General features: G+C 40.8%; 4 protein-coding genes across 5 annotated transcripts in view; 3 read left to right on the forward strand and 1 right to left on the reverse strand.

The window, feature by feature from the left end:
- The window catches only part of syngap1b (synaptic Ras GTPase activating protein 1b), a 161,972-nt gene extending 150,056 nt beyond the window's left edge, over positions 1 to 11,916 (forward strand). The window contains exon 22 of the mRNA XM_084052810.1: positions 8,159 to 11,916. Coding sequence (XP_083908936.1) covers positions 8,159 to 8,494 — 336 coding nt within the window. The 3' untranslated portion in view covers positions 8,495 to 11,916. The remainder of the gene's footprint in view (positions 1 to 8,158) is intronic.
- A 5,225-nt stretch (positions 11,917 to 17,141) lies between these two features.
- smg5 (SMG5 nonsense mediated mRNA decay factor) lies at positions 17,142 to 45,989 on the forward strand. 2 transcript variants are annotated; one of them, XR_014600544.1, is made up of 23 exons: positions 17,142 to 17,607; positions 18,163 to 18,261; positions 21,821 to 21,944; positions 24,414 to 24,570; positions 26,237 to 26,326; positions 26,749 to 26,838; positions 27,344 to 27,422; positions 27,768 to 27,893; positions 28,547 to 28,615; positions 33,069 to 33,292; positions 34,135 to 34,272; positions 36,054 to 37,004; positions 37,449 to 37,618; positions 37,710 to 37,785; positions 38,268 to 38,443; positions 38,864 to 39,022; positions 39,167 to 39,226; positions 39,700 to 39,859; positions 40,818 to 40,908; positions 41,573 to 41,647; positions 41,926 to 42,151; positions 42,185 to 43,157; positions 43,517 to 43,932. XR_014600544.1 is itself a non-coding variant. In XM_084053812.1 (22 exons), exons 1-22 carry the CDS (start codon positions 17,543 to 17,545, stop codon positions 44,580 to 44,582), a joined length of 3,402 nt encoding a protein of 1,133 aa, XP_083909938.1. In that variant the 5' UTR covers positions 17,142 to 17,542; the 3' UTR covers positions 44,583 to 45,989. The 2 variants fall into 2 exon arrangements, 1 of the variants encoding a protein (XP_083909938.1); XM_084053812.1 differs by lacking the exons at positions 42,185 to 43,157; positions 43,517 to 43,932 and adding an exon at positions 44,499 to 45,989 and having other exon boundaries at positions 41,926 to 42,064.
- Positions 45,990 to 54,296: 8,307 nt separating this feature from the next.
- On the forward strand, positions 54,297 to 75,744 carry paqr6 (progestin and adipoQ receptor family member VI). The gene is made up of 8 exons (XM_084050524.1): positions 54,297 to 54,553; positions 62,774 to 63,063; positions 64,287 to 64,414; positions 64,818 to 65,023; positions 70,096 to 70,222; positions 71,934 to 72,030; positions 73,061 to 73,205; positions 74,033 to 75,744. The coding sequence occupies exons 1-8, from the start codon at positions 54,538 to 54,540 to the stop codon at positions 74,296 to 74,298; spliced, it is 1,275 nt and encodes a 424-aa protein (XP_083906650.1). The 5' UTR covers positions 54,297 to 54,537; the 3' UTR covers positions 74,299 to 75,744.
- An 8,230-nt stretch (positions 75,745 to 83,974) lies between these two features.
- ntrk1 (neurotrophic tyrosine kinase, receptor, type 1) lies at positions 83,975 to 121,034 on the reverse strand (the record flags this gene model as incomplete). Its single annotated transcript, XM_084052479.1, has 17 exons — positions 83,975 to 84,160; positions 85,744 to 85,902; positions 86,840 to 87,080; positions 90,085 to 90,257; positions 90,683 to 90,813; positions 91,309 to 91,464; positions 92,858 to 92,960; positions 93,075 to 93,133; positions 93,276 to 93,293; positions 96,008 to 96,340; positions 106,531 to 106,669; positions 107,825 to 107,967; positions 109,434 to 109,588; positions 112,710 to 112,778; positions 115,617 to 115,688; positions 116,310 to 116,384; positions 120,823 to 121,034. The coding sequence occupies 17 exons, from the start codon at positions 121,032 to 121,034 to the stop codon at positions 83,975 to 83,977; spliced, it is 2,424 nt and encodes an 807-aa protein (XP_083908605.1).
- Between the last annotated feature and the right edge of the window lie 23,145 nt (positions 121,035 to 144,179).

The raw sequence follows: 144,179 nt of genomic DNA on the forward strand, positions 1-144,179 counted from the left end.
TCCAGGGACTTCTCAAGGGCTGGTTTCAGGGTCCAGCATTCACTGCCATAGAGAAGAACGGACTCTACTGTCGCGTAGAAGAAGCTGAGTTTGATTTGTCGAGGGAGATTGGAGTTCCATACACTGGTCATGCCATTCAGGGCCCTCCATGCAAGTGCCTTCCTCACTTTAAGATCTTGCTCAGTTGAGTTGACCCATGCACCCAGGTATTTGAAGTCCTTGACTTCTTTCAGCACAGTGCCTCCTGCTGTAGTCAGAGGTTGATGTTCTGGTGGAACGTTGTAGGTGAGGACCTCAGTTTTTTTGGCGTTTAGCCTGAGGCCGACCTTGGCGCACTCTAGCTCTACCCTGTTCAGTAGTTCTTGTGCTTGTTCCACGTTGTCAGAGAGCAAACTGATGTCATCCGCATAGTCAAGGTCTGTGAGGACCACTGCGGGGTGTCGCCTCGACTTCCTTGGCGTTAGTGTGAAGCCAAGTTCCTGCTCTCGCCCACTGATTGCTTTCCTGAGCGCATAATCGAGGACTATAATGAAGAGAAAGGGGGCTAGTGTATCCCCTTGCATAACCCCAGCCAGGATGTCAAACTCCTCGCTGTTGCCGTCTGGGGTCACCACCTTGGCCCTTGTTCCTGCGTACATGGACTCTATTGCTCGGAGTAGGTTGGGAGGAATCCGGTATGCCTTCAGGATTTTCACCATCATGCCTCGGTGGATCGAGTCGAATGCCTTTTTGAAGTCTATAAAGCATAGGACTGCAGTCAGGTTGTCCCTCTTTACCTCTTCAATCATTCTCCTAAGTGCCAAGATCTGAGCTGTTGTAGTTCGCCCCTCTCGGAAGCCGTTCTGATTCTCCCTCAGGTGAGGGTCAATTGCTTGCCGGACCCTGTTTAGGATCATGCGGTTGTAAACTTTAGCAATGATGCATGTCAGACTGATGCCTCGGTAGTTGTCCGGCTTTGAGAGGTCCCCGGATTTGGGCACTGGGATGATGTTTGACAGAGACCACATGTCAGGCAGCCGATGCAACAGAGCAAGGTTACAGAACTCTAGAATGATGTCGTCACAGTTCTTCAGGACCTCTGGGGGAATGCCATCTGGACCGGGACTTTTTCCCACTTTCACTGTGGTTTTCGCCCTGGCGAGCTCCCTAGGCGTGAAGGGACCATCATCGATTTCCAGGTCCGGGAGGACTGGCGGCACATCTTCCGCAACTGCTTCTGCCGACTCTCCCAGCAGCCTCTGGAAGTGGCTGAACCAGGTCTTTACCCTCTCCTCAGGGCTGTGTCCCTCGACCTGTCCCTCCTTGGTCCTCTTCCTCCCAGTCATCTCGTTGATGACCCTCCAGGCCTCTCCATATTTCTGGTCACCCTGCGCTTCCTGCACTCTCTGCACTTTCTCCATCAGCTCCTCCCCTTTGATGGTGTCGTATGTGTTGAACAGAAGATGCTTGGCTTCATTCAGCTCCATACGTCTCTCCACAGTTGGCTCCTTCTCAAATATGAGACGGGCTTCCTCCATCTTCCGCCGTGCCGCTACCACCCCTGGGTGCTTGGATCGCAGGGAAGTACGGACTCTCTCCATCATGGGTACACACAGTTTGGTCGCCTCCTCGTTGGCAGCAACGAAACGCATGTATTCGCTGCTGGGATCCGCACCCATATCCAGCTGCTGGAATCGCTTCCTCACCTCCTCTGTGTACCTGGTTTGGAGGCCAGGGTCGCTGGAGAGCGCTTTCCAGTTATACCGGATCCTGGGGCTTGGTTTGGGGACCCTGAGGCTCAGACGCACCTTCATTGAGACCACTCGGTGGTCTGAGCCCACAGTACTGAATGTGGAGTATGGTTCTGCATTCATAATGGAGTTCCTCCACTTCTTCCTCACAAGGATGTAATCCAACTGTCTCAGCGTACCAGTGGCTCTGTCTCGGAAGGTCCACCTCTTTCCTATCCTCTTCCGGAAGATGGTATTTGCCGCCAGTAGCTCGTGTTCTGTGAGGAAGGCAGTGAGGTAGGCGCCATTGCGGTTAGTAGAGTCGTGGCAAGGGAAGGGTGTGTCCTCTGGTCCAAGCCTTGCGTTGAAGTCCCCAAGGATTGCCAGGAAGTTGTGGGCTGGGACGTCTCGGACCGCTGTTACCAGGTCCTCAAAGAACTCCTCCACGTCCTTAGGTGCTGCCACGTTGGTGGGCGAGTACACGACTATCACTGTTGTTACTGGATTGCCCGAAAACTCTGCGATCAGGATCCTGTTGGTGTGCTAGTGAACCCAACGGAGAGCCTTACGCGCCCGAGAACCCAGCATTAACCCTACACCGCCTGTTGCGGCCTGGGCCTTGTTTCGCCACGCTGATGCCGAGATGAACATTATAAAGATGAATAGACATTGTAATTCTATAGTATATTAATATTACTTTGAAGAGAAGACACTTTTAATGGGATATTACCACTGAATCTGAAAAAGGATATTTCTAGAGAAGGTTTTTGTCATATAGTTTACAATACTGTGACTGTAGACATTTCTCAGTAACTATAGTACCGATTTTAAAACGGTTTTCTATTTGACAAGATATTAAATCCAAAGATAACAAATGGAACTATCCCTTTAAGTAGCATCAATTTGAAGCATTTTTGCCTTTGGAATTATCACCTCACGTCTTCAGCTTCATCTTACTTATTGTGTGTGTGTGCGGCGCGTGTGTGTGTGTGTGTGTGTGTGTGTGTGTGTGTGTGTGTGTGTGTGTGTGTGTGTGTGTGTGTGTGTGTGTGTGTGTGTGTGTGTGGGGGGGGGGGGGGGGGGGGGGTATTTGTTGGTTTATTGTGTATACACATAAATATAACTCTGGGTTTTCTCTGAGTACTAGGTGACTGCATGTGTGATAAACGCATGTCCCTTGTCTAACCTTTTTGAATTGGGAAACATTCGACATACTGTACTACAGCTCTTTGATGGCTATGGTTTAGTGAACTGCTTTCAGATGCTGTGATTTGGAGTGTATGCTGCAATGCCTTTTGTTTCTCGCCCTCAGCATGATTGCTATTGTTGCTACTCTGCATGGCAGGCTGCTCTAATGCTTTCAGGCTGTTGAGTTCTCAGACAGTGTTTGTTTGTGTCTGTGTACGTGAGTTCATTATGTACATATCTATGTACAGTAGTATGCGTCATTAGGGTTTTATATATGTGTGTGTCCTTGTGTTTCTGTTCACTATGTGCTGTACTGTAAGTTGTGTATGTATTGTTTGTATGGCTGTTGAATGTCATTATTATTATCCCTTACTGCCCTTGTGACTTTCTTCAATGCGGACATGCCTCCCTTCTTTTCCTCTCCTCTCCTCTCCTCTCCTCTCCTCTTGTGTTTATGTTGATGAGATACGGTGATTTCTCTTAGGGGAGGCGTCAGTCCATCCTAGTGCAGCCCCGTCTCGCGCCTGCCCCACCGAGAGTGTCCAGGTAATAAAGCCGAACCAGCATACTGTACACCTCAGTGGAACTCCCACTCTCCATCCATTACCTGCTGCCTTCCTCCACTTCTACTGTTCTCTATGTGCGTCCCCCACCCCGTCCGTATGCAGCACCTTGTTAAACCATTACAGAACCAACACGCCAATGCAACAACAGCTCAGTTTAATTTCTCTCCCTTTTTTATTTACCCATTTATTTCAATTTTATTTTGTGACCAAATTCAATATTATTCTGAATGATGAGGCCATGTCAGCTTAGAGTGAGCAAATCAGCACAGTAGGCTATACATACAATCCACCTTGATAAAAGATATTTCAGTTACTATAATATCTTAGGGGATTTTTCTTATGTCCAATCAAATTGAAAAAAGCGTTTTGTGTGCAGCTGTTGCAATGCTCAACACATAAAGATGCTATTGCTTTTCCACATGTCCAATTCAGTCATTAACAGCAATCCACAGACAAATAGATTATGCCAACATTATTTGCAAATTGTCTTATACGGAGACCTCCCTGTAGCTCTTTGCATTGGGTAAACTGTTTACCTCAGGATTCAAACCATAAACATCTAGCATCATTTATGGTATGATTTAAAACAGAAATGCAGAGAAATACAAATAATCAATGGTTAGCATTGATTCTTAAAGCTGCACTGTGTAACTTTCCTCTTCTACCACTGGATTTGAACCCGGTTTCCTGTGCAAGTCCCGACATTTTTACCATTGAGCTAATAGAGCCTGCCTGCTTATTGCTCACGGGATGAATTCAGTCTTGACCATCAGAACTCATTTGTGTCAGATCCTGTGTCTAGGTGAGACATGACCTTTGACACGATCTAAATGTCTCATTAGAAGAGCAGGGAGACAAAAGTTATATTTTTTACAGTTATATTGTGTTAACATACTCTACCATATACAGATTGGACAAAATTAAGTTTTATTCATAAAAGAAAAGTTACATAGTGCTGCTATAAGCTCCGCTATGTTTGAAATGTTGGCATTTGAAAAATCTCATATCACACTTGGTCACCTCATCCTTTCACTTTCTTTTGTTTAACCACTTAAACCCTATACACTTATTTGACTGGGGTCTCCCAGGAATCTGTACTAAGTCTGCTTCTTTTTTCCCTCACCACCAAATCTCTTTGCCAGAAATAGCCGATCTACAGGCTCACAACACAACACAACACAACGCGTTGTGAGCTTGTAGATCTATGTTTGTCAAATGTTTGTCCCAGAATAGGGACGCTAGGGTTCATGTGGTTAAATTCTCCTTTGATTACATGTATTATTGTAATACATAATAGTCAACTCTATGCCCTTTGTTACCAGAATTATTTTATTATTAATTGTACATCAGAATCAGAATAATTTTTATTGTCACGTCACAGGTTTACAGGTGTAAATCAGTGGGTGAAATTCATTTTTGTGCAAGTTTCATCATTTTGTTGTTTTCAGGAAAGAAAGAAAGGGGGGGGGGCAGAGAGAGGGAGAGCAAGGATAAAAACAGGAAAAAAAACAAAAGATATCTACAACTTCATATATACAAACATTAATGATTTCATGATTTCTCTAAAATGTAATGTAATGTAACTGAACGTTTAGGAAATAGTCAAATCACCCCAGTTTTGGTGAACTGGAAAATATAACAACCGAGTCAACCTAAAAAAGCCCAGGACATTTTAATCTATTTGTGCACTTTCTTTTATTGCTAAACTGACAATTAATGGATGACTTGATGGGCTGTGGACACACATTCTGCATGGTTCAAAATGGCAATGACTCTCACAAATTCCACAGTCAATCTCTCATTCACAGAGTAGGTTATGTTCACACAATTATTACTCATATTGTACTAGATTGTTTTATTTATTTATTGTTATTCCAATTTAACTGCTGAATGTGTCATATGCACATTATATCACGTATCATTAACTCACATATATTGTACATTATCCGTAAAATTTGATCAGTTCCCTCCAACTTGCACTAGGATAAACAATGGGAATTATGGGAAATCTCCGTATCTGACCCAATCCTTCCCTGAGAAAAATAAAAAAAGATTAAATGTGCTCATGTTTTTGTATGTTTCTGTGTCTATGTTTCTGATACTTGTGTTAATGTATATGTATTATGTTTGGCACCCTGGGCACATTAGTTGATTGAATGGTGGTGTAAGTCAATTGTCATGTACGTATGCAATGTGTTTATGTTTTTTTATTTTGCTTCAAGTTAAGTTTTCTTTCACTGGGTAAGATAGAGGTCATACGCATTAAGCGGGTCACTTTAGTGTCGAAGTTGCTGTACTGTATGTCTATACTTAAAGCGCCACATTTTTTTTAATGTGGAGAAAGACCAACACTATGCAATAGACATCAACGACTCAACAAATGAGATTGGAGGAGGTGGGTAAGGACATATATATGTAAGATAAATGTGTCACTTGCTGTTCACCCAACAGTTGAACAGTCCACTATATGTTCTGTGTTTCTGTCTCCAGTACCTGAACATTCATTAGTCTCACTTTGACACCATGTAATGAGCTCTACATGTATGGATTTTGAGCAGTGATTGATTCATGTTTGGTAAGGTATAAGGATGCCAGTTTTAAAGTGTCTACAGCTATCCGCTTGTTTTTATTTTTATTTTTATTTCCTTGTTATCAAGCTTAATAGACATGTGTAATGGGCTACACATGGATATTAAGCACAATGGTTGGTGGTGATGTGTGGATATGTTACTGAAGTTGTGTCTACTGGCATTCTGTCACTGTTTGTGTCATAGGAGATGGGAAGAACACTGTTTATAGCACCAGTTAGAACTAAGGTCATGGGAGAAAAAAAAGATTTTGGTTCTGATTGAGAAGAGAAAAGGTCTGCCAATTCCCATCAGATTCTAATTTTTTTATGTTTGTTTTTCTTTCATTAGAAACAAAATAAGGCAACAACTGGACACATCAACCACTACATACACTAAACTAAATGATTAATTAACTTTTTAATCCATTTTGAACCATTTCTCTACTGGATGCAGACCAAACTACCCCTCTACAAAGCAGCTCTTTCCTATCTTTGCCCTCTCCAACACTTCATTCCATCCATACGACAGTACTCCTTCATACTTCCTTCCAAATGTGTGTACAGTGAAACCAAATGAACCATGGGTTAAAATCCTTCATTGCATATTTTCACCTTACGTGAGATTGCTCGCACATGTATGTTAAGTGAAACTGACCCCCTGTAGTCATGCCTTGACACTACACCAACAGATGTGTGAAGCAATCAAGTGCATCATAATTGTTTCAAGAGGCATTTCTACCCAGCCCACATAGATTCTAACATTCAAACTGCTTGTACACAGTAAAATCCAGAATGTTCATTTAACTCTGAGAGTGGTCCAAACACTCTAGATTTTCTGTGTAAACTGACGCCATCTTATGTCAGCTGTTGGGCACATTAAATACCATTATCTCAGATATCCTCATAGTTGTATATTGGCCCAATAACCCAACTGTTTTCTCTTCCCACTGCTCCTACACAGACTACAGTGAACCAGACTGGATATGAAGGCTTGTGCACAGACGTTGATAAATCAAATAACTGAAATGAATCTGATATTTGCGTTGATGTTATTCTGCGCCAATGTAGGTAAGGATAGATGGCAAACCCAAACTTTGACTTAATCACTAATCAAAAGTTCTAACTCAGTATATACACAGATGCAGCTTTTTCTTCTTCTTCATCTTTAATAGAACTCATTGCCTTGTCATCAATGGGACTGGGTTAGATATTTTGGCTTGTGATTTTGACACAGTTTTGGATTTCATCCCATAGGGAAATAAAATGCAACTTTATCTTGCTTTTCAATTTGGCGCTGAGCTCCATGTGGCTTTTGAGTTTTGTGCATGTTTTTCTTGGTGTCCTGGTAGGCCTAATGCTATGCGCTGCTATCATCCATTGGAAACCATTATTTAATGTAAGGTATATGCAACTCAAGCGAGCCTATTTGCATAGAAGCATAGTGGTTATTGATCAGGATTTGTAATCATTGGCGAAGAATGACTGACTTGAATTCCAGACGTTTTCTGACACCCGTCAAACAATAAACACTCCTTGCAACTCAACAAGAGGATCAAGACTCTCTGACCTCAAGAGTTTTAATTCCTTCCATCCCTTCTTTGTCTGTGTCCTCCTTCCTATACTGCCATTTTTATTGGTGTGTGTCATACATCGATTCTGTGACTCATTTGCCTCTCTCTCTCTCTCTCTCTCTGTCTCTCTCTTTCTCTGTTTGTCCTCCCATCTCTTATGTCTTTCATTTTCTAATCCTGCCTCACGTGTTTCTGCCATGGCTTACATACATGCTCATTCCTTAAATACATCTTTCTCTACTTCCTGGTTGTTGTTGTTGTTTTCAACTTGATCCGTAATTCCTCCTGCCTTCCCCACTTGGCACTCCCAAACTATTTCCTTCATGTCACATGCTTCTGTTATTCTCTTATTGTCTTTCTTTCGCTATACTATTCTCTCATAACTCCTTACTATACATCCATTGTTTGCCTTGTGTATTTCTCGTTACATACCACCCGAATGGATCATCTTTACATCTTTCACCCTCTCTCATCCCTCCCATTGTCCACTGAATGGTCTTTTCTCCTTCGAACCATCACTCCTCCTCCCCCTTCCCTCTCTCTCTGTCTCGCTAGGAAGCCCAGCTTTCCTCCCTGGGTTCAGCAAACCCCGGTGTGAACACAGAAGGTGGAGGGGGAGGTGTTGGTCAAAGAGGAGAAGTGAGCAGCCATCACGGCCACAGAGTATCTCCCTCAGCCGTCTCCTCCGACAGCTCCCCCCACAATGGAGATCTCCCCCAAACCTTCGACCCTCCCTCTCTGCCCGCTACACATCAGTCACCTAGACAGAATGGAGAGCTCCGTGGCAACCAAACATCCTCCCCCATGACAACCTCAAAGGCAACAGGAACCCCAGCAACGGCAACGGCAGGCATAGCAGAAGCAGGGGGAGTAGGTCAAACACAACACTAAAGCCAAATCAGAGAGAGATGACACAATTAGAAGGAAAATGCTGCTCCCGCAAACCCTCCCCATCCCATTTAACGAGACAATATTGCTGACATACTATTTGGCCAAACAAGAGAGAGAAGAAAAGTGTGTGGGAAAGAGATAGTTATTGTACGTGCATTGCACATTAACACACCACAAAGGGCTCTTTATCAGACACTTGTCTTTTTGATGCTTAAACCGAGCTTGGTCAGTATCACTCTTGCAGGACAAGATATGGTACCCCTTCACATACTGTATACTGTTTGAATAAGCAGTTGACATACAGGTACATAGTTGCCAAACCAAGCCGATATGTGAACATCTGCTTTATGTCGCTCATCGCCTGTTTGTGGTCCATGAATAAGAATAAATGTGAGGAACAAGCACTATAGAATGTCTTGCACCCCAAAGACTTCTCAGTAGCCATTAGCCATAAAAGTGCTACGAGCCAGCTCACTGGATCCCTTGATTCCCAAGGATGCGGGCGAATCCTTATTTATCTTTGTCCTGAATATGCCAGCTTGCAAATAGAGGCCTGACATCAGTGGCTATGAGGAACACCCTGTCACGGTGGGGCAGTGACAGTCAACGAAGAATGCAACATTGTCACCTTTTACTTCCCGATCTTTTATTCTGACTTTATTTCTATATTATCTTTTTGGCAACCTGCCATGGCAGGAATGTTAGACCTTATCATTGTTTTGCAAGGGGGACTGGGTGATAAGATTGCTGTAGTTCCATTTGTTGTCACTCCTCCAACTCGATGGCATGATGTCCCTTTAGCCTGATTTATGCGTCGGCGACGAAGTGCCACACGACTCATCACTCCACAGAAATAACGAGGCGCTGCGTCAATGCTTTTTTTCAGTTGAAACTGTGTTTTTTTTGTCAAGCAACACGTCACACAATACTTGTCACAGAAGCATAGATCAAGCTTCATAACCACTGATAACAACTCTCCAAAACATTGTGTGTGACGGGTCTCTGTAGAGATGTGATTAATGTCGTCTGGCTTCCTTAGTGCCTTTGAGTGTATTTCAACAGGGTCTTAAAAAACAGAAACGTATAGAGGTATCAAAGGGAATCCAACTTAGCATTTCTTGTAAGCTGGACAAAAAGGCTGAAAGTGTGATAGAATTTTGAAGGACAAAATGTATGGAAAAACGCATAGACATTTTGAGGTTTCTTTTTTAATCTAAGGGACTTGTTATTGGACTGAGCTTGTGCAGTTTTTCTCTTCTCAATCTCAGAACCGATATGTGATCTACTGGTGCTAAACAGAAACAAATGGTGCCATTTCCAATGTCAAATGTCTGTGTCAAACATAGCACTGCCTCTTTCATTCTTCACTCACTTTCTTTCTCCAGCTGTCTGTCTTTGCCAAGGCATTGTTTTCAATATGTTTGTATGTGTCTACATGTTTGTTATTTGTGCTCCCCTCTCTGTTGTTGTGTGTCTAATGGGGTAGTGGGGTCTACACATTTAGGTTTGTTAAAAAAAAAAAAGACAGAGAGAATGAAAGAAAAAAGAACACTCCTACAATCTCGGACTTGATATACAATAATCTCTAAAAAAAGCCTGTAGTGTGGCCTGGAAATTGAAGGATATGTCATTGCAAATAACTGTCACTGAGTTATTTCAATTATGCAGTAAACAATTTTATTTTCCCTTAATATGTATTACTTTTATTTTCTTTGGCTTTATTTAGTGTCAGTTACACTTGCCATGGCATAGCTCTCAGTTATAAAAACAGGGCTGATTTTTGGAGATAGAACCAAGCTTCTTTGAATGAAATGGAGAAAGTTATGTGTTTTCAGGTACTGTATTGAGATAATTTCCCATTTAAAAGGTGTTGGTGTCAATTGTGTTGAGGGTACCGGAGATATGTAATCACAGGATTAGCACTTTATTCGGGATAAGCCTCCAGGATGACATTTTCTGACAATACTACAATCTGTAGTTTGAGTAACTTGGTTGTAAACTACATTATGTAATGCTTGCTAAATTGTGGTACTGTACCATCATCTTTTATTTTGGGTAGTTACCACATATTTCAAATCCTTTTAGAGCAGTTGTATCCCAAGGACACTTTTTTTTATTGTTTCTCATACAACATGTTATTTTGAACAAACATCTGTAATGGTATCTCTAAGGAGAGGACTGTTTATTTTTTGCTGTCGCCAGTAATTCTAGCCATCGAGTGCCTGGAATTCGGACTTGTAATAGCCTTTGGCCGATTAGACTAGCCAGTCATCCTACAGATCTCCAGGAGACACCAATTATCTTCACAGAATATAGCTCACAATGCGTCCAGAATAGGGACGCATAAGAATATAAGGCCCTTGAATATACAGTACAAAAAGCGCATCGCTTTTTGCATTTGGGAATAGCTGAACTGTGATTCCAATAGAGCATTTGAATAAAAACGACACCTACGGTAACACAAGTATTAATAATACAAAATAGAAACAAATTGGCATTTTTTGAAGGATAGAAGGATAGTTATTTGATGACAAAGGATAACACTCATACCATAAAGAATGAATTCTCTATATATTGAACAGGAAACTTCAGGTAATCACTTTCATTCCAACATGGATATAACATTTTGAAAATGAATTCTTAAACTAGTCATATGTCAGCTGCTGAAACATCAGTCTTTGAATTATTTGTAATGTGTTGTCATATCCCTTCATTTTGTGTATGAACTGTCCACTGTAAACTTTGTTTGGATGTGAATCTGTTTTCGTCTTTGTAGCCTCACACTGGTGGCATCCTGCAACAAGTTATTTGTTTAGATTTGTAACTGGAATCAAGAACCGTAGAAGATCTTCATCATATCTTCGGCCATTTCTCTTTTGAGAAAATTAATCACTGACTGTGGAGGGTCAAAATGGCCAGCACTAGTGTTTCGTACATACAGGTCATGGTAGGTCAGTGAGAGGTTTGATTAAGCACTTATGAAGCAGAAATGGTGAAATTCCCAGAGTGAATATATATACCGCTGAACCACCAAATCTTAATGTTAGCAGTTCTACACAGGGAAAGTTTTTTTTTTTTGTCTTCTATTTTGTCATGACAGCTTTTATAGGGCTAAAGTTTTTCTTGTGAAAGCACTTGTGTCATTAATAAACACTGAATAAATCATCAGGCTAGATTTGAACATCACTGTATTGTGGTAGGGATATGAGATGACAGGAGTCATGATTGAGAAATTAATATTGCTATGAAAATACCTCAGTGACATCAAATTGAAAGACTCAGGTAAATAAGCAGTTGCCTCAGAGCTGAACACAAAACTGACAAAGATAACTCCAGCTTTGGAAAGACTATACCATCATTATAGTTGGACTGACTGGAATGAAATCTCTTAGCTATGCTTCAGTAATACCTGATCAAGCACCTGCCCCGATCCTTCTCTCTCTGTCTCCCTGTTTTTCTCCCCTTAGCCACTCACAAAGCTTCGTGGAGGACAATCTGGAACCTAATTGGCTGAACCGCCACGGGAAATCCAAATCCACCGGGTGGCACGGTCAAATATCAAGAGCCCTCTCTCGTGACGCGATTGGCTGACAAAGGGAGAACTTGGGGCATTCGTCCCGTTCTGTTTGCTTAAAGGATGGTGCAGAGCCCCAGTGAACCATGTAAGGATATGCTGGGCTTTTTTTTTACCCTTCTTAACTTGGGCCCTCTCTCTCTGATTGGAAAACTGGATTTTTAAGAGTTTACGCCTTCTGATTAGATGTACAATTTTCTTTTTGAAGATAGGCCCAACAATGTAATAGTATTTGTTGGCCTGTCAAGCATGCGAAGAAGCTATGCAGAACGTTCAATCAATAGAATGGAAGAACACAGAAGCAAAGGAAGGCACATTGCTCCAGAAAGAGAGGGAGTTATGTTGTACTGTAGGTAAGGTGTATTTCAAAGGTGCTTGACTTCTTTTCCTTATTTTTTCAATAGAAGCCCATTTATTTTTTAACCACTTAAACCCTGGCATTCCAATTTTGGGCATGTCATTATAGGTGAAAATAAAAATTGAAAATGTAAAGATTTTCTAACACTTTTCAAAAATAGACAATCTACAACCTTGTGCGCTTGTAGATCAGCTATTTCCGAAATAATTTAGAAAACTTTTATGGTTAAGGGGTTCAGCGATTAAGTGGTTAAAGCATTTAATTTCCTCTCATAGTCTCTCCACACTACAATATGATTGCTGTTCATCCATTTAGTCCTTATCTTTCTATGAATTTTAAAGCATTATTTGATCACCTCCCTTTCAGATTTTCAATAATTTCTCAATTTATAGTTTTAGCTGTTTTATTTTAATCTCTTTTGGACTTTTATTTAAAGAATACTAAATATGCACAGCCTATACAAGTGAAACTGCTTAAAAAAATCTTAATTCATCGAAAACTTTGAAAACTGGACAGAATGTTGATATTTATATTTATATGATACTGTTTATTGTTACCATAGTAGAAGAAATACTCTACATCAGAAATCTTCCGGAGCATATATTTATTTCTTGATAAAGATAGAACCGTCTATCTAAAGGAAGTTCATAAACCCATTTTATATGAACCAAGTTTTTCTTATTAAGACAATCTTATGGAACTTTGAGGAGAATCATTGTTCTAGGACTGTGACAAAAGGGATTAACTTGTGTTTTACCTGCTCCCCTTACAACGTTTTGCACGTTGCTGTGACTTGTGCTCTTGACTACTTGCATATAACTATTCAAAGATTGGATAAGAAAAGAAAACGTGGATGGACGATGTTTTTCGCCCAACAATCGCCATGGAGCTCTCCATTTATGGACGATCTGAAACCCTTTGGATGAGGACATTCTTACCATCTGATTTGTATCTCAAATCTACTATCAGTCTACAGCTTAATGAGCAGTGATTAACTGATGGATTATTGGTTTCAGTGTGACCATTTGACAGAATTCTGGAGTTAACTTGTTATGAAACTCCTTGTTGATTTCTCTGAATGGACTCCACTGATCCCAACCTGAGTTGATAATCCCTGCCATTTCCATCGCTACATAGTAAAATCCTCAGTGTTCATTTATCCATTTGTAACTTGGAGAGTGTACAAATCAGGGTCCACTTTGTTCCATTTGCACACTGTCAGAGTTAACTAACTAACACAGAGGATTTTACAGCGTAATCACTTGGATATGACAGAGAGAGAGATATATTAGAGGATCTGTTTAAATGAGTGAATGTGTTGTGTATATAAGTGTGTGTGTATCAGATACATCTTTGTGTATATACTGGGTAAATGTGTATATACTGTATGGTATGTCTATGTGTATATACTGTTTGATTGTATATGCAGAGTGTACAGTTATTTTTTTCCTCTAATGTTTCTCTCTCTGGGAATAGGTTTCCTCAAGTTACCAACATTGAGGCATGGATAGGTTTTAAGCGTATGGACAGCTATCAGGCACTTTCTGCACAGACTCACAAAATATCAGCAAGGTCTGTCAGTTATCGTATCTGTATTCTTGAAGCGCTCATACAAGAACCAACTCACATAATACTTAAGCTTGCACTCATTTTCTGTCCAACTAAAAGCTTTTTTTAAAGTAGATTTGAGTGGCCGAGCAATGTTTGTACATATATAGAATAAGACAATATTTCCAGAAACCTCCATCTGCATTTCTTTGAAATTCTTGAACTGTTTAAGTTCTTGCAGTATCTGATTTCAGTTTAGGTTCCTACAATATATGTTTGCAGCGGTTGTCTTTCAGAGTTATATATTTATTCTGACAGCCCTTATATATTCCTTGAAATTTAGTTCCCCAAATTCTGCCTATCATGGAGTCCTCTAACCTCTTGTCAGCTGAAGATTTGGTTAAGATGGCTATCCTTCCATGATGATACAGTCATTGTTTGCCATTGCTTGTTTTCGTATACAGCCTAATTTATACTTTGTCGTACGACTGCATCGCACACTGAAAATATCTGGTTTTCCAGTGACAATCAGTTAACGTGAAGATCAGCTATTTTCCTGCGAGTGATGCGATCATATGACAAAGTATAAATTGGGCTTTAGTCCTAATTAAGTAAATGTGCCTCCCCTTATACCCTTCACTAACCTTAGACCTGTCAACTCTGCTGGTCAATCATTTACATACCTGTTGACAAGCCATAGCCCGCCTAACCCAAACTCCTCTGTTGTTGTTTTGAAAAGGACAGACATTTGGGGATTTTGTGTATATTAATGGAAGAGTGATGTTGAAGAGTGTATTACAGTTGTATATGGATTTGTTATGAATGTGGATATTCTGATCAACAAATTATTATTGTAATAATGATAATGATTATTGCCACTTTGATTTTGTTGATTAATTCCTTTGATGCAGTTGATGAAAATTCCATCATTTCTTTTTTTTGAATAAACCGGAATTTATATTTTTCGGGTGGGTGAATCTTGGACATAGAAATACGTAAATAAATTAATAAATAAACAATTAAATTCTTAATTTGTTGTGAAACATTGTAATGTAATGTATATAATGTAAGGTAGTGTCTTCCAAGCCAAAGCATTTCTCTAAGTGGACTCTAAGTATTGCCATGGAATTGTCAGTGCACCTTCATGTTGATGAACATACTGATTATTCCACTTGCCCACAAGATATCTCAAAATCAAATAGTCAAATAGTCACGAAACTTGCTGAGCGAATTCATGCTCACAGCCCAACTCTAACCATTTTAGTGGCCCCATGACGTGTCATCTAGTGCCACCCTAAGGCCAAAGTGACAACTTTGCACATAATATCTCATGCAGGCAGATTGCAGGTTGAAAACTAATTTTGGTAACCCTGTATCTTTTTAAGCATGTTTATTTTATTTTGATTTAAAGCTTTTGCTGTCATTAACAATATATCTTAATCATTCAGTGAATATCCAATATACCACCTCTCATTCTGGCACTAATAATATATTTAAATGTTACACCTTACTTTTCAGTTTCAGCCCTTAAAAGAGCACAGTGCAGGGCTCTAAAGAATGGCAATGTTGGTCGGTTAAACTACTTTGATCTGCTGCTAGTGTCGGGCTATTAGATTCCCCTATCTAAAGGCAGACAGACAAACTGTCAGTACAGTTTCTAGTGATCCCTGGAGTAGCATGACATCACTCTTACAGACGCCACAAGTCAAGCAGGTAACAAACAAAGCAACTTCCACGTGTATCAGCTACTGCATCTTTTAAAGGAGTAGTTCACCCAAAAAATGACTTATTTTCTATCAATTGCACACCCCATGAAGCCTTGAATCCATGGATTTATTTTTGTTTTTGTGGCATTCCTAAGCCAATAATTTGATTCCCGTCTCCTACCGGCTAATGTATCCGGTAGGAGACACAAAGTAGATTATTTGTGTCTCCTACCGGATACACACCCGGTCATCAAATTATTGGCTTAGGAATGCCACAAAAACAAAAATAAATCCATGAATTCCTTTAATTATTAAATACCACTTAAACATAATATAATGTTATACATTTAGAGCTTGCCCACCTTCTCCCAAGGTTATTAAATGATAATTTTCTGAAGGAAATCTGGCTTCCTGGAAAGTAAAAATCACACCGTGCAGAGAGTGGTGCCTTTGATGAGCCCTGTATTGACCCCTGTATTGATGTCATCAATGTTTGTTTATTGGACATACATACATACGGACACACGGACAAAGTCAGATATAGGAGTGGTTGGCACCACTCAAAAAAAAAAGATTATATAGCATTGTTACTGAATGCACAAGAGAACTTCACACGCAGAGCACACACATCAACACAACTGATATCCTGTGTGGAAAGCAAACGCCTTGAGATGTGGATGAGATGTTGATTGTAGATGTGTGAAGGAACCAATTCCCAAGTGTTCATGAATTTTCCCCTGGATCATAGTGAAATGTATTAATTTGGCTATAAAGTGGTTTTTAGAGTATAGTTGACCTTTATGGAAGTAGCTCTAGTGCGAGATTTCTAAGACACTTACTAGTCCCTGTGGACACGTGGACAAGTGGTGAGTCACATGGAGTGTAGTCTCGCGTGGCCAGACTGTTGCCTCCCACAATTTTCAAATGTTTCCGGTTGTGGAATAGTTGTCTGGCTACGCGAGACTACATGGAGTGTGGACAAGTTGGAGTTGGACAAGTTGTCCAAGTTGGACAAGTTGTCCAGTTGGCTCCTTTTCTGAGTGTTGTGCCACTCCAACTCCAAGTTGGACAAGTTGTCCACTCCATGTCCACTAGGAGTGGTGAGTCACACCACTAGTCCCACATAAAATGATAAAATGTATTGTTCAAGGTGGGTTTGGTGCTCTGTCTAGAGACTATTAAGAATTGAATTGTTTTGAGTCTATTAATATGGCTCCAGTAGTCCCTGCTGTGTGTGTCACACACGCACGCACGCACGCACGCACGCACGCGCACACACACACACACACACACACACACACACACACACACACACACACACACACACACACACACACACACACACACACACACACACACACGTACTGCCAGAGTACTGCAGATCACAAAGCCATGGTGACTCGGTTTATCTCGTCAGTATGACCTGTAATCTCGCGGTAGTTCAGGCTGGTCACTGCCTCCTGGAAATAATGGCCGCCTTCGTAGCAATGGCTGGAACGGGGAACAACATAAGAAACATATCGGAGCGTTTTAGCTGACCAGGAACAGCGTTAAGTACGTGGTGCACCCCCGTCCTCCCCGGTGTCAGAGCGGATGGGTAGAGGGGGTCTTGCCAAAGGACACAAGAGACGAAAAAGACTTAAAAGTTAGGCGGGCATAGAGGAGGAAAGCTAACGTTAGCCGGTTAGCTAACGCTAGCTGGGCTATCAACACGGTTGTCACTGCCGGGGAGAAGCGACCCGAGCAGAGCCGTGACAACTGTGGGTCGAGGAGGTGTGTGGGGGTACCGTACCGTATCATAGCGTACCGTACCGCCGACCTAACGCTGGAGCGTCTGATCAAATAACCTGCTACTTGCTAATATGAGTGGACCCGGGCAAGACAGTGAACCAGAGGCAAAAGTCCTGCTCATCAAGAGGCTTTACAGGTGAGTTTAAGGCCATGTTGCCCCCAAAACCCCGCTATGTTGGCTAACGTTGGCATTGCTTCTTGTGGATACAGGATAGGTGGGCACTAGAGGGACACATCTGGGCACCTCGATGTAAAATTGGCTGTTTTTACCAAAATGTTAAATAATACAATATTTGACAAATGGTCTTAAGTATTATAAAGTATACATGATGTGAACATGCACGGAACATCCTCATTAGACTTAATTTGATCCTTCGACTTCTTTTTTTATGCCCCAAACTGACTGGACATACAGGTTTTGTAACAATTGTAGAAATATTACACCTTAAAATGATCGAATGTTTAGCATAGCTGCTGACACCTAATTGTAAACCGGTACATCAGGTCTAGACATTATTATTATCTTCTTAATATGTTGGAAAGTTATTGAATCCAAACTTGATAGTGTTATGGCGTATCATTAATTAATTGACGCCTGCTATAGGCTTGGAATGGCGACTAGGAAGATATTTTTTTAACATGAATAACATTATCGATTTAATAAATATGAATATTATTTTCCCTCACCAAGGGCTGTGGTGGAGTCTGTGCATAAGCTGGATGTCATCATTGGCAGCAAAGCATCCTACAGAGAGGTCTTCAAGCCGGAAAACATCAGCCTCCGAAACAAGTAAACTATTCCATCTATATATACAATTGGCAAGTGTGGCTGTGTGTCTGTGACTGTGTCTGTCTGGGTCTCAAAAAACTTAGGTTTCGGTTTCGGTTTGCGTGTAGCCAAATCATTCATGAGCTTTCCTCATGACCAGACTCTCCTGATGTGTGTTCAACAACAAAAATGAAAACGTACCTGAAGGACAGTTCTGTGTGTGCTGGCGTTCTTCTGCTTTTATTGAACTCTCTTGAGCTGTGCACCAGGTATATAGCTTAATAGTTGCGACTGAGTTGTGCTCACATTATTTCTAGTATTCACAGCTTCCGCCATACAGTATGTATATATCTTGCATACATTTAGGCCACTTTCCTGTTAATGACTTTGTTTACATTTTGCATTTCTTTAAATTATTATTACATCATTATTAGTCATTAAAATAAAACCTACCAGCATAACTGAGTAAAGTTTGGCTGAACAACATTTGCAGTTAACTAGAAAAATGTGCTCCTCGGAGCACAGGTCTCTGCCAGGGCAGGTAGCTTATTGTGGGCCAGCAATGTTTAATCACGGCAATCAGATTGCTGAGTTGATGATGTGAAGCATTTTGTTCAAAACGGGCAACTTTGAAAATAGAAAATCAGACATATCCGTCTTGATCACATGACTACAGAAATAATGCGTACCGATTGCCGTGATCTTTGGACAAAAGTAATATAATCATCCTATAATTCTGTGCGTCTGTGCCCAAAATCTCTTCTGCCCGCTTCTCCTCACTGGCTGGAGCAAATAATCAGCATTTGCACACAGCCAATTACCATGTGCACGGAACACCAAAGCCTGTTTTTCCGCTTTCCTCAAATGTCAGCTGTTTATTAGCGTGTTTGTGTTCGCTGGCTTCCGGGTTGCCAAATCATGTGCGTGAAACAAGCGCTGGCGTTGCCACATCCGTGAAACAAGCAGACCATGCTCATATCCCTCGACGGGTATGGTCTAGTAATAATAAGTAACTAGTCCAAAATATTTGCAGACTTTTAGTTATGTGTGGGCAAGGCATGTGCTCCTATGAGTCGATGTCTGCCTGGTGACAGTTACAACACGCACACAAACACAGGGGGTTGCTTCACACGTTGTGATTCACCAAGATACCTTTTTGTCTGCAGCTATGAGGCAAGCCGGACCCCCAGCGAATGCTTCGCAGGAACGTGTGAATCTGCGTGCTAGTGCTATGAAGATGATATCCAAAGCGCCCTCCAGCTCATAAAACGCAGTGTGTGTGTGGACACAGGGCATAAATGAAAGTCCTTTATAAGTTTGCAGCTTGTGGCAGTGGCCATGGTCGGCACTCGGCTGTTTTTGAATTCCGATGACAGAATTCTTTGATGACAGTTTCCCTTTGATGAGAGGTTTGCTTAATTATAGTAGGATATAAAGAAATGTGTATTGCAAAAATAGGCCTCCTGGTGGAGCTATAATAGGCTGATGTGAAAATTGGGGCAGAGGTTCTGCTCTGGCTTCTAGGGAGTGTGCGGGAGTTTCAAGCCGAACGGTTCAACGGTGCCGGAGATTAGCTGCTCACGGAAAGACGGACACACAAACACACACGGTCGAGACAATAAATCGTGTACCTTTGAATTTAGTTGGTAAATCGCCTAGGAATATTTCAGTTTTGCTCCTAATCTTCACATCGATCTGTGCTTTAAAACGCACAAAATTGCAAGGATGACACAAAAAATAACTGCTCAATGATATTTATAGTTTGTTTGATTTTCTATCTCAAGCATGTTTTGAGTTTATGCAATTTGATTTTCATAATGAAATGAATGGAATCCAGTGGATTCCCTGACAATCAAAACAAACTACACTATGCTTTGGAAAGTTGTCTGCAGTAATGTCAAGTTCACTGTGAGTCGTCAGTCAGTGGTAGTCAGTGGGCAAAACATGCCAGACCAGCGGTATGTTGCTTTAACCTTATGACCAACAGTTCACTATCCCCTCATGAATAATAAAACAAAAAATAAACCTGCATGACTTGTAGACTAATGCAAACCCAAGACACCATGTCATTTACTGTATTGCTGCCTTAAAATTAATGATTGATGTGATGATAAGGAGAGAGGAGGATATGATCCCATCATGGCTCACACATATCCTTTATTTCTGAGGTATGATACCATGTGCTGTTAAGAGTGGTCTGCTGTTTATAGAGCTAGATGGGAGTGCACTCTTGTGCCATATGTGTCATACACCAAGCCAGGCTTTGGTGACGCTGCCTCTCTAGATACACATTGGAGGTTGATGCCATTGTCAGCAACTTTTCACTAACCTCAAACCTAGGCTTTTTTGCAAGAAAGAGAAAGCATAGCATAGCGAAACTCTCAACAGAAGCGATAAAGAGAAATGCATTAAGCACACAGATACATTTATATATTCTCAAAAGTGCTGATGCAAATGTAGCAGCAACAGGGGATCAATGAAATGGGATGATCATCTTACAAACTTCTGCATTGTTTGTATGTTTAAATTGGGTACTAGTAGGGTGCAGCTCAAGGGTTATTTAAACTTAGTTGCACACCGGTGTCGCACAAGGAAATATAGCTGATCTGCAAGCTCACAATCCGTTGTAGTATGACTTGCTGTGAGCTTGTAGATCTGCAATTTTGGGTGAGTGACACACAACTAAGTATAATGGGGTTTAACTCTGGCAATGCTACCACTCTCCCCATTATAGGGCTGCAACTATCAATTATCTTCTATTGATTATTTGTTTCGATTAATCGAATAAATAAGACGCGATATGTTTTTATATATAGTACAATACTACATGTTATGAATTAGAATTAACGTATTTATATTGTCACATCAGGTTTACAGGTGGAAAGAAGTGGGTGGGGAAAAAAATCGTGTGTAATTTAGTACTTTTACTGGGTAGAAACGGTAAAAAAAAATCTAAAAGATATATAAATGTATACAGATAAGCATCTATAGTAGCAGGTTCTGGACACGATCATTATCATATGCAGGTGTGCCTGATGGGAGATAAAATAGAGTATATGTATGTATGTACTGTATATGCATTTAGTTTTTAATGTATTGATATATACAGTAGCAACATCAAAAAAGTCTTTAATTCTTTTTTTTATAATCAACTAAATCGATTAGTAAAGCTCGTTTTTTTACTTCGTTGTACAAAGGTGTTGCGCAAAATTGGTAAATCTACAAGCTCACAACATATCACATTGTGATTTGTGACACAGCTTCTAGATTTGATCTTTTGGAAAATCAATAATTTCATTACAACAGATTATCTTTTGTAATTGATCAGATCTATTATTTCAATTAAATGTTAAAACCCCATGTCCTTCCACATTGCAAATTTATGAACCCTTTACAATTTTATAATCTGTCTACGAAGTCTACTGTGAGAAGGGAACTAAGTTGTTCCACAAAGTTGAACTCCGCTAGTTATGTAGATCTGTCTCACTTCCTAGGGGAAGTGATTTCTCCACCAGCCGCCATACTGATAATCAAACTTTCCTGACCTGTTTGTGTGTCCATATATATGTCTTGTGTTTAGGTTGAGGGAGCTCTGTGTGAAGCTGATGTTCCTCCACCCAGTAGACTATGGCCGTAAGGCCGAAGAGCTGCTCTGGAGGAAGGTCTACTATGAGGTCATCCAGGTCATTAAGACCAACAAGAAGGTAAAGTAATGTGGTAGCTGGCCTAAAGAAGAAAAACACAAAGGTGCATTGTTGAAGCATGTATTTAATTGTAGATACATTATAGAGAAAACAACAATACAATATTGAGATAAATTGAATGTCAGTGCTTGCTTGGTCTTTAAATGTTGTGTTTCCAGCTCTATGGTAGTTATATGCTGTCATCACAAGGGTCTTCTCAAGAGAAGCAGGCAAGACATGAATGTTTCTGGAGAGATGGAGAGAACGCACACAGATGCTGGTCTGTCTGACTCAATCACTACTCCTGCTTTCTCGTTGGTTGATTATATTAACCATAGTGTAAAACTGTGCGATAAGCTCCTGCATTGTAAGTAGCAAATCTGCAGGAATCAAAAACAAATTTGCATTTCCTGCAATAGCACGCAGAAATTCAGTTCAAGCACAAATGAATATGCCTTAATTTCTCCACTTGCCAAAGTGGAGATTTAACACTTTGTGTAGTACTATATTGCACCAATGGGCATGGTGACATTTTGTATTGTATACATCATAAAACATAGAACTTGCTTTGTGGGACGGACAATACATCTATCATAACAAAAAACATTTTTTGAACCCTTGCCTTCAAAATGGCCTTAGGCTCAATGTATATATTTTTTTGTTAAGCAAAGGGATAGGTGACATTTGAAGTATAAATACAATTTAGGGTTTTTATTTTATAGTATGAACATGCACATTTTCATCATAGGTAAAATATATCCCCAAACACTGGTGTCATGCTTTACCTGAGCTTACCGGAGCTATGCTGATCATCTCTTATCAAATCATATCGCCACGTGTGAAAAAGGATTAGAGATGGTTGCCATAGATAGAGGGATCAGTGTAATTATGCTGACAAACAATTCACTGTCACATGTTGTAGATGAAATCATTTTTCACAGGACAATTTTCCACACCATAAATACTGTTGCATTTTCAGATGCCTTTCTGACTAAAAATATGTCTCCATATAATCAGAACCTCTCACTGAACAGAATGGGACTTAAGGAATAGTCAAACAGACGGTAGAATGTTCTAATGGTCATGGAGACAGGCCTGCAAATAGATGGTCACAGATTCGATTGGTAACAGCTCTGTATTCAGGTGCCCTCGAGCAAGATTAGCTACCTGTAACTGTAATTCAGCAGTTCAGTGGTTAATATTGTAATTTGTAAACTTAACATCTCTCATCACAAGGGTAGTTTTGCTCCTATAAGTTCACTCACTCTCAAATAAAGAATTAATGGGTGATATCTGATCAATGTTGTCAGCTGAGACCCTTGGCTTCTTTGGGTTGGTGGTATCCTCTAAAGGCATTAAACCAGATGTACTGGTTTAATGCTTTTTTGGGGTTTCCCAGCTACTACTCAGTTCTGAAGGATATTCCTTCAGGTTTTCCTGCTTTTGCTCTTTTTCCTCTTTTGCTCTTTTTTTGTTTTGTTCCCTTTCCTGTGCTACGTTTTAAAACATATATACATTTTCCTTTTTTTTCTCCCAAATTAGTCTTTATGCCAGTTAATCCTCCCCACACTGATGAAGGCTGGATAAGCGAAACGTTTGACATCATTTCAATACGAGGCATATGGAACAATAAAAAATATGGACTTTTATTTCTGAGTGCAACCCTCCATGGTTTGATTTGTTGAACGCACCAGAGTGGTCAGAGTGCCGTGGCACGGCAGAGTTAAGTTGGCCAATTTATCCTCCCCACACATTTTTGTATTCAATACAGAAATGTGTGGCCAGTGGCACTGCTGTTACCCTAGCCTGTAGGAGTTGCAGCAACAAAGACCTGGCGTCCCTCCTCTGAACACAGCCAATTGTGTTCGTATAGCGCTCAGCCAAGCCAGATGCACCGTGGTGGATTCGAACCTCTTTGTTGGTACTTCATCCTTGCACCCAGTGTTGATTTCGTCGACGAAAACTATGACGAAAAATGCTCGTCGACTACCTTTTCTCACTGACGAAAACTAAATAAAAACTAAATAAAACTAAGCTTTGATGATTAAAACTAAGACTAAATATATTGACAATTTCGTCAACAAATATAAACTAGACTAAAATGTTAGTGAGGGATGTAATTTTATATTTGGTTGCACTCGGGTGTTGCATGCTGAAAATAGCCGATCTACAAGCTCGCTGCAACGCGTTGTGAGCTTGTAGATCTGCTATTTTCAGCATGCAACCAAGTGTAAAATCAGCCCATTACGACGCCATCAAGGCACCGACAAAATACATTTTGGTCGACTAAATCAACTGTAGATTTAGTCGACTATAATTTTATGATATTTAGTCGACTAAAACTAGACAAAAACTAAAACATTTCAGATGACTAAAATATGACTAAAACTAAATCAAAATTTACTGACAAAATCAACACTGCTTGCACCACCCTTTTCCTTTCTTCTAATTATTTCATCTCTCTCCCTCTCTCACTCTCGCACTCTGTAGCACATCCATAGTCGCAGTGCCCTGGAGTGCGCCTACAGGACCCATCTGATTGCTGGTGTGGGCTTCTACCAGCACCTACTGCTGTACATCCAGTCCCACTACCAGCTGGAACTGCAGGACTGCATTGACTGGACCCATGTCACAGACCCGCTCATTGGTTAGTGCCAGAGACGGATCATACACACATGGCATAAGTGTCTGTTCTCTCGCTCGCTCTCTCTCGCGCGCGCATACCCATGCTCTCACAACACAAAATGTGTCCAACACACCAGACATTTATAACATTTGAACTAATCCTATAAATCAATGTCATACTGTACATCCATGATTCAGTCCTAAAGTACAGCTCAATAATAAAGAGACATCGAATCAGTAGACGTGTAATGATCCATCAATCTATTGATTCCACAATCCAATGTAATTGAGGCAAAGACAAAATATCAATTTCGATCATAAATGTATTTCAAAATGGAATTTGATTCTGCGGAAATGCATGAAAATTCCACAGTAGTCGTGGCTTGTGGGTGCTAAACGTCCTTCAATTTCCGTAAGTGCACAAGGATCCTTATTTTCTCTGAGTAATATCTTTATGGCAGCCATCATACAGTGTGCAGCTTTTAAAGTGGTAGATCCCTCACAGCCTCTCCTGGGAATGTTAACCCTTCTGGATCACACTTTCATTAAGCAAAGTTAATCATGGTTCATGGATTTCACGGGAGAAAGACATTGATGTACTAATTGTTGGATTAGCTGGCAAACTGTAAAACGACATCTAGTAATTAAACGATTCACGGCTCCATGCAAATAAAGTGGCCTAAACGCAAAGCTCCACATTGCAGATCATATATTATCAGAGGAAACTGTCAATTCTGAAGCAAAATAATTGTACCTGTCAACACGAAGGTAGAGAGAACTAATTCCACGTCTGTAAATAAATTAATTCATATACTCATTGTTGATAGAATATTGATAGACCATGCATATATCCATGCATATACTAATTGTTGATGGACCACATATTCATTCATATAATCACTGTCGATGGCTGTATATTCATTCATGTTTTCATTTATATTTATTGATGACTACATGTGTTCCCTCATATGTCCATTCCTAAATCTATTGAGGGTTGACCACTGTCTCTTTGAGGGACCAGGGACCTGTTGGGTGGGGTCTGTCACCAGATGTTTGTTTGGGACATACGATTGGGTGGTGAAGTCGGCTGGTGGGGTTTTCCTTTAAAATTGGTTGTCTAGATGGAAGTTGAGCAGTGGGTGGGTTGAAGACGTCTGCATTGATTGGTAGATGGGTGTGTCTTTGGTGTTTGAAGCATCCTTTTTAGTTTCTCGCCACCCCACCACTCGATATGTGGTGGGGTTTATTTTCTAGATAGTCATAGCTCCAAATAAGATGCAATGATAAACAATAAAAATTATTACATTTCAGTATGCTGGTGAGCTGATTTAAATGTAACATAAAAGTATTAGCCCCCCCAGTAATATGCCCCTGAATCAAATTGTTATCGTATATTGGCCAAATCATGTGCAAATCAGGGAATCAAAAATTAATCAAGAATCAAGGAACCAGAGCTCTATTTCACTGACGTTTTCACTCTGTACTCCGTTATAATGTTGAACGACCAGGAATGTTCTCCATGTTCTGTTGTCAATCATAAGTTTGTCCCGATAAGTGTCAGTTACATGTTTCCCAAAATAAACGACACTCATACAAAGCATCTGCATTCGACAGTGTTTTTAATGAGCTAAAAAGAATGATGCATGTTGCTGCAGTTTATTAATAAAGAAACAAACATTTCCCTGCAGGCCGAAAGAAACCGGTGACTGCCACCCCCAAGGAGATGGAGTGGGCACAGATGGCCTGTCATCGCTGTTTGGTTAACCTAGGAGATCTATGTATGTAATATGAAATTAATCTAATCTGTCTGTAACCCAGTTTGTGGTGAATTGAGAGAATCGTGAGTGTGTGTGTGTGTGTGCGTGCGTGTGTCTCAATTAGCCTAGAACAGTTTGGTAACGTAATAGAAACTGTGCTGGTGAAATGGCTATTGCATGGTTTCGTGCACTGCAGAGAGACTATAGAGTGGTATAGAATGTTTTTGCTTATATTTCATGGCCAATCCTAATGGATCAAATGCCCAGTTAGTTTGTCTTCTTGTTTTGGCTTTGATTTGGGCCTTAAGCTCAAAAGTCATACACATCTATAGTGTGAATGAAGCACAATATCTACGCCCTTCATCCCAATCCGTTATCCTCTAGTCACATTGGTTTCGTGAGATTCTAACAAGCTTTTCTCTTGAATGTTTGTCATGTCATAGCCCGTTATCAGAATGAATTGGCCGGGGTGGAGGCTGAACAGCTTGCCGAGAGGTTCTACCACCAGGCCTTGTCGGTTACGCCACATGTAGGTGAGTAACTGTGACCTAAAACCTCGTCCCGCGACGCACTGCATCGGTTATGTTTTACCAGGCCAGGAGAAGTTGAAGGAAAGTGTATGCTTGTTTACGTACTGTATGTACAAATACAAACTACTTCTGTTTACGGGAAGAGGGCAGTGTTTGCCCTGATGACTTGGCGATGAACTCACTGGCTAGTTAGAATATAAATTAGTTATTGCATATTCACACCACTATTATACATCAGTAGTGCAACATTTAAATGTATAAAATATTACAGAGTTTCATTTGAAAATAAGATATCACATGATTTGGAGAAACTGATCTCTGCTCTTACATAACATTTTTATTATTGCTATGTTATCGAAAAAACACTGGTGTGTGTAATGTCCTACAGTACATTTTGGAAAGTTAGGCTATGAATACAACTTCACTTAATTTTAGATAGCAGTTTGGATTTAAACCCAGTTGTTTTTAACTCGTTCTTAAAAGTATTCTTAAAATGTTTTATCTGCAGGAATGCCTTTTAATCAGCTGGGCACGCTGGCAGGGAGTAAGTTCTACAATGTTGAAGCAACATACTACTACCTACGCTGGTGAGAAATGATTTAGTTATAATTAAAGCAAGCACTATATACTTCCTGTTTCTAGTATGGCATTGATAATGATAATAATGATAAACATGGAAAACAGAAAATCAATAGCCCACATCAGTTTAATTTAACACATATGGGAGTGTATTTGTCCTAGTGGAACCTTATCAGGTTATTGTGTATTAAATAAAACTGTATGAAATAAATGTTAAGATGTTTTTGGAATATAGTATTGTGGATTCTACATTTGCTATTTCTTAAGCAATAATGTCAGTCATTAATTAAAGCAGGTGGGTCCCATAAATGAAGAAACTAACACTCCCTCATGTTTGTCCTGTTTTCCATCAGTATCCAATCAGAGACCCCTTTTGAGGGTGCCTATGGCAACCTAAAGCGCCTCTTTGACAAAGCTGCCAAGATGTATCACCAGGTCAAGAAACAAGAGATGAAAAAACTGTCACCTTCCCGACAAAGGTAAGGGTACACTTAACCAGATTCTTTTCACAATATTTGATTTAACCAGCACACTGATCGCCTCAGGCTCACATAGCCAGTCTGGGGAATCCGAGGCTGTTTCCACCATTCTAATGGATTTGTTTCCACGGGTAGGGAAACATCTTAGACGTAGATCTTCACTTTGTTTACTGGCCAATGTTTCTCTGAAATAATGTCCTTATATCCAAAGAGCAGCTGCATCGCGTTCTTCATGTCCATATCTGTGTGCTAATGGAACCAAATGGACCTGTACACTAACACGGAGGATTTTATTAGTAGACCTCTGTGCGGAAATGCAGGACAACCATCTGCGAGTCTAAGCCTGTGCCTCCCAGCGTGTGCTTAAAATAATGATATCTCCCCCATTATCTTATATACTACAATTAGAAAAGGGTGGATTTTGTTGTGGGGAGGGGTGGGGGCAGTCTAATCGTTGAGATCCCTAAAACTGTTTTACAATCTCAGATTTTTCTTTGATTTTTGTGCTGTGTACATGACAAATATCCTAGCAGAACCTAAAATGAGGGTGGGGAATGTTATTTGGGGATGCTTTGAACCTTATAACGGTGTTTCACTTGTAGTGACAGATGGATGTTTTACCATAACATCTATTACTATTATGTTCTGTTCAGATCTAAAGATATTAAGCGACTCCTGGTAAGCTTCATGTACCTCCAGAGTTTACTACAGCCCAAGAACAGGTAAGGGCTTACTTCTTTTTCTCTGTGTATAATAAATAAATAACAGTCAGGTCCACTTTGTCTGTGGTTCTCAATCTGTGCTACGGGACCCCCAGGGGGGTCTCCACGTGATTTTCCCAGATTCACATATTTATCTGTGGATATGAGTCAAACAAAGTGTAATGCCTCAATTCTTACATTCTAAGTGTTTGTGTGGGGTCCCCAGTTCAAATATGATTATTTTGGGAGGTCGCTGCTTGAAAAGGTTGAGAACCTTTAATGAGAAGAATGTTAGCAAAACTATACATCTTTGGAATCTTCAGAACACGGGGAATCCAAACTATCTATCTTTGCATTTGCACAGACACCTGCCGTTTTGGATGTTCATAATGGCCACCATAAAATACATAATTTGCTTGGCTTCTAGACGAGCTAGAAACTTAATTAAATTAGCCAATTCTATGTTTTCTGGGTCAAGGAATCCAATAAAAACCTCAAACATGTGCTCAGCATCTTGCAGTGTTGCCCTAAGGGCACCCTGAAAAGAATGATATTATGCTTCTAACTGATATTTTATATTGGGTACTATTCATTTAAATTAGTAATGTATTCCGTAGATTTGTTCTTAATAGCTCATATGAATGAAAATAAATGCATGCTCCTCCTGTCTGCTGTAATATATAATTTGATGTAATATATCTGTCACAAAGAGTGAGATAACATTTCATTGGCACAGACCATGCATTAATTTTATTTGTGGATTCCACATGCTCTGAAGATTCCAAAAATGTTGAACAAAAATTCATAGTGAACCTGACTATAAATAAAGATAACATTACCTAGAACAGTTTTTGATGCACCTGTTTAAGCTGCTTGCTTCAATGCATCCTACTATAATTCTAGTAACCTGACGGTGGATGGGGTCTTGGGACTCCGATCAGACTGCGCATGCGTCGCTTCGCGCCTGCATGTGTGTGTGTGTGTATGGGACTCAACGTTGCCAGGTTTCGCGAGAGAAACAAGCAGTAAACAAGGCCAAACCAAACGAACCCTACAAGCAACGAGGTCTATGAAAAGAAGGCCAAACGAAGCGCCTTCACATATATACCTTGCCTATTGGAAAACAGCCGATCTACAAGCTCACAACGCGTCCCCACACCCACCTGCACTTTCACAACCAACGCCAAAACACAACACCACCAATATTACCACTACAGCGCTTACAATCGGCGGACATGGCAACACCGACGCCGACGCTACACCATAGACCCCGCCCACTAAACACTCCAGATTCTTCTCGCACACACACTGCACACATTAGCTAGCTCCATAAAGAACCTCTCACTCCGCTGCGAGATGAGGTTCTATGTCGTTCTCTTCCAGGATCGGGCGAACGTCCGTCAAGGCTCCGCTGTTTACCCTTTTGTATACATTGTATCCCAAAACTAATGGTAGATTCTAAACCACACGGATGTTTAAGGTTTGGTCGGCCGCATAATATTTCAGGTCGCCAGCTAAACTACCCGTTTAAATCGCTTATTTAGTCAGCCTGTGGCCATGTTTCCCATTGGAGCCAAACCGAGAGCAGTACTGGCAGCGGACGTAGGGAGAAGCTGGACGTAGGGGGGTTTTTCGGGTTGAATGGGAAACATGGCCACAGGCTCACTAAATAGCCTGAATAAATAAGTTTGCCACGGGACCCGGGCCGGGCGAGTAACATGCCTACGCCATTCTCCGTGCTGATATATATATATATATATATATACATATATACGTCCGTGGGGAGGGGTGACCGCGGGCCGGGGGGGGGGGGGGGGGGGGGCGCGCGGGGACGTGCGCGGCGGAGAAACCGCGCGACAGGACGTGCATTAACCCCAAATTTGCAACTGGGTAGCGTTAGCAATTAGCATGCTACGGCTAACAGCTACGTTAAACATCTTAACAACCTGTATGAACGTCAGTGTGGTCAATGTCATCAATGCTAACTAATTAGCCCGTTGAACAGTGTTAATTTGGTGACTTCTGGGGGTTTCTGACTGTGACACAATGTCACGATGTCGCGGACGCAGCTCGCGGGAATCGCGGCCTACTGCGCCACCAGAAGCCTCGGATCATGGTAGTGGCCCTGTCCCCCAATCAACGTGCTTTCAGCACGAACGACAACAACACATCTACCGGATGTAAAAACACGGAATGAATAGCTTAGCACTTCCGGTGGTTCCTTCACAATAAAGGTTGCAACAAATACACACACCATGCAATGAAATAATCATATGCGTTTCTTAAACTCTAAATTAATACATTCCTTTTTTAACTGTTTTAACTACTCCTGCAATTACATTTATATGAAATAAATCACAACACCCCCCTATAACATTAAAAAAACGCCCAGTGGTGGACAAAGTCCTCACATTTTCAACTTAAGTAAAAGTATCAATACTGCAATGTAGAAGTACTCTGACACAAGTAAAAGGCCTAAAGTACAAAAGCATTGCCATCAAAATATACTTAAAAGTTCCAAAAGTACAAGTACTAAAATGTTTGAAAATAGCTCATCATCAGGCTCACAACGCGTCGCCATGCGTTGTGAAAATAGCAGATCTACAAGCTCACAATGCCTCGCAATGCGTTGTGAAAATAGGGAGATGGAGAGAGAGAGAGAGAGGGACGGAGAGAATACTCAAATACCTTGAGTAAAAATAATTCAGAGTACTCAAAATGAGTAAAAATACTTAAAAGTACTGAAAATGAGTAAAAATACTTCAAAGTTGAAAAACAAAGTACAAATACTTAAAGATTGATAAAAACACTAAAAATACCTAAAAGTTGAGAAAAACAGTAAAAATACTTAAAAATAGGGGGGCGCCACGACGGGCCGCGCGCGGGGGAGAAACCGCGCGACAGGACGTGCATTAACCCCAACTTTGCAACTACTTTCGCCTGCGCCCTTCACCGGGTATGGTCTAGTTGCTGCTAATTTGCTCTAAATGAGTACATTTGCCTGACATTTTCTTTTGCCCACCTCCATTGAAGTTACAGAGTTTATATGCATCGTCATGTAATGATACACAATCCTTTACACACAAATTAAAACACTCAGTTTACCACCTTGAATGTGGGTTTTATAAAGACAGAAGCCACCAACAATGTACAGGGATTATTCACAAGGTTTAATAAAGGATGATATCATGTGAGAGAGTGCAATATATAACGACTCAGGTATCAGTAATCCGTTTTCTGAAGTCCGGGAGAGAACAGAGTGAGTTTGCCAGATCAAGAATCAGATCAAGAATCAGGCCCTAAATACTACTAGGAATCTCATCTACAGCTGTTCTTGACCCGAGGTGAAACTCAACCAGGGATGGACGAGGGTGTCTTGCAACATAACATAACAACACATAACAAATACTTTCTTCTACTCCCCGGACTACTTGGCTAACGACTACGTATTAACGCTGGCTAAAGGACAATGTTTAGGCCGATTTGGTCTGACAATTTAGAATACACCAACTAATTAACATCTGGCTAACAGAACATATATACCACAGCCCGACGGAATGACACAGAACAAGTTTCTCCGATGCCAAGTGCTGGTTATAAGCAGACTGCATCTCGGTGTTGTGAGACTCAAAACAAGAATATGTGACAAGACTTTTCTATAGATTTGTATTGAGTAGTTCCATTGGGATCTCCTCCAGGCCAAAGGTCCGGGTTAGCAAATTATGTCCCCTGTGGGTGTCAATCCGGGGTGTAGCCATTTATCAGGTTGGCAATTCACAATTCTAATTAACTGCTTGTCTGTTCAACGTGCGTTGAAAATACAATGTATGAAACATCAATGCCCACCACAGGTTATGTGACCTGAGATAATGGTATGAAAGCACTGTTTCTATACACTGTTAAGGTGCCATAAAATGTCTGGAGCATCCAGAGACACCCGTACTGACAGAAAGTAGTTTACAAATCTTATGTGTCACATTTTTGTTCTTGTAGATAAAGTACAATAACCAATTGGCTGTCGGCTGACGCATGGAACACCATACGACAGAGTTCCCTGATAGTTCATAGGCCTGTTAGAATTATTACATAATAATCGCCTAATAGCATTTATTTATTATTTTATTGTTTCGTTCATTGGTATAAATTGATATGTTTTTCATAAATATCCAAAAACCTTTATGAAAAATGCGGAAATGGCAGATCACGTGTCACGATGACCTTGTAGATAAGCTATTTCTACAATTTTTTGATTATTGCTACCGGTCATTATCAGTCATTTCATTGCATATTTAAGTTATTTGCTATAAATGCCCAGTGCAATGTTTGTTTACAAAGCTTAATAGGCAAACCGAAATGTTTGCAATTGCAATTATTCAAATGACAATGATTTGTTTGTGACGGCCCTAATAGTTCGCCTCAAAATCGTTTTGCTAGTCGTGTTAAATGTCAGCTGTTTCCCTCCTCTCCCCTGCAGCACGATGGAGACAGAGCTGACGTCACTGTGCCAGTCGGTGCTGGAAGATTTCAATCTGGTGCTTTTCTACCTGCCCCTGCCGGCACCCAGCGGTGCTCACCACTCCCCCAGTGAGGAGGACGAAGAGCCACACGCCGACAACACTTGCCCCATCCTACCCGACGCCCTGGTCTTCAAAATGGTGGTCACGTGCCTCATGGTGGTGCACAGCCTGAAGAGAGGAGGTCAGTGTTTCGGCCGCCGGTTAAGACGGCACTGCCTGTCACTATAGTGACTACTGATTCAGGGATGTCACCTATTTTCAACCAAGTGGTCCTCACTAATGTTGTAAGATTTCACCACATCCGTCTACTCGCTCTGTGTCTCAGAAGTGGACTATATGGACAGTTCAAAAAACTGCCTAACAATTTCATCATCGGTGGGGATTCCAAGCTAATAGAAACTACAGGCTTCATCTTCCTGGATAAAAACAAAATCTCATTTGAAATGATCAAACCTGCCTACCGATGAAGTCATTCGTAGATTTGCGGTTTGAATCCTCCGGTGCCTTGGACTTGGCTGAGCGTTCCAAACAACACTATTGGCCATGTTTGAGGGTGCGAGGCTGGGTGGGGGAGGGTGATCTCTGTCGCTTCGCTAGTGGCTCCTACCAGTTGGTCAGGGCGAAGAACTTGGGTTGGATAGTGTGTTTCTTTGCATGTGTTACGTCGTCCCAGTGAAACTCGTCACTTGCCTGCTGAAAAGAAATGGCGGGTGACTTAATGTGTATTAGAGGAGACATGCTTGTCTACGTCCTCCCACATGACCAACAGTAAATAGAAAATTGGAAAACAACGAAATTGGGAGAAAAAGGAAAAAAAAGATTGGAAAAATAAAAACACATTTGTTAAAATGCAAATGTTACATTAAACCTTTTGCGGGTATAGAAAAAAAGAGAGAAAATATACCATTACCATTTTAAATTCTCACTCTGGTATAATAGAATAGTTCCAGACAAGATTTTCAAATGAAAGCCCTTTTCCCTGTTAATTTCATTTTAATAAAGTGTGACTCTTTCTTGCTGTAGGTTCGAAGCAGTACAGCGCTTCCATAGCTTTCACACTGGCCCTGTTCTCCCACCTGGTCAACCATGTTAACATCCGCCTGCAGGCTGAACTGGAGGAAGGAGAGAGCCAGGTGCCTCCACTGCACACAGACAACGCAGGTGGGCAGGCAAATCTCATTTTCCACGCTTAGGGTCTGTTCACACCGTCTGCCTGTTATGAAGAAAAAGTGCTGCCTGAGGCGATTATTCTGCTGAAAATGAAAGACACAGCATCCTCCAGCCCCGACAATGGTACAGGACATATCACAACCTTGTGCACAAGCTCTGTCTGGACAAAGCTTGTTTTAAAGTTGACTCCAGGTTAAGAAAAGGAAATTGGAATACGGGAAGAGGGTTGAGCCAGCAAACCCAAGACAGTTTATCGTGATTGGTCAGCTGATACAAAATGGGCCACGTCATACACACAATTTGAAATTGGAGCTGGAACAATATGAAATTAAAGCTGATAAATGGGTTCTCTCTGATCGGATGAAATTGGTGTCCTTCCCGAAAATGAAAAAAAGAGCCGGGGAGACCCCTATTACTGAACAAACTCAGTAATATAGAGACGGCCATTGTGCTAGGAATTATTGCTGAATAGAGAATTCTTTTTGTAACCATAGACTTTGTTTTAACCCCCCAAAAATATCACTTGCAGTACCTTTTAAACGTAAAATGGCGCAGTGCCTATTTTTTATTTACTTTTTCTACGGACCGTGTGAACATACTCTTTAACATGGACCACTTCAAATGGTTGTAGTGGTAGAATAAGCTCCTCTTCCTGGAGCCACGACATGTCAATCAACCAATAGCTTAAGCTGCAAATGTCTGAGAGTGAGAGTGGCCCCAAAAAGTAGACGTGACAAAAAATGATCACGTTGGAGAGAAGTACTAAAAGACACCAGGATTAAGAGCTGAAGAGAGGGAAGAAGGTTAATATATTTCTCTTAGTCTATCCCTCTCTCTCTCTATCTGTCAAGAGTGCACTGCATAGTGGTATTAAAGGAGGAATGGATTCAGGAAGTAAAATGCTCTACAATTATATTTTTTATCACCACATACATAATATATTAATATCTTGATTTGGCTCATCTGTAATATTATTACAGATCAAATGTAATTTGCGTGTGAGATGTGTTGTTGTATAGTCAAAGAAATTGATTTGACAGGCTTCCTGACCTGAAAAAGTCATCAGCACACTACTCAATTCATCCTCTGATCAACCCTTTATAGTATATGGTACATTGACACAAGTAATGTTTATTGCAAACCCTGATGTGGGTCAGTTAGTATAAATGTTAGAGCACAACTGTCTGATTTCTTATATTTGATTAAATGATTAAAAACAAATACAGAGAATAAATGATATGCCACATGAAGCAGACCAGTTATCCGTTACCCTGGTTTGCTGTTGGGCTCATATGACTTCCTGTTCTTATTAAACAACATACACATGGATTAGAGGTCTTCCACGGAAGCATGTCATGCACCAATAACAGGCTATCTACACGCTTACAACACGTAGCGCTATGACGCGTTGTAAGCTTGTAGATAACCTGTTTTCGGTTATTAATTCAAAGAGTATTTGAAGTGGTCACACTAGCAATGGAATAATGTTATAAAAATAATAATAATGTTCAATCCTCCAGAAAACCCAAATGATCTTGGATGTTAAAATCTCAATCTGCAATTTCTTCAACTGGTTGGGCTGTATTGCTACTAAAACATTATAATTGTACATATTGTGCTAAATGTTTATGAAACATGGTGCTAGTGTGTGGGGGGGCCTTTCATGCTTTTTATGTTTCACAAATCACAGATTAGGACTTGGCCAAACAAAATGTTTCAGTCGTGAGATTTTATTTTGCTTTAATCCACACATACAACCTTTGTACCCCCAGACGAACTGGAGGCGAGGGACCCATCAGCCCCACCAGCAGCAGGCGGCCATGACGAGAGGCCGCTGCACAACGGCTCGCTCGAGCAGGAAGATGAAGATGACGAGGAGAAGGTGGGAGATGCCTCTGGGAGGGGCGGGGCCAAGAAAAGCGACAGTGGTGGTGACATGGCTGAGCAGCGTAAACTGGAGGAGGAGAAACGGAGGCAGAAGAAGAAGTACGGCCGTCTGTCCCGACTCCGCAGGCGCCGCTGCGCCCGCAAGGGTGGCCGCCCAGAGGACGAGAGCGATCTGAGCGAGGGCTTTGAGAGTGACGAAGACGAGGATGACGACGAAAGGAGGGGCCGTGCGGACTCGTCAAGCGGCACCTCGTCTTCCAGACTTCCGCTCGACACCACCACCTCCTCCCTCGGCAAGGAGCCCAAGAGGGACCCCCTGGGTGAGGAGGGCAGCTGGGGCAGCGGGTCAGAAGAAGAGGAAGAAGAGGAGGAGGGGGGGACAGCTTTCGACGTGGAGACGGACTCCGACATGAACAGCCAGGAGTCGCGCTCGGACCTGGAAGACATTGAAGACGCGGACAGCTCAGAAAACCCAGAGGGTCAGGCGCGGGAGCAGCAGCACACGGATGAGGAAGAACGGGCAAAAGAGGAGGAAGATCAGGAGGGTGACATCCCTCCAGCCACCAACGGTCCCCTGCTGCCTGCCTGCAGTGACCCCAGCATCAGCAGTAATCTCCAGGCCATGTCCTCGCAGCTCTTCCAGGCCAAGCGCTGCTTCCGCCTGGCGCCCACCTTCAGCAACGTGCTGCTGAGGCCTCAGGCTCCGTCTTCCTCAGGCAACCCCACCCCGACCCCCACCGATGCCTCCGCCACCCCCTCCCAAGAAACACCTCCTCTTCCTGGGGACTCTCCCTGTGACATGAGTCCTGGTACTGCCAATGGAACCAATGAAAATGGTACGGTACCATTTCCTTTACTTGAAAATAATAAAGACTGACCCTTGGGTTAGTGTAATTTAATTTACCTTCAAATTTGCCTGCAATCTAATTTACTAGTATATTAAATGTTGGCGTCCTGTGGGAACAGGCGCCGATTTCGAATGCCGGCATATTTCGTACAGTCACTATTATGTCCCCCTACCCTGTCAGAATACAGGTAGAAAACCTTTACCGGTACCATAATTACAGTGTGTCTTGAAAGTGCTTACATAACCCACATTAGACACGTTACTGTACCTATTACATTCCTCTCACGTCACATGACAGTACACATGAAAGACTCTTGCTGCCTATGCTGCACTTTATGTAAATGTTTTACCCTGCAATGTAGAGAAATTCAGACCGTACTCAAAATGTCAACTGATCGCTCCTTATGACTGACTTATTTACCTCTATTTCTAGACTTGGACTCAGAGTCGGAAGGTAGCCAACATAGCAACCAATCGTTACACAGCGAAAAGACGCTGTCAGAGAAGCTGGAGATCCTGACCAATCAGGGGCTCATCAGGGTTGTGAAGGTCTTTGTCGATTGGCTAAGGACAAACACAGACATTATTCTAATGTGTGCACAGGTAAGGGCATGGCATCTCATTTTGTCCATCTAACAATGACCTTCATTCTTTTTTCTTTTGGTTAAAGTCCAATCCATTATCCTTTTTACAGAGTTCTCAGAGCTTGTGGAACCGACTCTCAGTGCTACTAAACCTGCTACCAGATGGCAGTAAAATGCTTGAAGCAGGTGAGTAACCAGTAGACAGTTACAGTGAGACATATAATAGGAGATGTATACCTATTATTTGTTGCGCTTTTGACATCTGAAAACGTATACTGTGTAACCCAGTGATCTGTGAGCTGAATGATGAGAAATTAAATTGTTTTTTATCCATGGTATATATTGTCCACCTTGAAAATCAATACTAACTGCTTTTTCACTACCCATCTCTGTTGTCTTTCTCTGCCACTTGTGAGCAAAATATAAATTAAAGTACTTTTCTGCCAGTAGACTTTTATTATAAAGAATCCGAAGGAAAATATAATTTCCACTGTATTCTGCACACAAACCATAACAGAGACCAAGACCGTGACTGATGTGGAACTAAAGCTATGTTTGCCCCGCGTACCACTGCGACATAAAGGACTATAAATAAATGAAATAAATAAAACAGACCTCCGCTGAAATAAAATGGATAATTGAAGGTCACCACCATGTATGTGTTGTAGAACTGGGCTTGAGCTCTGAGGTGACGGAGCTGCTGAATCAGTGCGAGCAACCCAACTTAGTCCAGAGTCTGCTGCTGCCCGAGGATCTGGCACTACGCCACCTGCCTGCCCTCAGCCTGGCACACCGTCGCTTTGACTTCACTCGACACAGACCCACCCTCAGCCCCTTGCAGGAGGTATTCACACTCGGCTCACACTCTTCTCTCACACATGCCAGATTGTCATTATCTCAGACCGATAACGCTTGTTTCCTGACAGACATTGCCAGACATTCAGTTTGGTTTTAGGTTTGGTCTGTAAGGTAACCTATAAGGAAATAGCTTTGCTTTTCACCAGGCAAACCATTCGTTACATGACCATGTCACTCGGAAGTGTTTTAAAAATCTTAAGTGTCAACGCAAATGACGTTGATGCTTTTTTCAGAAAAATGCATAGCTTTTTATTTCAACATTGCATTTTCGCTTTCACAGCCATCACCAACGCAATGATCAATTCCCTCATTGTGTCATCTTTTCTCTTAACACTTCTTTGAATCTCCCTTCAATGGTTTACTTTGTATGGTGCTTAGTACCTCTTCTTCCCCCTCTATCTCTCAGTGTGTGGTACGGGTGTGCTGCATCCGCAGTTTTGGCCACTTCCTCACCAATCTCCAGGGCAATGTGCTGCATTTCAACCCGGAGGCAGGCATCTTCACCAGCATCAGCCAATCGGAACAAGACAACCTGGTGCAGCAAGCCAAGGCACAGTTCCGCATGGTGAGTGACAGTCAAATAGGCCAATTAGGCGTGGCCACAGGTTCCCCATATTTATTTGAAATTGTTTTTTATTACACTTGTGTGAGTGTGTGAGAGAGTGGTTGTGCCATCTCTGACAATGAAGTCTCCTTCCTTATTTTCCAGGCTGAGGAGGAGGCTCGTCGAAATCGCCTGATGAGGGACATGGCTCAACTTCGACTGCAGGTCAGACATTAACCACATACTGTGATGTTCAAATACAGTGCCCCCATTGTACCAACACCACCACTGATGCAGTGTTTGTAGTTATTGCAGTATCTCATATAATCCACTTAACAGTGTGCCCTGGTATCCACGTTAGTAGATCTAACTATCATGAGCTAATGAAAAAACATATATATATATATATTTAGTCTGGTCTGGGACATTGAAACAACTGTTGAATTAAGTGTAACATTGTTAGATGGCTACAAACTAATGGCAGTCACGGAAGTCGTTAAATCTCATGTTTGGTGTAGTGCCTTAATTTATGCTCCATCGCACGATGGTGTCCCGTATAGAAAATAGCAGATCAGCAAGCTCACAAGACGCCGCCGACACATTGTGAGATTTTAGATCTGCTATTTTCCGGTGCAGGACACTGTCCTACGGCCATGTATAAATCAGGCCTTTATCTCCCCATCCCTGGTACCTTGCAGCTGGAGGTGTCCCAGCTAGAGGGTAGCCTGCAGCAGCCCAAAGCCCAGTCGTCTATGTCGCCCTACCTGGTGCCAGACACAGCCGCCCTCTGCCAGCACCTGAACCTCATCAGACAGTTGGCCAGCAGTGGCTGCTTCATTATCATCATCCCGCGCACAGGTTTGTGTCTTGTACCTGTCTCACCATATCCTACCATGCCTGTATCCTGTAATGTTTAATTAGTTTAATGGGGTTTACTTCCTTCTTTAAAAAAACACTTTTTAAATAATAAGCCTGATTTATTCTTCGGCTAATGGGGGTTCGGCTCAAATTATTGTTGCTGAGCGTCACATTGCATGATGAATAAATCAGGCACTAGCATTGCGTTTAGTGTCATTAGATTACATTTTTTGTAAGACGCAGAACTTTGTTGTTGTTGCATTATTTGCATAATTAAAATGTAAAAAGTCAGTTTTCTAGTGAAGTTCCACTCAAATTCCCCATAGCTGAATTTGGAGCCTCATCAAGGCTTTTTAGAAGAACAACCAGCACAGTTGTGTGAAAATGGATGCACTTGGGAAATATGCAATGGTAGTTTTAAATTATATTACTTTTTAAAAGGAATTTCGGGATTTCCTAAGGAACGGTCAGTGGCATCAGTAGGTAAATTCATCTCAGAAGGTCCGGCAGTCGTCGTCTCACATACAGCTTTTCACCATGATAGCAGTTTGGGTACACGGTCAACAATAAAGGCAAATTAATCCATAAAACTGTGCCAAATTGTAAGAGATGCCATGAATGCGTCAATTTGATGAAACATCTATGAGGCAAAAACCCAGCCTCTTCAAGTTTGACTGCATCAGAAATAACTGTACGCAATCATGAATACAAGTCATCTCATACAGGGATATTCTACCTTTCCCCCGCCCCAGTCCCATGAGGTACATTTAATCAATCTTAATGATCCAACTTTAGTAGAGCATAACTATGTATGTAATTAAAACCGCCTGTACAGAATCTGTGCTTGTCTTTCTTTTATTTAGAAGGATTGGTTCTTATTATTACCATCGTTTGATTTGACAGGTTTGCCAATCTTTTTATTTAAATCTGATTTTTTTAATCTAATTTCATGTCATAGTGATTGATGGACTTGACATGTTGAAGAAGGAAAATCCTGGTGCTAGGGACGGCATCCGCTTTCTCGAGTCTGAATTCCGCAAAGGAAATAGGTAAGTGTCGTTTTTGTTTGGCCAGATTTGTTTTAATTTCGTTTTTTGACATATGTTGCCATGCCGCTAAAATTCGTTGAGCAATGAACTAAATGCCCCAAAGAGATTATCTCTTGGGTCGAAAAGATCACGGTCAAAATTAAGAACAGATGGGTGGCTTTCCATGAGATTTGATGAGAAGGATCATTAGGCTATACCAAAAAGATTATTTGGGTCTCGGTTCAGGCTCAAAATTGAACGGATAGGCACTAGATAGACACTTAGTGAGAATATCATCAGTAGGATGCCCTGAAGAACTTATTAACTTTAGATCAAAAACGTTCAAAACGATCAAAAACCTTGTCCCGATGAGTAGGTTGGTGCTTGTATAGTTTCCTCTGCCATCTGTGTGTGTGTGTGTGTGTGTGTGTGTGTGTGTGTGTGTGTGTGCGTGTGTGTGCGCGCGTGTGTGAAAGTAATGCACATTGTACAGCAATTTGGATAAAAACACTATATAAATGCAACATTTACCATTGTAGGTATGCATTTACTCAGTTTAATCATTCTAATTTGTACATGAAATAGCCATAATGTGACATAACCTTTTCCCAACCTTGCCTCATTTTGTGTTTGGATCTATTCCCTGTTACACCTATTTAAATATTTAACTTGTTATTGTGTGCAGGTACATTCGATGCCAGAAAGAGTCAGGGCGGAGTTTTGAGAGAGACAAACTGAAACGGCAGGATATCGAAGCCTGGTGAGTCCTGACATGCTCAAACTGTGGTGTAATGTAACTTTGACCCATTAAAACCGGAAAAGCATCTGTGTCATCTGCGGCCAAATACATATGATTTTGGGGGTCCTTGTCTTGACATGAAAAAGTTTGAAAACCACTGATATAGCAACATACATAACAATGAGAAGACTGTTAGGATTTAGAAGACATTTTTTAGAATCGACATCAGGTCTTAATGGGTTAAGAAAATCGCTATAGAAATATAGTTCTCATGAAATGAGTTTGTGGTTTATTCTCAGGCATCTATACAAGATGGTGGACAGCTGCCGTCAACTTACGGTATCCCAGAGCAACGGAGATGAAGACACAGCCGGCATGGTGACCATCCTGACCGGCCACTTAGTGGAAGAGCTGTGTAACCGGAATGCACCTATGAAGGTCTGTCACAATCATAGTTGGAGTACTTGTACAAAGTTCTTAAGTTCAACTATAAATAAGTTGTACGGGCAACTTCAAACTCTAACAGTTTGTAACACTGATCTGACTACATTCACCAAGAGATGAGATTACTTAAGTGGTGCATGCAGATAGATTTTCAAACAAACAGTTGTATCGTTACCCTAGACCGACCTATATTTCGAGAATCAATTTTTAAAATACTAAATGAACCAGTGAGTGTTATGTGTGCGCCTTGCCACCTACCTCTAAAGAACCAAAAGTTATAGAAGCTATTTTGTATTTCTGTCTGTTTGGTAGCAGTATATGTATACGTACAAGACCGTTTCGGTATAGGACTTTCTGTACAGTGCAGATGTGTTCCGATCTGAATGCAAAGTAGACTTTTTTTTTTTGCGGATGGAACATAGGCTACTTGAAATCTGAGTTCCCATACGAACATATTAAGTGACGGCCCGGAAGACTGGAGCGCACAGCAATGACATTTGTTATTGCTCTGGCCCGATCTGAATTACCAAACGAAAGAATATGTGGGGCTGCATTTGCACCACAGTGTTTTTTTACTAGCAGCAGTGATATTCACATTTGTGTGGTGCAGTCAAATGAGTTAACAACATTGATGTTTTCTACCTAACCATGCATTTTGTGTACCGTTACCACCCCTACAGTATGGTGAAAGTAATTGGATGACCTCACTGCATCCATTACTTCAGTCAGGCATTTTGAAAAAGATGATTATTTTATGTCCTTCCTCGGCCGTTTCATGTTAGTGATGAACCATATGCAAAACGTTTGAGAGTACTTGTTTGGTTTGAACAGGTAACACTAGGCTTTTTCTTAAGATTAATTACATAATGATGATTTTGTTTAAAACAACTGTTGAAAACATGATTCAATGAATACATTAATAAGAATAGTTGAATAATAAATGCAGTTTTTAGTTAAAACCCATGTGCGATTAGCATGGATGTAGTAAACTCTGGATGTGGTATAGAAGATTTTTCATGAAAAATAAATCTGCTCATCCACTGCAAATGCTGAAAAGGTTTCTAGACTTTCTACTATGGATGTGTTAGTCTGGGAGGGTTAGCGTCGGAGCTTGGACAGCAGGGGCGCGGCCACTGCGTTGTGATTCAAATCAACAGCCAATGAAGAAAAGGGGGCGGGATCCACATGCAGTGGGTGTTGCATCTAAATAGGATCGACGGGAAGCAATTTCCCCTTGAGAAATTTCGGCCGCCATTGTTGTGTACTGCTGTTTGCCTCTCGTCGGACTTTTTAGACGAGTTGCATAGCTCTCAGACCGGTAAGAGGCGTGTCCGCTCAGATTCAGAGCGTGACGTACATCCCTCCCACAAATACCAGGGCTCTGGCCCAGAAGTTCCTCGCCAGAGCTGGCGAAAACTTCTGGGAACTCAGATTATGGATGTGTAGAGGGAAGGGAACGTGTACACCTAACGCCATCTGCTGGTTGTGTTCAAAACTTTTTAAATCACCATTCATTTCCCAATAGTGAAATGTTTTGATTGAACTATTAACTAGCACTGTTTTAGAAGAAAGCACAAAACAAAATAAAATGGTCCAGTGCTTCACCTTTTTTTAACAGATCCAAAGTATTTATCATGTCAGCAGGTGGATATAGGCACTTTCCTAACACTTTGTGGGTTGTGATAGTGGCATCTTCTACAGCACAGCCTTTCTGGTCCGTTTTGGAAAAATACTTGTAAAAGTTGTAATTTTCCTTTTTACCATCTATAATTTGAAATGCTAACATGGTGTCCATTATGTCTGTCCATTGATTAGGTGCCCACGTCCTGCTTTACGTTCCTTTGAAAATCTGCCCGATAGTCCCTACTACATATGTGCACAATACGAAGTATGTTCAGTGGGGAATCTTTTTTTTTTTCAAGGCACACACATTCCTTTGATATTGAGTATTGTTAATGAGCCTACATACCACCTTGTCTGTGCTAACAGATGTGGTACGGCGTAACGACGGCCAACCTTAACTGTCCCTTATGATGGGCATCATAAGAGGTATGCTGATTATTGGTGTCCGAACATGATCGAGAGATGCCAAAGCTTAGCGGATTGTGCATACTTTCATGATGCTTTCATCAAATCAAATACATTTAAATGAAATGACTAAATTATCTACTATCATGGTCCATCTAGAAACACGTGATTACGTTTCTGGTCAGTCCCTTTTACTCCATGTATTGGATGCCTAAAATAATTTGTGATCTAGTATTTTCAGTGTATTGTACTTAAATTCTCTGTCATGGACTCAAGGGGAAGCTGTTTGCTCAAAATGTTATGTTTTTTCATGTTATATTTCGCAAAGCGAGGAGAGCTTTATTGATTTAATCATCTATTCATTCATTGGTTCCCTCCTTCGTTTTCCCATGATAACCAGGCGGCCATCCAAGCAGTGGGCGTGGCCGGGATGGAGCTAAAGAACATTGTGGACTTCTACCGGCAGTGGAAGGAGATAGGCTGAGAGGTCCGAAGGAACAAGGTCGGCATGGCGGACAGCTGATAAGTCGCAACAGTCGCTCCCTCTCTCTCTCTCTCCCCCCCCCCCTCTCTCTCTGTGTCTCTGTCTCTCTCCCACTTCCACTCTTCGGCTCTGTGTGCATCTGCATATCCAAGGGGGAAAAAAATCAACTCAGAGAAAAGAAAGATGGAAGCGACAAACGAGTTGAGGCTTAGCTGAGGAGGAAAAGTTAATACAATGGAGGATAAGGAAAAAAAGCAAAGAGACGTGGGCGAAAACGGGGGCTATGAGAAACGGAAGATCTTTCCGCCTCTACCCCCTATCCCACACATAAAAGAGTAACCCCTAGCGGTCTGGATGAGGAAATTACAGGGATGTTAATGAAACTTAAGTGCCCCTGGTTCTCATCTTTAGCCAGGCGTATACTGTATGTTAGCAAATGAGTACATATGTGTCGAGAGAAACTGCACCTGCGTGGGTGCACGCACACACACACACACACACATCACATACACATTCATGCTCAGATAAGTCCATATGAATATATAGAGCAGTGTTTTTAGGTTTCCGTCCCTTCCTCCCTTTTTCCCCTCTTGTCTGTTTGAGAGCGGGTCACAAGGTCGACGGACTCTGGCTGGGGCAGGTTTGGAAAGGGCAAGGGTCATAATATGAAGAAAAAACATTGAGAGAGAGAGAAAAAATATACAAGTCTTCATCTGACACCTTGGCTTACCAAGCTTCCAGCCTTAAGATACAACAAGGGTCTCCTAACTCAGAGTAGAGTTGTAGAAAGGGTTGAGGACGATGCATCTACACTTCTCCGGATTTGTTCATTTCCTATATGGCTAATCTTTTTGTTTTCTTTTTTCCTTTATTTGCGGTGTACTTTTGGTGACCAGTGACTAATGTATTGTGTTAATCTGTGTATGAGAAGAAAAAAAAATAAGACAACATGACGGGTTTGTCCTGTTTGTTTGTAATTTGGATTTTATTTTTGTACTCAAATGTACTTTATTTTGCGTTTTTGTAAGCTGTTGCTGAATTAAATGCAGAGGAATGTTTAGGGAAAGGGAGGGGATTGCCATTGTGTATTGTTCCACTAAACCAGGCCTTCAGTTCTCGGAATGAAAGAAAAGAATAATACTTATAGTAACCCAGACTTTTTATCATGGTGTCATTTTAGGAAGATGTTGAGTAGCATCAGTATCATGCCATTGGTAGTCAACAAGGAGAGAGGGGCCTGTTGCTTCCCCAGAGGAAAGCAGACACTTGTGTTTGGGACCCCTGTGAACTCCTAGAATATATATCCCATCTACCATCACTCTCCATAGTAACTGTCCCTTCATGCACAGTGCGAAGGAAAACCAGTATATTTGTGGCCACGCATTCAACAATAAAGATTAAAAAATGTATTGAATCTGTCAGCTTCTTTGTTTTAATGGTATTAATTATTACTTTGCTGGAACTGTTTTATATTCAAGGTAACCTATCAAATTGTAGTGTTTAGTACATTTTATTTTGCATCTCGATTTTCCCAGTATCTGTTAGAAATAAATGTGGCTTACCATTGTTAACATTTTTGAATGAAACTTATTTTGGATATTTGGATTTCCAGCAACATAGACAAATGATAAAGTAACTTGATGTGTGTACTGTAGTCATTATAATACTATAAAACTGTCTATATCACCAGATTGTCAATGTATTACCGAACAAAACAAGTTTTATACGAGCAGATGAGGGAACAAAGTGAGATTCAGACCAATGTGTGCATGCATGCCAGGTAAGAACAGCAAACAAATGGCCTACAACAGAGAAACTTATACAAATTCCCCTACCCCCTCACTAAAAGAAAGTCCTACTATAATTTTAACACAAAAATCTCATCCAGTATTTATATTGGCAACATGTGATGGCCTTTTCTGCACTCTCTAATTTCAAATGTTGAATTTACAAGTCTGTCAATGTCTTAAAGAGTGCAAATCTTCAAGGAGCCATTTGGGGTCCTACTGTGTGAGGTCACAACCATATACCCAGGCCACAACTGTTCCTGCTTCTCCACGCTCATGCTGAAAAGGTAAGTGGTCTCATGGATGAGAAGAGTCACGTTATGCTCCACTTAAGTAACAGAAATTAAAGGGGCAGACCGTATTCGGCAATACAGATTTGCTTGCCAGGAACTGTCCACCCCCCTCAGACCAGGTCAGTGGTAAATTAATAAGACTGGCTATGCCAACTCAAATACAGCCCCAAAGACACGATGCCAGCACTATTTGACCCCACTGATTGCGAAAACAGAAATGAAAGGAGGCGGACTGTTTTCGGGCAATACAGATTTGCTTGCCAGGAAGTATCTGCCCCCCTTTTCTCAGACCAGGTGAGTGGTAAATTAATAAAGTGCTGTGCCAACTCCAAACAGCCAAAAGACACGATGCCAGCACTAGTTGACCCCACTGATTCCTAAAACAGAAATGAAAGGAAGTGGACTGTTTTTGACAATACAGATATGCTTGCCAGGAAGTGTCTGCCCCTGGTCTAGATGCGTCTAGCACTACCCTGATCAGAGGGCAGATCAGATTTGGGAGATCAGGTTGGGCTTCTATAGATCTTTTTCTGTATGAAGTTATAATGTTTATTATTTTGATATCAGACCATTTACTTTTTACTAAACCCCATAATGGGAACCTTTGATTCTTAACTGTAACTGTGGTATAAATGTACTGCCAGTGCCAGTCATGTTTCTGTGCCTTCATCGACACAGCGAGGGTAGCAGCCTCCCGCCGATGGCTGGCCTGGTTCATCCCTTGAGGACTGGCAGATAGAACACGGAGGTGGGCTTCAGGCGATCAGCTATGATCCAATGGCGACATCAACGTGTTTGACGTATGTGTTTTGGCACCAGGATGGGCGCCCTGTATATTGCTGCACGGACCATGGCTTGCGTGGATATTTGCAGTGTCTTGGCGGTAGGGGTGGGACGATATATTTTTCTTCCTCCCGCGAAAAATAATCAATATACTGCTGAAAAATATCTATTTCAAAAAGTAAAAAACTATTTGTGTGATGATGATTTTGAACTGTTTGGTGATATTGTATGTGTTTATGAATTTAATACAAGGACTATCGTGATATATCGTTGGTGAAATTTCATGCAATATATTGTGATATCGCAATATATCGAATATCGTGATATTATTGTTATCGAGGCCCTAATATTGCCACAGATATCGTATCGTGAGATACCCATATCGTCCCACCCCTACTTGGTGGTGGCTTGCCAGGTCATGCCAGTGAGACCCATGATAACCACTTGGCCTTAACGTCTTCTAGGTGTTGCTTGAAGGACAGTGTCCTAACCAGATGTATGCTGACGTGGGGCTTGCTCGAATTCCAGGTGCATGTTGTCAATGAACATGCCTGGGTCCCTTTTTGATTCTCTGTTGTGAAGATGGTATGCCGCAGACACTGTCTTGCCAATAATGAGCTACAGACGCCACCTCCGGGGGTAGGCTACCAGGGTGGCCATGTCTTGGTTGAGACCAATAATAATTAAACCTATTTGATCCTGTGGGAGTAAATTACGTCTTCAGTTACAGTAGGTGTTCAGTGTATTGCATAGGGACATCTCGACAATTTGGCAGAGTTGGGAATCAAACCTGGGACCTGCTGCTTCTGAGGCAGGTTCTTTACCCATACAGCTATGGCCACCCTGTTAGTCTTTCCGTCCATGTTGGTCATCTCAGCATGATGCTAGGTCATCCACATAACCATATGTTTTAGATGTTGTATCTGGTAGGTCATAGATGTAGATGTTAAACATTGAGGAGAGAACAGACCCTTACGGAATACTATTCCTCAGTCTTCTGAGCCAGCTGTGCTGGCCATCACTGGCCAGCTTCAACCTGTAGAGTGAAGCTGCGGTTTGACAGCATCTCCATGATGAAGTTCACCATATGCCGATCAGGGATTGTCCTCCGCAACTCCAGGTCGAGTCCTCTGTGCCAGACAGTGTCGTATGCGGCTGTCAAGTCCAATCGACTTGGATGTGGTCCACAATAAATGTATACTTTCAAGTTACAGTTAAGAATTAAAGGCTACTATTTTCGGGTTTAGTACTACAAACAAAATCAATGTTCTGATATCAAAAACATTTTTTAATAATAATAATAATAATAAACTTTATTTCACTTTCATACAGAAAATACAGCTTAAAGTGCTTCACATAAAACTTTATATGAAATGAACATGAAAACAGTGCATAACAATGCATAACATACAGAAATGGAACTCGAACGGTTAAGATTTTTTTTAACACTACTGCATCCAACACAGTATCTGGTAGATTGTGGGCAGTATTGAACCTTTTGTGTGGAAATTTGACAAGAAAACATGCTTAAATATGTTTTTAACATAGGCGTCAATGGGAAATTGTGACATCACCTATTGTTCAATACTTTCCACCACTTGGATTTTTAGGACTTTTGATATGTTATAAGTAACATATGTATGAGACTAAAACAGTTGAAAGAGTTTCTGTTGCATTTTTCCCAGGTCATTTTTTATAATGCCTATACTTAAGTAGCGATAAGAGTCGGTCTCTGAACAACCACCAGAGATCTGATGATTTATTACACTTGGTTAAGTTCACCATTAGTTAATGGTGTGGACCAGGAATTAAGTTCATGATAAATACATGATAAATTAATGAATGAGTTCATCAGTAATTCATCATTAATTAAGCTTTAATTATGTCATTAATCATGAATTAAGTGTTACTTCAACGTAAGTGTGACCATGCTTTCTCTGGCATAAGTTACAGCCAGGTAGATTTTTATTTTGTCACATCAAAGTGTGACATGTAATAAATGAAAAGACAATCTGTCTACACTCACTGTAGACAGATTGTAGTAAGGGGCTGGTTTCAGAGGTTTGAAACACAAACATACACACTTTCTTCTTCCAGTCCCTTTATGCATTCATTTATTTTGTTTACATCATTATTTTTAAGTACGTTTTCATTTTTCTATGGTTTTATGGTTAGAATATACTATATATGTGTATATATATATATATATATACACACATACTATAATAGTACAGCAATACTTTTTAATTGCATGTGCTATATTATCATGGCATGCCTCCAGACCCCCCTACAGAGATTTGGTTTTGTCACCTTGTTTCACTCCTAATAAGTTTGCAGGCCTATATTTTGGTTGGCTGGGTAACAATAATTGATCAACTTTTTAATTAACTCCCTGCACTTTGTTCTAAATGTTCATAGTATGTGCCATCATCTCCCAGCTACTCTACTGCCCCCTCTTTTGTCCCTCTGCCCTGGGCCTCAGCAGTGGTGGTAAAAGTACTCAATTTGTTTTACTTAAGTAAAAGTATCAATATTGCAAAGCAGAAACACCCTAGTCTGTTACAAGTGAAAGTCCAGTAATCAGAAATGACTTGAGTAAAAGTACAAACGTATTGAAATCTAAATATACTTAAAGTACCAAAAGTAAAAGTACTCATTGTGCAGAATGTTATGTCTAAAATTATACAAAATATTTTGAAAATAGCAGATCTACAAGCTCACAACTTGTGATAATTGTAGTGGAGTAAAAGTACAATATTTGCCTCTTAGATGTAGTGGAGTAGAAGTAAAAGTATTGAAAATTGGAAATCCAGTAAAGTAAATGTACCTCAAAATTGTACTTGAGTACATGTAGTACTTGGTTACTTTTCACCACTGGGCCTCAGTCAGTGGTTGGCACAGTGTTTGGCCCACTTTTTCGGTGAGCAAGAGGGACATTGAGTTCTTTTTTCTGTTCCCAGATCAACTGGTGGATAAGGACTTCAGGGGGGCCAGCTGGGGGCGGGTTGTAACCGAGTGGGGCTCGAGCTGAAAATTCATGATTTTCTATCCCAAGAAAATAATGATCTGTCCGTTTAAATGCTCCTCTTGATGAAAATGCTGTTGGAATATGAAACGCACTTTAAGCCTCGCCTACATGCATAAAACATTTTGAGTGAGTATAGCTACTATACATTTATTTGTTGACCGTGTTTTATCACTGAGTAGGTTAAAACGTTGAATATGTCCCTACACTCTGCATCAATTTGGTGCGAGGAATGAAGTCGTATTCTGATAGGCTACTCTACAGTAAGCTATTAAAGTGGAGGGACAGTATAGGAGTTTATATTATGCACTTAAGCAGCATGTTTATGAATGAATGCCATCAAGCCCCATGGTGTGATTGCAACGGGTCTTCCTGCTTATCTCCTGATCGTGAAAAACAATGTTTCTTTCTTGTCTGCATCCAATGAAACAAGCCGCTGTGCCAGTGGTGTGTAAAGCAACTAAGTACATGTACTCAAGTACTGTACTAAGTACTTTTTAAGGTATTTATTTTTACTTTCTTCAGTATTTACAATACTTTTACTTACTCCATACATCTCAGAGGAAAATATTGTACTTTTAATCCACTACACTTATATGAAAACTTTAGTTACTAGTTACTTTGTAGATTTTTATTTTTTATTACAAAAACATACATAACCACCTCAGCCTTTATATATTTCAGCCATTTGAAAATAGCAGATCTACAAGCTCACAATGCCACCCGATGCCAGGCATTGTGAGCTTGTAGTTCGGCGATTTTCAAAAGATGTTTTTAATACATTTTGAACTTGTGAAATAGGACAACATTCTGCCATCTGCACAATGAGTAGGCTACTTTTGGTACTTAAAGTATATTTTGATGCCGATACTTTTGCACTTTTACTCAAGCACACTTTGAATTCAGGACCTCTGCTAACAGAGGATAGGCATTGCAGTATTGATACTGTTACTTAAGTAAAACATGTGAGTACTACTTCTTCCATCACTGCGCTGTGCTGATGGTGTTGCAGGAGTCTGGTTCGTACTAGCTCCAATCGGAACCTCTCCCTCCGCTATATAGCTCCGAGATGAGGTTCCACGTTTGTCGCTGCCGTTTGACCGGGACATTTTCGAATATTTTCCACTTTACATGATTCTTACCCCTTTCCGCACATCGTATCCAAAAAGTAAAGGTATTCTGCACTGCTCTCAGATGTTTTAACCTCTAGCGCCAAAGACAAATCTAACTAATGGGTTCAAGTAAGCGTTTAAATCGCTTAAAATGTTAGCCTGTGGCCAGTCAACCCCCGTCCGCATGCGCACTACTGCTCCCGTAGGATTGAAACATGGCCACAGGCTAACATTTTAAGCCATTTCAACGCTTATTTCAACCCGTCAGTTAGATTTTTTTTTTTGGCGCTAGAAGTTAAAACATCTGAGAGCAGTGCAGAATATCTTTACTTTTTGGATACAATGTGCGGAAAAGGGTAAGAATCATGTAAAGTGGGAAATATTCCAAAATGTCCTGCTCAAACGGCACCGACAAACGTGGGACCTCATCTCGGAGCGGTAGCGGAGGGAGAGGTTCCAAATGGGGCTAGGTTCGAAATCGTTCTCTGGAGATTTGATGCAGCGACCCGCGGGAACTGCGTGGAATCCAAAATGACTTGAGTTTTATAAATGTTCAAAATGTGACATAATAGGCTCTATGCACAGCAGCCATATCATAAATTCACAGGTGTTGCCAATGATACTAATAAGGCTCTGTTCCAGACAATCTGGTCAAACAGAGTCAGGGTGCTGATATTGTGCATGTTGGCTGAACTTGGCTCACTGAAAAACTACTCTGTTACACCAGTGGGTCTAAAATTGGGGACCCCCGGACCAGGGACCCTCATGGTTCCTTTAGGGGGTTCCAAATGGACCCTTACGGGTGTGTAACTCTGAGTTACGGGTCGTGGAAATTAAAAAGTCTGAGAACAGAGCCTTCATGTCATTGGTAACACCTGTCAAGTGTCAAGGAAGTGATAACATGTCTGCTGTGCACAGCCAATTGTTTTCCCAGTGGCATAACGTCAGAAATTGGGTTCACAATTCATTCATCAGATCGCATCGACAAAAAAAATCTATAGATTTTGATTCTGCAGTAGTTTTTCTTTTAAGCTTCACAAAGTAATTAAGGGGGCTACATTTACTCTCGACTCGAGTACTGTACTTAAGTACAGTTTTGAGTTTTGAGGAAATTGGAAATATTGAACAATATTTTTTACTTCTACTCCGCTATCTCAAAGGCAACAATTGTACTTTTAATCCACTATAGTTATTTGAAAACTTTACTTTGTAGATTTTGGTTATTATTTAAAAAGCACTTCAGACCTATACAGGTATATGGGCCTATACTTTGTCAATTAGCTTGTGAGTACTCCACGGCCTGCGTTTCAAGTTTCATAGTTCTGAAATGTCTCGTGTGACCATGATGACGACATCTTACCCCCAGTGAAGTTTTTTTTTTGCTTGCTCTTTGTGGTTACACAACAGTGGTGGAAAAGTACTCACAATGTTTTACTTAAGTAGGCCTACAAGTAGCAATACTGCAATGTAGAGATACTACTACTTCACTTGAGTAAAACAAAAGTGTTGGTATCAAAAGTACTTATAATATCAAAAATAGAAAGTACTCGATCATTTTGCAGAATGTCCCATTTCACAAGTTTTCAAATGTATAAAAATCTTTTGAAAATGATCTACAAGCTCACAATGAGTGAGCTTGTAGATCGGCTATTTTCAAAATGTAGGCCTACCTGTAGTAAGTAGCCTACAGTAGGCCTATACTTAAGTAAATGTACTTAGTTACTTTACACCATTGCACAACTTTAATTATCTATGGATGAAGCATGGTCGCCGCAAGTCGGTGTCATAACAATATTTCATGACAGAGCTAGAGTAATTGTACAGGAAGGTTTAAATTCAAATGAAAAAGTAACCTAATAATTACACGTGCATTGACTAAACAGCCAGGATGAATAGTTACGTAATATCATAGTGTTAAAAAAAAGAAAAGAAAAAAAAGAATGCTGTCTGCTAACTGACTGTTGAATATTGACATCATTGAGCTACAGTGAAGGATGCGTTGAGGATGTGGGGATGGGAGAGTAGGTGGGGAGGAAAGTACTGCCAGTCGACACACGTGGCTGCAGTGGTGTAAAGTAACTAAGTAGGTTTACTCAAGTACTGCACATTAGTGCAATTTTGAAGTACTTTTACTTTACTTGAGTATTTCCAATTTTCAGTACTTTTACTTCTACTCCACTACACCTCAGAGCGAGGCAAATATTGTACTTTTACTCCACTACAATTATTTAGTAGTAGTAACTTTAGTTACTAGTCACTTAGATTTAGATTATTATTACAAAACATATAAACCACTTCAGCCCTGTATACATTTCGGCCATTTGAAAATCTACAAGGCAAGCTCACAATGTGTTGCAATGTCACGTGAGCTTGTAGATCTGCTATTTTCAAAGGATTTCTTCTACACATTTGAAAGCTTGTGAGATGGGACCTTCTGCATACTTTTGGTACTTTTACGTATATTTTGATGCCAATACCTTAAATGTGTACTTTTACTTTTTAACTTGTAACAGAGTGCTTCTGCATTGTGTGAGTATTGTGTACTGATACTTTTACTTAAGTAAAAAAAATGTGAGTACTTTTTCCACCACTGGGGGCGGGACAGTACTTTGGGGAGGGAAGGGACACACATGGCTGTTGTTATTGTTGCTGGAACAGTCAGTCCACGTGAGTTCCTCTTAGCGCTTCCTACTGGCTCCTCCAGGGCTCTTCAGAAGGGCGCAGCCTACAGCGACATACACACACTCACAAACACACACGCGCGCGCGCTCACACTGCGTTCACGCAACAATAGCCGTCTAGACCACAAACCACTTCTCCCTCCTTTTGGCCGCGCTCAGCTTTTCCGTTATGTTTTTTAAAAATATTTTACTTTTTGTTTAAATATATTTGTCCTTTATAGTGGATATTTTGTAGGCGGACTGGGTGGCATTACTACCCCTCCTCCTCCTCCGCATGCCCGACACCCACGGTAAGTTGACAAAATATTCATATCGCTTTTTTGTTTCATATTTTGTTCACACAGCAGCCGTTAGTCATCAATTCAATTCGATGCAATTCATCACTACGTTGTTTATGTATTGTTTTTGTGCTACACCGTGTTGCATCGACGTTTCGGTGGTCGTGACTGAAGCAATGAGACGTTCAGTTTGTTGATGTGTAGGTTGAGAGATTCCTGGAAAGTCATGTACCTAGTACTGAACAGTGGGTAAGACATTGAGTGCCGAGTTTTCCATACTTGATGGAATGCAGACACGGAGGAAATGGAAATGCCTTCAGCTTTTCATCTTGGGCTTCTGGTAGCAATGAGACAGAATGAGTGTTGCATTATATACCCTTTTCTTTGTTAAACAAACGAAATTGCGGACACTTTTCCAAAGCAGATTTTGGAAGTAGAACGTGAATATATAAAAAAAAAAAAACTCCCTTCCGTTCCAATATCTGCTACATTCTTGACTTTGTCTCAATCAGGTCTCAGCAGTCAGTTGAGTAATAAGCAGCATAAACTCTACTTCAGGACCAGGAGGACATTCATGTTCCTAAAAGTACAGTGACCATTGGCTGGCACATGGATGGGATGGGACAGCAGTCACAGCACAGCATTAGGCTATAATATTGTCAGTAGGGCTGGGCAATGTATCAATATCATGATATGAGACTAGATATTGTATGCGATTTTTTACATATCGAGATATGGCATAAGTGTTGTCTTTTCCTGGTTTTAAAGGCTGCATTACAGTAAAGTGGTGTAATTTCCAGAACTTACAAGTCTTGTTCTAGCTGTTCTATTATTTATTTTCCTTCACCCATTAACTATTTTCATTACTGATGATAATTTATCAAAAATCTCATTGAGTAAATATTTTGTGAAAGAACCAATAGCCATCCAGTATTTTGCCAAAAATATATTATATTTTGTCCATATCGCACAGCCATACTTGTCAGTCAAAATAGTTGTAAACGTGCAATAGTGTATTTAGACTTTATTCCTGGCAGCTGTCAATGCAGATGGCTCCCCACCCTGAGCCTGGTCCTGTTTGAGGATTCTTGCGTTAAGTAGGAGGTTTTCCTTTCCACTGTCGCCAAGTGCTTGCTCATGTGGGAAACACTGGACTGCTCAACATGTAAAGTGACTATGAGACAATTTGCGCTAAAATAAAATCTGGAAGAAAAAGGGAGAGGGAGTCCCACACACTGTCTTCACTTACAAAGGAGTTTATTTAGTTAAGATGCAACGCTTCGGTCGCTTGGACCTTCATCAGGCAACAGGTTGGAATTATTTGAATTAGAGTATAGAGTTAACATTTTATCGTATTCTGTATATTTTATTTCAACACTTCGCTTATATGTCCTTATTACTGCAGGTAATTGAGAAGTGCAAAGAATGTATTTCTCACAGGAGCCTCAGGAGGAATAGATTCCAAGTAGGCGTAAACTATGACACAATCCAGCACAGGTGGAGAGTATCGTGACACGTGAGAAGTGTATAGTAGTTGAGGCGTAAACGTACATGAGTCACTGAGTGTTGTGAAGCCTGTTTGTTGGGTCTGCAGGTTCTTAGAAGTTACATGAAGGCCAAGGAACATGCCGAGACTGAGCCGAGACAACCCCCTCCTCCCAAATTCTGAGTTGGACTTCTGTATAAAGCAGATTCAAATTCAACACCTAGTCTTTCATGAAAAAGTTAGTTTATTATCTCCACTGCATTAGCTTGTGATATCAACATTAAGTAAGATAAATAAAGCAACCATTTGGTCAGAGTTGTAATCTGTAATGTCAGATGCACAATGCAGAAATGGAGCAAAGTTAAGGAAGGATGACTGGGGAGGGGAAAACAATCCATTAGACACGGGAAAAGTTGTAATGTTTGTCTCAGTTTGTAGTGAGTTACAGTGAGGTGCTAATGTACAGTACAGACTGGTGCAGAAAGGGCATAATGTACACATGGCATGCATGTCACAACATGACAATGGAATGTTCTGTGACTTGGGCCTCTGTTCTGAATGTGCCTCGGATGTTTGCATAATAGGTGTGTGCGTGTGTGTGTGTGAGTGTGTGCGCACTGCGCAGACATGCTCTGCATAGGCTTCTTATTGTCAGCCCCCTGGCAATAAAGATGTCCATTGAGAAAGGTCATGTGACAGCATCACGAGTGAGGGAAGGAATTTCAGAATTTAGGAGTAGGACGAGTTCAAAAAACGAGGAGAACAATTTTTTCCCCCAAATAGTTTGGATACAATGGACTAATCCAGAGGGTTGGTAGACTACTAGACCCCGGGTCTTCAACGGGGGGTCCGGGACCCCTAGGGGGTCCTCAGAGTTACTACAGGGGGACTCCCAAATCTTTGTGTGACAGAAACATTTTTTTTACATGAACCACTTGAACCCTAGCATCCCTGTTCTGGGGGGAACATTCACAAAAATGAGCCGATCTGCAAGCTCAGAAGACGTCGTAGTGTGACGTGTTGTGAGCTTGTTCATTGGCTATTTTTGGCAAAGAGATTTGATGTAGCTGGAAAAAAGAACAGACCAAGTACAGAGCCAATGGTCAAGTTTACTTAGTTGAGGGTTTAAGTGGTTAAATGTCTGAAAATAATGAAAATAATTAACATGATTCCAACATATTAATTGAAAAGATAGTGTGTAAACAAAACAAACATTAATTTATAATGATGATAACATTGATGATTGTGCTATCAAACAAACGCAACATCTATGAATGAAATCTATGAAAAAATGTAATCTGCAACACAATTTTTCTACAATATGCAGTGGGAACCTTGCTTCATTTCTCTCTCAGCGAAGGGGTCCTTGGCCTGAAAAACGCCTAAGACCCCTTTACTAGACTATACGTATATTATGTAAATAAACTGGGCACTGTGTTGAGAGACAGAGAAGAAGGAAAACTGTGATGGGCTGATGATTCAATATCACACGTGGACTGGAGATATCCACCATGCCCTTAACAGCTATGTGGGTATTGAATTTCTCCCTAGCTGTTAATTAGTGGACATCTTTTTTTAGGCCAATACCTTCTTTGTATGCTATACATGAACATGGGTATGAACTCATTGTACTAAATAATACTATCACTCTTAAACTACTTAACTCAACTTGGCAGACTTTCAACTTGGCATCCCTATATTCGGCATGTAGGCAAAGAAAAAGTTTACAAATCTTTCAAAAATACTACAATTGGTACTGGGAGCTTGTAGATTTGCTATTTTTGCACGACAACCATCGTACAACAAAGTATAAAATAGGGCTTAAGTGGTTAACATACAATAGTCTGTACTGTAATCGGGTTGTTGCATTTGGCAAGTATTGAATAGATAAGATGAACCTTTATACATTAGATACCTGGAGGGATATGCAGGTGTGTAATCGCAGCGACGGCAGGAAAAGGAGCCTTCAAGGAAAACATGAGTTTGTGTTTGAGTTTTTGGGTTGTGTGGGTGCTTAATGGCAGAGATAAAAAGGGGTAGTATATGCACATCCACATAATTATTGATATAACCAGTGCTGGGCCAAAATAATTTGAAGTAAATATACTGTAGATAAGTGTCCACACACAGCATGCGTATTGGCAGAGACCACAGAGCCCTTTGAATAACACCACCTGTCCCTGGTGTCTAAACAGATGAGAGAAGAGAAGTGGTGGTGTTTTGGGGCTAGGTGAGGAGTGGGCGGGCAGCAAACACCTACAGGCTTGCACTTCCCTCTCCGTAAACAAGTTGTCACAAGATCCAACCATCTCAACCAGCACATTTCCCCAGTTGTTGTTGTTCTCTCCAGCCCTCAGCTGGCCTTTCCCAGAAGTACAGAACAGAAGGTCAATTTTCTTTTTTGCGCAATAACCAGATATATGCAGGAGTCTACCGTTAGGAGGATAGATGCACACCTTTAAGTTTTCATGAAGCACTCATTCGTCATTGTCACTCTCTCCCAGTTCAGTTTTCAAGGTCGTGATAGTCTTTGAAAACCTCGGGGGGGAGAACTGCAAGGTCCCCTCCCCATCATCAGTCACTGTCATAACTTTGGAGAGTGTGCGTCCAGCAGCATGACTCATACTAGGGACGTGTTGTGTTGGGAGTGAGATGGGAGTACTTCTTTCCTGCTGTCAGCTGACTTAATGTTTACAGCAGGAGAAAGCTGGCCGGCGTAAAGCTCAGTTATGTGGGAGATTACTTCATTTGTGATAGGGTGGAGGAAATGCGGAGTATATTTCTGCCTTGTTGATGTTGTCTGTACCTATTGCTCTAATACATGTCTGACCACCAGCCAGATCATGTTAGTCATCATGTCTTTTGGCTTCTCAAAGGCTTAATAGGAAACTGATGTTTATAAACTTTTACTGTTGTGGTGCTTTTAAAAGGAATATCCACCCCGAAACAGAATTCATGGGTTATTTTATATGTTCGGAAGAGTTTCTCCCAGAGCTTGATCTATCTGGCTACATGTATACCACTTTCTAGAGCTATGTGAAGCTGACTATGCAAATAATGCAAGCAATCACTATATTAATGAGGGTAAAATTGCGCACCATTTGTTTACATTCAATAGATTCAGAACTCTGCTATGCAACAAGTGACACTGAAAACAACCGATTTCATCTGAATGCAAGGCGTGAGTGCTTAGATCGGCTATTTTTGACATGCGACACAGCCATACGACAAACTACTAATCAGGCTTTATTGTCCAGAAAGTGTCCCTTAGGGAACTTCCAAATGAGTCTTTGTTTTGTAATTCAAATGTTTATTTGTTTTTTAATATGATACAAAATGTAACTCCATTGGTACAAATCAGCATACAGCATAAAACAACAATACAACCATTCCAAGAAATAAAAAATAAAAACAAAATACAAGATAAAAGCTGTCCCAATATCAGAAAAGGTTCATAATGAGTCTTTGTTGATTCTCTTTAGATTTTTTTCAGCTGCTCATGTTCACCAATATTGATCTTAAGGAAAACCTGTTCTGATACCACTTAAGGTGTTGACTTCCTCAAACTCAAAGCCCTTGTTCAGTTTCATAGAAATAGTCCTTGTTGAACTCTGACAGTGAAGAAATTTACAGTTACACGCCCTCAGAGGGTATGGATTTTGCACACACGAAAGCCCCACACGTGCCTTGAGTAAGATGACAGTTAAAATTGTTGTCGCCTCAGGCGGCTAAACATGTGAATCCATTTCTCTTTCACATGTTACTCTTCAGTATACCCAGGGAACTCGCTCACTCATGGTGGAAACGAGCTTCTTTCCTGTGTGTACTGTGGCCTGTGTGCATGTCCATTTGTCCAGCATGAAATGAATGCAGGACTTGTACCCCACAGGATTTGCATGCAACTACACACTAATGTGAAAATTCTGTATGTGGCGTGCATGACATGTACTGTTAACTGGTGTGTGTGTGTGTGTGTGTGTGTGTGTGTGTGTGTGTGTGTGTGTGTGTGTGTGTGTGTGTGTGTGTGTGTGTGTGTGTGTGTGTGTGTGTGTTGTCTCATTTTCATCCAGTGCAGTGTGTAACAGTCGTCTCATGGCCCTCGTCTCTCGAGGCTTGGCCTACACAAAGCTCACTTTGTCACAGTTAACTGGCTTGGGCCCACAGCTGGGCCACTATAAGCGACAGTCCCCACACATTGCTGTTGGGCCAGAGAAACACCCTGAAGGTGTGCTGAGCTGTGCTCTAATAACATGGGGACGGAGTGTAGTATTTCAACTAGTCATGTCCCTCCTATTGTGCAGGGTTATACTGTAGGCCAAATGGCCAATTGGCAAATAATGACAAATTCTGGATTTACTCTTAAGTGCATTGCGTTTATCACTTGAAAATCGGTTGTTCACAGCAAACTACACTGTCGTGGGACAAAGTATACAGTAAGCTAAAGGGTTTGATTCCCATATAAAATGCATATTGTACGTCACAAAATTACCAGATTTTATATGTTTGGCTCCATTTATAATGAAGATAAGCATAGTTTCCTGTGCATTGTCTGTGGATGGTGATGCATTAATAATTATGTCAGAATTGCAGACACAACCTGAACCTAGTGTATGTGATCATCCTGTTTGCCAAATATGTGTGTGTGTGTGTGTGTGTGTGTGTGTGTGTGTGTGTGTGTGTGTGTGTGTGTGTGTGTGTGTGTGTGTGTGTGTGTGTGTGTGTGTGTGTGTGTGTGTGTGTGTGTGTGTGTGTGTGTGTGTGTGTGTGTGTGTGTGTGTGTGTGTTTGTGCGCGCGTGTGTGTGCGTGTGAGTGAGCATGTGGGGTAATCTATTTCAGTTTGTCTGTCAGGCAACTGTTTCCTTTTCATCACAGATTTTCAGCCTTCAAAGTGTGTTCCTGTTGTGCTGTCCCAAGTATTTAAATAAACAAAGAGCTAGACTGTTATAATCTGTGTCCTTCATAAATAAGCGTGGCCTATTAGTATTTACTCAACTGAAACCATTCTTAGCAGAAATTAAAAGTCAAATCGTTTTACCAATTAAATCATGTCAAAGGAAAAGCATGTTTATTTATCAATTTAAAAAATTGTATAAAAAAATAATAATTAGACAATATGAAGAAGGTGAATAGGAAAGGATTTGACTTTGTAGTTATCTTTGTTGTTGTGTTTTGTTTACTATATATGTTATTCATTTGGTTGCTTGTTTTGTTGCTCGTTTTTGCTTGTTTTTTTTGTTTGTTTTTGTTTTTGTTTGTTTTGGTTATGTTTAAACCTGCATGTTAGTGCAGGTACCGGTGGTATGCGCCGATCATCAAGGATATATATATATATTTTTTAAATTGGATAGGGGGCAGGTATTAATAAGAATTTATTCTTCTTCCTGCTCCTTTTCGCTCATGGGTGTATGTGAATTAATGAATTATTGAAATTATGATTTGTATGAACTGTAATACACTACCATATGCGAAACAAAAAAATAAAATGAAAAAAAATAAAATTAAATGAAAAATGAAAATGTCTGAAATATTGGAGGATATTTTATATAGGCTGAAAAACAATACTATTTTATCAACAAATGTCCCGTTGACAGAGAGTGATTGTTGTTCTCTGTGATATTGGCACTCAGGATCATGATGTTATCACCATGCAAGCTTTGTTAGCAGCCTACTACAATGTGACAATGGTGGTCATTCTCTGAGTCAAAGTCTGTCTGGGTAGCCTACATGTTTGATAATGGGAGGTTCTTGTTAGTCTTGACTCCAACAAACAAATACATCATAAGCAAGTTTGCTATCATACTAAACTTGAACCTTGATAAACACATGGCCTGTGATAATAACCCCAAGGGAGGACCATACTGGAATGTGAATTAACCATAATTCCAGTGTGTGGAAACTGAGTCATGGCCTTGGAATTTGAATTTGAATATGACTCCAATGATGGATACAATCGTCAAGACATCTATCATTCTAACTTAGTCCATTTATATAACTATTACTATACATTATTGTCTCCGCCAGGTCGAAGGCGTGGCCGAGACTATGTTTTGCACCCTGTCCGTGTGTGTCCGTCCGTCCGTCTGTGAGTCATACACAAAACAAAAACAAAAATTGCATCACACATTCAACATCATCAGGCACATCAAAGAAAAACTTACAGAGGCATTACAGACACAGGCAACCAAAGATCATTATTCTAACAACCAATTGTCCATACATGACCTTCAGGGCACTCATAACATGCTTTTCTGCGATTGTCTATTCTGACACTGATGTATATGAAAAAGACAGGGTCTAACAGTGTGGATTTCATGTAGATCTCAGATGTCATGTTGATGACATCATCTTGAGTTCTCGACACTGATGTCGTATCGCTGTGGCGTTATTTGCCTCTCCATTCACTCAATTATGAAATTAAAGTTTGAAAAAAGTGCCAAAAATATAAGTATTTGGAGATTTACCTCCTTTGCCTACGGGCAATATGCACAAGAAATGTGGTGCTGATCAGTTCAGTGGTTTGCGGGATTAGCCACGGACAGACACACAGACAGACACTCAGACCCTCTTCTAGATTGCTCGGCCAGTCCGGTGACACGCCTAAAAAAGTAACTAAACCCATCCTCTACACTGAGCACCATGAAACAAAGGGCAGAAATTACTTGAAAGAAATAGTTGCCTCAAGTCTTAATGCTTCTCAAAGAAGACATATTGTTTTATTGTGTGTTCCTTGAATATCTCTCTGCAGTGTTTCCAGTGTGGCGGGGCGGAGGGACCAGTGGTGCTGGAGCTGGTAGATGGGCCCAGGGCTGGGGCTGGGGCCGCTGCATGCGATGGGAAACAGGAGGGCCAAGAGAAGGCGCTCATGCCCCGGTGTTTGACTGCCCCGTCTGGTGTGTCCTGTGCCGGGGAGGATGGACCAGGCTCAGGGAGGCTTGTCAGAGACGGACAGGTGCCATTAGACTACCCACAGACATGCTCAGCATCAAACTACCCTGGGGTAGTTTTGATGTCTTTGACACCCACCAAGTTCCCAAGGTAAGTGGGGAAGTAAGAAACTTGCCTTAAACCTACTTTTCAACCGATTTCACGGCCGCAGACAATTTCAGAATAAAACCATGACAGTTCTGCTAGAGTTATGGCACGCTCCTGTCATCTCTATCGTTTGGTGTAAGGTGGGCATAAAACTCAGTCCGAGCTGTTTCAAGTCGAGTCTTTTTCTTGTCTTGACGTTCTGATCAAATCAAATGTGTTTAATATTATGGTAAGTTTTTAGTCTTGGCACATGCTTGTGAAGTCCAATGATATGAACATTGTCAACAACCAATTAGTCTCGCATAGCCAGACGTTTCGATAGCTATGTAGAGATCTCTGAAAGTCTGGCTGTGCGAGACTAACAGCCAATCGGCGTGCTCTTATCCTTTTTTTCTTATCTTTTCATGTATTTCATGTTTTCAGTTTGTATGTTTTTTTTTACACATTTTCAAAAGGCACAGCTTCCTCATTAAAGCACATAATTATACAAACATGTTTTTATCTTTAAAGAACATTTATTTTAGTGATGCCATAAGCAGTTAGAGATATTATTTTATGTTCTTTAAACCCATACGTATTAGATAATTAGATATGGAAATACAGAGATATCATATGCATAAAGTACTGTAAGCAAGCAAGATGAGAGTCAGAGATTATCTGTAGATATGGTCTTCCCTGATTTGATCATTTGTTTTATGTTGTATGTTATGTTGTTTCCTTAATCATTTGTTTTGTGAAATGTCATTGTGTTTTCTCATGTGCTCATTTGTTGTGAAAATGTAGTGTCTTGTTCTCCCAGGCCAGCGTAAACATCCGTAAATCCATCCTTTTGCTCCACTAACTTTGTATTCTTGTGGCATTGCCATCATATACTGGCAACAAAGCTTTTCAGAGTTCTGATTGATGTGGTGCTTGTTAGATTTATCACAGTATAACCAACTATTTATTAATACTTTTGGAATAAGATTGGAAAGGGAATTACGCTCTCCTTTGGGTTCTTAATAGTTGAATGTACTTTTGTTCGTTTCCTCGGACATTGTCAGTCTATATTGACATCGATATTGAGAATGTTAATAACACAGCTGCAGTAAGAGCCAGAGGGAGATCATCATGTATGGCTTGTGATGACTGGACACAAGCCATACAAAATGTAAGTTAATCTGTGAAAATGGACGCAGTCCATTTTACTGTGTAGTATTTGACGTACTATGTGACTGGATCCTCAGGTGTTTCGAGAGGATGGCATCATCTCTGGCTATCGTCACCCTCGGAGCTCAGCTCTGGACTGCATCCTCAGCAGCTTCCAGATGACCAATGAAACCGTCAACATCTGGACCCACTTCCTGCCAACGTGGTGTGTAGTACACAGAGATGAGATGTGTTCTTGCTTTACCCAGCTGGGTCATATGCATGCATGATGCAACATGTATATGCATAATCATATGCATAATCATCATAATGCATCACCTGTATGCATAATTACTATGAACTAATATTTGAAAATGGGATTAGTGTACAATTCTATTCAAATACCACTGCACCATCTGTGTGAAGCGTAAATTATTTGATTTGTCAGAGAGCACTGACCAGAATATAACATTTTGCTACGTGAATAAACGTATACAAATTAGGAGAGAGGCTTGTTACTCTCACCATGTATCAGATCCTAGTGGAATTTATCAACACAAACCTCTCCACAAGGGCTTTATTTTTTGGAAGGTTTCATGACGGAACTGTTTTTTTGTCATGTCCCCCAGGTACTTCTTATGGCGGTTTAGCATTCTGTGCTCCATGCTGAACTTCCTGACGGATGGCTACGTTTGGCCGCTGCTGGTGTACATGCTGCTGATATGTGTGTACCCCTTCACATCCAGCTGTGCTCATACCTTCAGCACCATGTCTGCAGAGGCACGTCACATCTGCTACTTCTTTGACTACGGGGCCCTCAGCCTCTACAGCTTGGGTGAGAAACCAAATCATTAATTTGTGATTTTCAGACGAGAACCTAAACAGGTTGGGTGAGTGGGAGGCTACTTGTTTGACTCCCCAGAGCAGTTGGAAAAGTGAATGAGTAACACATTTACTTCTTCATCAGTTATCTAATGAGTTGTCCATGTAAGTGTACTTAATCCACAACTACGTCTATGAAATGGCTCACTGAACAGCTATAAAAGATTGCACTGGGCAGCTCAGGCATGAAATTTAGTAGAATGTAGGGCACTGCTAAAAACAATACACTTCGATAAGTTGCCCTTGATAAATGAAGTGGAATTAAAATGGTACAAGTAGCAATGGATGACTGGCACACAGAACAAAAAAGGAGTTCAGATTAGATTCTGTATTTTAAATGTTTCTATTTGATACATCACAGGGCTGTACAGACTTTCTTTAGTTCCTCAGTTCAACATGGTCTGCTGCATGTAACCCTGACCACCGCAGAGAAGACAAACAAAGGACAGTTTGTTACCACACAAACCCTTGTGTCCCTATTCTCATTTGGTAAAAAAAAATTGCCCATCTAGAAGCTCACGATTCATCGCGGCGGAAGTTACGCAACGTGTTGCAAGCTTGCAGATTGACTATTTTCAAAGAAGAGATTTGATGTAAAAAAAAAGAGAGGACCAAGTATTGAGCCATACCCCGGTCAACTAAGTATTTAGGGTTTAGTGGTTGAGGCCCAGGCACATGCACAGCTCAACCTTTGCAAACCACAAATGGTTCAAGACTTTTGGTCAAGACATTCCTGCTGATTCATGTGTCTTAACAAAGCCAGATTTCAAAATGCCACCACAAGTTTCAAGCAGTCTAAAGCAGTGGTTCTCAAACTTTTGTCAATGTCAAGGACCTCCAAATTGATATGTATTTTGCCACGAACCCCTGTCTGAAAAGATTTTGTGCCTGGGACCCGTCGCATCAGGAAACTTTACATTACAATCATTTAGCAGACACTTTTATCCAAAGCGACTTACAATAAGTGCATTCAACATAAGTAGGCAAGGAAACTACTAATCACCAGAAGTCTTAAGTGCATTCTCTTCTAAAACAAGCAACTAAGAGTATACCTAGTGCTAAGGTAAAAGTGCAATATATCAGCTACCTACTTTCTTAAACAGATGAGACAAATAGTAAAATCAAATGAGCAAGAGCTAAAACAAATAAGTGTATCAAATGAACAAGATCCACGTTGTGGGCTTGTAGATTGGGTATTTTCGAATCAGCCTAAGTATAAAAGGTTAAAGTGGTTAAACTGATTTTGATGCTATATCAACTTGTGTTGCTGGGGAACCCCTGACACTTTTTCAAGGACCCCTGGGGGTCTCCGGACCCCACTTTGAGAATCACTGGTGTAAATAACTACTCAAAGTCAGATGTCACTGGAATGAATCTAGAGTGTAGTATAAGGTAAGGTATTCAGCAACAACCAAGTGATTTGGTTACAACAGGTCACAAATGACACCTGAAAACAGTATAAAGAGTATTGCCTTAGACAAATGTAAGTGCTAATGTTCAGTTGAGAGCAAAGCCTAGTAGGATCACTGTATTTAGGCCACCATTCATGGCTCACTGGGTTGAGTTGAGGTTACAGCTATTGACCAGAACATTTCCAGATGAAAAATAATTTTATGGAGTTAATAATCAGAGCACAAATAACCCTGTTATTCTACACTTAATAAGGTTTACAAGAGTGGGTCAAAATTACATTTGATTCAAGACCATGACCTTGAACCACATGATTGTACTGAACCTTACATGCTCTCGCCAAGAAAATGTAACAATAAGAAATATGACATACTAGCGTGGCTGAAGTTTAAATGCATCATCTACAGCGAATTATCTATGACAAATATGATATGCCTCTCAGTTGCCATAGTAGACTATGCACTGCAGCAGTACATTTAGAATTTTATCAAATCATTTTCCATAATAAGACACAGAAATTTCTGATTCTGCATTGGTGCAGACTCTCCAGGGTGCACCATGCTCAGTTCACCATTTCTAATTATAGAGGAAAATGGCTGGGAAAGATGAGTCAATACTTTGACATGATCACTCAGCTCAGTGCTTTCCATCCTGCAACTTCTGTCAGAGAGAAGTCTGTCTCATTCTACTATTAAGTCGTTGCTGTAGGGCAGAACTGTTTGTGTTTTCTTGTAAATTAATACCCTACCACAGCATCATACAAACGTAGCAGATCCACAAGCTCGAAACGTGCATTTTGAGCTCGTAGATCTGCTACTTTTGCTATTTTTTCATTTGAATCCTGAAAAGTTACCGTTTTTGACATATGAGGTTTCCACCCGACAGAGACGAAGTATACGTCAGCTATCTCCTCGTGTTGTGTGGGGTTCAGAGAGAAACTGCTTTTCAGGTGTCCTTAAATGCTTTTTCTACAAGCAGTGTGAAGAAAATTCCCTGTGGTGTGTTCCTCGGTTCCTCAGCAGGAATTATAGGTTGTGCTCGTCAAACGATTGAGCCAATCCATCACACCTGTCTGAATCTTTATTCATCAAAAAGTCAAAAACTCTCTGATGCCTTTAAAGAGCGTGAGCGATTTGTGCTCTTCATCTTGCTCTCTAGGCAAACAGCAATGGCCAGAGGGTGGCAGTGTTGCAGCACAATGTTGCATCCTCCATGCAATGTAAACCATAAAAATACAGTAGGGATATGGTTTTATCCGCAACTGACCTACTGTATGCTACAGTGTCACAAACAATTGGGTTGTATTAAGGAGGCCGTGGCTGCCCTCTCGTCTTCTGTCAAGCGGATGGTCAGACATATAGTCGAGCCCTGCCATTTCCGCTAAGACTGATGAATTGACTATGGGGCATGCTACTGCCCTTATATAGACAGGTTTCCTGTTAGTAAACATGAGAGGATATGACCGCGCAGAGCCGGGGGTAGCCTATAGAGGGCGCCATTACCCGCAGCAGCTCTGGTCAAATGTCCATTCATAAAATAAATGATCTTCACCGGGTTTAATGAAAGTAGATTAAATTATGCAGTTTGTAATACCTTGTTTACTCAATAAAAATGATTTGTCGGAAGTTGGATCTGTTTGTATATAATAGCAGCATTATGCCTATTATGCCTATAATATCTAACTCCCGAACATAACAACAGAGTGAACGGCGCAACAATTCGTTTCCCCCGAGCATGCGCAGATTGCGCATTCTGCTCTGTGATGACGTCGCGCGGAAATCCGTCTATAGGGACAGTCCTCCTCGGGGTGTATGGCACAATGGTGGTCTAGTGGTAAAGGGACTATAACAGAAATAAACTGAAGGACATAAGTTTTTTTTTTTTTTTTTTGTTCTTTATTTACCCAGGGTAGTAGCTGAGCACAAGTGCTCATTTTCAGCAACGCCCTGCACATAGAAACACACAGACAGACAGACACATTAAAACCTGGGAGCTGACTAGTACAACCACAGTCTTATACTGTTGGCCACTACGCAGCTCCACTGGAGCAGTTGGGGTTCAGTGCCTTGCTCAAGGGCATAAGTGATTTGTGTTTATTTTACAACGTGAGAGTGCACAGGTGACTGCTGGTGTCAACTGTTTACAAGATTCAGCGAGTGATGAGGATTTGAATTGTGGATAGACCTCCTGCTTCAACAGACATACACGCACTAGAAGGAGCAGCTTGACCGTCCAATATGGAGGCCACGTTGATGCATCGCTCCAATGAACAGCAGTGGCCAATGCGTTATCTACGTGTGTATATATACTTATTGTAAGTCGCTTTGGATAAAAGCGTCTGCTAAATGACTGTAATATAACTATGCCCTCAAAGCCCTGTCAGAGGACGAAGCCTGTGATCAGGCTTCGTCCAACTTTCCATAGGGCATGTATAGTTTCCATTTTAGAAAATAACTGTAGAGTTCCACCCTACAAAAACAATGATTTGCTTAATAGTTCTTCACTATCAGCCCCGCCAAGATAAATGTTTGTTTGGCCTCACATCCTCTTGTCTCTGAATAATGTGTCTCTTTCATTGTTGCAACCCTTAGGGAGGTTTTTCTAACAACCCAGTGAACTATGCCTAAATCTACCCTTATTCCTAAACGTAACCTCAGTAAAACGGTGCCAAAACCTAACCTTCTTCCTTACCGTAAGACTTGGAATGTATCACATTGTTTGTATTTGGCTTTACTTCATGGTTGTGTGTATATTTACAGTATAGGAGTTTCCAACCAGACTAAAATGTACTAAACTAATGAGCTTTTCAAATAATGTGGCTCCTGGCACTGCAATCCTTAATCTGCCACAGAGCTCTTTAGTTACAAGATGTGTGCTGTCTCAAATGTCCAAAGGTCCATTTCAGGGCTACAAACCTGCATTGTCACTGCATAGTGACAAACTAATTTGTCTTGAGCTGCGCCTGCATGAAGAATTTGCTACAGTGTTCAAACATGTTGCAGTTGCTCTTTAGAGAAGTAAGCAACCTTGCTCGTAGTTTGATATATTATCCTAGTGTAGTTACATTATTTATATTATTGTTATGATAGATGAGGAAAATAACGTGAATAACATAAAAATGTAAGTAGTACTCTGTGTGTGTGTGTGTGTGTGTGTGTGTGTGTGTGTGTGTGTGTGTGTGTGTGTGTGTGTGTGTGTGTGTGTGTGTGTGTGTGTGTGAGTGTGAGTGTGTGTGTGTGTGTAAATATAAAATAATGTCACCAATACTGTATAGTACTGACATCATAGGCTGGCCTGCAAGTCTTATCTGTTTGTGTCCCTTTTATGTCCAACCTGATGAATGTCGGTGACCAAAACATTGATTTGATAAAGCAGAGAAAAGTGTGTGTGGAGGTTGCGTTTTTGTTTTGTATGAAGGTTTTATGGAATTCACTCCCAACAACACCACACATGTTTTTAAGAGGGTGCATGTTGATTTTACTCGTGTCCTTTATGCCCATGTTGTCACCAATATGATGTCATAGGCTGGCCTCCAAGTACTCAGAAAATGTGTACAACGGCTATTATGCGTTTTGAAAATGTGCTTTGGTGACTTCCTTTTGTTTTTATTGTCAGGCTGTGCCATAACCTATGGGTCCTATGTCATGCCAGACTGCTGGGTCAACAGTTGGCTTCATCAGTACTTTGTACCCATCGCCATTGGCAACACGCTCTTCTGCACCAGCTTGTCCTGTTATTCCAGGTAGGAGCCTGTTATCCATCCCCACCATACCTCTGGAAGGGATGCAGCACACATTTAATTATGATTGTTTCTATTTGAAAAGACATATTTAAGAGCACTTGCTTTGAACAATGTAAATGTTCTTTTTTATTATAATCAGCCATCACTTTTCTACTGCTAAAGCTCAAATAGAATTGCACTGATTAATTGAAGTTTGGATATTTACTTTTATTTTTATGATCTTTGGAGTCAGTGCTTTAGTTTAGTTTAATATTTGTACTATACAGTGGTAAGAAACCCAAGCAGGCGTATATGAAGACTTTCCCTAAAAAAGGGGGTGAATAAATTACTTGAATCACTGTTTGTGATGTGAACAATTGTAAACTAAGAAAGGAAGAGACATTCAATAAAAACAATAAAAAAAAGGGCAACAAATGGAAATTGGTTAAGCAAGTCTAATTATTTATCTTTTTGATAAAATGCTTTTTAAGTGTTCAGGCAGATTGTAAATTGACCTTGAGTAGTCCTAAAAATTAAAAAAAAGCCATGTGGAGATCAGAAGATATTCTTGTAGGATAATTGTGTACATTATTATGAATTAAAAACAGACCACAGAAGCTTGTAGGGAGAAGATTTAATCTGGTGTGATGGTGTGCATTAAAATAATTGAATTATGAATGACATTTTATTTCAGTTAACAACAGTAGTGCATGCACTACTGTGGATGTAGTGAGATGTTAATAATCTCACTGCATCCACTGATCGGCTATGATAAAGTACTAATAACAAAGATTTACTCAGCGGTGCTATTTGGATTAAACAATATAATTTCAAGGTCTCACAGTGATTTCATGACTTAGATTGAGAAGTACATAAATGGTATTTCTGCCAAGAATTTCAAGCATGTGTGGCTCGAGTGGCCGCCACAAACATAGCTTGACCATATTGAGACTATTCTGATTTCTCGTTCGCATACAGTTATATAAAACAAGGAGTGCGGTGCCCGGCGTGATGTCGGTCTGATGACATTAGGTATGTCCATATATGGGCATAAAAGGACATGGACAGACAAATACAGAGATGGGACGGTCGGACGGACGGACGGACGGACAATTTATAATACGCTAAAACTAGTTAAAAGGTTAAAAACGATTTAAGAAAGGTAAAGACAGGGGGTTGGGATACAGAATACAGATAAAGAGATATCCATATATGGATGCATGAAAGGGACAAAGACAGACAGACAGATGCAACAGGTACGATGGGTATGGCATAACCGGGTGGGGCATGCTTTTGTTCCCAACTTGCATGGTCCCAGAGCACAGGTCTAGTATAAAAGCATACTATGACTAAACGCTTAGGCTTTATTCATACTGAAGGGAAGTCTGGTTTGTTTCTCAAATACGATCTTTAATACTGCCTGTTATTTGCATGTCATCAGATCGGATTTGTGTATTCAGACATAGTCAACCTATCTGCATTGTTTGCTGTAATAACGATGTAGCAACAGGCATGAGTAATGCTATAATTATACTCTGTTGTACGATGGTGTTCAGGTACCAGTGTCAAGACTGATACACGTCTTTAGAAATCTGATTTGAATGAAACCACCTAGTAATAATGCGGTTCAAAACGGATCATTTTCCATGTGTTTCTTTTTTTGTTGTTCAAACGTGATAAAACCAAGTCTGAACATAGCCTTACTGACTCTGCACCCCATATGTCTCCCTAGGTTCCTGGAGTTACAGTTCCCACGCAGAAGTAAAGTTCTTAGGACAGGGGCATTCGTCTTTCCATTCCTCTTCGACAACATTCCTCTATTCTACAGAGTGAGTGTCATTCTGGTCAGAAAAGTTGATTTCCAAACCGCGTTCTGTATTTTTTTTGGGAAAAGTAATTCCCGAACGTTTGTCACATACAGTATTTCTAAAATATTCAGCATGCCATCTGTGGTGTTTTTTTTTTCAATCAATGACTTAAGAGAACTTTTCTTCAGTTCTTTTTTTTTTAGGTTTGTTCAATCATTTTGTTTTGTTTTGAGTACTGCAGATTGTTTCCTTGTTTTCAAAAGAAACACATTTTCAGTCCCAGTTTTAATTGCAAAATGATGTACTTGCATGCACAATACATGCTCCTTCTGACATCTGAAAAATCTTCTGGTTCGGACAGGCTTTCCGAACTAGTTTGGAGAGTCAGAATATCTGGGGGTGCATGAAAACGCTCTGAGACCGCACATCAGAAGTTTGGAATAACGTCGTCAATTTGTAGTTATATTACCCCCCTTTCCGAAGAAAAGTTTGGATGTCGGAAGGAGCATGTATTGTGCTTTATGTAAGAGCTGAGATCAGATTAATGCCAGTCTTTAATACTTTTTCTGACTAACCTCGAAACTGATGGGGAAAAAAAGGGGAAAAAAGAAACTGATTTGCTATTTGAATAAAAAGTAAATGATGTGTTGCTTTAATTAATTACTTGCTTGACTGGAATTATTTTCTCCAGTTGGCCTGTTTTATTTGTCTCATCAGCTATTTTCTATTTATTCATTCATTTTTATGTTGGTAATTGTTTTCTGTATTCACCCGATTCATACTTTCTCCAAATTTAAATCTACTTTCTTCGCCTGTTGTCATGTACACACGCACACACACACACACACACACACACACACACACACACACACACACACACACACACACACACACACACACACACACACACACACACACACACACACACACACACACACACACACACACACACACACACACACACACACACACACACACACATTTATGTCCATTGTCTCATCACCCTTTATGGCAGACTTATTTTGACGTATGCATCTGTTTGCATGTATAGCTGCTGCTGTGGTGTACAGGAGGTGACAGTTACAGCGAGGCATTGCCCAATCACTGTTACCACCTCCTCTTTGCTTTCCTCACCTGCTTCCTGTTTGCGTCTCACCTCCCGGAGAGGCTGGCCCCGGGGCGCTTTGACTACTTTGGTATGTCCACCATCACGTTTTTACATTGTGGCTCTGTAGGACGCGAGCCTTCTAGAAATGGGTCTGTGTGTGTGTCTGTGTGTCTGTCTGTCTGTCTGTCTGACCGACTGACTGACTGTGTTTGTGCATGGGTGTCCACTGTCCAGGGCTAATCTCGCAAACTGATTGGTCGATCGGCACCAAATTGCTTGTGCGTGCTGTCAGTAGGCCATGAAAGTAACTCCACACATTGTTTCTACATATGTTTTATGTATTTTTTTAATATTTAAATAACATGTATAATCAGTAGCCTATTACGTCTACACATATACTGATACATTTTGTAGTGAATTGGCAGTACTATAATTGATATTGCGCAAAAGAACAAGGCAAGTATATGTACAAACTACATTTGTATCATACCAAAGAATACATTAAGATTAAGGGAAATAGAAGCATGAATTCCACTAAAATTATGTCAATGTTTGTAAGTTAACTTATGATCAAATCTGATCATGTACATGTTTTGTGAATCAGGCCCATTCTGTCCTCGCTTGACAACTACTATTGACATGCCCTTGAGCAAGGCACTTAACCATTGATCGCTCCAGTTGAGCTAGTCACTGCTCACCTGTAAAAAACTAAACAGTAGTTGTACAGTGGGTCGCATTTCTGTATGTGTGTAAAACTATCCGTGAGGTCTAATAAAAAAATGGTTGGAGTTCACTTACTGTAGTTTATCTGACATACTGTTTATGCGGTTCAGTGGCTTAGAAGTTTTTCACCACTCTTTCAGAAAGCTCAAATGTCATCATTGCACCTAATGATCTCATTCTCTACCTGTACAGGCCACAGCCACCAGCTCTTCCACATCTGCGCCGTGGTGGGCACCCACTTTCAGATGGAGGCGGTGATAGCGGACATGTCCTCACGTAAGATGTGGCTTGTGGCCCAAGGGGCCATTCCATCGTTCCTGGGCACCATCGGGGCACTGGCCTTGAGTCTCATCCTCAACCTAGGCATCATTTGTATCTTCAGTGCTCCCCTGCTTTGTAAACCCCATCAAGCTGCCAACCAGCCACAGACGTCGCTGGGTGAACGCAAGGAACAGTGAGGGTATTATAAAATAGCTGCTGCACCTTCCAGTGCAAAGGGTGTGGCTGTACTAATTGCCACATGTTTTATTGTTTGAGATAATTACAAATGTTTGTGGTAGTACTTCTGTTGTGAACTTTTTTTTTAATGTTTTGATACTTTGTCTTTGATACTAAAGCATTATTTCTAACTGTTGTGTATAACTTTGTTTTAATATTCACTCGTGTTCACTGTTTACTCGGATGGAAGCTGAAAGCTGAAAACCCAGGTGTTTTGGTTGTTATGTGTTAAGTTTATAGCTCATGTTTAAAGAGGTGCACATGTAAACGTATCAGGCTCTGGGTTGAATGAAGCATTTGTCTTAACACAGCACCCAAGTGCCTTATGGTAGCGCTACACTAAATTTACAAAGTTTACAATATGTTATTAAATATAACACAGTGCTGGTTTAGTAAAATCTCAAACTGGACAAAAAGAAAGGTTTCTTGGCAGGTATTTTTTTTGATAAATAATTCCATCCATGTTGGCCAAAACTGTATGTCACTGGTGCATCTTGATATTGTTTAATAAAACTAATGTAAAAATGTAAAAGAGAAAATATATATTGTTTTTATAACTGTAATATCTGGTTAGTATGGCTTTTCAATAAAGTTGTAATCAATGCTGGCCATCTCAGTGAAATCTACATACTGTAATATGATGCAGATTTGATTGCCAGCCCCTACATATCGCTATTGATTCCACTCTATACTGGCTTGAATTGATTTGTTGGCCAATGTGGTTCTCTTTGATTGTCTGCCTTATTATGAGCCTTAACCTTTACTTGCAACAGAACATTCGGTAGCATGCCTGTGATTAAAACACAGGTGGCAATTTATTGGGTATGTTTCTATGGTAACTATAGTTGCCATGTGCCCCCTGATGTTTTTTTTATTTTTTTGTTCCTGCAAAAATACTGTACTTTGTCATTATTCCATCTCGAATGACAGGTTGGGAAGGCCTCCGTTTGAAAGTCTTTCATATTGGGCAAACGTTGTTGTTGGGCAGAAACCTTGTATCTGCATAATATTTCAACTTTTTATGTTTTTGTAAAACGATGCCCTACTTCATCATACAAGAGTGTGAGCACAACTGTGAGCTTGTAGATTGTCTATTTTCACTATGTTTATTTTTATATAATAAAAAAGTAACGGTTTTGGACATACACGGTTTCCACCCGACAGCAACGCTATAATCAGTACTGTATGTGTTTTTTGCCCCTGGTGTTAGAGCAATGACTTCTCATGTGGTGCCATTCTTCACATGCCATTGAAGTTTTCTGTTCTAGTGCCATTTATGATGTTATTAGTTCACTGCAACCATCTTGGGGAATGGAGAGACATTTTGCATTTCAGAACAAAATTGAATAACATTACTCTTTGGTCTTTCATTCTTTCATATTACTAAAGGCTATTGTTTACATTTACTATTGAAATTATAGTGACTAATTATTTATATATATATACACAGACACACACATACATTTACATAATATACATGCAGCAAAACATTTTGTTAACAGTGTTGATACAGTATCAGAAAGACAAACCATAAGCAAGCTTCAGAATTTTGCTCTATATTGACCATTGTAGAAAGTCTGCATTTCCAGTTTTGGAGACCTACAGTACAATATAGAAGAGGGGAAATTACTCATAATATTGTGATCATTATTTAGATTTAAGTTAGTAAAAAAAGATAGTATGCGTTCATAGTGCTAGCACAGTAGGATAAATGTGCATTGTATTTGGCAAATCACGTGGAAGGCTTATCTGTATAAAGCACAGCACATGTTGTTCGCACAGGTAACACAACTTTCCAATGCATACATTTGTTTTTCCGAAACGTATGTTCTTTGAGTAGGTCTAGAAGAGGGAACGGTATGTGATATTGTGGTAGGAGAGAGGTACATGGATATTATTGCAGGTGGCTTTAGTGCTTGAGTGGAATACAGAGCCAACTGTATAGTGCATTTGAAGAATCACACAGTACGCATGCACACACACACATAGGCACACAAACAATTTTGTATGAGAATAAGAGTATGTGTAAAAGGTATTTTGAAGGGTAGAACATAGAGCATATGAGTCATATTTTCCTTATATCACTGACAAAACAAGCCTTGGCCCACAGTCTGGATTCCTGCACCTCATCTCCTTGGTGGGGTTTCTATTGATTTTATTTCCTCTGAGGTCATCATCTTACCCACACTTCTCTATTTTGACCCCGTTGATTCTTGGAATTGTGTCATTACTGGCCTCTGATGTGGTATTATCGACCCAAACTGGTTTGGAATTAATTTATTCAACGCTGCTGTGGAGGCTAATTTATACTCAATCTTGCACAATACAAATATGTATTTTCAACTGAAGACAGTGTTGATGCAGGCCAAGAAGTACAAATGAGTCTTTATTCTCTTTGTCATTTTCTGTTGTACAAGATAGAACATGCTGACAATTTTGCCACTGTGGAAGCTTGGAGCCACCCCATGTGGTATTTTTTTATTTGCAATAACCCCATGAAAAATCTGAGAATCAGACTTTCAGCCCTATTTGTATGAATTACCATAAGATACAATTAACCTCAATGGCAGATTTTCCATGGTCACATTTTGTATTGATTTATTTATTATTTCTGTGGTGTTGTTGTTGCTGCTATTGTTGTTGTTGTTATTGTTATTATTAGGTCCTGTAGCTGTTGTAGGCTAATTCACTTCATTTTGACTATTTTACAGCTTCTTAAGATGTCTTGTACAAAACAACATTTAGGTTAAAGAAACAGGAAAGTTATGTCAGTCAGTAGCATACTACTCATCATCATTCTTTTGTTCATATTGAAGGAATGAAGGTTACATTTGATAAAACAGAAGAAGTAAAGACTTGGATCAGGTGATATTGGGACCTACAGAAATTGTGTCTTCATCACTACTCACAAAAAAATGCATGTTAGGGAATTTTATTTAAATCATATTTGTGCCTCTTTAACCATTTATATACTACCTTTCCTATGATATAATTCACTATAGGTTTTGGAAGAACTTCTGTAATACTAATTCCTTTAAAATGTCAATTCGTAATTGTTCTCCACTGTCTATAATTTGCTATATTCTTACTTTACTAAACCTTTGTAATAAATTGTGCATTTTATTTTATAAATGTAACCATTTGCACTGGAATAATTTCAATAAAAAAGAACTCACCACAGCTTGGATGGCATTTTGCTTTGGAATGTGCTGTTAAATAGCTGGATTTGACTTGGATTCTCTACTTACTTTTCTCCCAACAATCTTTTTTTTTTTTTTTTACCATAAATGAATGAATTAATGAATACTTTATGATCATTTCACCAATGTTGCCAAGTCCGCTTATCATAAAGCGACTTACTTTGGGCTTGTTGTTGTTGAGCTTCCACTAATGTTGTTTAAACCAGTGGTTCTAAAAAGGCCTGTCTGCAGACCCCCATCTGAAAATATTTTGTGCCAGGGACCCCCAAACAAGATTTGTTGTTAAAATGTTTAAAAACATTTTAAATATTTTCCCAAAATGTTATATTTAAAGTAGCTCGTTTATTTTGGTCGCTGGCCGCTTGTTTCCTTCGCAAAACCTGGCAACGCTTCACTTGTGTATGCTTGTAGATCGGGTGGCTTGGCCTAGGCCTAGCTAACCTCAGTCCCAGCCTCACTCATCTACGAAGAGAAGAGGCCTAGCAGGTGCTAAAAACGCAGAGCCAGATGAGAGGAAGCAAAGTGTCGTTTCATCGTGCACTTTGCAGTGAGAACAATGTGTCATATTTTGCTGAGCAGTAGCAACATGAAGAAAATGTGCCGCTTTGAATTGTCAACCAGCAGGTGCTACATTGGTGAGTAGGTGTCAAGTAACTCAAGTACTGTACTTAAGTTTGTGTTTTTTGTTGTACTTACTGGAGTATTTCCAACTTTCTGTACTTTTACTTTTACTCCACTATACATTTCAGAGGCAAATATACTTTTACTCCACAATTATTTGAAAACTTTACTAGTTACTTTGTATATTTTTTGTATAGTCACTTCAGCCTTATATACATTTCGGACATTGTCGTGATGGGACGCATTGTGAGCTTGCTATTTACCGTTACGTTTAAGTACATTTTGATTGCAATACTTTTGTACTTTTACTCAAGTATATTTTCAATTCCGGGACTTTTACTTGTAACAGAGTATTCCTACGAGAGAGAGAGAGAGAGAGAGAGAGAGAGAGAGAGAGAGAGAGAGAGAGAGAGAGAGAGAGAGAGAGAGAGAGAGAGAGAGAGAGAGAGAGAGAGAGAGAGAGAGAGAGAGAGAGAGAGAGAGAGAGAGAGAGAGAGAGAGCTCAGCATACATGTTTGAAAATAAGAATAATAGTTTGTGTCTGTCTGTAACAAAAAAAATGGCTGGGTTTCCGAGGCTAGTGTCTGTCTAGTTGTAGGCTAATAGGCCTATTATTAGTAGTAGTATTTTAAAAAAAAATAACTGACTTTCAATGTTCACCTTTTTCTGTATTTGTGTTAATTTGAAGTGTGGTGGCCTACAATTGTAGTTATTCCATTTGGACACTAGGTGATAGTCAATACTACAGTAAGTGAGTAGTAAAAAAGTTGTCCTAGTATTTGTATGCACAGTAAGCCTGTGTGTGATACTGAACAGGAGAGGGCAGAACGATGCAGTAAACAGCTGAGCATTTCAACATGAACATTTTCTATAGCTCCAAGGTTGAGAGAGTGACTGATATCCTTCTATAATTCTAGTAACCTCTGTCTGTTTGTCTCTCTGTAGTGGTAGGTGAAGCTACCCGGTTCTCCTCACTGCCTGGACCAATTGCTCTGATTTTGCACACAGCCATTGACCATTACCATCTGAACACAACTGCGAAGCCCGTTTTTCAATTTCATCAAATCTCAGCTTCTTATTAGCGTTTTTGTGTCAAACCACCGGCTTCGAATGCTATCAATGCATTGAATGGGAGATTATCACGTTTTATCAGACCATTGAATGGGCGAAGTAGGCGAGCTACCGTCTACCCCGCGATTTGTCAGACCATTCATTGGGCGTAATCAGGAGCTACTGACCTACCGACGGAGGCGGAGCAGTCCCCACAACAATATTTACGATTCTGTCCACATCGGTACATAACTCGAACGGCGCTGAGTAGGCACAGGCGAGGGTCGCACCGCTCCGGACGGCAACTCAGTCGCCTTAGCTCCTTCGGTGGCCCGTCGCGGGGCTCCACCTCGCCTGAGACTGCGCGCCTCCGTCATGGTCCGAAACCGAAACAACCAAAACCAAAACCGAAACTAAAGTATTTAAGTCATCTCCGTCGGTAGGTCAGTAGCTCCTGATTACGCCCACTGAATGGTCTGATAAATCGCGGGGTAGACGGTAGGTCGCCTACTTCGCCCATTCAATGGTCTGATAGAACGTGATAATCTCCCATTCTATGCATTGATAGCATCCGAATCAGGTGGTCAAACACTGTCGCCATGGTAACGGGGCTGCCCAGCTATGGGACGAACTGCCTCCCGGGTTGCCACATCATGTGCGCATATCCCCCCACGGCTGCGCTGCGCCGACCGGGTATGGTCTAGTAATTCTGAAGGACAATTAAAAGCTCTTATCATAACTACATTTGAGTGTCAGATATTAAGCGTTTTGCGTTCATAGTTACATTTGAGCTACATTTGGAATTGAAAAATTCTAAACATATCGGTCAACACAGAGTGGTACTCTGGATAAAAGCTTCCACCACATTTTATGTTTCTTAGAGCAGGGGTCTTCAACAGGGTGTCCGGGACCCCTAGGGGGTCCTCCTCAGAGTAACTCAAACATAAAAGCCTGGGTATCGAGGCTATCCTCAGAGTTACTACAGGGGGTCATTATGAACATTAGCCAAAAATAGCAGATCTTCAAGCTCACAACCTCAGACTCGCCTCGCACTGCGAGGCGTTGTGAGCTTGTAGATCGGCTATTTTCTGAGATTTGGTGTAGAGGGGGAAAAAAGAGCAGACCAAGTACAGAGCCAATGGTCAAGCTGACTAAATATTGACGGTTTAAAAGGTTAACTATCTGAAATACTATCCAACTATCTATGAAATTTAAAAAAGTTTAATCTGCAACACTATTTGTAGTGGGGGTCCCTGCTTCATCTGTCTCTCAGCTAGGGGGTTCTTGGGCTGAAAAAATGTCTTTGTGACTGACCACTAAAAGCTCACACAGTGGCGTTTCTGGCCATGCACCTTAGCTGAGACACCTTTTCAGTCAGTATCATGGTCGGTATCATGGTCAGTATCATGGTCGGTATCATGGTCACTTAGTATCATGGTCAGTAGCCTATCATGGTCAGTATCATGGTCAGTATCATGGTCAGTATCATGGTCAGTATCATGGTCAGTATCATGTTCAGTATCATGTCAGTATCAAGTCAGTATCATGGTCAGTATCAAGTCAGTATCATGGTCAGTATCAAGTCAGTATCACGTCAGTATCATGGTCAGTATCATGGTCAGTATCATGTCAGTATCAAGTCAGTATCATGGTCAGTCAGTATCATGTAAGTATCATGGTCAGTACCATGGTCCGTGTCCAGTCAGTATCATGTCAGTATCATGGTCCGTATCTGCCTTTTTGCAATTCGAAAATATCACCTATAGCCTACAGTTTCTTTTAAAGATTTATTTTTGGGCTTTTTTATGCCTTTTTTGATAGTACAGAAGGTAGACAGGAAATGGGGAGAGAGAGATGGGGAGTGACATGCCGCAAAGGCCGTCGGGATGAAAAGGTTCTTTGAATTTTGAATTATTAAAAACAAAAAATAATAATGTTCTGTCATTTTACAAAATTGTAAGAAAAGAAAAGAAAAATACATATTGTGACAAAATGGGTCTGTGCTAAAAAAAAAAGAAAAGGGTCCCGGCCCATTGTTTGGGAAACACTGCGCTAAAGAGGTAAAGGGTGGGTGGGGATGTAGAGGGTGCATGGATGGTGTGATAGCATTACTCACAATCCATTACCATTCCCAGAGGAGGCTCCACAGAGCGCAGTGAGAGCAAAGAAAGTGTGAGGTAAGGAGAGGCTGGTCTAGAATGTTTGGAAGGTGTTTGTTTGCTCGCAGCCCTCGGAAGGCAATATGAAACGTGATTATTCCTTTTCAGTAACCGGTGAGTTTTCCACTGAGACGGTACAGGTTATTGATTTCAGTCTCTCATTGTCAACATAATAGAAGCTGCACTGTTAAGCAGCCTTAAGTGTGGACAGTAATTCATTGACATTCAGAGACATACTATATGACAGACTGAGTGATTGTTTGATTGACTGACAGAGGCAAGATACAGTACTGGGCAGGAGACATAATTATTTAATCATTTGTTTTTTATTTAAGGTCCAACAATATACAAAGTGCTGGGGTAACAATACTTGAAGAAGAAATGTCCTTTTAACAATGATACAGAGTATATACATACAGTATTTACATTCAAAGGCATCACAATGGTTTTTATTCTTAAAATGTCAGCTTTGCATTTAAAATGTCCACTTTTCCCCTTAAAGCGTCCCATTTGTAGGTTAAAGGTGGGAATCCAACATGAACTGCGGGCTTTGTCTTTGTTTTCTACATGCACGTTCCCTCTGGACGGGTGGTCAGTCACGCGCCTCACTATCTCTGTTTTCACCCCCATCTGTCACTCCTCCTGGCGTTCAATCAACTACATCCATCTGTTACACTGCAAAAATAATTTCATCTTTAGGCCTTTAGCCTTTATTCCACTTTCAACCTGGCACTTTAAATCTTTAATTTATTAATGTATTAATTATCATTTGATATTTTATAAGTGAAAACATCTGCCAGTGGTGTGCGTGAAATAAAATAATTTGTTTGCGGTGCAGTTTCATGTTTCAATAAAGTAGACTGCTCCTTGACTATCAAGATAATGTCACTATAGACATGTTGCTTTTCATAGTAAAGTTAACACATTTTGATTAAAAAAAAGAAACAAGATTCAGAATTAGTTTGAATCTCCTTGTACAGTGTGTATTATTTTGCAGTGCGCTACTGTACTGTATATCTTCAACTTGTTCTTTATTAGATTGCTAAACAATACTTTGATACTGAACGCTCGTGCTTAAGGTCTTTAAATTGCATGTTAAACATAAGTAAATGGTACAAAAGCCACACAGTACTATGGATGTGTTTCTTGCAGCCAGGCCACATGTCAAACCAATGTTCTTTGGAAGTATTTTGTTGTTTAAATTGAATAGTATTTTACAGGAAAACTACCAGCATTATATATTTATATAAACAATGTAAACGTAGCCAATACACCAGGAAACACATTCACTGCTGATAGAATCCTTTTTGTTCTTTTTTAAATTTTTCTGAAAAATATTATGACACATGAGATCTGATACATTAGAAACAAACTATTTTTGTTAAGTCACCAAAATAAAAAAATAAAAATGGCAATTTTAGAAAATTGAATCATTCAACTTTAAGTGTTAATGAATAATATACAGTCAAGTTTATCCAACTTCAACCGCTACTCGTATCAAATTACTGCCTGCTGTGCACAAACCTTTTAAAAAGGTTTCTGGCCAACGCTCAAGTGCCCTCTTATAATCATTGTTCCATTTTAAAATTATGCCAGTCACATCATAAGTGTTTATCTACTTTTTAGTCGTATAAAATGTAGTATACAGTAACTCACATTTATGACTTGCAGTGACTCAAACTTGGCCAAGTCTCCCCTTCACAACCCCCCATCATTTCGTATCATTGAAGAGCAGCTGTAGTTCGTCTGGTAAGTGAATATGTACTGTTATGCTCAATTTATACTAGGTTGTGTATCATCTACAAGCTCACAACACGTCGCAATGTGACGCGTTGTGAGCTTGTAGATCTGCTATTTTCAGCACACAACACCGGTACACAACAAAGTATAGATTAGGCTTTACTCAACCCTCTTCCATGCACGGCCCTCCATGAACTAAACTGTATATCATATACACCATGAAACAGTGTGGTAAACATTTGACAGGTCTAAAAGCCACCTTTTTTAATTTGTAACACAAGAGGGTAGTGATTAGGGTCAGGTTTGAGTTGTTATGAGAGGATGTTTCTCATCCAGTCCTAAAAGAATCATGGCTGGGGAAAATAGAAAAAAGAAAAGAAAAACACAACAACAACAACAACAACAACTGGAAAGTATTAATCAACTAATTAAGTATTAATCATTCAACCCACATTAATCCACGATGCTCTTCACTGTGTTAATTTGAACATAGACTCTATGAGTATAAAAATGGACCTGGGTCCATTTTGAAAAACAAAAGAAAACAAAACACTGAGTGTAAAAATGGACCCGGGTCCATTTGGGTCCACTCTTACACTCACAGAGTTAAAAGAACCCTGAGTATTTTACTGTGTTTCCTCTGATCCTCTTAACATACCATGGAAATCCAAAGTTCCAAACTGGAACAAATTACATTGCATAATGAAGATTGAGATAGAAACAGAGGAGTACGTTTGAAATCTCTAATCATTTACCAAACAGTCCTCCCAGCGATCAGCCATGATTCCACTGTCCCCCCCTCATTCACCTTTCCCCCCAGCCACTGATCTCCACACCTTGGCACTCTGTCCCCCAGACAGACTCTCCTAACCCAGGATATCCAGGTAAACTGGAGGGTTCTTGACCAAGGCCAGCAGGCGACTGTGGATTTCTTTGATGACCAGCCTCTGGTGGGGCTCTCTCTGCCAGCAGCCCTGCATTAAGAGGTGGACCTCCTTTGGGCACGTGCGTGGTCTCTCCAGCTCTCTGCCCTGCGTGATACACTCAATGGCCTGTCAGTGTAACATTTACAGAGCCAGAGAGAGAGTAGGGAGTATGGAGATACACAAAAGAGGGGAACAGAATGAATGATAGGGAGAAAGGGTGTTTGGAAATATCAGGTAGCAACATTTAAACATAAAAAGACTTTTTATCCCTCCCTGCTAGACTAGCAGCCCGGCTCTAACGATCCCAAACAACATATCTTAAAAAAAACTACAGACTGAATTGCCATGGAATTGTTTGTGCACCTTCATGCTCCCCAGACGATGGCCCCTACAGATTGAAGTGACTCCATTAGGCCAAAAATTCCACTCAAGATACTGCATCTCAAAATCGATTGGGCAGATTGCCATGAAACTCTCTAAGCACATCATACTCTCTGTAAGATTAGTCCTAACTATATGAGTGAACCTATCACCTATCCTCTGGCCTAGTGCCGAAATGAAAACTTTACACATAAGGTATCTCATAATCCAGGATGAACCCTACTACGTTTTGTGACCCTGTGGCTTTTCATCTGCCACTAATGAGCAGCACAGACTCTAGGAGCTTCTTGCAGTGCGTTTGAGCTAGTCTTGTTGAAAGTGATGATGAGAGTGAGAAACAGAGACTGAAAATGAGGAGTTCGACTAATTGGAACATGATAAAACTAAATTGATATTATTTGCTAATCGGGTGTGGAGTAAAAATGTCCTCTGTACATAAAATGTGATGGAGCACTCTAGAGTTTCCTCCCTATTTATTGGCTTATAATGGCCATTAATGATGTACCAAGGACAGGCAGGTTTAAATTAACATAATTCAGCTTTTAATGGTGTTTGGCAAACACAATGCTGGTAATTAACTGATTTATTCTGACACTTCCGCAGTAGTAAGTAAGTTGAAGCAAACCTTGGTGACAAAGAGAGAGAGAGAGAGAGAGAGAGAGTCTCTACCCTCAGCTCTCCATTTACAAGGGTGATCCAACCTCCTCACTATTGTTAACCCTGACTAATCCAATGAAGAGCCTCACAAAGACGGATAATAACCTCCCAAAATGGCTGCCAATCACTACATGCCATGATGGAGAGTTTTAGGATGATTTATCCATGCCATAGCTTATTAGGCGACATGATAATTATGCCTGTTCCTTCATTGGCTGGGATGGATTAGCTTAACAAGATTAAAGCTTATTGGCCCTGGGCAAAGATGAGATCCAATGAGATTAGAATTGAGTGGATGGGAAAAGCGATCTACCCTCCACTTGAAAGGAGAGAGGGTTCTACGCTGTAATGGCACAGTTGCGGTCACGACAGAGTCCCACTTCTAACTTCCCAAGCTTAAAGGGTCGGACTGGACTGCCCTTAATTACTACAAACTTATTGATTGGTGTTGAAGAGAGTATAAAGCTCTCAAAGACCCACGCATATACACATGTCCAAATGTCCTCCCTGACATGGCAAAACAGACCCATGCCCTTGTATTCAGCAGCTTAGTGTACATGCACTGTAGCTGGGTTAGGGATTGGAACTGTCCCCTGTAACATCTACGGTACTGACAAGCATTACTAGGACAGTTAAAAAAGTGTTGCATGGCCATCTCCATACCAACCTACCTCGCTATTGGACAGCTGATACCAGGGCTGTTTGCCGTAGGTAAATATCTCCCAGAGGACCACGCCAAAGCTCCAGATGTCACTCTCTGTGGTGAACTTCCTGTACATGATGCTCTCTGGAGGCATCCAGCGAATGGGCAGCATTGTGCGCCCACCCACCTGAGCAGAAAGATATGGCCACACGTCAGAATTTAGGCCTACACTTTCAACAGTGTCTTATCGCAGATATGGTGTGTTAAATGTTTGGAACTTTCTCACATACACTGTTGTGTGTAGGTTAAATTAAATTGGCAACTAAAGAATTCTGGTCTGTTCAGGCTATTGTTAAATTTTCCAATTTTCTTTTCGTTTCCACAATATTGGTCAGTTCAACCCACTTTAGTACAGTTGGGTGTAGCTAGTGGACCTTTTAGACTCTTGTTTATCAATGTCTTGTTTTGGCCATGACGAGAATACATTAAAATCACAGTTCTTAAAGGGCAAGAGGACTTTGGTAGAGGTTTGGGTTGTGTAGGTACCTTGCCATGATGTAACTCCAAAGGTGTACAAGAAATCGAAAATAATTGCTCCATTGATTAGAAATTCAAAATATGCTGCTCATTGACATTGTACGGTGAAACAGCTCTCAAAGTCACTCTTTTTGCACGTTAACGAACGCAAACAAAGTTGATTCAGGCAACATAGAGCATAACCAAACCCAGTACCGTTAGTCTTTTTAAATAAAAATGTTAACTTCTTGCTGATTTGCTATTTTTATTAGGAATAAAACCCGGACTGACTCCGCAGATCCGGATCCGGATCTTCAAATAGTAACATCAGCAGGAAGTAAACATTTTTATTAAGAAAATAAACTGTACTTGGTTTGGTGATGTTCTATCTATCTATGTTCTATGTTCTGAATCAGCTTTGAGTGGCTTTGAGAGCTGTTTCACTGTACAATAAGGAGCATATTTTGAGTCATCAATTTCTAATCAATGGAACAATATTTTTTTTTTTTACATTAGTTACATCATGGCAAGGTAACTACACAACTCAAACCTCTACCAAAGTGGTCTTTCCATTTAAGTGCATTCAGACACTTTTCCCACCACCTTACCCTGTAGTAATCTGTGCTGTAGATATCTCGGGACATGCCAAAGTCGCCAATCTTGACCACCAGGCCCTCGCCCACCAGGCAGTTGCGGGTTGCAAGGTCTCGGTGGACAAAGTGTAGGGACGCCAGATAGACCATGCCTGAGGCGATTTGGGCAGCAATGTGCAGCATCTGGGGTAAAGTGAGCTGGCCAAGCGGGGGGCATTTAACTTCCTCCAATATGCAGGCATCAGGACCGTGGGCCCTAAAGGTGTGGAGAGGGGATGAAGGCATTTGAGTTGGGGTCATATGACATTGTAAAGTTTGACTTTGTGGTGTAAACATATATGTGTAAGAATCAAGAAATGCCTAATTGTAACCAAAACTGGATTGGATTCAGTTTTTATTAGTTGTATTTATTGCGTTAGAAGCTGAAATCCCAGCTCTCAAGTATAACAGGGAACTTTGCACTTAATTATGTAGCCTATTTGTCGTTAACAACAGAACATCTCAACCTCTGTCTACCTAAGGCTTAAGCCAAGGTTCCAGATTTTCTTGGTTTACTGGAACTACAGTACAGTAGTTTATTTAACGCCTGATTTATAGTATACTTGGTTGCGTGCTGGTGTCGCACACCTAAAATAGCAGCGTGTGAGTCGTGACGCATTGCAGCGTGACAAGTTACAGTTTCCACAATTAAGTGTAAATCACCCTTAAGTGATTTCCATTTCCTCCTCGAACTTGACAATCATACAAGGGGACATTGCTATATGGATCTAATGGAGGCAATGGTCAACATGAATCAACAAACCAAATGTGTAGAAATCATTAAGTAGCATCTTTGAAGGCAGCCTCTAAAAAGTACCAGTTACATGTTGCACGTTCCTGTTAACATTATCAATTGACAACCCTACAGCCCAATGAGAGTACACCAACCAAGTGGGGAATATACGCTCCCTACCTTTTGACACAGACCTCATTCCAGGATTTTATTTTAGTTTATAGATGAGATGGATACTTTAATTTACCCTGTCAACTCATTGTATGTTCCTATTGGCTGTCCAGAATTACTGTATCTACATGATGAAGTTATGATTGGTTCATCAATGTGTAGTGACTATGGCAGCAACCTTGCATGACCTAAAAGACAAGACCTCAGCATGCAATCTGCAGATTGCACATTTTTGAAAATATGAGATCTTAAAAGCATTACCGACCACGCCATAATAAAGCCATTTAACGATGATGGTTAATATGAAGCACAAGGCTTGTAACCAGCCTTGAATTGATTTGCAATAATGCAATTCGGTGATGTGCTATGGCAATTCTCCATTCCTTGAATGTTCTACAGTTGTCCTTGTGCATCATAAACACCCACTCTCACTTAAAAATGAACAAATGACCACTGATATATCACCATCCATTCTAATATTCCGCCTCTCACTTTGTCCCCTGCTATCCCCCCTCTTGCAAAGGAAGTTGTCCATGCAATCACTATTAGTTTAAAAGGCAGGTGGTAGGGTTGGAAAAGCAGCTGCATTGTGGAGCCATGAGACACATCATCCATGCTGTCTGCTGGAAATGCGATTTCCATCCATTGGTGAACATATATCTCAGACAGAGTGTGTGTTTATGTGCATGTGCTTTCATTTACAATCTGTCTCTTCTGGACACCTGGCAGACATGCACCATCTACTCTGTCTGTTCTAATGGTTTCTCAGAGACATTCCCAGGTGCCAAGTGAATTTCAGATTCCCAGCATTACTTGGATCCTTGTTGAAGCAGTTGGCTCTCAGGGATTTATGTTGTCCATGTTTTACAATTACTGGCCTAATTTTGCCTAATTTCTTAGGACGATTAAGGCATTTGCACACGATGTGGAGTGCTTTTGGCTTTACATACACAGATATATACAGTATAAGAATATGTTTCATCAGCTGGTCCAGATAACCATACCAACCAGCAGCATGTCTGGAGCTGGTAGAGTGTAGTGTATTATTGAAGGAGTTGCGTAGATTAAACGTATGACTTTATGATTAAAAGTGTCTCTAGCCAGTGTTGAAAATCCACCACACATCGCAGATTACTTGTTTTAAGACTACATTTGTGACACAGGTATGAAATAGTTGTTCCACACTTCAGTCAAAAGCTGACAAAACCAACCAGAAAACAGCTCCACAAATTGCCGTAACTGGTTTCATATTTTTCAATGTTTTTATTGACAGAAATTCTTAAAGGTACCGTTTTAATATAGACAGTTTTGAAGAAAAAAATAAAACCAAAACTGTGAAGCAACACTGTTGAGCTGTGTGAGCATTTGAATTTCTATCACCCATTTGTGGAGTCAGCTGACGGAATTTGGCCTGTGAGTAGACATCAGGGCAAAGTAGCGAGTCTTTAGGTGTGGTTTGGAGCAAGCACTAGCAGTTGGACTTATGAACCCGTCATGTGATCATGTCAGGTTGATGAATACTGTCCAATTCCACTGAACACCTCTGTTGCAGAAGTTCGAGTTTGAATGCCTTGCTCAAGGGCTGGTTGATATGACTTGTTGAAGCCACTCTTTTGTTGAAACTTTTGAATTAAATTTTCGCTGGAGCATGGTCACAATAGGAAATCCATGGGCTTGGTTTGAGCAATCACTTTGTGATGCTGTGTGTGTGCTTTCTGTTTTTGACAACAATAGTGACCTCTAATGTGTTGTTTATGGAACAGCCTGTGCTGCCTGTACTATACTTTTGGTGAAAAGAAACATATCAAATTCAGAGGCAAGGGCAGATTGTACACAGTCTTGCTCAAGGCAGATTCAACAAGGACAGAAACATTGATTACTGTCCACATCCCACCTGTGACCAACAGGCCTGTCTGTGCAGATTCTGTATCAGATCACACCTGTGACCAACAGGCCTGCCTGTGCAGGAGTATAGCTCAGTGAACAGAGCATGCAGGGCCGGCGCGTCCATACAGGCGACATAGGCGGCCGCCTAGAGCGGCAGTTTGGAGAGGCGGCAAAAAAAAGTCGGGGTCCCACACACACACACAACGGGCCCCGCACACGTGCGAGGGCGCATCAGAGGAATCTCGCCTAGAGCGCTGATCAGCCCAGAGCCGGCGCTGAGAGCATGGTTATAACATGGTCAGAGATTTTGTTAGGCTTGAATCCTACTGAGGCCGCATGTGAGAACTGATCAAATATATCCACTTTAGAGGGTAACATACTGTAATAGATCTATACAACTAAATTGTTCTGGTTATGTTATCCCACATACCTAAGGAATCTGTTGAGGTCTCCATGTCTCATGTATTCAAACACCATGGCCAGTGGCTCCCCATCTGTGCACACCCCATAGAAACGCACAATGTGCTGGTGTTGCAACACTGTCAGTAGTTCCGCCTCCCTCTGGAAATCTTGCCGTGTGGACTCGTTGGCGTCCTTCAGAGTCTGTGCCACAGATATGAACAGTACATTACATAACTTTTTATGCACTGATTTTCTGAGCTACTCAACATTGAGTGTAACAATGAAACACGTTTACATTTCTACATAATCAGAATGACAAGAAGCTATTACCAATGCAAGACACAAAGCCACATCAATGAAACACATGCAGTGAACACTCCTGCAGAAAGGTCATGTATGTGCTGTGCTTTACAGAGAGGAAGGAGCATGCAACCAGGGATGTCCCGATTTTGTGGTTGAGGCACTATTCAGTGACAGTCGGCTACCACCAGCGCACCCCATCATATATAGTAGTTTCTTTGTGCTATTATCAAATAGTTATACACAATTATTTGTCTTGGCCTTGAAGTTCTGCAGCAAATCTCTAATCCATCTAAATGTGTTGTAAGGAAGACAATATTACTTACCTTGATGGCTACCAGCATCTTGTCACTGTCAGGACTGAGGTTGGCACACTCTGCCAGGTAGACCTTACCAAATGCTCCCTCACCCAGCTCCCATTTCAGCACAATGTCCTGCCTTTTGATGTGCTGGACACCTATTCATGAATTAAGATTTGCAAGTATTACAGTATACTCCTTGCCAATGTTGTGGTGATGATGCAAATGTGACCACAATGTGACAAGAACATCATCCATATAGGTTCTCGGACTTAAAACGACTACAGTGCCCTCTTTCATACACATCTCATTGTTCCCCAGTACAATCACAATCATTCACCACCAGCCACTACTAACCTCCAATTGCTCCACTAGAACATATTGAGGTTAAGTGCTATGTTCAAGGGCATATCAAAGTAGAATTTGCAGGAGTGTTTTTTGTATAGGGTTTGAATGTCAAAAATGTTTGTGCTATCCACCATTCGATAGAGAGAATACTGTGTGTGTGTGTGTGTGTGTGTGTGTGTGTGTGTGTGTGTGTGTAATCATACTTGATATATGGGTATAGTGGTCATGTCTTTGAATTGATTAGGAGGTTACCCAACCTCATGACAAACTCGTGACAATAAGTTGATTACAGCAATTGCACTCACACATGTCTTTGTCCTTGATGATGCCGCAGAAGTATTGTGGGTTTTCCACAAAGCTGGATAGACCAGAGTCCTCGTCTGAAGAGGGAGGGCTGGCTCCGAAGTTCATGAAACGAAGAGACACAGCCAGGTCATCCTCGGTTCCCAAAACTGATGAACCTAATGAGGCGAGGAGTGTGTCACAATGAGCTAAATCAAGTTCATCAAACACAGCAATTCAGATCCCATTTACACCATACATTTCACAGAAATGATTGTCTTTCATCACGACATTGCTGTATATTTCTTGGTCCCATGACAACAGTTGATGACGAGCTCTAATAATCCCATCATCAACAATGCAGCAATCAGGCTAGCATTGAACCCCAAAAAATGACCTAATGGCCAGAACACAGGCCTGAATGGTGGACAACTGTAGTGCCTATTAAAAGCCAAACAAGTGACCCCAAATTGGAAAACCCCACTCAGCAAAGCAAACCACAGAGCCCCCAGAGTCCAACCTGCTAGAAAATGGAACAACGGAAAGCGAGCACGCAGGCGAGCAATGTAAAGGAAAAAGAGGTCCAGGAGGGGCTCCACTTAGACAATCAGGCCCACTTAGGCACTTTGTGAGAGGGGTTTGGTGGGAGAGATGGAGGGGGGGGGGGCATCCAAGAGAACCTATTGCTCCAAGCTGAGCCTCATCCATCCATCATCCATCCATCTTTTTAAATGCCTCCACCAGAGCAGCAGTGGCAATGGCTAGGGGAGGTGGTTCCTGATGCTGTTCATTTTGCATGCAGTAATTAAGGCACTTTAGCCAGGCACACAGTCGGGGGGCTGACTGTGTGCAAAGTTACAGCTTATTGGAAACCCTCTATTAGTTGGCCTCCTGTGCATTATTCTCTGAGCACCTCGATGCTTGTAGAGGAACCATTGCTCATTCAAAATAGACTGGGAAAAAAAGAAATGCAATTACATAGACAAAAAGTAAAATTCCAATTGTCTGTGGAATTGCTTTTTTTTTTGCCTATTTGAATCGGCAATGGCTCCTAGAGGAGTTCCCACCCGCTATGTCTCCATTGAATGAGTAGTTGTGACTGCTGCACACACACGTCCACATATTAGTAGCACATTGTGAAATCTGGTCATGCAGACCTACAGTACAGTAGGTTTTGCCTCAGTCAAAACCTACAGTACAGTAGGTTTTGCCTCAGTCAACCTACAGTAGGTTTTGCCTCAGTCAAATGACACTTTTCAAAAAGAAAAGTGTCATTTTGTACATTCAAATTAGCACGTGTAAGATTAAGACCCAAATCCAGAAAGCTGGTCTTGCCAGTTTATAGGCCGGGACCCCATGGTTTTATAGTGATGCAACATCGGAACATTGATACACATTTGTCCAAACATGAGGATACACTGAAAGCTACATTTCCAGTGCATTACAAGACCTACCCCAAACACTCGACACACAGTATAATAATCCCCTTGGACATACAGTACAGATTAATCAGCGCTGATGGTTGCTCTAGGTTGCATGTCAACAGAAATGATGTGTCACATGTTAACTTACGATGAATGCCAAACTTGGAGTGCTGCCCACACTTGTTAACAACCAGAGCCATTATGAGGAGGAAGGTGCAGGCAAACACAGCCAGACCCACTGCCACTGACACCTGTTCAGAGAGACGATGAATCTGTATCATAAGCATTGAAACAATATGTTTTAGCAACTGTATTTGTTCAAACACGATTATACAGTGAAAGTTCCAATGCGTTATGAGACCTACCCCAAACACTCGACTTTCAATGTTCTCTTTAACATCCTCATCTGATTTCTTTGTAGGAACTGTTGGACAAAGACAAATGCCATGAGGCTTGAGAATCACACACACAGCTTACAGTGGAAAAAAGTGGTTATATACAGTATAGAGATGAAAACACAATGAGATTTCCAAGACAATTATTTTATAAAATCAATCAAGTCTTACTTGGATCCACGTTAAGGACTAGCATGTGGAGAGAAAGGACACAAAGAGTGTGACATTTATAAATAGGATACAGTCATTACCCGACACAGACTTCTTTTAAAAATTAAAAAGGTTTGAAAACCACTGCACTAAACTACTCTTACTGTTACCCCCTGGGATAAGTAATATTTGAATTAAAAGTGTTTTGGCCAGCTAACCACCACATGTATAGTAGGATGACCCCATTCATAGACCATCTGTGTCAAGCCCCTTAAGGTCCCCACCACTGTTTAATTACAGTCACAGCTTTCACTTGCAGTTGCAGCCAATTGGTCAAACCATTTGTCCTGATGGGGGCACTATGATTAAGGTCAAAATGAACTATTCAGGTTTGTCGGACTATAATTTCTGCCATTTCGAATTTTTTGAAAAACACATCTCCTACACCGTAGATCAGACTGCTACCAACTTTTGTGTGGATCATTATTGGAACAAGCTTATCAAAACATACATATGATATCTTATAGAAAACCTGTAAGTTACTTTTAATACAGGTGTTGGAAACTGTCAAAGGTCTAGAGACCCCTCTGAGTTTTCAACGTCTTGACAGTCCATGTTGGCTTGAATCCCAAAATCACTGTTATTTAAATCCTAAAGTCATATTTTGGTCAAGCAGTTGGCAGATTTTAATTGGGTATTTATTATCCTCCTTTTGAACTATCAGCTGGTGGCATTTCGTTCTCTATCTCTCTCAATAGTACACTATGATGGCCTTCACCTGCACAAAGCAGCAACCTAGAGCAAAACATTACGAATAATGTAGCGTATCAGCATTTGTCATTAATCCATTAAGACCAGAGGCCGATTCTAATGTCTTCTAAATCCAGAAACAGTTTTCTGAAAAACGTGTGTGTGTGTATATGTACATATGTATGTACAGTATGTATGTGTGTATATATATATCCAAAATGATAAGTATTTGGTCGCAGACCCCCGTTTAAAAATATTTTGTTCCAGGGACCCCCAGAAGCTAATATTTGAGGTAAAAATGTTCGCTTTAAAAAATATATATATTGAAAGATTTGCCAAGATGTTCAAAAATAGCAGATCTACAAGCTCATTGCGCGGCACGAAGTGACAGTGTAAAATGTTACATTGGAGAAACTTTGCATGCACACTCCCAGTAGGCCAAGGATATCCTCCACCCCCAAATTCTCCCCAAAACACATGGTCCTTTTATTTTACATTTAAGTAATCAGGTCATATAGAGGCTTGTCGGTATCAGCCGAGAATGCAGGATTCTATCCCTGTTGCAATGTCAGATGGAGCGCTACACCTACAGTACCATCATCTCCCAGTACTTAATTGCACGATTTGCCACACCACTCATACACTGTGCTGGCAGTGGCCGGGATTCAAACCCATGACCATGTGGTCTAAAACTAAGTGCTCTACCAACTGAGCTACCTGCTTAAATTCGAATTGAGAGTGACTGTTTTGGATTCATGGATCAAATATTACCTAAAACACTAGAACATCCAGTTTAGAAATCCATTTTGCCCACCCCCCCCTCCCGCTCTCTCTCTTATATAATGAATTGCAGCCCCTGCGATTTCAAAATTGCAGTTCATATTGCGATTTTGTTCAGCCCTATAATAAATCGTCCATGTGGTTATGCAGTCGTACACACATACAGTATATACAACTACAACCATTTTGCCCTCTGCCACTACAGACAATAGCCTCGAGAACTGCCCAAGAAATTAAGGGTATGGTAGGATCAGAAACGCACCATTTTCCAGAAGGAGACAGAAACATTGCAAATCCTCAGCCGGTATTACATGTAGATCAAAATGTTAACAAATTTGACAGACAGTAGAGCCTTCCTTAAGTATCACGTGGATTCACTGTCTCTCTTCAAGACATTTCCAGTGGCTTTCCTTGGGGGTTCCATGTTTCCCAGGAGTCCTCAAACTCAACTGCTTTTCAGGTCTCACAACACTGACAAAGCTTTGTTTTCCTGGAGGACCACATGGTAGCCCATGAATCTCTGTTCACTGTGTATCATATTTAAATATAATGCTACAAATACTTAACTTGCAAGTAATTAATTAAATGTGTATGTAAGTACACAGAAACATTATGTACTGTCAACAATGGTGGAAAAAGTACTCAAATTCTTTACTTAAGTAAAAGTATCAATATTGCAATGTAGAAATACTCTGTTACAAGTAAAGGTCCGGAATTCTAAATTCACTTGAGTAAAAATACAAAAGTATTGGTATCAAAATGTACCAAAAGTCGAAAGTACTCATGTAGAATGTCCCCTTTTCACATGTTTTCAAATGTATAAATTGTATAAAAATCTTTTGAAAATAGAGCTTGTAGATCGGCTATTTTCAAAGGCCGAAATGCATATAGGGCTGAAGTGGTTAATGTATGGTTTGTAATAATAATCAAAATCTACAAAGTATCTAGTAACTAAAGTTTTCAAATAATTGTATTGGAGTAAAAGTACAATATTTGGCTCTGAGATGAAGTGGAGTGAAGTAGAAAGTACTGAAAACTGTAAATGCTCCAGTAAAGTAAACAAATACCTCAAAATTGTACTTAAGTACAGTACTTGAGTAAATGTACTCAAGTACTGTACTTCGTGTATGACACCACTGACTGTCAATAGCTTTCCACATACTGTAGGGGTAAGACACTGGAATAAGATTGCTAATATTCAACAACATCTCAATGGAACTCACCTGGAATGATCCCTTCAGGATCGAAGGGGTCAAAGGGGTTATCCATAAAGTTCCCTGTGGCAGTGGACTGGTCACTTCCCAGCTTGTTTTCTGCAATTAGAGTGTAGTGGCCGTTGTTGAGGTGGGTGGGCTTGTTTAGGAACAGACAGCCATGTTTTTCAGAGCCATCATCTGAGTCGGGGATAAACTGAGTGTAGGTGTAGCGACCCTCGGTGAGCGCCGATCCATTGTAGAGCCAACGGACTGCCGGTTCAGGATTGCCGTCCACAGCAAAGGGGAAACACCAGTGATGTTGGGGTTCAGCGTCTCGCAGGAAGAGGATTTTGACTGGAACTGTGGGGAGGATGTAAGATGGAAAGACGGTTCACCCCAAAATAAATGACAATTCTGTCATCTATTCACTCTCATGCCATTTGAAACACAGGTGAAGTTTCTTTGTCCACACAGCACAGTCAGTTTTGTCCAGCACAACTTCCTAGCAACACTACAATCAAAGAGTGGTAACAGCCTAACAGCCTAGTTACCACCGTGGGTTAAAATTAGATTTATGTGCTGGGTTCCTCATTGAGCAGTGTTGGCATGGATTGTGCGTGCTTGACAGCAGCAATGACATGATGTTTAGTGATGCCATATAGATAGAACAAGGCCTTTCGAGTATTCTTGAGAAAATACAATTACATTTTCTATTTCATCATTCATAAAGTTTTTTGAGACGCTCACCTTACCTGACAAAGGTAGATTACAATAGCCTGTCTCTCAGGTCTTTGAAAGAATCTATTCCCAAGGCTGCAAGTTAAAGTTCTTTCTATGTGGCCCACCCACATAGAAAGCTGGCTCACCCGATCGATTTTGCTGCGCACGCGTGCATGCGTGCCCACCTGCTCCTGCCTAGGCCCAGCCTATACTAGCGTTCTGGCTGCGCCACTGGTATCATGGTCAGTATCATGTCGGTATCATGGTCAGTATCATGTCGGTATCATGGTCAGTATCATGGTCAGTATCATGTCGGTATCATGGTCAGTATCATGGTCAGTATCATGGTCAGTATCTTGTCAGTATCAAGTAGGCAATGTCTTTTACATTTTTAATTCCTTGAAGTCTAATCTGCATAAAAGTATAGATTGCTTAACCCATTTAGACCTGGAACCCCATTACATAACTATACCTTTCAAGCCGGGAACCCCTTTTGGTGATCTTGTTGCACAGTATATGTACAGTATATAGCAACATCATTTGTTTGTCATTTCTGAATAAATATTTGAAGTTTTTCAGAAAACTTAGGTCAGGATTTAGAAGGCGTTTTTAAAATTGGCCGTCTAAATGGTTTGTGTTGTTTTTGCACTCCTGTAAAATTCTGAAAATGTCACTTACGCCTTTGCACTCCAAGCCCTTGACATTTACTACATAGAAGAGTGATTCTTCCTCATGTGTGACCTTCCTTCTTTTCATGCGTGTGTATAATGCATCATAAAACTTGCCAGGATCAATAACCTTTCACTTACAAGCCGGTGTCCCTATTTTGGGCATGTAAAAAAAATGCAGATTTAACTACACAACCCAATACCAAACCTCTGCCAATGTGTAATTATGCTTCAAGCCAATGCCAGCCCACGAGATCAGCTTTGACGACAAACCATGCAGACAGTCTTTAAGAAATACATTATCAAGGCCATGTCACAACAGACAGTTCAGCAGTCCTTCAGTATTTTTTCCTACTGCAGTGGTATTCTTTAGCTCAATATGTAAGGTCTAAGAAAGCTTTTGCTGATGTTCTGCGGTACACAATGCGGCAAGGTGTTTTAGTTAAACATGATTTCATCAACAATAAAAAGTGACCTTGGGTTTACAGTAGACCTAATACTGTACTTTCCAGTAGTGGCTGTCTCATTGCTGTAGATATGATTTCTGTACATTAGACATTTGCGTGAGGTACTCGACCCACATTTATAGTACACCTATTGGTGTGTTTTGTGACATAGAGTATGATGTTCTGAAGACATGCTGAATTTATGCAACAATCCCTAATTGTGTTTTGTGAAAGCTTGATTCCAAAGCTTTTTCGTCCCGTTGTATTTTTTGCTAGTTCTTAGTTTTGCTGATCTATGTGCTGTACCCCAAGTGTCAGCATTTTTACATTCTACAAACAGACTGTACATCCATGTTTTTTTGCCATTAAGTACAATAAATGCTCTGCTCTGCAGTGTTGCACTCTCTATAGCTGCTCCGCCTGCTTCTGCTGAACTGTGGCTCATGTCTGTGCTGTTCTGCTGCACTCTCAGTTGTTCATTCTCATGATGACTCTCTGTCTACCGCTTGGTTGGATGACTCAGTCCTACAAAATATAAGACACTCTAAAGGGGAAAATAATGGTCTATATTGCCTGAGCGGAATGCCACATCCAGCCTAAATTTATTAGAAGAGTAGTCTCGCATTGCCAGACGATCAGAGATCTCTGCCTACCGATACGTCACTGCATGACACAGTACTCACTCCTGACGGTCTCTGTCTGTCACGTGCATTGCCCGTAATATGTTTTTACAACCCGCAAAATTGTTGTCACAACATCATCGTTATTTATTAGACAGGCCAATCTGAAAAATGTGGGGCAGAGGTTCGGCTTTGGCATCCAGGGAGTGTGTGTGCACAGTTTCGCAGCGGCCGGGCCAAAGGCGCCGGAGATTAGCTGTTCACAGACACACGCGGACGGACACACAGACAGAGGGACAGGGTACCATACTCTCTCGCCATGCCTTTCGGCCTGGCGGAGACAATAATGCATGCCCTATTTTCCTGTACAGTTTACGGTATGTACCGTTCTCAGTCACGTGAGATATGCTCCTGTAGCCGTAATTATCTCCTCACTCCACTCCAAACATATCTTAAATATCAACTCGAATCGCTCGTTCTTTTTTTTAAACAGTGGTGGTGCGCTCTCTCTCTCAATGTCAAAGCAAGCTCGCTTTACACAACAGAGAGCTCCGGGGGCGTGGTTTGCACAAAGCTCCGGTTGGTTACCAAATCACGCTCCACTGAGACACAGACCGGGAAGACATGTTATAATGAGCATTAGTAACGACCAATTATATGAAGATGGATTGAAAATGGGTGAAGCGGTCCTTTAAGCTTTAAGGTTGGAGAAGGTTTTCTTGTGACTGTCTTGAAAAACAGGGGGTCTACTGAATTGACCAGTAAAGTGTCCTTTTGCTAAACACTTTTCCCCAACTGTTTCAGTGACCAACAATAGAAGACTACTGTATGGCTGAAGCCTACTGAAAGATCCAAGGTCTGCAATGTGTGGCAGAATTAAAGTGGAGGAAGTCTAAGGAAATATGGATTCTCAGTAAAACAGTCCCTGTATAAATAAAAGATTAGAGTACAATTATTAGTACTAGTTTGTTCCTATTCTAGAAGATCATGGGATGATGGGAGCATAACAAAGTGTCAGATATTTGTGAGTCAGCTATGTAATTACCATAGAGTACAAGTCCATGATTATTCACCAAGCCATTCTCCATCCTTGCCCTACTGTATATACAGTATCCTTTTATGCTGAATGTGCACCTGGACCATGTATGGCTCAACGCTGTTGGATAGCACAGAGGGCAGCTAGGGGCCTATAGGTTCCTTTGGAGTTTCCATCAATCAATGTTCTCCATCTGTACTTTAAACCTGTGCTGACCACCTATGAATAATGAATCCTGGTCCTCAACAGGGCCTTTGACCACAAGAGCTACCTGGAAGCACCATTGAATGTGAAACTACAGGAAATGGCTTCCCTTTAGATCGAAGACAGTGCTGATATGCAGAGACCTTTCACTCTCCAGCAGCCATTCCACGGCTCTTAACCCATGACCCTCCTTGGGAAAGTGCTGTGCTAAGAGGGATACTGAGGCATCGGTCTGTTTGGACTGGATAATCTTCATTGGCAGTTTACTTAGGTCTGTTACAGGGAGTACAACTAATCACTACATATTACTAATGGTCTTATATTAGCTACTTACTGTAGTTGAAGATGTTAAAAGGAATCTTGGATTTATGCTTTACAGTAGCTTGACAGAAATGTAATATTGCAGAGGAATGCAGATCTTCAGACCTTCAATCTAGACAGACATGATATGAAAGACACCTGCTCTTAAAAAATGATCACCTGCATTAAACGGAAATCGTTATTAAAACCATTATGTTAGCCAAGATTTGACAAGATACAATTAGTAAAATGTTTGGCTGGACCGCAATAAGGTCAGCCCTATAAACATGAATGTTTATGCTGAGTGATGAAGTTTAAACCATTGGTTGGCCGGTTGCCCTAACAACAAAGCAATCATCCTCCCAGGCTATCCTAATCCATTTGATTTGCATCAGGTGTTACGGCGTGGTTTTAGCCATTCTGGCCTAAACTACTATGCTACTGCTTATAGACACCTTAACAGACGACGTCACACTGATAAGAACCAGTATGCGTGCAACCAGTATGTGCGCAATGAAACCCATTCTGTCAGGTCGCGCTAGGACGCGCATCACTAGCCAACACACAAGAGGGGGTTGGGGTGTACTGAAACCAGCGCACCCCGAAACAGGTTGAGAATTTATTGCATGAAACAATCACCTGTGCATCCAGTCTCAATGTTGGTAAACAAATAATTGGTCTATTGCACTGGTCGTTACTGTAAAACGTTAATCATCATGCCAAATTGGGGCATATACAAAAAGATTGACAGGGTCTCGCAAGTCCCGCTGTGTACCAAGATTCCAAAGGTTTGCTGTACTAGTGGTCACAGCTGGGCAATATGCAATAAATTAAAACATTACCAGAAGTTCCGTAAAAATAAGAAAAACAATAATGAATGTGAATGTCATGATGATGATGATGAACTTTACGTGATGTGGACCCTCGCGGCTAAAATAATTCTTACTGATTGGACAAACCCGACACATCGACTTATTGGCCAAGCTTCATATCATATCAAATAAATAATTTTTTTTAAAAGTCTGTACGCATACCACATTCAGAAAAACTAATGGAGGATATTGGCAAGTCCTATTATTGCCTCTATCTGGATGAAGCCAGTAACATCAGTGAACAAGCTTGTAGCAACTCATAATGTAACTAGAAAAAGTGCTCCTCGGAGCACAGGTCTCCGCCAGGTCAGGTACGTTATTGTGGCCTCCTGGTGGCGCTATAATAGGCCAATGTGAAAAGGGTGCCATTTCTTCATAGGCCTTTCACGGCAATCGGACACTGCATTCACGATTTGAGCCAATTGTTCCAAAAATGTGTTTTGAACAAGCTTGTAGCAACTCATAATGTAACTAGAAAAAGTGCTCCTCGGAGCACAGGTCTCCACCAGGTCAGGTACGTTATTGTGGCCTCCTGGTGGCGCTATAACAGGCCAATGTGAAATGGGTGGCATTTCTTCCTCGGCCTAGTGGGAATGTGCGTGTGAAATTTCACGGAAATTGCAAGCTGCGTTCATGATTTGAGGCATTTTGTTCAAAACGGACCAATCCTGCAAACTTTGGAAGCCAACCTTTGCCAATCAGGATGGAATATGGGAAATCGGACAGATCTGGGTTGATCACATGACTTTAGAGATGCTGTGTAACAATTTGCATGACGTTTGGATAAAATCTGTAGGAGTAATGTCAAAGAATTTGTTTTGCACAAATCGGCCTCCTGGTGGCGCTATAACAGGTCCATGTGAAAAATGTGGGGCAGAGGTTCTGAATTGGCATCCAGGGAGTGTGTGTGCACAGTTTCGCAGCGAGCGGGCCAACGCTGCCGGAGATTAGCTGGTAACACACGGACAGGACACACACACACACACACACGGACGGACGGACGGACGGACGGACGGACGGACGGACGGACAGGGGGTAAAACATACTCTCTCGCCATGCCTTTCGGCCTGGCGGAGACAATAATGGCTCATAACGTAATAACAGTTCATAATGTAATAACGGCTCATATTGTTGAGTAAAGTGTTGCATTGTAATTATCAGTATCATGCCAGTATCATGGTCAGTATCATGCCTTTCCCGCCTTTTGCCTTTTATTTTCACTAGTTTCTGTTCCGAGCAGGGGCGTAGCCACAGGTGGACATAGCTGGCCCACCCAATCGATTTAGCAAAAAAAGAAATATATATATATATATATATATATATATATTTTTTTTTTATCAATCGGTAAAATCAGGCAGTAATAAGAATTAAATAGCATAACCCTAACCTAACCCTAACCCTAAAACCGAAATAAAGTAACCAAAAAACGGGGAAAAAGTTACAAAATCCGCCCCAAAAAACGCATTGCACAAAACATTACCTTGTTAATTAATGCATATGCAATTTTTAAAGATAACATGAAATGCCCTTTTGAGAGTAGTTATTTTCAATGTATACCCTATTTCCTTGTGAAAATAGCCGATCTACAAGCTCACAACTTTTTGGATAGCAACGCTTTGTGACCTTGTAGATCGGCTACTTTCACTAGTTTCGGTTCCGAGGGGACATACAATTTCTCTACTGGTAAATGGTTTGTGAACCCGATCTTGTGTTAGTGAAAACAGGGGCTTGGTTCATGACAGAAGGCAAGAGTTTATGATCTTCAACAGACACCACCAGGCTGGACGTAGCTATAGCTCAACTGGTAGTGTGGCAGCCTGTGAGTCCCAAGGTCAAGGGTCCGAATCGAATCCTCTACTGTATGTCTATGACCATGAGGGGTCCTCGAGTGAGGTTCTTAACCCTGGATTGCTCCCCTGCATGCTAACCACAAACAAAATGCCTCAAATCATGAATGCAGTGTCCGATTGCCATCAAAGGCCTAAGAAGAAATGGCACCCTTTTCACATTGGCCTATTATAGCGCCACCAGGAGGCCACGATAACCTACCTGACCTGGCGGAGACCTGTGCTCCGAGGAGCACTTTTTGTAGTATGATCTCATTTCCCCTTGCCCGCCCCCCCTTCTTCTTCCCTTTCTTTTTTTCTATGGAAATAACGATGGGAACTATGCACGAAAACAATTTCAGCCACTTTTTTACTTCTGTAAACCTGTGATGTGACAATAAAGCTGATTCTGAACACATAATGTAACACATTATTACAATATGCAAAAATCTGTTATGTTATGCACTCATCATTTTGATGAGCTGATTATTACATTATGAACCGTTATTACATTTTGAGACATTATTACATTATGAGTTGCTACTTGCTACAGCTCCTTGTGTTGTGTGTGAAATACCACAAAAAAACACAACTTTATTTTATGCATTATGCATTTGAAGATGCTGGACGAAAGCAGTTTTTCAGGAATTAACGTTTGGTGTCATCAGACTTCTTACTCTGCCTGTATCCAATGCTCATTTTGAGAGAGTATTTTATCTGATGACGCTAATCAAAGATGACAAGGAATCGAATGGGACAGCCACTCTTGTGTAGCCTTATGGATTTACGCAGTGGCCAGACCAGAAATAGTTGGATAGTTAGTCTTGGAACTTAAACTTCCCCACAAGTTGTCCGGGAGATTTGATTAATAAAAAAGATTTGGCCATTCAAGCTGACTTACATAGTTCTCTAATTGATGTTCTCCAAGTTCAAGGACGATGATTGCAACTTGAAATTATATTATAAAGGTAAGGGAGTTTTATAGCCTGATTATCAGCCTGAAGCTGCGTGGAGCCACTCAGAGAGTAGGCGGGGTCTATGGTCTGGAACGAGGCTAGGAGTTTTATACATTTGGAGTGTTTCTTGATCTTGAGTGTATTATTTCATGTCAGTTCAAAAGACAAATTTGCTGCAGCGATAATATTATGTGTCCCTGCACACAGACCTTGTGGTGTGCGTGCAATGCATGCGTGTGTGCATATGCTAGTGTGTGTGTGTGTGTGTGTGTGTGTGTGTGTGTATTTTGAATTCCAGCGACTGGAAATAAGTGCTTACTTTTCTATGGCTTGATGAAGTGCTTTTCAGTGAGAGGCGAGTGAGCAGGTCCCATAATGTACCCATGTGAGTTAATAGTCTTGAACATTTGTCTACACGACACTCAGGGAAAGAGCTGAACTTGAAACAAACTAAGAAACACACTTGGAGCGTGAAGGGATGTTTGTGATTGGCTGGCTTTTACTGTACATGAAGGACAAGTGGGTAAAATGTATATAATCCATGTCCGTTGCCTTTTGCAATGTTAATTGCATGTTTGTATGTCGATAACAACATGATAATGATCATTCAGCCCTAGTGCACGCTCTCCTGTGAGGGTATATGTCGTGTGACAGGTTGGTCTCACGTAGCCTACAAGGTTGAAAACACAACGACATTATGCCACTGTGGTATACTTTTCTGACGTTTAGTCTTGGCAGTGGGCAATTCTGTCTTGGTAGTGTGCCAAGACTAAATTGGTCGGGTGGAATCCCTTGTACATATCTCTGACCCTTGATTCCAGTCAGCCTGGTCCTGGATGATCTAAACTGACACTCTCAAACCTCTAGTCTACTGGGATAACATTAAAACCTGAACTCCTGAAATCACAGACTGATGAGGTTATGGGATTAATCTATGCTAAAGCTAAGTTATGAGCTTTAGCTTGAGCTTTAGTCGTTTCAACTTGAATATACTCCAAAATATAGTGCTGAAATGGCAATATGATCTATTCTGAAGTCCTTTCATTTTGAAATGATGAGTAACATTGTGACGGGCATAATTCAGAATAATTAATTCACTCTTGTATTAAAGAGGGAAGCCAGAGCAGGCATGTGAATCAATGGTTCAGAAAGCCTGCAGACTCAGGGAGCCCAGTAAACACCCACTGTTCAGGGAGGTAATTATGGGTAATTAAAGGACTAGCGGTTAACGAGTGTCCATCTACCAGGGGGGCTGATGTTGATAGATTAGCTGTGCTAACGCACTTACTGCCTGCCAATCACTGTGGATGAAGAGGCTTTTCCGGAGTAGGAGGGAAATATCCATTAGCTCAGGATCAAATCAGATCTTTGTACAGTTATCAGCCCCTTTCCTGATGCTCATTATCTGTCCCTTGATGCTCATGCATTTGGGTTCTGTTGATTGGCGCCCCTATTCTTTTTTGGCTTTATTTCCCAAAGAGTGTCACTGAGTTGTTGTTGTTATATGATACTGTTTGGGCAATATTTTTCGGTAATGTATCACTAATGCACTCTGTGTTGTTTTGTGTGGGGCCAGTGGGTGCTGTCATTCCTCAGTGTTGTTGAACTGTAAGCTTGCACTAATGGACAGATGTGTGGAAAACAACAACAGGGCCCCAGGGTCAAGTTGAAACTGTAATCAGAAGTACAATACATGAGGTGAAGGAGTTCTTCCGTGCCTGGGTGAGATAAGGATACTTTCTTTTTTGCTCTCTTATTTTTTTAATTATTATTCTTTACATTGCAACATATAACTACAGCACAGCTTCATTTTAACACTTCTTAGAAGTTGTCAGAGTGACTGATGTCTGAACTTTCCATCAGAAGCTTGGCAATATAGGGTACGCTTATTTTTAGATGGCCATTCATGAGAATTCACCGCAGAGTGTTTCCTTTGCTGTGGCTGTCCACCCTGCCTGCAATAGAAAAATGGACACAGTGTGCTCTCGCCTTAACCTCCATTAAGGCTGACAGCTTTCATTTAGCCTGTGAGCTTGCTGTAGTTACAGTACCTTGCCCCCATGCATGCATGGCAGGGTGTAGACCACCGAATGCTGTTATTTTGGGGGGCTTCTGGTTCCATTATTTCATACACCTATGTCCAAAATGAATCACATTTCTCGTTCCAGTTTTCTGTCTGTCTGTCTGTCTGTCTGTCTGTCTGTCTGTCTGTCTGTCTATTTTTTAACTGGTGCACATGCGTCATGCGAATGTGCATTGAGTGTGGTGAAATAATTGGCTAATTGATAACTGATTGGGATATTTCCCCCATCTGCATCTGATCATGATTGAACCGTTATTTAAAATTACATTGTATACTGAAACACTAAGCTAGGTAATGCTAGTGATTTCCATTCCATTTCCATTCATACAGTATCACATTAACAATCAAAGATATCTATATTAAATCCAAGTAAAGTAGTCACTATGTATTCCTACAGTATATTTCCCATTAGTCTGGCAAGGCGATGGAAGCGGAATTCCTTATTTGGGTGGACAATTTACACCACACTTTGGTGGCTTATTGTAATCACTCCTGTCTGTGTGTATTCCTGTATGTGTGTTTGTGAACAAAATAACTTAAGAATGGATGGGTGGATTTTCATGAAACTTGGTTGGTGGGAATTGATCATTTGACTGTACGAGGAGATAATTCACTTTTCGTTTGAAATTGTCAAAGGTAAAGGTCACACTCCAGCTCAAGTTATAAAAAAAAAATACAAAAAAATAAAAGGCTCCAAGTTAAAACCACATATTGTAATCAGTCGTAGAAAATGAACTGTAGGTTACTAGGTTCAGGTTTGAACCCCCAAGAATGTTTTTATTTTTATTTTGGTTGTTCTGTTTTTTTGCAGGCACTTACATTCAATGTCCAACTGCACCATCTCCTCCCCAGGCCCAGCTTGGTTCTCAGCCTCACAGGTGAGGTTGTGGAGGTTGTCTCTAGAAGAGACCTCAATCAGATGGAGAATTAGCTCGAAGGTGGAGCCATAAATTCTCTCCTGGAATAGCCCATAGAGAATACAGTAAGTACAATGATCGTCAGCATAGCCAATAATAACAATGCATGGATCTCTGAGACATTTTCAGAACTGTCCATGACGTGAATCAATATGTCAATGCATATCAAGCACAGACCACTATAGCATACTGTACATGTAATTGTACAGTAACAATTATTTCGTAGTTTCAGGAATCAATGCACATTTTATGTTTTACCTTGAAACACCTTGCTTAAAAGCATATTTTAGGTGATTATTGATCTATTAGAACAGTAGTTCTCAACCTTTTCAAGCCATGACCCCCCAAAATAATCACATTTGAACTGGGGACCCCCCACCCTGACTACACTTTGAATGTACAGTAGGAGTTGAGGCATTAAATTTAGTTTGACTCGGTTCCACAAATGTGTTGTGAAAATAACAGATTGTGAGCTTGTAAATTGGCTATTTTCACATTATTATTATTGCCTCTTTCTTATTATTTGACAAATTGGCCAATATATGACCAGTTTTTATAGTATAGTTTGTTGATTACTTTTGATTCAATAAGGGTCTTTTTCTTTTCTCTTTTTTTTAGGTATTAAAAAGGTCTTAAAAGTCCTTAAAATTGTCACTTCACTGTCATCTGGGGACCCCCCCAAAAATCATGTGGGGACCCACAGGTTGAGAACCACTGTATTAGAACAAGGTAATAAAGATTACCTTACCTTACCTTACCTTACCTTAAACACAAACAACCAAGAGATACTGTACAATCTTAACCACTCAAATCGTATATCCTTCATCATATGACAACTAATGAAAATAGACGATGTATACAAGCTCACGCATTGCGAGCTTTTAGATATGCTATTTAAACGTATTTGTGTATCTGACATTGTACGCAAATTAGGGATGCCAGGTAGAAAGTGGTTACAAAACTTTATGACCATATATTAAGATTGTTTTTAGTAGTTTGACTACCATGAGACATTTCCATGGTCAAACGATAAATCACCAACACAGCAACATATAGCATCATCTGCCATGAATATGAAATGGAGGGACTTGATCTCCACTAATAAAGATGTTTTGGGGAAACTGATAATACAGACCCATTTGACAGTGCTGTGTTATTGATAGTGCATGTTATGAATGCTGAATATCCTCCACTACCTGGACAAAGTAGCGGGAGGACAGGTGTTCAGTGCACCATCTCACACTGGGTGTGGGAGTCCCTGTCACGTGGCACTCAAACGTCAAGTTGCCACCTTCCTGGATTTTGTTGTTGGAAGGGAGAATAGTCACCTCTGGAAGACCTGCATATGAATGGACACAGGATGATTGTGCATTGTTAGATTCGGTGCAGTTGGTTGACCTGAATAGATAGCAAAACTCCCAGCAACAGGAACAGATGTTGCTAAAACCACAATACTGAAACGGTTGCTTAGGCCTTAGGCAATGTTGCCAAATAATAAATATCAAAATAATTGTCCTGGGTATTACAGTACTATCCTTTTGAAAGATTAAAAATAATAAAATAACTTGTTTTCTCAACTGAAGCTGAGTTGTGCCTATACTCAGGTGTTTTACACCTAATAATAATAATTGTTATTATTATTTATATATTCGTTTCAGCATATTTTACTTGATTAATCATTGGAAGAAGCAGAGGCCACAGACATTCATTACTTTACAAGAAAATGGAGGATTGAAAATACATCTAAAATGCAGATTCGTGCAGTCTGTTATCACCAAAGCAGTCCTAAATCCTAGTTCAGTCAGACAACTCTTGGATTGAATAAATATATTTATTGAGCATAAATATAAATATATTGAGCATAAATATTTATAAGCATATTTGGTGTCAAGGCTCTGTCTCGTTTCATTCATTCCCTGTAAGCATGAAATGATTTGCCAAATAGATCTTACAGGGAATTAATTAGACCCCCATAAGGGAATCATAGAAACGGAGCACACAGGTGGATGCTGGGGTGGTGGCACTGGGAGCAAAAACAACTTGAGCAGAGCACAAAGCAGCAGTAGAGCAGCAGCATATCAGAGCAGCAAGATGGCAAGAAATGTCATTATTCAGTCTCATACTACCAACAACATTTAACCACATGAACCCTAGTGTCGTTATTCTGGGGGGCGACCATTGGGTGAACATTTCTGATCTATAAACTCACAACGCGTTGTGAGCTTGTAGATCAGCTATTTTCGCCAAAGAGATTTAGTGTAGAGCAGCGGTTCACAACCTTTACTCAATCAGAGCCCTCTTGAAAGTGTTTGCACTTCGCGGCCCACCTATCTGACCACATTCAGCTGCCATGGAAGGCAGCCAATTGGCATTTTATTTTTTTTATCAATCAATCGATTGTGTTCAGGGTTGAATCGATGACAATGGAACAAACATACTGTAGTATCACAATAAAAAACTTAAATCGTTTTCAATATTGTGAAGAAAAAACACCATGAGCACTTTTTTTTTTACATTATGTTGTCTGTAATGTTATATTACCTTTAATATAATATTAATATAATATAACTTTTATGTTATCATTAAAATAATAATCTTTTGCCAATTATTTGGGGGCCCACTTGCAATAACTTCACGGCCCACCGGTGGACCCCGGCCCACAGGTTGAGAATCGCTGGTGTGGGGAAGAAAAGAGGGGATCAAGTATAAAGCCCTGGGGGACTCTGATCAACTAAGTATACTGTATAGGGTTTAAGTTGTTAATACAGGTACGGTATAGGACAAAATGATGTAAAATCCACCCACTGCAGTTATCCATCGCTAAGGAGTTCAGCAATATTTCCTGGTCATTGGAGAAGCAAGACAATGGCTGATTATCCAGGTCTCCTCGTTCGTTTCGCTGCCACTGCTGGAGCCAATGGATATCGCATGAGCAAAGGAGAGGGTTGTCCCTCAAAACTCTGAACAAGGACAGAAAGAAATATCAAGGGTGAACAAAGTACCATCACTAGGTCTCCTGTCCTGACATTATGAAGCACTGTGCATCTCCCATAGAACCCATCCATTTCAGGAGACATAACATTGAATTGTGACACAGTACATTTTCAATACAACTGATCAAAAGTACAGACTTTCAGGTTACCATAAACTGAGTGGTATTCATTTTATCAACAAAGAAGTTATTAGATGAGAATTGAATTGTAGATATAAAATGAGCAAGTGGATATTTTACAACTATCTTTAAACAGACTCAATCACAAAGAACCCTAAAAGGTTTAGCTTACAAAGTTCCATCAGTGTGAGAGTTATGGCTGTTTTCTTTTAATTATTACTCCAATTTGAATTTCATCTTTACCTGCATAATTGTGCCTTCTGCACATTATTTTGTTCATGACCTTTGTGTGTATATTTTTCATTATGTGCCAACAGAATGCAATACAATCTCATTTAAAAAGAAGAGTGAAAAAAAAGTCCAGAGCCTGAGTTCAGCTACCCCAAAACATCAACCACCAAATTGTCCATTTACAGTAGAGCTACTGTACATTAGCTTCTGTAAAAGACAGTCACTCCAAAACCAAGGGTCCATAATTATTTATTCTAGAAAAGTATTGTAGGTCTGGGTCATAATCCCTAATGAAAGTGCAAGAGGATGTTTTTAAGGCTTGGCAGAGAATCTCAAAGGAAGCTATTAAAAGTTTGATGATGATGCATCCCAAACTTTAACCAGGCTCCTGCAGTATTTCCATAAGGCTTTTTGGAACCAAAACTAACTTACTGTAGATAAGTTTTATCTGTTTATGATCACTGTTTGAAGGAGCTAACAACAAAAAAAAAACATTTTAACATTCCCAATAAATATGTGGTCTAACTTTCAGGATAACAAATATATTAGTGTCTATGTACAGCAAAAGATGATAGATTTATTGTTTGGTCAGAAATTCACACAGCATCGACAGATGCGATAGACTGATATGGTGAATATGCAGAATGTTCATACAGTAGTTTTCCAGAAATAAGTGGCAACGTTTCTATCTATGGACCAGTATAACCATGCACTTACCTCAACTACCTCCACACAGCTGCAACTATACAGAGGGTATGTGCTGCTGCTCGGAGTAGTTTTGTGTTTATTGATATCGATTGTGTACTTTGTAGAGTATTTATGTGCATTTATGTATAGTGTGCTGTCTAAATTCAATTTAGCGTTGTCTCCATTTAATGGTACTGTAGGCTAATGTGTTTTGTTTTGTGTGGGACAATTAGTACGTTCATCCTCTTGAAATCAATCAGACGACTGCAGTTGATTCAGAACGCTGCTGCTCGACTCCTTACTAATACCAAGAAAGTGGGGCTATCACTCCAGTTCTTAAGTCCTTACACTGGCTTCCTGTGTGTCAAAGAATTGATGTTAAAACTTTCTGTTGGTCTATAAAGCTTTAAATGGTTTAGGGCCAAAATACATTTCTGATCTTTTACTATATTATGATCCATCCAGACCCCTCAGGTCACCTGGGAAATGCCTCTGTCTTTGATTGAGCTATTTTTATGTTTTCTCTTTCCTTTTCTCTTGTGCACTATAAATGTCTATCTATAAAGTGTTACTTTTTTTGTTTTATGCATGTTTTATTAATGTAATTTTATAATTGTGTTTGATGGCCACATGTGATGGCCACACCAGCAGTCACACAAAGTTGGTAAAACATGGTGGACACTCTTTTTTTGGTTTATTAATTTTGTTTATATTTATTTTCAGCACTACATACACTACACTGTTTATGGCTTTATTGGTGATAAAGTTACGGACTGCAGTGTACATCCATTAAGTTATATTTTGTTAAGGCCAAGTTGTTTTATCAGGAGTTATTTAATTTGTATTTAAGTTTATTTTGTGGAGTTATCAGGTTGGAGGAGTGCTGAAGTTTAGATGCCTGACTACGGAAAAGACCAGCTGCTTCACAGGTGCTTATGACAGGGGCGGACTGGCCATTTGGCATACCGGGCATATGCCCGGTTTAAATATTTTTGCTCCCGTGTTGCGATTATTACGGTCATTTCCGGGTCGCACGGCCCAATTATTAGTGACGTTAATGTTTGGGCTGGGATGCTTAACAGCAGTGGCGTAATTTGGGTTTGCTGGGTTAAAACAGTGAAACACGTTTTTCTTTTCAGGCTGCATCCCCCCCCCCCCCTCCTTGACAAAACGGTCCTGGGGTGGTGGGCTGGTTCGGACCAAAATGCCAGGGCTGAATTTTGGTCCCAGTCCGCCCCTGGCTTATGAGGAGCTGATTAGTAATTGGACTGCACCATGTTCCCTGTGCATATGGGGAGGGGCAGGGGTTTATTATGAGTTTGAATGTATTACTACAATTGTGAAGAAATGTATTTTGGTATTTCAGTTGTACGTAATTTCTTTATTTAAAATGAGTTAGTGCTGTAGTGGATTATGTTGTAGCTATTTGTAGTCTGTTGAAATGTTATTCTTTGTCTTCCCCTTTGTGTTAAGAGTGGTTTGATCACCCACTATATATTTTCCCCTCATGTGTCACTTTGGCTAGGTCGGTCTTGATATTAAGTTTTACCATGATTACGTATCAGCCGTATCGTATCAGCTGGTCTATGGTTTGGAACCAGGCTGATAAAGTTCAGTTCTGTCTTCTTTTGTTTTGGGCCTAGAATTAATTGAAAAAAAATGTTTTTACAAAACCACAAGTCTCCTGGTGACTCTCTTGCCGACCAACTCTGGTCCCTTACATTGTGTTTCCTTTGCTTGATGTTCTGTGTAAAGCACATTGAATTGCCTTGTTGTTGAAATGTGATATAGAACTAAAACTGCCTTGCGCTGTCATGTAAATCATGCTGTCAAAACAACATGGTTTTCTTTCCAATGATGATATATCCACCATTGGAGACAAAAGTGGTGGTGGGGGAGTATATCTTGAAATAAATCAGAATAAATATTGGTACTTTCTGCAGTAGCCTAATACATAACATAAGTTTCTGGTTGAAAGTTTTTATTTTTTATACAACGTCATCATGTCATATACTGTACTTGGAAAATAAATACTTTGTGATTTCACTCACAGGTTGAGCAGAGGCAGAAAATGGAACACCTTCCAGTGGATGTGTTCAAGTGAGTTTGATGCCAGGTTCCTGTGGGACAGATAGGGAATACACATGATATAATCACATTAGAGGAAAATCATTTTCATTCCATTTATGTCAGACAGATACTACAGCATGACAGATACTATTTTTCCCTAGGTCCTGACTATCTGATATCCCATCCATCTATTTACCATGAAAATATAGAATTTGAAATGATGTCTGTCTGAAAACAATCTAAAAACAAAGGCTAGACAAATACTGTCAAAAATGTAATTCTGAATATGTAAAGATAATTGTCTGATATAGTTATTATATTTTGTCTTTTCTACATTAAGGAAGAAGTTGAATCCAGTATAAAACTTTTTTTTTTTTCATTGCAGGAATAAAGTCGGCTTCAGCGGTTGAGTCATGCTGTGATTCGATCACTCACTTCAGAACAATGTGTACCTGCCTTGAATTACTCTCCAGGCGGAAAACCTTAATGCATCCAAATGGGGCCTGATCAATTACCCTGGCAAGTATTTCACATCAAGAGCGACATTCACAAACAGCGCCGGCGCACCTCTCTGTGTTTGCTCAGTGTTCAGTACATTAGGTGATTAGTCCAGAGTCACAAACACTTCTGGGAGGAGAGCCACTGATAAGCTACTGGGAGCAAAAATACTCAATGCTGCCTACACTAGCGAGGTCTAATTAACAACTGCATTAGCCAAATAATGTTTTCAAGCAAAAGTAGTTTCATATTATTTTGAATTAGTTTCATTATTTTTATATAGTGTTGGTCTAAAAGATAAATTATATGACCAGAAACATAATTCACTGTAATAGCTCAAACAATACAGCCTTTCAATGTAACCAAAAAAAATGCAATAAAAACTAAATTCTCTAAAGGCAAATATAATACCAGTATGGTGGCTACTCCAGATTCTTAATCAATATTCTAAAACTCTGCATTATAAAGTCTTAAAATAATCCTTTGACAAGTTTATGCTGCACAGCCTTTTATCATTCCTCATAAGTTGCTGAAAGAACACCACAGCCACTCTGTAATGTACCTCAGACAGCCAAGGAACCAAAGCTGTAAATAAACCTCCTCAGAAGATGACAGCGGGCCACACTGGGGAGTATGCACATGCAAGCCGATACATATTCACTCTGGCAGGGACCGACAGGGGCCAGCAAGGGTTCAATTATTTGTTTTCCTTGCTCCCAAAAGTTCATGTCAGATGGGTTGGCCATAAGGGCTTATCCATTACCAGCTCGATTTTTGCCCCAGGCCCACAGGGGGGGAGCATAGCCGGGAATAGCAGCCCAGTCTTTTAGCTGTTCTCAAGCACTGCTTACATCTAACGAGGGGAGGACAGAGGTCTAGTGGATGAAGTGGTTAGAAGGAATAAGAAGGTTATGGTATGTCACAAAGAGTGGTTTCAGTAGCAGGGCCCCCGTGTTCACAACTTACTTTGGATGTAGCCAGAGACCCCTAATATAAGACACATCTGTTACATTCCAAAGAAGCGCCCCAACCCACCCCTTCTCCTCGTTGGTGAGATATTGATTAAGCGATAATGGACCCTTAGTGGAGTGTATTTATTATGCATCAGTTGTCGATAATCCGCCAAAGTGAGCGAGTAAAAGGTGACTGGTGGATGTCTTCTCCAATTTCTCCAGACCCCCCCCCCCCCTCTGGTGGCCCCCTCTGCTCCCCTCCTCACAATCTGCCTGTCTGTCAGGTAAACAACATCGGACATGTAAAATGATGAGGACAAGATAGTGGCGATAAGGGTTGACTGCTGATGAACAGACACATTTCCATGGTTACGGGCGATGAGCATGTTATTGGCTGTTGTTTAACCTGGGCAATATCGGAAAATCTAACGGTAGACAGTGCAATTTTATGAAAAGAAATAATGAAAATTGAGAACAACATATAGTACGGCTTTGGTTTCTGGTTGTTTTGTGGAAAAAGGCTTCATAGATATAATCTTTCTAAAAACCCACAGAACCAAACTTTGTGGCATCGGATTGTAGTGTGTGCCATGCCCCACCTTGCAAATACTATCAGACCGAAACCTGATCTAATGCAGATTGGATTGCATCATAGTAAATATCTTCCACTGTAACACGGCTCAGTGGGAGTCCACTGGTCAAAATATCTAGTAATTTGAGGTACATATTGCCAGGATATGTTAGTACAACACTCTGTATAATAAACCATCATACATTTCTCTTAACGCACTGCCGAATGCATACCATAATCTACAACTGCAACTATAATGTCAGTACAACCTACTGTATCACCTCAGTGATAGTGGCTGAATGTTAAATGTTGAATTACATAGTAGTGCTATGTACTGCAGTCTACTGTATATGTCTTGTGATGTCCCCTTGCATTGTATGTGACAATCCATGGCTCCAGTACACGATGATGCAATTTGTGTTTCAGTGACACCAAGACAAATTCCTATGTTTATTGTTGTTACACTGGCTGTGTAAAATGATTCTGGTTATAAAGCAGCCTTGGTTTACTCCATATCTACGATTGAAATATTAGTGCAACAGTTAATCAAACTAATCGATTTAATCTATTACAAAAAATAATCTATAATTGATCATTTAATAAAATAATCAATTCATAATCTAACCCTATTTTGAGCATGACATTATAGGTAAAAATAAAAAACTAATTGTGAAGATAGCCTACAGGCTTTAAAAATGTATTGATCGAATAATCGCTAAGAAAATAATCGATAGTTGCAGCCCTATATTAAAGAGTTGGCTTTGCATTGATTGACAGCAACAAATAGGCTGTCCCAAACACAGGTCAAGAAGACATGAAAGGGAAAGAATGAAAGATAATCCTGTTGTAGCGACAAGGACACTTACACATACTGGAGCTTGACGTTGTGCTGGAAGGCAGTGGCAGAAATGTGCCGCAGCTTGCAGGATGTCACCGTACTGGAGCGTGAGCAAGCACAACAAACAAAACACAGAGGAGGAAAAGAGGAAAAATCACTATTTATAGCACCCGAAATGAGCAAGAAACAGAATCATGGAGAACACTTGTCAACTGTTTTCTATGATGTATTGCATGTTGATTAAACGCATACAGCTACGTACATGTATAATGAATGCTGAGTGTACTGTATAGTATTATTATGTAAACTCCAAATACATGTAGAGTCAGTGCGAGGGAAAAAATGGCTTGTTGTGACACTGGGAAATAATACAGTTTCACTGAAAGTACAACATCTGAAAAACATGCATTGTTTAATTTCCCCCATAAGAGAGGACAAAGGCCATTCTTCACAAACTCTTATTCAGATTTGAAAAGTAGCTTATTTGACCTGAACAGCAGTAAATTCATAGTGGCTTTGAAAGTGAAAGGGCCATAAAGGAAATTGATTGTTGTGATGAAGTTAAGAGTAATCGTGCAGTGAAGGCAATGCACTGTAGAATCACATACTGTGTACTGTATACTGTATCATTGACTGAAAATATGTCCACAACATTGCAGTTTTTAATGTACTTTATCATTCAATAGCATGTGTTTCAATAGGTTAATCCATCACTACTTACAGGTTCTTCAGTTCTCTGTAGTTGACAAGATCGATTTCTGTGAGGTTCTCCAGGCCAACTTGATTCTCTATGTAACTGATTAAAAAGATAGAAAAGGAATGGGAGGCTAATCAGCAACATAACATTGTGGCCTTCGGCTTGTTGTTGTGTACATGTTCAATTTTACCTCGACTGAAAGAAAATTACCTAATACACATAATTGAAAAAGCTAAACAGAAATATAAACGGAAATCATGTATTCTGAACCAGAAACATAGAGCAGAGCAGTGCTGAATGTTCGATTTCTAACTCAAAATAAAACAGAAAACATTAATCTCATATCAAAACAGAATGTACTGTGAGGAATAAAGAAAATAAAAAAATAAATGGAAAAAAACACAAAGCAGAAATAGTTGATGGGGAAACTCTTGAACAAGCCATTTTCCACATTTCCAGACATACCTCAGGATAGCTACAGTAGTGTGCTGTGGATCTATTCAGCACTTCGACTACTTAGTACAAGGTCACCATCCTTTCATGAACTGTTTCAATAGAGAGCTAAATCAGACTTATCAAGTCAGAATTTAGCTAATGTTCTCGGATGTTTCTCCCAGCTCCATAAGAAACTCTTTTCATGAACTGTTCTGAGGACATAACTGGATTGGATTGATCAAGGGCCTTGTCCTCACAAATGTATTTTTAGGCAGATTGTTTATGCACCATGATTGTTAAGGGGATGGGGAGAGTGTAGTGCTAGAATATAGACATGCATGTTCTCTGTGCTTTGAGTGCAACTTTCAAGCAACATGAAAGGATTATGCAGAATTTAGGCCTTTCTGATCGAAAGGAGGTTCAAATGGCATGCAAGAGCAGGTCATAGCAGTGAGTTTGGTGTTCAAGTGGATTAAGATTATAGGTCAATTTAATGCTTTTATGCTTTTATTTCTTCTTTTTTCACGCTTTCTGACAGAAAACCGTTCTAATAGAAAGGCTTTCTACCATAAAACCTTTCTGATAGAAAAGCTTTCTTTTTTGTGATGCTAAGGATAGGTTTAGGCATAGTTTTTGTGAGGTTAATGTTCGGATCAAGGTTAGATTTAGGCATAATTTTTTGTGAGGTTACAGTTACAGTTATGCTTAGGCATAGTTGCAAAAGCACAATGAATGAATTGCACTGATGGACTAAGAGAACCATGTGTTTGTTTTAAACTTTTTATTGTCCGTTTTTTCTTGCAAAAAATCGGAATCTGCCTACAAAGGCCTTTAGACACATGGAAAAACAAGGAACGACTTTGCCACACCCATGTCAGAAAGTCTTGAGGGGAGACTTCTCCCCTGGGCATGATTTATACAACCCACCCGAGGCTAATAGACCTGGGTCATGGCCAGATACTGTAACAAAGTCCATTGACAAGGCTATTGTAAAAATGTGACTTGTGCTATTAATCAGATTCAACACAGACAGGCTGATTGATTGATTGATTGATTGATTGATCGACAACACAGATACAGTCATAAGGACAAAGAATATTTGTGGGAAAATATATATTTTGAACTACTGTAAGGTCTGTAATGTCTTGTTTACGACACACAATTTAAACATGTAAAATTCGTTCAAGCTGGCAGTTGCATGTGTTGTGCTGCACTGAACAAACAGATATGTATTCATGTCTGATTGACCCACACAGCAGTAATGTGATTACAGGGCAGGTGGGCTCGGGATCACCCATCGGCCTTGGGTTATTGGATTGAGTCAAGTGGGTGATATATCATCTATTGTTCCTGGGTGAGGGCAATGGCTGGCAATTCACAAAATTGCATTTATAACTCGGCACATGATGAATTTCGGCTGCTGTTCCAGAGTTAATGGCCCCTTGTTTGTTCCGTGTATCGGCTGTGTTTGCTGCCAATACCCCGAAGTGTTGTCGTTTACTGGCATGCAGAGCGCCGCGGTAAACGAATGCCAAGAGAGGCCCTGCTCACTTATTGATTGACTGGTTCAGAGAATGTCGAGCCTCTCCCAGAGGTCAGCCGAACACGTTAGGCCGCAGGTAACTTTTCACAGATGGTTCTTTCTTTAACAAGTGCTAATTGATCTGGAGAATAGACAACACTGACATTTTGGTTCGTTTGAGTCTGCTATAGTTAGTTGCAAGAGAGCAGAGCAGCCCTCTAAGAATAGCAAGTAGCAATTTGCATTGTCTCGGAAAACAAATGACATTTCGTGTCATTAGGTTTAGGTTGGATGGAAGTGCCACTTCATTTACAAAAAAAGCGCTTGGAATAATGTTCCTCTACGTCACCTTTTTTATTCTTTAATCGTCTGTAGACTATACAATACTGTCCTAAGTGCTTAAAATGTGTATTCAAATTGTGTATTTCTCCTTTGACATTGCAAATAACCCACTTCTCTGGCAAATGGGTGAATCTCAATAGAGTGGATGGTGTCACATACATTACACCTGCACATTAGACAGGCCCTTGCTCCTCCTTAACTATCAGGACACGTTCACACAGCATTGTTTCAACCGCCACAGATTATATTACATTCAAACCCTGTGGAAAACGTCAGAAAAGTGCACAGAAAAAAGTTGAGAAAGTTCAAATATTTCCCAAAAGTCCTAATGACATGGATGGCTTTTTGTCTGAGCCAGCTGATCACAACGAAGAAGCAGCTTTGTTTTCATGGAATGTCATTGTTTGCTGTGGGACAAAGTACCGGTGGTCCAGTGGATAAATTGGTCCACTCATAAAGTGCTATTGGCACTGCTTTTCCTGCACATAAAATGCTATATGTGAACCATCAAGTTTACGTTCAACAAAAGCATAGCGTTACTGTAGGATCCTATCACCATAATGGACAGAAATCAAGCTCCAGACCCAGCAAAGGATCTCTTTGGGTCGAACAGCATTCCATTTAAAAAACATTGTTTGGGAACTTTCACAGATGCCTCATCACCAGAGTGGTCTGGCTTTGGTTTGATTGATTGATTGATATATTTATTGACAGAAATGCACATGCATATGCATAAACATATTTGTACATATCTCTCATATCTGTCTGCAATCTGCATCTTATGCAATCATGTGCAGGCACTAGGCAGGCAAATTAGTGCATTGTCTAATCACCTGTATGCATGTGGGATTTTGGGGCGGTGACGAAACCAGTCGAAACCAGTATTTCTTAATGAGCTCATGGATTCACGGAATGGCCGTTGTTAATAATAACATTTAAATACTTTTATGGGATGTTTTTAAATTAAAATATATTAAATTATTAATAATCAATCAATCTTTAAAAACGTGATAGTACCAATGATTATTATCAAGGAGGAAGTATAGGCCCAAGGCACAGCGACTTTAAACCACATTCCCTGACTGATTGTGTGTTCACAAGCTAGGTGGGGCTTTGAAAGGTGACAAAATGCTGTAGTATGACCTGTATTACAAAGCAGTGATTATACTAGGCTTCGTCAACACAATGACAGCATCCCATAATATCAGCGTTTCAATGTGTGTTCTCAGTGACATCATATGTACCTTATCAAATTAAACAGAAGCAATTTTAAAACACACAGCCTTGATTCACTCCACTAGTGAATACATGTTTTTGGAATGTCCATCTATGCACATTAATGTTTTTGTGAGTTTACCATGAAACTATTGGAGTGGTAAAGGAAGCAGTGACTGTATATGTTGTACATAGAATCACTGTTTATTTTACACCAATGGTTTCAAAGTCTTTATAAAGCTGCCTGCAGGTGTAAACTCAGTTCCTCAGGAAAAAATATTTCAATATGTTTTGAATGAGATTCAAGAATACTAAGCACATACATTGCATAATTGCACTCACTTTCTAAAAGAATATATAGCCGTACAAAATATAAAGAAATAGAAATGGAGTCGTACAGTACACAACAGTGAAGTTGGCCCTAATAACAGAATTAAGAATCCGAGTGAGAGCCTTTGTCCCAGAGCCACCCACATCATAGTGCATTGACTGTAGTACAAGGCTATACATTCTAGTTCCGTTTTTTTCAATAACAGAAAGAATTTCCTTCACTGCTTGCCAGTGAAAACTCAACATACATTGTACCAAAATGCAGAATTGTATAAAAGTTAAAAACCACAATCACAACATCACTTGATTAAGAAAAGATATATTCAAGCGCATCACCTCGACTGAACTTTAGCATGCCATGTGTTAGTATGTCAAACTTTGTAACAAGCTCAAAGCAACTTCGTAATGGCTCTGTCTCACTTAACAAAGGCAAAACAATCTGAAAATGTAACATCTAACAAATGTTTATTCTAAACCATAAACATACAAATTGGCCATTCAAGATGCAACTTATTGTACTCCCAGTCCAAATTGAGCCAAATGAACAAATTGATCAGCTGAACATGAGAAAGTCATGCACACACCAACACCCAAGGCACGTGAATGAATCCAATGCACTCACACACACACTCAGAGGCACATGCACAAGTACTGAGTCCAATCAAGCCTGCCACCCAACCCAAGTGCACTCACATCTCTGTCACGTTCTCACTCTCTTGTGGTGCCAACGCCGGGATGCTAGTGATGCCATCAGTCTCCAAGCATTGCAGCATGGCAAAAGAGCAGCGGCACGCGGACGGGCATCCTCCCAAAGTAGGCACCGGTGCCAGGCAGAGCAAGGTGAGCACCAGGGGTAGTGCCAGGGCCAGGGCTGATGCCAGGGAAGTGCCCGCTGCCACAGCCATCGTGGGTTGAGTGATGAAAGGATCTCCTTATTGCCAGCAGGATGTTGTAGATACTGTAGCACTTGATGGCAGCAGCTGTATAGTTCACCTAATAGGGCATAAACATTGAGAGCGAGGAAGCCTCTTCCACCACGCACACAGTAGCTGTCCACTTGCTGCTGTCTGGCAGAGCTGCGATCCCAGCTGGTCAGGGTTCTGGTGCTGAACCACAGCTGCACTGAGCAGCAGGAAGGCAGGCAGGGCAGGCAAGCAAGGGGCCTCTGGGGACACTAGTGGAGGGCTGCAGCCTCACTCTCTCACTTTCTCTCAACCTCCCTCTCTCTCCTCCTCTCTTCTCCTCCACGATGCAGGGAGGGGCAGGACAACAGAAGCCATTAGTTGACTCTGTGTTGGAGAGCCAGAGTCACCAGACACCTCAGAAACCGAAGGGGGGAGGGGGGGAGGGGTGTCAGGGATGATGTTAGGAGCATGTGGGGGAGATTTGAAGAGAAGGAAGAGATGGGGTAGGGTGATGGAGATATCTGCCCCTGGGTGAGAAGACTGCAGTCCCAGCAGTGGCTAGAGGTGCAAGCAGAGCCAAGCAGTTGGGTGGCTGGCTGCCTGTGCATAGTGTGAGTTTCATGCTAGCTATGATGTCAGCTATCAGGATAGATGGATCTGGCCAACCAGATGGGAAGGAATCCTGGAATGTCCACGCTCATTGAGACTTATAGGAGGTCAGAGCCTTGGTTGGATTTAAAAGGACTACACCATGAATTTGAACCTTTTCTTCTTTTTTGTGTGTTTTTGGTCTCCCCTACCTCTCTTCTATCCCCAAAAATACCCCAGTTTGAGCACTCAGGCTTTCACAGCATATCTGGGGTTTTATGTAAATTGGTCTCAAAACAGGCCAAACTGATTTGCCCCCGAAAGTGACGTCACTAGCGGTACAATCCCTCCCGTTTTTCAGTTCCAACATAAAAATGTGTATATATATATATATATATATATATATATATATATATATATATATATATATATATATATATATATATATATTTATTTATTTATTTATGTTTTACTTTTTCCACACAGAACCAGGAGATAACATGCATACAAACTGGCTCAATAGCGCCACGTGCCAAATAAGGACAATGTGGTATTGCAGGTAAAAGTGCTTTATAAGCCAGAGAGAAGTTAGTTGGAATGAGTATATCTGAGGCTTGATTTAGGCTCAAACCTTTTGAAAAACATTTGAGGGACATAAACAATATGATATTAAATATTAAATATATTTTTTAAATTCATGGTTTAGATCCTTTAATGGTTGTGGACAAATGCGAGAAAGATGCAGTATTGGTAAACAGACCTCACTTACTAATACAGACTTCCCTCAGGATTTCACTATAGGAACCGAAAAGAACAAAACTCATTCACAGTATGCCTGATGCACAGGATGGGGTTGGAGGGGGGGGGGGGTCGATTTTTCATCTTATAACAAGAAAACACAACATTTCAGGTTCAAACACAGCCAAAATGTAATATGAAACTGTCTACTGAAAACAGACATCTACAGTCACAAGCCAAACAATGGCCAGACAATGTAAGGAAGTGGATTTATTTCCCCTTTTTTTTCCAGACAATAAAGTTAAGTTACAGGCAGCCAACTTCACGACAAAGAGCTGTTGAGCACATTGATAATCTAAAATCCCATGAACTGAATTATCTGATAATATATATCTTTATAAAATCCTTTTCTATAACTGAATAGCTTAACTGAAATCTGCTTAACATGTAAAAACTAGAATCACAAGTTTGATGTGACAGTGCCTTTCTCACTGTGCTAATCATGCTATAACCACTACCATTAGCCTGCTGATGAGCCCATGGGCCATCCATCATATGGCATCCATATGATTGGAGCCAATTTTTACCCAGGGGACAAATATTGTGCCCCACCCCCATCCCTTTCAATCACTCCACACATGAGTAAGGTCATAGTGCACTGACCACTATTACTGGTCATAAGCTGAATAGCCATTTTTGCTGCTGTCGTCAGGGCTATGCGGTGGCTTAATTACTCTTTCCACTATCCTCTTCTTGGTCTTAGCTCAGCAGCTAGGGTGGTCGAGAGACAAGGAGCTTTTTCACAACAACTATTGTGCTAAAGGGACTTAAGTGTACAACATGAGTGTACATGGATATCCACATGTGTGGGAGCTGTATGAAATTACAAAAAGAATGGTGGCAAAATTAAGCAGCACAAACCAAATTCAGAAGAGTTCATAGAGAGTTGAATAATAAACGAGAAAGGGATTTATATGAGCTTGGAATTAAACATTCCACAACTGGTGAACAATGATTTGGGGGGAAGCCTTAAAAAGTCAACAGATTCTACTGATCAAGTAGGCCATTCTGCCACACACTGTCAGCTACCATTACAAACTATTCATTTACAACTTCACATATTTACATACTAGTGTGTATCTAGTATCTACTATATCAGTTTTTTTTCCTTCATATCACTACATAGAAATACATTTAAATGAGAAGTTCAGAAAACATATCTGTACAGTAGCAGAATAGAATGGCACAGTAATGTCATCACGAGTGGAGGCCTACTTGGTATAATTTGGACAATAAATGTACATAGTAAAGGTCTAGCATTCCATCATATTTAAGGGATATTTATCTTATACAGAGCTCAGCTGAGTTTACCTGGCTGGATCTTCTTCCACTCCTGACATCAGAGCATGATGGAAATGTGGAGGTGTGGTGAATATAGCTCTTCAAACACTGATTAACAACATTTATATAACAAATGTATTGTTTATGAAATGCCAAATTGTAGGTGCTGTTTTTTCCTATAATTGGAATACTGAAGCTACTGGCTTTATAAAAGAAGAAAGAACAAAAAGATGCATGAACAACCCAAGAATTGTGTGATTAACTTCAGATACTTTAAATATATAATGGAGTTTGTGGTTTACAACAGACTAAATAAAGCAAACATGTATTGTCTCATTAACTTCAATCACAACATGTTCAAAAACCTGCCAGAGAACTATATGATTTTTTTTGTCTTTCCCTCTTGTCATTTAAGTTAACTGAGACTTGAGAGAAAATCCTATTCAGTAAGTCATGTGATAATTCATTTTGAACATCTCCTCAGTTGGAAATAGGGGTCATTTGGAAGTTAATAATGAGATGATCTTTCTGTGGGCATTCTATTCTATTAGATTACTATATTCATAAATCATGATTGATGGTCACCCAAAGGGTTAATTGTGAGTCTTGGTCTCCCCGCCCTCCTGTCATGGTCAGGGTATCATTCACAGAGGACTGGGGTGGTCTCTGTGGCATATTGCAGCCTCCGCCACAAAAACCATCACCTTGACTCCGAAACCATATCTTGACAGCTGTTCAGCCCTCACACTCTCAATTCTTCTGGCACAGCTCACACGCACGCACACAGAAATGCCTTATTTGAATTTCTGTACATTCAAATGTTAATTATTAGGAGATTTTAAACAAAGGTTACATCATCATTTCACCCAGCCACATAAACCATAGCTTCCACGCACGCACGTACGCACGCACGCACGCACGCACGCACGCACGCACGCACGCACGCACGCACGCACGCACGCACGCACGCACGCACGCACGCACGCACACACGCACACGCACATCTTACAAGCACACACAGACACAGACACAGACAAAAAACACAGCACACACACACACACACACACACACACACACACACACACACACACACACACACACACACACACACACACACACACACACACATACAGGCACATCTTACAAGCACACACAGACAAAAGAGTGTGGAGGATACAAAATAAATATTGTTTGTTTTTCATGCTGCTGCAGTCAGAATCAGTCACTCCTTCCTCCTATAGCACTACATCTCATCTCTCAAATATTGTACTTTTACTCCATTACAATTATTTTAAAACTTTAGTTACTAGTTACTTTTGATTATTATTATTACAAAACATACATTTACCACTTCAGCCCTATTTAAACACGTCGCATCGTGACACGTTGTGAGCTTGTAGATCTACAAGCTCACAACGTGTCATGCTATTTTCAAAATATTTGTATACAGTTTTTAGACATGATAACTTGTGAAACGGGACATTCTGCAAAATGAGTACTTTTACTTTTGGTACTTTAAGTATATTTTGATGCCAATACTGTTGTACTTTTACTCTAGTAACTTTTGAACTTTTGCAGAAACACTCTGTTACAAGTAAAAGCCCGGTAGGCTTTTACTTGTAACAGAGTGTTTCTGCATTGCAGTATTGATACTTTTACTTTCCACCATTGGACCTTACTTCCGTACAGAGACAGATAAAGAAAGCCAGGAGGCTAGATTCACAAAATGTTACATGATGAGAGATATTTGAATACATATTTATCTCTCCTGGGATTTACGTCATCCTGACCAATTATTACAAACAGTGAAGTATTACAGTTTTTCTCGAATGTCAGAACACATTTCTGGAAACTGCCCTCCGTTTTCACTAAACTCTAAACACAAAACACTTTTCTCAAGCTAGCTCCACAAAAACTCGCATTCTCTTTGCAAAACCAAACTCTCACTCCAAAACCCAAACTTTCACCACAAAACTGTTGCTCCTATGGCCAAACCAAAACTTTGACAACAAAATCGTCCTCGCAGCTTGCAAAAATGTAAACACTATTGGGTATCAATCACACACTTCAATAAAAATTGAAAACACAATGTTCAGGGTGTGATGTTCTATATATCCCATCATCTGTATAGTAATCACATCTGTATAGTAATCAATAGTAAGTCACAGATTCTTTTTGGGGGAATTGAATCCCATTTATTGATGACAACTAATGGGGAAATACAGTACAAAATAAAACATGTCAAAAATTATTGTATTCTTGTAAAGAGGTACTGTATATTGTGCAAGGTCACACGACTGCAATCATGGGGTTTGTGCGGGGGCCTGTGCGGGGGCCTGTGCGGGGGCCTGTGCATCTAAACTGGCCTATATAGGTGTTGTCACATCAGTGGCAGGTGTCTTCAATTTTGAGTCACCGTGTTTAAGCAATGACACCTGTGCCTTCGTTGTGTTCAACTTTTGATGACTGAGTCTACCATTTTGCATCATGTGAGCAAAATGAGTTCAGTGAATGAGAATGTGTTCATATTGTTGTGCAACGTGTGTTTTAGCAAGTGCGAAAGTGTTTAGACTAAGTGCAAATGTGTTTAGAGTTCTGCAACGTGTGTTTTGGCAAATGCCAATGTGTTCAGAGTTTTGTGAAATCGGAGATTGAGGTGAAATGTGTTTATAGTTAAGCCAACTGGGGGCCTGATTTATTAAATGTGTTTAGGCAACTGGTCATTGTGCTCAGAGATCTAGAAATTGTGCTTTAGCAATCGAGAAAAACTGTAATGGCTATTAAAACAGGGAGGTGGTATTTTCTATGCATGCTGTTTGGTGGTGTGACAGGGTTGCAGGGGTGGTACATGCAGAGAAGGGCAGCAAGAGAAACACGAGGCTGCACCACCGTTAGACATTAAACAACTATCTGTCCACTTCATATTAATTTTCTGTATGAGCAGCATAGAGAGGGGAAGGGACAAATGCAGACAGGAGGGGGAGAGAGAGAGAGAGAGAGAGAGAGAGAGAGAGAGAGAGAGAGAGAGAGAGAGAGAGAGAGAGAGAGAGAAGAATAAGAGCAAGTAACAAGTGAGTGAGAGAGTGAGTAAAAGCTCTCTTGGACCAGGTACAAGGAAAAGCTTTTACAGTTTAAGTGGTAAAAGCACACGGTTGCCATGTCTGCATGTAGGATGTGTTGTTCTCTAGCATTCCCATGCTTTACACTGTACCACTCGTGTACAATGGCTTGATATGATCGATTACCTTACCTCTGCTGTTCATCTTATCTTATTCATTATATTTTCAGTGTAGAAAATTATTCAAAATGGGTAATCAAATTGGATAAGAGCTGTTTTGCAATCCAAACATCATCCACATCCAAAAGCACTTCCTGGAGAAAGTGTGTAGATTAGCTGAATGCAATTGTGAGAGAGAAGTATATAGAGGTTTTTAGTGGTACAACTGGAAAGGGCCGCTCTGTGTAATGCGTCTGACAGGTTGGGTGGCCTTCCCAGGGCTGTTGTAAGTCGTGGGTTGCAGCCATCAGGACCCAAGGAAGCTGCGGGGGAAAACGGCATTTCAACGACATACGGTTAAACTTTTTGCACTTGTGTCACCCCCTATGGTCACTTGGTCAGAAGTGAAAGTGCCTTTAGAGGTGCGCTTTATAGAAGCCCCTCAACGCAATGGCTCTGCATTGTGTAGAGAGGCCCCTCAATATGTTATTCAAATTTGGAATTGATCTGTAGGAGTAGTAGTAGCAAAAAGTGTATTTTGAAGAAAATGCAAAATGGAGGTAACTCTTGTTAGGCGGAAATAGCGTGTTCCAGGGCAGGAATTTCATGGAGACCATGAAGGCCATGGCCGCTGTAGCCCCTCAATTTGGCCTGCTGCTCCTCAATTATATGCTCTGGGCACTGCCCCAGCAGTGATTGTACTGTTTTCTCCACTGCCTGTGACGCCCCATCCCCATCTTCAAATGAGTCCAGTGACTCTGAGGGCTGAGTGTCTTTCTTGGCTTACTAGCAGCAAGCTTTTTTATTTTTTACATTGATCAAGATTAGCTACACACACGCACGCACGCACGCACGCTGGGCATGAAAATGACAACTGCATTGGTTGTAAACTATAGCAGACAATTGTGCTGCACTTTCCGATTTGCACCGGATGCAGAAGACTGTGTTGTATACTCTACCCTCCTGAGCTCTGATCAATATCAGAATCAGTTTTATTGTTACATCACAGGTTTACAGGTGTAAAGAAGTGGGTGGAAAAAGGGACATAAATAGGGAAAGCAAGGACAGAAACATGAAAGAAATATGTCAAAGAAAAATCTAAGATATATATATAGCTATACGCATAGCATAGTAACTAGAAAAAGCAGCAGGTATTAAGTTAGACTTAAGTTGCAAATAGTAGCAGCACATCGGCACATAAGAAGGTTGTCCACATAAGGCAAAAACTAGTCCACATTGGGGAGCAAATCCCTACAAAGGGAGGTAATCTAACATACGGGAAAACTGTCTGTTAAAGGAGTATTGTGGTCACAGGTGATGTTCAGGCCTGATGGTAGCATGATTGGATCAGGTGTGTGTGTGTGTGTGTGTGTGTGTGTGTGTGTGTGTGTGTGTGTGTGTGTGTGTGTGTGTGTGTGTGTGTGTGTGTGTGCGTGCGTGCGTGCGTGCGTGCGTGCGTGCGTGCGTGCGTGCGTGCGTGCGTGCGTGCGTGCGTGCGTGTGTTCTTTCTAAAAAAAAGAAATGATTTGTCTCATGATTGACACAATCATGATTGTGTCATGATTGTGTCTCAAGGTGCAAGGTTTGTTTAATCTTGTGTACAGGCACATAAGAGTACAATTATTTTGTTTTAGTCTCCTCAGACAATGTAGAAACAATAATAGTAACTAGACAATATTGTTCCTAAAGAAACAATGTGGGCTCACTTTAAAGCCAAAAAAACTGTAGCATAAAGTGTACAAATTCAGTTTGACTCGGTATCTCTGTCTGTGTGTTTGTGTGTGGGCATAGACGTGATGGGTGTGGGGTGCTCCCAGAGGAAACCATGCAAGACACCTGCTCATCGGGAGCAATTAGGGGTTCATCGTCTTGCTCAAGGACACTTCGACACTAACTCTGGGGGAGGCGGGGATCGAACTGGGAATCTCGCGTTTGCCATCTGGCCACTCTACCGGCCACTCTACCCCTGAGCCACTGCCACCCACTGTACTCACATTTTCCAAAGACTCTCAAGCTTTTTCCAAAATAGCAGATCTACAAGCTCACAACGCGTCACATTGTAGATCGGCTTTTTTCGAATAGTCGAAGTATGACAGGGGGGTGTGGGAGATGGGGTGGCGGTGGAGTATGGGGTGTGGGAGTTGGAGGGGGGGGGTGGGAGTTTTGGAGCATGAAATGTACAAACGTTTTAGCATCAAAAAATACTTTGAGCACCAAAGTAAAAGTGCTAACATTTTCAGAAAATAGCAGATCTACAAGCTCATAACGCTCAGATCGACTGTGTGTGGTTACTGTAGGTTTTGTATTAATAATAAAATCTTCAAAGTAACAAGTAACCAAAGCTGTCAAATGCTGTCATTGTAGTGTGTAGAAGTAACAAAATGGAAAGTGAAGTAAAAGTACCTCAAAATTGTACTATGCATTGTAAGCACTTGTATAGTACTTGAGTAAATACACTAGTTACTTTGCAGCACCACTGAGCAGCCAATGACTGACAGGCTAGCTATCACCAGGTGTACTGATTGCTAGAGTGTAGAGGGACACGGGTTGATATTAATGGTCTTAACTCAAAATGTATACATCACACAGCTTAGATCTTTGGATTAAATCAGAGAGCAGACCCGTGCAAACTTGGTGATGTAAAATAAATATCTGTAGTGTAAAACATGTGGCCACAGTGACTTTAAGAAAACATAGGGCATGTATCCTGTGTGCTTCTCTCTCCCCACTGGCAAAACCCATTGGAAATGCATTGGGTGCTTAAAGTTAAATATTTCAAAAACTACAAAAATACAAGCACATGTGTCCACAGTAAGCATATTTTTTTTTACAGTTTGAATGGAGTTTCTAAGTGAAAGTATGTAGGAGTAATCAGGTGCCAAACAGTTTGAGGAGAATAAAGAAACAGTGAGAACATCAATAGTGTGCGAGCCCACAACTAGAAAAGTGTGCTCCTCGGAGCACAGGTCTCCACCAAGCCAGGTTGCCTAGCCAGGGCCAGCAAACTTTGGTCATAGCCAATTGGAATGTGATCTGAAAAACGTATACATCTTGATCACATGATCCCAGAGATAATGTGTACCAATTTGTGTGAGTTTTGGACATAATCTGTAGGAGTACGGTAGTAGCAAAAAGTTTTGAAAAAACACACTATATGGCAGAACATGTAATCTGGCACAAACAGGGCCTATAAGTTGCGACATGATCCAAGGAATCCAGAGGGAAAATACGTTGATTGTATGACCGACGGTTCAAGAGTTATAGGCCAAAACGTGAAGTGGTCTGTTGTAGCGCCACCATGAGGAGATTTGAAAAAAATGGGATGGCGGTTCTTCCTTGGCTTCCTTGGTTCTTCCTTGGCCAGGAATTGGTTGCTGCATTCATGATGTGTGGCATTTTGTGCAAAACGGCCACCCCACAAATGTTGGAAGCCAATCATAGCCAATTGGAATGGATGATAATAAATGTGACAGATACTTCTTGATCATATGAGTACAGAGATAATGTATACCGCTATATACGTGAGGTTTGGACAAAATCTGTAGAAGTAACCAAAAATGTGTTTTGCAAAATTCTGTGTCATGGTGGTGCTATAACAGGCTGATGTGAAGAATTTGGGGCGGACATTCTGCTCTGGCATCCAGGGAGTGTGTGTGCACAGTGTCACGTCGATCGACGGTCCCAGAGATAATCAGAGAATCCAAGAATAGCAGCAGTACCAAGACAGTTTGTCCATTGGTTGTAGTGCTTACGGTGCTTGAAGGTGCCGTGTACAAGATTCTTACTCCTAAGTTATAAACATCTCTCTGTGCCAGTGTCCTTGGCAGGCCTCTCAGACAGCCAGTGTTTGTTTCTTATGAAACATCTCTGATCCGTGAAAGATAGCCGACATCTATTCAGCCGGATAAATGAGTTTGGGCATCAGTATAACATGCTCAGTAGGCTAGGTGTTCCACAGGTATTGGAACCTCGTAAACGTATACTTACTTAGTATCGAAAAGACATTAGTGCCATGGGTGTATACATTATAACAGGTGTTCCAAATGGGAATTAAAGCAACTCCTATAGTGCTGGCCGTGTTGATACAATGCTCTATCCTGTGAGGTAACTCAGAATCTTATCAGATGCCACTGAGCTCAGTACACGCTGATGGAACAAGATACACACAATGCACTCTGTAAGTTACCACATGTTCAGTGTCTTTATCTACAGATCTGAGGGTGGAGAGAACAAAACTCTGGACATCGCACCCCTCGACCCCTCATCAGACAAAAAACCTCTCCTTCCCAATCGATACGCCACCAAGCAAAACAACGGTGTAGAGTGTAGCCATCTCAAATTCATCATCACTCCTCTCCTCGTCTTTTTTTCATCCTCCCCCTTCTTATTTTCCATTCGCATCTCTGGTTGGATCATCAACACCCACCAGTAATGGCCAGGACTGTGTGTGTGTGTGTGTGTGTGTGTGTGTGTGTGTGTGTGTGTGTGTGTGTGTGTGTGTGTGTGTGTGTGTGTGTGTGTGTGTGTGCGTGTGCGTGTGTGTGTGTGTGTCTGTGTGAGAGAGAGGGAGAGACACCCTTTCATTTTTTCCAGTCTGTTTGCGCACAATGTGTAGTACGTATTTATGTACAGTGTGTGTGTGTGTGTGTGCGTGTGCGTGAAACTCACAGGGGTAAACCCAGGATCGATGGGTTGGAGTAGGCCAGAGTAGAAGACGAGGGGAGCTTGGGGGGGGGGGTTGGGGCGTAACCAGAGCCCTCATCTCAGTCTCTCATTAGTAGCTGGGCGGTGGACACCAGAGGCTCCTGGTAGAAGCTCATGCAGATGAGCTGAAACTGGAGGAGCTGCAGTGTGTGGGGGGGGGGGGGACTGGAGGAGACTGCTCAATGAACAACAAAGTCTCTGCTCTCACTCTCAGTGTCTCCATTAGCCTAATTTATCTACTTTTGTCTACTTCATTTACTTTTTCAGTTGAAGATCCTTTATTTCTGCTGAGAAGCCGGTTATGAAAATGACAGAGGAATTCTGTATATTACCCCCCGTTTTGTCCAAGTTGTCTGTCTGTCTGTCTGTCTGTCTGTCTGTCTGTCTGTCTGTCTGTCTGTCTGTCTGTCTGTCTGTCTGTCTGTCCGTCTGTCTATTTATTTGTTTCCCAGCATCTCTTACTTTCTGTATCTATTTCTACAACTTAATGTTATCTTTTCTTTCACTTTCTGTGAGAGACATGTTTTCTCATGCTTTCTTTCGTTTATTGTCCAAGACACTTGAGATGTTGCTGGGTAGGCCTACTGTACATAGGCAACGCCTCTGCCCCTTTCTCTTCTATCCACTCTCATCTTTGTCATGCTTTCTCTCTTTCTCTCACACACGCATACACACACACACACATGCACACGCACGCGCACACACAATTGAATTACATTTTCAATATACTTTGGAATGTTACATGAATATTTCTAATATTGACCATTCACCATATTTCCTTCACTGACCATTATAATCCATCATTCTCCATTCTTGCATTTTTTCATCTTATTCATTATTAACTTAACTATTTCTTATTAACTCTAACTTTCTCTAGGGCTCTTTTTACCCACTACTTCTTCCTCTCGTCTTTTGCTTTAGATTCACTCCTCATTTCATTTCAAAATAAACTTCATTAGCATGAAAGGGTTTACGAGGCAGTGTTTCCCAACACTCAGTGGTGAGTGACAGCAAATAATGAAATACGGCCTCCTCCATAAAGCAGAGACTGACGATGAAAAACAATCATACCGTGTCGGTCTCTGTAACTGTTGTTGTAACTTGTATGTCTCACAGATTCTTTTCTTCTTTTTTTGTTATATATCCTGTACAGTGTCTGTTTTTGTCTCTACATTGGGCAGTTGTTATTTCCCTGTTACCTTCGCCATGCAGACAGGCCGGGAGACGAAGATTGTGTTCTCAACCCTGTCTTTCTAAGTCACTGTGCGGCTAGTCTTGCAAACTGCTGGACCAATTGGACCAACAGGTAGTAGGCCAAGGAAGACATCCCCAAATGTTTTTGCAAACCGTGAAGCCACCGGCCACGGCGGATGGAACAAAAATCAAAAAGAAACAGCCGATCCGCAAGCTTGCGACTGTAGCGTGTCCACGACGGCAGTGTCGCCGATTCGCACAAACGAGCCCTTCTTTTTCGATCCTACTTCTTTTTCAAACGTACTGTAACATGTTACAGTTCATGTGGGAAACCAGTACATGGGGGAAAAGCGGAACGAGGAACACCCGTTTTTGGCTGTGAGACAGGAGCGCCGGCCCCCCGGGCGAGTGAGCGAGCAGCCTTGGCAAAAAACAAAAAACATGACAGAGGCGCGCCGACTCAGCAGAGCTTGAGGCCGAGGAGGCGCACCCTCGCGCCTCCAGGCGCGAGTGCCCGCGCCGACCGGCCGACTTAGTCGAATCAGCGCCGTCCGAGTTGTGAACCGATAGGGGGAGAATAGGTCTTTTCATGGGTTACAGTCTATGGTTACTATCCAGTGTCCACAACGACACACATGTGTGCGTGTGTGCGTGTGCATGCGCACACATGCACGCGCACACACGCTTGCATTCATTGCCCTCTAGTGTTGGTTATACAGAATTGCCTGGGTGGGTGGTAAAAACAAGCGCTCCTTTTCCAATTTCCCTGGAATGCCAATTTCCCTGTAACATATATATGTATGACTCAGCCATAAGCAAAATCATGGCCACGTGACACGTCACTATGACAACATAAACCAGAAAATGTGCTCCTCGGAGCACAGGTCTCCGCCAGTACTGTTCCTGATTAATCCTGTCTTACCTCACTTCAAAATATATAAATGATCTTTTGAAGTGACACACCTATTTATAGGGCTCTATTTCATCATGCGTCTCGCTAGCCAATCAAAGCACACCCTTTCAACATATTGTCACGTGTCACGTGAAGCTTGACCAATGTTAGCTTGGTGGACACACGGAAGGACGAGAACGAAAGCATAGTCTCCTGGCGGAGACAACAACCAAACCTCTAGTGTGTGTTTGTCTGTATATACATATATATGTATATGTCCCATCATTGAGAATTGGGACAAAACTTTATTGTCTCCGCCAGGAGACTATGTTTTCACTTTCCGCCCCCCCCCCCCCCCCCCCCTCGGCCAAGCTAACATTGGTCAAGCCTCACGTGACACGTGACAATACGTTGAAAGAGTGTGCTCTGATTGGCTAGTGAGACGCATGACGTATCAGTGGCCTATAAATATATGTGTCACTTTGAAAGAGTCTTAGCCTCTTTCAAAGTGAGGTAAGACAGGAGTAATCACGAAATGGCTGAGAAATGGCGGAGTAACACTTAAGACAGGATTAATCAAGTAACACTTAAGACAGGATTAATCAGGAACAGTACTGGCGGAGACCTGTGCTCCGAGGAGCACATTTTCTAGTTATTTTATTTTTTTATTATTCAATTATGCCAAGAAAATATTAAAAAATCACACCCTGTGTGAAGGTAGCGGCGCGGCGCCTTTGATACATTATGTCATCGATATGTGTTTATAATGTGTTTATAGCCATGTGTCACGTGAAGCTTGACCAATCACTTTGTTGACGGGTCTGACCAATCAGAACGTTGACGGGTCTGACCAATCAGAACGTTGACGGGTCTGACCAATCAGAACGTTGACGGTGAACACGGACAAAGTCAGGTATAGAGCAGGATCCGCTCTATAGAGCGGCTAGCGCCGCTAAAAAGATCTAAGTGTTGAATATCAAACCATGTAATGGGCCAACGTCTCACAGTTTTTTTTGAGTGGTGCCAACCACTCCTATATCTGACTTTGTCCGTGTGTCCGTATGTATGTATGTCCAATAAACAAACATTGATGACAACACGGGTGATGACAATACGGGGCTCATCAAAGGCACCACTCTCTTCACACAGGGTGTGATTTTTTTTTTAGATGTCAACTCCATAAAAGGGCATATCTGACGGAGTTGACATCTGACGGTGTAGTAAAGGCTCTGGCAGTGGCCTAGTACTGAGCCAATTGATCGCCATGGCAACCCCAGCCTAGGCCTGATTAGGTGAATTCCCTACGCCTGCTAAATCCCCCACACCTGTATTTCATTAGAGTCAGTCTCTACTCTCCAAATTCATTCCTCAGCCACTCAGTCATTCCACCTCACGAGGACTTTTCCTCTCTTCCACTGTCCTACGATTCCTACAGTCCTTCCAATTGTTGTGCGTAGATTACTTTATGTTTTGTGCTAAATGTTTGCTGACAGGTGAATTTATTTAATGTTGCCCTTTAAGCCCAAACTGTTCCAGTAGAATTGTTTTTTTTTGTTTTTTTTACTTTAATTTTTATCCCACTATTTTTGTAACCCTATTTTTTTACACCCAGTGCCAATTGTCTATGTAATCCTAGGCACTACCTTCCCTCTGCCAACCTAGGGAGGCCAGGGCCGAGCTCATGCCTCCTTCAATGCATGAGAGCCAACTGACCTTCTTATCACCTGACAGGGGAGAGTTTCCCTGGTTGGACATAGCGCGTGGAAGGAACACGTTATTCCAACCAGTTCCCTTCCCCTCCATCAGGCGCCCCGGCTGGCCAGGGGGTGGCAGTATAGTGACCAGGATTGTAGAATTGTTCTATGGCCAGTGATGAAAGCCTATGGCGACAGTGGACCTGGTCTCACGTGTGAGTGCAGTATGTATAGAACTGAATGAATATTAAGCATGGCACTAGTCAGCATGCTCAGCAAATTTTCCATGATTAAATAAAGAATCTTAATGAGAATACATTACTACAGTAATAGACAAATTGGTCTTCTCTCTACCTCCCCCTTGCCTCCCCCTCCCTACCTCCCTCCCTCCCCCCCTCTCTCTCTCTCTCTCTCTCTCTCTCTCTCTCTCTCTTTCACTCATTGTCTCCCTCTCTGCCTCTTTTGCTTTTCCTGCCCCTCCCTGCGTTGTTCCGCTCGCCTCCCAATAGCCATATCCTTTTCTCATATACATGTGTATAAAGAGAGGGTTAAAAAGAGCTGCTCTCCATTAGCCAAATTGAAAAATGAGAGTAAAGTGCCATTTTATGCATGACGCACAGCCATGACCCCTCTATTCATCTCTATGCACAGCAGTTCAGCCAAGGTGGTAAACATAAAGCTGCAATATTTAGATACTCTGAATGTCAGTATCTCCTGTGAATGAATAGTCTCTACACATGTGAAACAGCTCTTATTTTGTTTTTCATGCTTTCTTCGGACAGATACAGTACAAAGAGAGACAGGAAATATGGACAAAGAGCAGGGGAGTGACAAATGGTCCGGCTGGATGGGAATCAAACCGGGGATTCGCTGTCATGCATTAGAGCCTATGTGGTATGTGCCCTAACCACACTCTCTATGTCGTCCTCCACCTACCGGGTCGCCCTTACTGAATATGATACAGCTATATATGTGTCAATCTTTGTGTGTCTATTTGTACTCTGGAAAGCATTTCAGGATAGTAAACGTTCTAGTGCTGGTATTTCAGAAAGACCCAATTGAGGTCCAAGGTTTTCCGCCTCCCATGGACAATATACTCCCTCCATCACAGACAAAGCTGATGACATGAAAGCATATTTATCCCTAAACTGTTTTCCAAACTGCTTTAGGTACAGTATATGACACTGCTGTTCAAGTCATGCATTGTATTCCCTCATCTTTTTTCACACATCTGAAGTGTACACTCTTTATTGCCTCTTTATTGTCCATACAATATGAATATGATAGAAGTGATTTCCTTACAGTTTATCGACATCCTCCTTGGTATATTGACTGAATACCTGATTTCTTCGGTTGCTACAGTATAATGCAGCAAATGGATTTCAGCCTTGAGAGTCCGTCTGTCTGTCTGTCTGTCTGTCTGTCTGTCTGTCTGTCTGTCTGTTAGATGTGTACCAACAAGGACCAATACCACTTGTGTACACGCACATTATTACACAGAAGCCACACACACACAAACCACAGTTCACCAAACATAACTACAGAAAGCAAGGCTGTACACATACAGTAGGCTTTGATCAAATGTTTGTATGGTATACTTCTCAGTGCACACTGCATACTGTTTAGTTCATGTGCAGTGCATGAACATTTCAATCCTATTGTGGAAGGGTCATAAGTGGCCCCTATGTGATTCCGAATGAGGTGAAAAGGAGCCGTTCAGCTACAGTACCAATAAGGTTCAAGGTTTTAATTTGTCATGCTGCAGATAGCTTGATGGGCCATCTATCAAAGACCAGGAAATAAGTAAGCCATACCACATCTTTAAGTTAAAAAAATAATTATTTTTCAGATGCTGAAAAGTAGACAAACATTCACTCAACACCATGCACTGGTAAGACCAGTAAAGAAAATCACTGCCAGCAGCAGACAATGAACAGTAGACAATATAGCAAATGTTTGAATACAAAATGTCACGCAGACCATAAATGAACCGAAAAACAATGCACCGACAACAAACTAAGTAAAATTAAACAACCATGCATTAGCAGACAAGTCGGGGCACAAAGCACTTATTATGCCTATTAGTAGTCTTACTTCAAACTTAAACACAATCATAACAAGTTGCCATCCATACAGCAAATACACAAACACATTGATTGCATTTCATTAATGTAACTTGTTGCCACCTCCATGGTGGGAGGAACAACATAAATACATACCTGTGTCCCCACAGCAGGAGTGAGTGGGTGACAATTCCAGGACCATGGACAGTTCCTCAGCGAAATTAGGCTAATGCTCAACTGAAAAACCTATGTACAGTTAGGGTTATGTATACGATACGTATTTTATTTATTCATTTAACTCACCAGAGCTGAAAGTGGCGATTGTGACCTGAAGGAAGCTTCCTGAGAACACCGTCCTTCCATTCATTTTAGCATACTACACTCGCTGAAGTGAGTGTAATTGTTCGACCAACAATTGTCGTGTTTGCACCATTAAAGACTACTCGGAGCAGCAGCTGCCTGCGCAGACTATTCTTTTTACTTATATATGTTTACTTTTTGTTCTGCACCAGCGACCTATGTACAGTAGATGTGCATAACAATTCCTTTTGAATCATCTACACCCAGAGGATTATCAAAGATCCTTGTCACCCCAGCAATGGACTGTTCACTCTGCTACTGGCAAACGGTACCAGAACCACAGCATTTATGTGACATTATGAGACAGGTGTTTTCTAACAAAACCAAAGCATAGTTTTTTTTAATTAGTTCACAGTAGTTAAATGTATCTTGCTAGTTCACCCTAGGACATCCAGTTTGTCTCAGATTGTCAATCAGAAACTTCTAGAAAATTTTAAAAAGTAATTGTGCACGTAAATTAGTAATGAATTCATTTCATTTATTTCTAGTTCAGTCGGTAGAGCATGACATATGAGTGAGTGGTTAGAGACACCAAGTGTTTGCACTAATAACAATAATTTTGCACTAATATTAATCATATATATATATTTTTTTTAATATTTGTATTGTATGTTGTACTGATTAGCAGGTAGACAATAAAACAACCCCAACAGCAGAAAAATCAAATCCCCATATAGGATCAATCTTTCACGGTGCAATATACAGACAGCTGATGAAATTAAAAAATGACTCTTCAATTAACAATCTTTGGGCAATATTTCCTGTCAGTCATATCCCATTGTGTGGGCAGCCTTTTACCCATCCACTGGCCAAATGAAAGGCTTCTTTTAGGAGGGTATAAAACTGCCAATTGGACAGGATGGATGGGGATGGGTCCTCAAGCTGTGCAGGGTGCCCCTCTTTAAGTCTGACAGTAATTACTGTAGATTGATGATGCATGGGTTCTGTCAGCTGTGACAAACATCACAGCACACATCAGCCATAGTAAAAGATGAGTCTGTGGTCAGGGATACACACACGCACGCACGCACGCACGCACGCACGCACGCACGCACACACACACACACACACACACACACACACACACACACACACACACACACACACACACACACACACACACACACACACACACACACACACACACACACACACACACACACACACACACACACACGCACACACACACACAAACTTGGCACTGAGAACAAGCTGAAGGGCCAATCTCAATACTTCCCCTTGGCCTTCACTCCACTCCTACTTTTGTATTGCCCAGGAGGAGGTAGTGGCCTTACTACGGAACAAAGCCATGGGGGGGTAGTGTTTGAAACACTCCCCCTAGTGGCTATATGCAAGATGTACCAAAAAAAAAAGATCAGAAAACTACATTCAATCACAAATAGCTTTATTATCTATCCCAAAGCTGAACTTTCAAAGGGATGCAACGTATATTATAAAAAACAATTGATTTTAATCAAATAATCGATTTTACGGTGGAAATAAATCCAAACCTTTTCCAAAAATAGCAAAAGTAACAGATCTACAACACCATGCTTGCTTCCCAGTATTTAATACTGGTTGCCATCCAGTTCTCTCATTGGAGAGAGAAGGGTGTTCACAGGGGATATTTGTGGAAAGAAGGGCTTGCATTCCTTCCAGAATCTATGTACAGAATTGTATTTAACGCATTACTTCTGTGTCGTTTATTTAAAGTTCAAATTGGCATTTATAAAAGGTTGCACAAGTATTTATGCTAATAATAATTGTACGGCTTAATTGTAATTATAACACCAGAGCTACAACTGACATGGTTTCCAGACACTACTGGTTTATCTCACAGCACTTAGATGTTTTATGGACGGCTGATATTCCAGACCTGGACCCAGCTTCTGACACAGCATCAATTTGACACCCAGAATCTTTATCTAATGAAAATGATTGCTGACCCCATTTGCACTCTGTGTTATTAAATCGAAGGTTGTTGGGACTGGGAGGCTACTGTCTTACATATGTCCTGGAATGCTCGCCAGTGGCCAGACTCTGGGAGATGGTTGCTTCCAGCCCCTCTGAGTTGTTTGAGATTACCGCAAATGCAGAGCACAACAAAATGCAGAGCACCACACTCCATGCTATCATGTTATGTTTACCATGTGCATATTAACCTCTGGCTGTATCAGTCCAAACAGTGGCTGTGACCTGTGTGACCCAGCTGGCCTTTGTGGGTCAGAACAGAACCAACTAGTCCCCGGGCCCCAGACAGACAAATCAATGACCATTGATCAGGGGACAGAGATAGCATCATCGTTCAGTGTAGAGTGGGTACAACATGTTGGCGTGTAATGGCCAGAGATACGATGACATGTGAGTACTAGGGGACAGACCACTGCTGACAACATCACCTCTTGTCTTTCTACAAGCTCAAAAAGGTGTCATTTTCTGTGCATCTGATTTGGGACAAAATAACTTGTGTTGCATGTTAATAGTCATGTGTATTGACATATTACTAGCTTACAAATTATCATAAAAGCTGTTCCAAATTGTGTATGATTTTTCGTTAATGGCCATATACGGTTCATTAATACCTGTTCTTTGTGAAGAACAGAATGTCAGAGAGATGGAAGAAAAATCCAGTAGAGAGAGAAGGATGCTTGATGATGTTATAATAAAGAACACGAGGAATGAAGATAAGCTGCATAAGTCAACAAGCCAACAAAGGTAGAAAATAAAGAGGTGATGGAATGTATAGGTGGCAACATGTCAGACAGGGAATCGTAAAGGGAAAGAGAATAGACTCCACGAGGAGGAGAAATGGCAGGGACATGGATAGAGAGAAAGGGGGAGGGGAGGAGCGGAGGAGAAAAGAGAGAGATTATGATTTGTGGCTCTCCAGTGCACTAGCGTTACAGGAATGGCCCTCTAGGGCAGCATGAAAAGCCTCTTGATTGTTAGGAGTGGTAACAGGAGCCCCCGGCTCCTTGCCCCGATAGATTTATTTACATTTCAGTGCCTGGACTCTACCCTGAAAAAAAAAAGAAAAGACAAGGCAGCCAGGGCATCAATATTTTGTAGTAGTGATTACGCTTCTTTGCCCAACCCCCCTCCCAGCTCTTTGTTTCACGATGATGACTTAATACTATGTTGATGCTCTGGTGTCATGCTGCATTGTGCAACGGTTAGTCATTGGCTAATTCCTGAGGACTGGACACAATGGTGCATATCTATTGGTCAACCCATTCCTAGATTAAATATAGTACATCACTTGAGAGATAAAAATGTATTGATGTCTGCTGAGGTATTTTCACTTGACCCAGCCTATTTCATGGGAAAATATCTACCATGCAACTAACAGTTGTTCAATCAATCAATGAAAATGTTTTTCTATATTCGACACACTATAGTGTACATGTTTTGTGTACCAGGAGATTATAATTCACACCATATTGCTAAACTTGTCAGATAAATTACTACCTTTTTGATAGAACATTTATAAAATAATGATAGTAATTACTGTAGATCAGCCAGAGACTTACTTTTGCATTTAACTTGTTTTTAGCCTTTTGATATAGCCTATATATTATAGTCTATTCAATTTAAAATGAAAGGAGCAAGTGCTGCATGGTTCAATGGCTGTATAGACAGGTGCTACAGCCTATTCAATGTTTAGTTATAAGCTAAGTACTGTTTCTGGAATCAGTTTTAAAAGATATGAAGTGAAGAAGGATATTTTTTTATTTGATACATTCACAAATAAAGCAATATTATGCATATTTCTTTAGTATTGAGAAAGAATCACAAGTGGCTTTCAAGTATAAGTCTTTTGACTGCACAATATATAACCTTTATTTAACCAGTACAAAATACATACATTGAGTCTCTTTCACAAGTATGCACTGGCCAAGATGGAGGAATTACATTGTTCCATGATTCACCGTGACAAAACAGTACAGAACAGACACACTGGCTATCGGAAACAAATTAAGTAAAAATACCTAATGCATTATGAGAACAAAAAATAACTACAGTATAACCAAATAAGTACAAAACAATCCAATAGATACTGTACAACCCTGAAAACGCAAATAAAGGGTAATGGTTGCAAATTGTCTTTATTACACACATTTCACAGATCACATGTAAAGACAAAAGTACGGAGAAAATATATATGTATATATATGATATAATCACCAACTTCAGTGCTTACTTCTAAAGGAGAACACAAGGAATGGAGCAGTGCACCCCTTGGCAGCCAGCGTCTGTGCACAACCAGACAGCTCCCAGTCTTAAGTGGAAGAGCAGCAGCCTCTCTCCCATTTAGGATAGTGGGCTATTTAGCCTGACGGCCATTAAATATGAATTAAAAACCACACAGGCCTCTTTGCCTTCCAAAATGTCATTACATATCTTTATGGCAGCCGATTGTTGAATAAGCAGTTTGCAGGGCTCCCCTGAGGCTCACGCTGGGGATGGGAGCAGAGTGGATGGAGAGGGGAAGCGAAGGTAGGAAAGGAGGAAGGAAAGAAGTGGGGGGAGGAGGGTGGTCAGACGAGTGCTAAAGTGGAGGGATGGAAGGATAGCGGGGGGGAAAGAACGAGAGAGGACAGACTGAAGCATTGAGGGGGTGAGGAAGGGATGAATTGGGAGAGGAACAAAGGGAGGAATGGACAGGCAGAGTGCAGAAGTAACGGGAGGAAGAAATAGGACAGAGGATAGGTGGGAGGATGCGTGTCTGAATTGAGGCTGGAAAGCGGAGTGGTGCACTGGGGAGAGTAACCAACGGGCAGGCCCGCTATAGCAAGGCCAGGGCCTAATAGCAGCCAAAATGGAATCTACATTACAGGCCCTAACTGAGTGGAGTACTTCAAGGGCTGGGCCCCGGGAGGGCCAAATAATAGCACCAACTTGAAGTGGGTGCTTCAGCTTCCCCCACAACAGATGAAATTAGATTGAAGGGGAATGGGGAGTATTTCCAGAGAGATGCTGGGTTTCTTAGTATTTTTGGGGGTTGTTAGAGATGTCTCAGGAGGTCAGCATACACTCTGGTAGCAATTTTATAATGCACTATTTACAACATGACAAAAGTGCACAGTTGCTCGGTCTAATTGGAGGTGCATTTTCAAATAGTGCAGCCATCATTAATTTAGGCTAGTCTCCACCATTCCTCTTTTTTCTTTCATACACCCCTTTGTTAAGTTAATACAATTCATTCCATTAAAACATATTTAGATACATCTGTGACAATGGACATTTGATGAGGTTATTTTCATGGCGATGCTCAGGTTCAAAGAGAACACTTCAGATTGTTAAAAGGGGGAAAATACATTCAATGTAATGTATTCCTCTTTCATGCTGCATTCTAGTTTTATGCCAATCAAAAACCTTTCCCCACTGTCAGGTATACTGTACGTTATAACATGCACCTGTCTGATCTGGTTATAACAAAGGAACAGTCTTGTACAGGGGGCCGTTGTTATGCCCAAGTGGACCACTGCTGTTTTTAAGACCACTCTCTTATTTGTCATCATATTTGCAGGTAAATTGTGTGTGTGTGTGTGTGTGTGTGTGTGTGTGTGTGTGTGTGTGTGTGTGTGTGTGTGTGTGTGTGTGTGTGTGTGTGTGTGTGTGTGTGTGTGTGTGTGTGTGCGTGCGTGCGTGCGTGCGTGCGTGCGCGCGCGTGCGTGCGTGCGTGCGTGCGTGCGTGCGTGCGTGCGTGCGTGAGTGAGTGAGTGTGTGAGGATTTTTATGTACACTGTAATATCTGCATTTCTACACTCTCAAAATTAAATTAACAATCAGGATTTTACAGTGTATCTGTGTATTAGTCATTCAGTTGTATGGATTGATATCAAACAGTGGTGTAGCGTAATAACCTGGCCAGTCTGATTTGAATAATTGGATATTAACGTATATTAGAGTATTTCTAATCTCATATTTGACCGTGATACTAACGGACGGACGGACAGACAGACAGATGACTGGAATAGACAGATTGAGAAGCAGACAATCTGTCAGTCAGACAGTCATTGATTGTTTTATTGATTAAATGATTGATCAACGGACAGCTCAATTTGAAATATTATCCGCCACTATCCATAGTCTACAAAGGAATACCCTATACCGTATTATAGATTTAACTCAAGCTTGTAGCTTCAGTTCAGCTACAGAATATCTTGTATGTTGTCCATATCTTGTGTGCTGCCACAAGCAGATTGAATATTGCTATTCTGCCGTGTTCCACACAGCACTGTAATATTTTGGTCATGTGTGCGCAGCATAGAGGTGCACAGCATCACTTGCTCTCACTTCTCTGCATCAGTCTATTTTTTTGTGTGCTTTCGTTGCCGTCAGTCCACTTAA

This window comes from Gymnoscopelus microlampas, assembly GCF_963454915.1.
Source record: "Gymnoscopelus microlampas genome assembly, chromosome: 3".
Classification (NCBI taxonomy): Eukaryota; Metazoa; Chordata; class Actinopteri; order Myctophiformes; family Myctophidae; genus Gymnoscopelus; species Gymnoscopelus microlampas.

Excerpts from the sequence above, each read along its gene's own strand:
- smg5 (XM_084053812.1), top strand. The coding sequence starts at position 17,543 with ATGAGTGGACCCGGGCAAGACAGTGAACCAGAGGCAAAAGTCCTGCTC. Across the intron at positions 24,571-26,236 it reads TGTCACAGACCCGCTCATTG|GCCGAAAGAAACCGGTGACT; the intron begins GTTAGTGCCAGA and ends ATTTCCCTGCAG. Across the intron at positions 27,423-27,767 it reads ACATACTACTACCTACGCTG|TATCCAATCAGAGACCCCTT; the intron begins GTGAGAAATGAT and ends GTTTTCCATCAG.
- paqr6 (XM_084050524.1), top strand. Across the intron at positions 63,064-64,286 it reads ACACCCACCAAGTTCCCAAG|GTGTTTCGAGAGGATGGCAT; the intron begins GTAAGTGGGGAA and ends CTGGATCCTCAG. Across the intron at positions 64,415-64,817 it reads ACCCACTTCCTGCCAACGTG|GTACTTCTTATGGCGGTTTA; the intron begins GTGTGTAGTACA and ends CATGTCCCCCAG.